At 54.4% G+C, this 135,272-nt stretch overlaps 9 protein-coding genes across 12 annotated transcripts; 3 read left to right on the forward strand and 6 right to left on the reverse strand.

The window, feature by feature from the left end:
- Positions 1 to 1,340: 1,340 nt before the first annotated feature.
- On the forward strand, positions 1,341 to 18,670 carry LMTK3 (lemur tyrosine kinase 3). The gene is given in 16 exon segments (XM_045531847.1): positions 1,341 to 1,346; positions 1,398 to 1,548; positions 2,055 to 2,131; positions 2,599 to 2,717; positions 5,873 to 5,960; positions 6,301 to 6,449; positions 7,053 to 7,137; positions 7,217 to 7,338; positions 7,471 to 7,620; positions 8,128 to 9,208; positions 9,210 to 9,233; positions 9,235 to 10,684; positions 13,367 to 13,782; positions 15,255 to 15,393; positions 15,548 to 15,685; positions 18,572 to 18,670. Coding segments are annotated over 16 exon segments (4,212 nt in total). The 3' UTR covers positions 18,589 to 18,670.
- Positions 18,671 to 23,211: 4,541 nt separating this feature from the next.
- CYTH2 (cytohesin 2) lies at positions 23,212 to 31,564 on the reverse strand. Its single transcript, XM_045531265.1, has 12 exons — positions 31,297 to 31,564; positions 30,375 to 30,522; positions 30,200 to 30,266; positions 29,048 to 29,166; positions 28,215 to 28,295; positions 27,630 to 27,742; positions 27,326 to 27,474; positions 26,728 to 26,839; positions 24,169 to 24,245; positions 23,859 to 23,930; positions 23,621 to 23,775; positions 23,212 to 23,477 (listed from the first exon to the last, which is right to left on the reverse strand). Exons 1-12 carry the CDS (start codon positions 31,313 to 31,315, stop codon positions 23,390 to 23,392), a joined length of 1,200 nt encoding a protein of 399 aa, XP_045387221.1. The 5' UTR covers positions 31,316 to 31,564; the 3' UTR covers positions 23,212 to 23,389.
- A 2,213-nt stretch (positions 31,565 to 33,777) lies between these two features.
- KCNJ14 (potassium inwardly rectifying channel subfamily J member 14) lies at positions 33,778 to 41,163 on the reverse strand. The gene is made up of 3 exons (XM_045531266.1): positions 40,821 to 41,163; positions 37,310 to 38,072; positions 33,778 to 35,684 (listed from the first exon to the last, which is right to left on the reverse strand). The coding sequence occupies exons 2-3, from the start codon at positions 38,015 to 38,017 to the stop codon at positions 35,088 to 35,090; spliced, it is 1,305 nt and encodes a 434-aa protein (XP_045387222.1). The 5' UTR covers positions 38,018 to 38,072; positions 40,821 to 41,163; the 3' UTR covers positions 33,778 to 35,087.
- A 1,680-nt stretch (positions 41,164 to 42,843) lies between these two features.
- GRWD1 (glutamate rich WD repeat containing 1) lies at positions 42,844 to 48,924 on the reverse strand. The gene is made up of 7 exons (XM_045531267.1): positions 48,553 to 48,924; positions 48,241 to 48,358; positions 47,896 to 48,058; positions 45,577 to 45,790; positions 45,297 to 45,439; positions 44,871 to 45,068; positions 42,844 to 43,777 (listed from the first exon to the last, which is right to left on the reverse strand). Exons 1-7 carry the CDS (start codon positions 48,737 to 48,739, stop codon positions 43,460 to 43,462), a joined length of 1,341 nt encoding a protein of 446 aa, XP_045387223.1. The 5' UTR covers positions 48,740 to 48,924; the 3' UTR covers positions 42,844 to 43,459.
- Positions 48,925 to 49,831: 907 nt separating this feature from the next.
- Positions 49,832 to 86,128, reverse strand: GRIN2D (glutamate ionotropic receptor NMDA type subunit 2D). The gene is made up of 14 exons (XM_045531268.1): positions 85,917 to 86,128; positions 84,859 to 85,134; positions 81,064 to 81,554; positions 77,108 to 77,727; positions 73,241 to 73,355; positions 72,827 to 73,038; positions 72,392 to 72,560; positions 71,639 to 71,792; positions 69,026 to 69,151; positions 68,572 to 68,801; positions 67,339 to 67,499; positions 52,812 to 52,999; positions 52,387 to 52,619; positions 49,832 to 52,151 (listed from the first exon to the last, which is right to left on the reverse strand). The coding sequence occupies exons 3-14, from the start codon at positions 81,526 to 81,528 to the stop codon at positions 50,811 to 50,813; spliced, it is 4,014 nt and encodes a 1,337-aa protein (XP_045387224.1). The 5' UTR covers positions 81,529 to 81,554; positions 84,859 to 85,134; positions 85,917 to 86,128; the 3' UTR covers positions 49,832 to 50,810.
- Positions 86,129 to 88,171: 2,043 nt separating this feature from the next.
- Positions 88,172 to 95,158, forward strand: KDELR1 (KDEL endoplasmic reticulum protein retention receptor 1). The gene is made up of 5 exons (XM_045531270.1): positions 88,172 to 88,476; positions 89,158 to 89,258; positions 89,476 to 89,634; positions 93,198 to 93,450; positions 94,408 to 95,158. Exons 1-5 carry the CDS (start codon positions 88,386 to 88,388, stop codon positions 94,440 to 94,442), a joined length of 639 nt encoding a protein of 212 aa, XP_045387226.1. The 5' UTR covers positions 88,172 to 88,385; the 3' UTR covers positions 94,443 to 95,158.
- Positions 95,159 to 97,874: 2,716 nt separating this feature from the next.
- Positions 97,875 to 105,328, reverse strand: SYNGR4 (synaptogyrin 4). The gene is made up of 4 exons (XM_045531271.1): positions 105,096 to 105,328; positions 99,924 to 100,161; positions 98,501 to 98,640; positions 97,875 to 98,167 (listed from the first exon to the last, which is right to left on the reverse strand). The coding sequence occupies exons 1-4, from the start codon at positions 105,186 to 105,188 to the stop codon at positions 97,934 to 97,936; spliced, it is 705 nt and encodes a 234-aa protein (XP_045387227.1). The 5' UTR covers positions 105,189 to 105,328; the 3' UTR covers positions 97,875 to 97,933.
- Positions 105,329 to 106,582: 1,254 nt separating this feature from the next.
- Positions 106,583 to 128,261, forward strand: TMEM143 (transmembrane protein 143). 3 transcript variants are annotated; one of them, XM_045531272.1, is made up of 8 exons: positions 106,583 to 106,737; positions 107,107 to 107,347; positions 108,722 to 108,826; positions 118,829 to 119,023; positions 120,216 to 120,346; positions 120,823 to 121,102; positions 126,419 to 126,608; positions 127,125 to 128,261. In XM_045531272.1, exons 1-8 carry the CDS (start codon positions 106,715 to 106,717, stop codon positions 127,337 to 127,339), a joined length of 1,380 nt encoding a protein of 459 aa, XP_045387228.1. In that variant the 5' UTR covers positions 106,583 to 106,714; the 3' UTR covers positions 127,340 to 128,261. The 3 variants fall into 3 exon arrangements, with proteins under 3 accessions (XP_045387228.1, XP_045387230.1, XP_045387229.1); XM_045531274.1 differs by having other exon boundaries at positions 106,605 to 106,737; positions 126,481 to 126,608; positions 127,125 to 127,273; XM_045531273.1 differs by having other exon boundaries at positions 106,716 to 106,737; positions 106,828 to 107,347.
- A 1,011-nt stretch (positions 128,262 to 129,272) lies between these two features.
- On the reverse strand, positions 129,273 to 133,381 carry EMP3 (epithelial membrane protein 3). Of its 2 annotated transcripts, none has more exons than XM_045531275.1 (5): positions 133,160 to 133,381; positions 132,094 to 132,186; positions 131,700 to 131,802; positions 130,689 to 130,829; positions 129,273 to 129,542 (listed from the first exon to the last, which is right to left on the reverse strand). In XM_045531275.1, exons 2-5 carry the CDS (start codon positions 132,169 to 132,171, stop codon positions 129,373 to 129,375), a joined length of 492 nt encoding a protein of 163 aa, XP_045387231.1. In that variant the 5' UTR covers positions 132,172 to 132,186; positions 133,160 to 133,381; the 3' UTR covers positions 129,273 to 129,372. The 2 variants fall into 2 exon arrangements, with proteins under 2 accessions (XP_045387231.1, XP_045387232.1); XM_045531276.1 differs by having other exon boundaries at positions 132,094 to 132,290; positions 133,160 to 133,260.
- Between the last annotated feature and the right edge of the window lie 1,891 nt (positions 133,382 to 135,272).

The raw sequence follows: 135,272 nt of genomic DNA on the forward strand, positions 1-135,272 counted from the left end.
ATGCCTGCTCCCGGCGCCCTCATCCTCCTTGCGGCTGTCTCCGCCTCCGGCTGCCTGGCGTCCCCTGCCCACCCCGGTGAGTCTGTCGGGCCATCCGTCTGTCCAGCTGCCCCCACCCCCACCGCGGCCTCGCTGTCTGCCCAGGGTCTGTCTGCCCAGGGTCTGTCTGCGGGGCTCCTGCTCCCTCACCTGGGTGCGCGTCTTCCCGCAGCCGAGCGGGGCCTGGGGAGCTGCGGGGATGCTGCCGCTGTCAGCTGGGCCTGTGCGAGGGAGGCTGGGGGCTGGGTGGGGAGGGGGGTCCGTTTGGGCAACATGTGTATGTGTGCATGCATGTGTGTGTGCAGGTGTGTGCAGGGAGCCGGGGAAAGACAGGGCCTCTGAGAGAATTGGGGGCAGAGGACAGGAATACTATTTCTAAGGGGGACACAACACAGGAGGCTGTCTCTGGCTTCAGGGGAGATCCAGGGCTTGCGGAGTTCCCTTCTCAGGGTCTTGGGATGGCAACAGTGGACGTGTGTGTGCTCCAAACGTCCCTAAAAGAGACAGATCCCAACCTCCGCTAACTGGGGGGTTCCAGCATGGGGCAAGAATCTTCTCCCAGCCTGCAGTTAGGAGATCATCCTCTTCTCCAAATAGGGAGTAATGAGGCTGTCCATGGGAGCGTATTTTAAATTCTGTGAGCTCCAGGCCTCACTATTACTCCTCCTTCCCTCAGTCCTCACTGGAATTAATCTAAACCTAGGGTGATGGGATGGGGTAGGGTGGCGGGGGGGTCCCAGATTGGGCCGGGAGAAGGGACCCCACCCCCAACCCAATCACTTGGGAAGGCCCCAAACTACAACACCCACAATGCCCCGGGCCATCCGGCTCCTCTGCCAAGAGGCCCTTGGTTGCAGAGCATCATGGGAGTGGTAGTCCAAGATGGGCCAGAATGGTGGGGGGCATGAAGTCCAGGAGCCAGGGACTTGACCCAAGACCCCAGCCCAGCCCTGTGCCCACAGATGGATTCGCCCTGGGCCGGGCTCCTTTGGCTCCTCCCTACGCCGTGGTCCTCATTTCCTGCTCTGGCCTGCTGGCCTTCGTCTTCCTCCTCCTCACCTGTCTGTGCTGCAAACGGGGCGATGTCGGCTTCAAGGTGAGATGCACGAGGGAATTCAACGTGGGGACAGGACTCCAGCAAGGCTTTTCCCCTAGGGAGGGAGGCAGTAAGTCTCAGAGCACACTGTAGCCTGAAGTTATGGCAAGATCTGGAACCTTGGGGTGTGGAGATTGGGGATGGAAATGGGGCTGGGATTGGGGGACAGTTACAAGAACCATGGGGGGACATACTTAAGAGAAGGATGATGGCGTGTCTCTCAGCCCTGTGTTCTCCCACCGCTTAACCCTCCCGGCCACAGGAGTTTGAGAACCCTGAAGGGGAGGACTGCTCCGGGGAGTACACTCCCCCGGCGGAGGAGACCTCCTCCTCACAGTCGCTGCCCGACGTCTACATTCTCCCACTGGCTGAGGTCTCCCTGCCAATGCCTGCCCCGCAGCCTTCACATTCAGGTACCGTGCCACACCCTGACCAAGATCCCCTGGTCCCACGGGGCAGGGCAGAAGGCCCCGAGTGTCTTCCTTCGGGGGCAGGGAGCTGACACCAGGGACAGCTGAGGGGAAAGGCACAGGAGGGAGCCCCAGAGTTTTGGAAGTAGCCTGTAGGGAGGCAGTCAGAGATCATCTCAGTGGAAGCCACTGCTTAACCCCAAACCAGATTTGGGGATTCTTGCGGGGCAATCAATGGTGAGATCAACCTAGACCTCGATCTCAGAGGCAGCCAATGGGAGGCTGAAATCACATCATAGGATAGCAGGATGCCAACGGGAAGGACTGATTGGAGGCTGGGATCCTGCGGGCAGCCAATGAGGAGGCTGAGATTCTGACATGGAATGTTGGAGGCAGCCAATGAAGAGATTGGTGTCTGCTTGGCTCCCAGTCCCCACTGAGCTGGGGTGTGTTGGTGGCACTTGGGAGGGGAGACAGGCTCAGGGTCTTCCCCCTCTTGCCCTCCCCAGACATGACCACCCCCCTGGGCCTTAGCCGCCAGCACCTCAGCTACCTACAAGAGATTGGGAGTGGCTGGTTTGGGAAGGTGAGTGCGGCAGGGGTGGGAGGTAGGGCTCACACAATCCTGGGCTGTCCTGTTCTGTGTCCACCCCCTGCTCTCACCACTTCTCATCTGTCCCTGGCCTCCTCCTCCTGCCCCCTCAGCCCACCCATCCCCCCTCTGTCCGCCTCTCAGCCCCTCCCGCCTGCCCCATACCCCCCGCATCTGTCGGTCAGCACCTCCCTCCTCACTCCATTGACCACTCCGCCGCGCCACCCGGCTCTCCACGCGTCCGTCCGTCTGTCCATCCTTCCATCCGTCCCTGCGTCCATCGGACTCTGGGCCCGTGAGTCTCTCACCCCACGCCTGGTGGAGGATGAGGGTGGTGGGACGTGAAGGGGGAGGCTGGAAAGCAGGGGGCAGCTGGGAGCCACGGGGTGGGGTGGAGCTGGTCCTCAGGGGACAGGGCTGGGGAAATGACTCTCACTGACCCTTGGTTGCCCCTTGACCAGGTGATCCTGGGAGAGATTTTCTCCGACTACACCCCTGCCCAGGTGGTGGTGAAGGAGCTCCGAGCCAGCGCAGGGCCCCTGGAGCAGCGCAAGTTCATCTCGGAAGCACAGCCGTACAGGTACTGGAGGCTTCTCAGCGGGCGTGGGCTCTGGAGGCCCAAACTCCAGGTTTGCACCTCACAGAGGTCACTTGTGGGATTGGAAGGAGCACAATGTGGAGTCAAGCCCAGAATCCCCCGTTTCCTGGCTGTGCAACTCTGGCATGAGGATTTCCCTCCAGGAGCCTCGGGTTCTTCCTGGGGACAGGGCTAGGGATAGGAAGAGAGGCAGCATGTTGGAAGTGGGGGGAGCACAGAAGCTGAGCTAGTGGCCCATCCCTTCCACTCTGAACCTCAAGATCTTCATCTGAAAGGGAGTCCAGGAAGCCCGAGTATCCTCAAGAAGAAGGCAGATGAGAGGATGCGAGATTCCCCCTGTTTAAGTGCTGGCTGCCTGCTGGTGGCTCTCTTCCTCTGGCTGCTGCATGTGGATGAGGAAGGCTAGGAGCAGAATCACAGAACAGGGCCTCGAGCAGATGTCCAAGCAGGCCACTGAGAAGCTTTCCCCTGTCCCCCTGCCCCCTGCTACGTTGTGATGTCTGCCCCCTCCCATGGTTGATCTCCCTTCCACTCTAAGGGCTCCTAGAATGAGGTTTAGATAAACATTTGCCAGATAAATGTCTTATGAGGTAGTAAGTTCCCTGTCACAGAAAGGGTGTGTACACATAGACCTCTTATCAGAACAGTTGTAAACATGGGGTTTACCCTGACAGACACAGACACTGGATTTTGGCACTCCCTTGCTCCAAAACCTCCCATGGCTCCGTACTTCCCACAGGACAAGTCTCACTCTTTCCCACAGCCCACAGGCCCTACATAGTCTGACCCTGTTCCCTTCCTGCCACTGCCCCTCTTTCTGACTCTCCCACATATAAGCCTCTCCCCTGTCATGGGGCCTTTTTCCTTGCTCAGGCCCAGCTTTGAACTGGGGGCTCCCTTCCCCTCCTCAGGTCTCCGCTCAGAGGGGCCCTCCCTGACACCCCACTCCCGTCTAAGGAGGGCCCAGGGATGCTGTGTTCTCTGTAACATGGATCCCAGGTTGTCATTATTTTATCTGTTTACTTGTTTATTGCCTGTCTCTCCCTAGACCCTTGCTGGCAACCACTAGCCACATATGGCTCTTTAAATTTAAGCTCAATCAAACCAAATCAAATTAAAAACTCACTTCGTCAGCTACCCTCATCATATTTCAAATGCTCAATGGCTACCTGTGGCCAGTGGCTCCCATGTTGCATAGTGCAGCTCTGGAACATTTCCACCTGCACAACATTCTTTTGGACAGCACAGATTTACATGGGCAGCTCAGAGCCCATCTTGTCTGCTGAGTACAATTGCCATTGGCCCTCGGTAGACATTTGCTGAGCAAGCCACAAACCTGAGATCAAATCCCAGCTTTGCTGTGTGACCCTAGACAGGTCACTTCACTTCTCTGAGCCCTGTTCCTTTCTGGATCAAACGAGGATCATCATGCTACCTAGCAGGGGCATTGAGAGATCTGACAACAGAGTGGCTGGCCATGGCTCAGATTTGTAGGTGTGCAGCCAACCCAGGCTTCCTTCTACATCTGCCACCCTAAATCTCCCACGTGGGGATCTGTAGCCATGGTTCGAGCCCCAGCATGTGGCAGGTGCTTTATAAACACTTTGTTGCCTGATTCTTCTACCAAGCAGGGACGAGAGGCCCTGTTCTCCCAGGTGGAGAAGATCACACCGAGTACACAGCAGAGCTGTGGTTAGAACGCAGGCAGTGGACAGCTGGGGCCTGCACACCTACCCCCACAGCGCACACATGGCCCCTGCCTCCCGCCAGGCCCCAGTAGGAAAATAACTTACAGTGCACCTACTCCTGGCCAAGCTCTGGGCTGCAAGCCTGAAACGTTAGAATCCTCCCACAGACCCCAGGCCAGGTACTAGGGTAAAGTCCTTCATTCCACATGTTTTTATTGAGCATCTACTAGTCTAGGCACTGGGGACACATCCAGGAACACGACACCCCAAATCTTTGTCCCAATAGAACTCACCACCTAGTGGAGGAGACACACAATAAATAAATGAAGATGTACATTTAAAGAAGAGAAAATAGCAGAGAATGCTAAGGACCATGAGGCCATGAGGTGGTGTGATATAGATGGGCATTGGACAGGGTCATCGGGAGGCTCGGTTGACTAGGGGGAACCAGCCATGCAAAGCACTGTGGGAAGTGTGTTCCAGGCAGAGGAAACAGCAGGTGCAAATGTTGTGAGACAGGAATAAGCTCGCTGAGAGCATGCAGCCCTGCAGGTAGTTAGACGGTGGGGCAAAAATAAAATCAAACATGTTACAGTGTCAAAATAAAAACAAGAGCAATAGCTAGGATCTCTCACTGCTTACCAGCTTCTCTTGGATGTCACTGAATTCCTCTCCAGTCTGAGGGAATTACTATGACTGTCCCCATTTTACTGATGAGGAAAACTGAGGCAGGGAGAGGGGAAGTGACTTACCTGAGATTACACACCTAGGAAAGTGGGCGTCAGGAGACTCTTACCCACAGTGGGGGGGGGGTAGAGGAGGAGTATCCAGGCCAGCACTGGGGGGCAGGGAAGCCTCCTGGGGAGATGATGTTGAGGCTGAGGCCTGAGGGGCGAGGAGGACTTCCACGAGGGGAGGGCATTCTCCAGAGAGAGAACTGTAAGTGTAAGGCCCAGAGTCTCAGCCGGGGCCTGTGCGTTTGGGAAAACATCCACGGGGTGAAACGATGCTGCCCAGTGCGAGGGCAGCAGAGGCCAAGGAGCCAGGCTCTCTCCGTGGGGAGCCACAGAGGGCTGCGAGCAGGTGAACTGCAGATCGGGGACAAATGGAAGGGGAGAGACTGGAGGCACGGAGGCTGGGAGGAGGCTTGAGCCAGGGCTGTGGTGATGGAGAGGAGGGGACAGAGAAGAGTGGGGGCAGGAATGAAGGGTGGGAGGGGTGAGGAGGAAGGAGAGGCAAGGGGGTGCCTGGTGGTCTGGCCCCAGGAGCAGTGGTATGGTACGGGCAGTCCTGAGGTGGGGGCCTGGGGAAGGAGCCGGGGGTGGGGTAGGAAGAAAGACCCAGTGAGAAAACAGACCACAGAGGCTGAGGCTGCAGTCTGGTTCTGCTGGGGGGTTAGCGTGGGACGCAAGGGGCTGCCTCCCTCACCCAGCCACTCCCCACCCCCAGGAGCCTGCAGCACCCCAACGTCCTCCAGTGCCTGGGCCTCTGTGTGGAGACACTGCCCTTTCTGCTGATCATGGAGTTCTGTCAACTGGTGAGGGTCTGGGGGAGTTGGGGGAGGGCAGAGTGGGGAGCCGGATGGGGCGCGGGAGGGGGGCAAGCCCAGAGCCCCAGGACTCTGGCAACATCATCATCACAGAGACACCCGTGTGGCCTGTGCTAACATTCCTGGAGCGCCTACTGTACCCGTGGCCGCCCTGAACTAGCGGGAGGTGGGTTCTGTTATTGCTCCCTTCAAGCAGCAGGGGAAACTGAGGCTCAGAGGGGCTACCCACATAGAGCAGAGGCCACCCCTATCCTCGCTGCAGACTGGCTGGATGTGTGAAAGCCTGGGAGGGGCTGGTGGTGCTGACTCTTCCATGCCTTCCTCCCAGGGGGACCTGAAGCGTTACCTCCGTGCCCAGAGGCCCCCCGAGGGCCTGTCCCCTGAGCTACCACCTCGAGATCTGCGGACACTGCAGAGGATGGGCCTGGAGATCGCCCGCGGGCTGGCGCACCTGCACTCCCACAACTACGTGCACAGGTGGGCAGCCCAATGAGCCACGGGGAGGAGCTACTAAGGAGAAGGGGGAGGGAGGGGAGGCCACAGGGGAGGGCCTAAAGAAGGGGGGAGTGATGATTGGCTGATGCAAAAGAGGGACAACCCAAGGAGGGTCAGGAGGAGGAGTCAGGAGAGGAGGCGGGGTCAGGAGAGAAAGAGGGCTGAGAGGAGGAGGAGGAGGAGCCAGGAGATGAGGAGGAGGGGTCAGCAGAGGAAGGGAGGAGCCAGAAGAAGGGTCAGAAGCAGCGATGGAGGAGTCACGGGAGGAAGAGAAAGGGAAAGAATCAGGTGTGAATGGATCAGGGGAAGGAGGAGTCAGGAGAGGAAAAGGAGCCAGGCGAGGAGGGGGAGGAGTCGGCCGCAGGGGAGGAGTCAGGAGAGGAGAGGAGGGGCCAGGATAAGGACCAGGAGAGGCAAAGGCGGAGTCAGGGGAGGGGGAGGAGTTAGCCTGAGGAGGCGGGGCAACGGGGCCGAAGAGGCAGAGACAGAGCTGTCAGAGCGAAGGGGAGGAGTCAGAGAGGAGTGGGCGGAGTCTGTGGGGGGCGGTGCTGCCCCTGCGCTCACCTCAGGCCGCCTTGTCCCCAGCGACCTGGCCCTGCGCAACTGCCTGCTGACCTCCGACCTCACCGTGCGCATCGGAGACTACGGGCTCGCCCACAGCAACTACAAGGTGGGGGCTGCCCTCCGTCGGGGCGGGGGCCTGTGGGGGTGCTCTGAGCCGCCTGACCCCGTCCTGGCCCGCCCCCCAGGAGGACTACTACCTGACCCCAGAGCGCCTGTGGATCCCGCTGCGCTGGGCAGCGCCCGAGCTCCTCGGGGAGCTGCACGGGACCTTCATGGTGGTGGACCAGAGCCGCGAGAGCAACATCTGGTGAGGACCAGGAAGGGGGAGGGTCACTAGATGCCACTGGTTCTGCGGATGGGGAAACTGAGGCCCGGAGGGGAGGCCCCTGGTGGGTCATGGCTGGGCCATGACCCCTGTCTGCCTCTCTGCTCCCCGCAGGTCCCTGGGGGTGACCCTGTGGGAGCTGTTTGAGTTTGGGGCACAGCCCTACCGCCACCTGTCAGACGAGGAGGTCCTCGCCTTCGTCGTCCGCCAGCAGCACGTGAAGCTGGCCCGGCCGAGGCTCAAGCTGCCCTATGCAGACTACTGGTGAGGACTGCCTTGCCCCAGGACCCCTGACCCCCGACATCCCACTCAGCATGGTCCCAGCACCCCCGCCTCGGTTCCCACACCACCCACAGTCTCACTCGCCCGCCTCGACACACCTCTCAAGAGTGAAGAGGGGACAGCCCCTCTGCCAGCATCTGCTACTTGAAGAGTGGAAACTGAGGCAGGGAGTGGCACAATTGCAATTTAAACCAAAGTTTAACTAACTCTGAAACACTCCTGTTGCTTACTTGTCCCTGATTTCAAAACTCACAGCCCAAACAGGGACACCCCCCTGGCCATCATTTCCTCACATCTGCCTTGCTGTTCTCTCTTCCTCGAGGTCCCTATCACCCTCCATGGTCTCAATCTGCCCCCCTCACCCCGTTACCCCTCTCTGAATCTCTGCCCTCCTCTGTTACCCCCTCTCTGGGTCTCTGTCCTCATACCTGGGTCTCTGTCCCCTCCCTGGGTTTCTGTCCTGCTCACTCCTGTTCCCCCTCACTCCAGGTATGACATCCTGCAGTCCTGCTGGCGGCCACCTGCCCAGCGCCCTTCAGCCTCTGATCTCCAGCTGCAGCTCACCTATTTGCTCTCTGAGCGGCCACCCCGGCCCCCACCCCCGCCACCCCCACCTCGAGATGGTCCCTTCCCCTGGCCCTGGCCCCCTGCGCACAGTGCGCCCCGCCCGGGGACCCTCTCCTCGCCATTCCCTCTTCTGGATGGCTTCCCTGGGGCTGACCCTGATGATGTGCTCACGGTCACCGAGAGCAGCCGTGGCCTCAACCTTGAGTGCCTGTGGGAGAAGGCCCGGCGTGGGGCTGGCCGGGGTGGGGGGGCACAGCCCTGGCAGCCGGCATCTGCGCCCCCAGCCCCCCATGCCAACCCCTCCAACCCTTTCTATGAGGCGATGTCCACGCCCAGCGTGCTGCCGGTCATCAGTGCCCGCAGCCCCTCAGTGAGCAGCGAGTACTACATCCGCCTGGAGGAGCACGGCTCCCCACCCGAGCCCCTCTTCCCCAATGACTGGGACCCCCTGGACCCAGGAGTGCCTGCCCCGCAGGCCCCCCAGGCCCCCTCCGAGGTCCCCCAGCTGGTGTCCGAGACCTGGGCCTCCCCCCTCTTCCCTGCGCCCCGGCCCTTCCCGGCCCAGTCCTCAGGATCAGGCAGCTTCCTGCTGAGTGGCTGGGACCCCGAGGGCCGGGGCGCTGGGGAGACCCTGGCTGGAGACCCTGCCGAGGTACTGGGGGAGCGGGGCACCGCCCCATGGGCAGAGGAGGAGGAAGAGGAGGAGGAGGGCAGCTCCCCAGGGGAGGACAGCAGCAGCCTTGGGGGTGGCCCAAGCCGCCGGGGCCCCCTACCCTGCCCCCTGTGCAGCCGAGAGGGGGCCTGCTCCTGCCTGCCACTGGAGCGGGGGGACGCCGTGGCTGGCTGGGGGGGCCACCCTGCCCTTGGCTGTCCCCACCCCCCAGAGGACGACTCATCCCTACGGGCAGAAAGGGGTTCCCTGGCAGATCTACCCCTGGCCCCCCCCGCTTCGGCCCCCCCCGAGTTTCTGGACCCCCTCATGGGGGCGGCGGCGCCCCAGTACCCCCGGGCGGGGGCCACCTCCCGCTCCCCCCCCCCCCGCCGCCACCTCCTCGGGCCCCCGTGGACTCGGCTGTGTCCCCCGATCCTCCTTCGGCCGTGGCCAGTCCCGGCTCAGGCCTGTCGTCTCCGGGCCCCAAGCCGGGGGACAGCGGCTACGAGACAGAGACCCCTTTTTCCCCCGAGGGAGCCTTCCCAGGTGGGGGGGCGGCCGAGGAGGAAGGGGTCCCTCGGCCGCGGGCTCCCCCCGAGCCACCCGACCCAGGAGCGCCCCGGCCGCCTCCAGACCCGGGTCCGCTCCCGCTCCCAGGGAACCGGGAGAAGCCAACCTTCGTGGTTCAAGTGAGCACCGAGCAGCTATTGATGTCCCTGAGGGAGGATGTGACAAGGAACCTCCTAGGGGAGAAGGGGGCGACCGCCCGGGAGACAGGACCCAGGAAGGTGGGGAGAGGCCCCGGGAACAGAGAGAAAGTCCCGGGCCTGAACAAGGACCCGACAGTCCTGGGCAACGGGAAGCAAGCCCCAAGCTTGAGCCTCCCCGTGAACGGGGTGACAGTGTTGGAGAACGGGGGACAGAGAGCCCCAGACATCGAGGGGAAGGTGGCCATCGAGGAGAAGGCGGGCATCGAGGAGAAAGCAGCGGAGAATGGGGGCCTGGGGTCTCCAGAGAGAGAAGAGAAAGTGCTGGAGAATGGGGAGCTGACACCCCCAAAGAGGGAGGAGAAAGTGCTGGAGAATGGGGAGCTGAGGTCCCCAGAGGCCGGGGAGAAGGTGCTGGTGAATGGGGGACTGACACCCCCAAAGAGCGGGGAGAAGGTGTCAGAGAATGGGGGCCTGAGATTCCCCAGGAACACGGAGAGGCCGCCAGAGACTGGGCCTTGGAGAGTCCCAGGGCCCTGGGAGAAGATGCCCGAGAGTGGGGGTCCAGCCCCCATGACCGAGGAGCCAGCCCCAGAGACCTCGCTGGAGAGAGCCCCTGCACCCGGCACAGTGGCCTCGTCCTGGAACGGCGGGGAGACAGCCCCTGGCCCCCTTGGCCCAGCCCCCAAGAACGGGACGCTGGAACCCGGGACCGAGAGGAAAGCCCACGAGACTGGGGGGGTGCCGAGAGCCCCCGGGGCTGGGAGGCTGGACCTCGGGAGTGGGGGCCGAGCCCTGGTGGGCACGGGGATGGCCCCCGGCGGCGGCCCCGGAAGCGGCGTGGACGCAAAGGTCGGATGGGTAGACAACATGAGGCCACAGCCGCTGCTGTTGCCGCCACCGCCGGAGGCACAGCCGAGGAGGCCGGAGCCAGTGCCCCCGAGAGCCAGGCCGGAGGTGGCACCCGAGGGAGAATCCGGGGTCCCAGACAGCAGGCCCGGCGGAGACACGGCACCCAGCGGAGACGGGGACCCCCCCAAGCCCGAGAGGAAGGGCCCCGAGATGCCACGACTGTTCCTGGACTTGGGACCCCCTCAGGGGAACAGCGAGCAGATCAAAGGTGAGGCTGGGGGAGCACAGCCGGAGGCCTGGCTCCTTCCGAGGTGCGTGAGGTGTGTACTGCGGCTGAGGGTGTGGGTCAGGCTGGTGGTGACAAATGCAGACCCTGGAGCCACACCACCTGGGCTCCAATCCTGGCTCTGTCCCTTGCTAACTCTGGCCTTGGGCAAATGTCCTTACTGCTCTGTGTCTCAGTTTCCCCATCTGCCAAAAACAGATGACAAGGGTAGCACATACCTCTAGGGTTGTTGTGAAGGTTAAATGAGTTAGGACTTCCAAAGCACTGAACCCAGTGCCTGGGATTCAGCAAGCACCTGATTTTATTACTGCCGCCATTCCTGCACACCAGGGATCTCAAACGCAGATGCCCACAGGGGCCAGGCAGGATAGGGAAATGGACAAAGTGGGCTCGGGGAGGGCGGGTGGGCATTGAGGAGAAAGTGGCTTGTCTAGAGGGGGCAGCCAGTACTGAGGAATGCCCACCCTGGTGTTGCCAAATCTGCTACTTTTCCCTTTTAAACTGGAGCTCTGGTTTTTTTTAACTGGTTGCAACCAATTCAAAGGAAGCCTGTCTGTGGGTGAGGCCCCCAGGCTGCCAAAATGTGATCTCTGGTTTAAATTTTCCAATAAGCTAAGACATCTATGCAGTGTGCCAGGCCTTCTGTGTGCCAGGCCCTGAGCTGTCCAAGGCCGGGACCCAGGGAGCCTCAGATCCTGCCCTGACCTAACCCACCCACCATGGGACTGGTGAGCTGGAAGGTGTAGAAATGCCTTCTGTGAAAACTGAGTTTTGGTAAGAACACAGGAAATGTTTTGCCGCAGAGGGAATTATTTAAGAGAACATAAATGGAACAGTAAAGGTAAACAGCTTCTGTTTAGATGTGGACATAGGGTTTATGGTCCCACCAGAATCTCTGCAAGGCCCGATTTCCTTAAATACTGGTATGAAAATTCCAAATAGATGGGTCCTCTTTTATATTGGCAATCTCATAGCCACACCCGAGGAAGGGCTATCATCACCACCTACTAGAGCAGCCTGTGGCTCAGTGGGTAAGGGTCAGGAAGGAGACTCAACACAAGACTTTCCTTCCTCAAAGCCCTCCGTGGGAGAACTCTACCACTTCCTTGAGATTGTTTTGGGGAATTTGTGACCAGCTGTGTTAGGAAAGCCCCTGGGCAGCATGAGAATGTTGGGGGATGAGCAGCTAAGATGACTCAGAGGATATGGGTTGGATTAGGGTTGCTGGGTGAGAAGAGGAGGCGGGGAATGCCCTGCGTTTTTTTTTTTCCACTCAGTGAACTCCTATTCATCCTTCAAGATCCAACCCAAATTTCCCCTTCCCTGGAAAGCCTTCCTGATTTCTAAAGGTTGTTGCCCTGTCCTTTATCTAGGTACCCACAGCCCCTGATAGCTCCCTGTATGCAGCATCCCCCATAACCCCATCACCCTGAGATGGTTGGTCAGGGAAGGCCTCAACAAGGTGACTTTTGAGCAGATGTGAAGGAAAGGAGGGGGTGAAGCAGGTGGACATCAGGGGAAAGAGTGTTCCAGGTAGAGGGCACTGAGATGGGCACTACCTTGGCATGTTTAAAGAACAGCAAAGGTCAGTGAAACTAGAGAAGAGAGAATAAGAAGAGGAGAGTGACCCTGTCCATATCCATCTTTCTCCCTGCCCCAACCCTGCCCCTCCTCTCATCCCTTCATTGACCCCCACAGGGCCTGGCACACAGTTCACTTATGCACTAATGTGGGAATGAGTGGCCACTGTTCATTTGCCAATGAGGAAACTGAGGCACAGAGAGGTGGATCTGTTTGCCCAGGGACACACAGCAAGTGAGCAGGATAGGCTTGGGATTCCAAGCCAAGATTCCTCATCCAGGGACCTGAAACCTTTCCCTTCCCAGCAGGCTGAGAACAGGGAGTCTTGGGGCAGATAAAGGGCCTGCAGATGGTTGGACACCCCAGTTTTGGCAGTGGAGGGCCAGAGAGGGGAAGTACCTTGGTCAGTATCACACAGCATTGTGTGTGATACTCATTATTAATTCCACAAATATTAACTTAGTACTCCTGTGTGCCTGGGGCCTAGAAATCGGCTGTGAATGAACCAGACTCAGTCTCCGTTCTGTGGCGAGGCAAACACTAATGCAAACGCCACAGAAATATAGTTACACACTGAGATAATCTGCTCAGAAGGAGAACCGTTCAGCGGTATGGGGCTCAGAGTGGGTGCTCTTGACCTGCTGGGAGATGTCTGCCGGCTCTGAAAGCCCAGAGCCGGAGGATAGCAGGACTTGCATTAGAAAAGGGAGGCCAGGCAGATGGAACGTCATGTGCAAAGGCTTCGAGGTGGGAGGAACCGGGAAGCGGCCCATGTGGCTGGATGGAAGTCAATCCACAAGGAGGTGAGGACAGAGACTGGACAGATCAGCAGGACCAGGGCACTCAGGCCTCGTGGGCTGTGGGGAGAGTTGGAGCTGTATGCCGTGGGCACTGGGGAGCCGCCGGGAGGTTAAGCACTGAGCGGTGGAGAAAGGCCCCAGTGCAGCCTTCAGTTCACGGAGGGGGTGCGGGCTGAGGCCTAGGTTGTACTGGGGGCTTACCTGACTGAGGACACATAGCTAGGTGGGAAGGCCTGCCTCAGTTTCCCCCAGGACAGGGGCTCACGGGTCTCTCCCCTCACAGCCAAGCTCTCCCGGCTCTCGCTGGCGCTGCCTCCGCTCACGCTCACGCCATTCCCGGGGCCGGGCCCGCGGCGGCCCCCGTGGGAGGGCGCGGACGCCGGGGCGGCTGGCGGGGAGGCCGGCGGGGCGGGGGCGCCGGGGTCTGCGGAGGAGGACGGGGAGGACGAGGACGAGGACGAGGAGGAGGACGAGGAGGCGGCGGCGTCGGGCGCGGCAGCGGGGCCGCGGGGCCCCGGGAGGTCACGGGCAGCCCCGGTGCCCGTCGTGGTGAGCAGCGCCGACGCGGACGCGGCGCGCCCCTTGCGGGGGCTGCTCAAGTCGCCGCGCGGGGCCGACGAGCCAGAGGACAGCGAGCTGGAGAGGAAGCGCAAGATGGTCTCCTTCCACGGGGACGTGACCGTCTACCTCTTCGACCAGGTGCGTGACCCGGAAGGGCGCCCCGGCCTGGGGTGGGCGGGGCCTGGAGGGAGGCCGAGCCCTGAGGGGGCAGGGTCCAGGGCGGGGTCTGGAGGGAGGCCGCGCCCTGGGGGCGGGATCTAGGGCGGAGCCTGGAAGAAGGCCGAGCCTAGAGGAGGCGGGGTCTGTGCGGGGGCGGGGCCTGGAACGGCTCCTGAGGACAGCCCAAACCTAGGGCGGGGCGGGACGAGGCCCGGAGAAAGGCCAAGGTTAGAGTTGGGGCGGAGCCTGGAGTGGGGCCGATCGGGCGAGGCAGGGGCGGGGCTTGGGGAAACACTGGTCCGGGAAATGGGGCGGGACTAGGAAGATAAGTTGAGGCCTGAATATGAGGGCGGGGCCTATGATGGGGCGGAGCCTAGAGCCGCGATGGGACGGGATGAGAGCTGGGCCTGCGATGGGGCAGGAGTCTAGAGGGGCAGGAGAGGCCTGGACAGTGAGGGCGCATCTGGCAGGAAAGGGGGTACCTTGGTAGTCATGTAGCTGAGCCTGGAGAGGCCAGGTAGAAAGTGTTTAGAGAAGGATTGGGGCGTGACCTGGATGCTGTGGGCGGAGCCTACTGAGATTTTAACCATAGTTTGCTGACCAGCGTTCTGGTGGCGGTAGAGGCTGTGGGGCTGGCTCAGGTTGGGGCGGATCTTACCCACCAGGGAGGAGCCATGGCTAGGCTGCAGGTGGGAATTAAGAGATGAAGCAGGTAGTGTTAATATATTTTGGGGTGGGGTCAGGGGTGGGCGGACCTAATGACTGGGGCGGGTTGAGGATTGTGTTTACTGTAACCCGGGATAGTGTTGAAGAGAAAAAGGGTGGGCGAGGTGGCGCTTATGGACTGGGGCATGTCTAGATGAACCTGGGGCGGGCACACCGGGATGAGATCATGACATGAACAGGGTCAAGGGCTGGGGCCTGGGCCACTGAGACAAAGGGGTGGGACTTGGATGGCTGGAGCAGGTCCACTTCTGGAGCATTGCCATCGCCCCCCGCGCGGGATGTGCGCAGGATGGGGTAGGGGGTTGGAAGGCCAAGGGCCGTAGGATCAGGTAGTTCTGGGGCCCAAACTTGGACACCTGCGGTCTAGATTTCAGGGGCAGGTGGGACTGTCTGAGACTGCTCCTGGCTTGCAGAGATCGTATTGGGTTAGGGGTTTCTGTGGAGGCGCGTTAGGGAGCGAGGAGAGAATTCCTGCGGTGGGCTACACACCTGTGGGCGGGGCTCCGCAGTCAGGTAAGGAGCCTCTCTCCCGCCAAATTGAGGCCCTAGGCCTTGAAGCCAGATTAGGGGCTCCAGTCCCTTCTCCAGACAGTGCGAGTCAGTGATTATAAATTGGGATGTCTGGAGTTCCAGAAATGTTAGCGGGTTTTGTTGTTTTGGGGGGCTGTGGTGGGTGGGATGTAATGCTTCGTCTCCTCTGGTTCCCCCTAATCTGCCTGTCACAGGAGACGCCAACCAACGAGCTGAGCGTCCAGGGCCCCCCCGAGGGGGACACGGACCTGTCAACACCCCCAGCGCCCCCGACGCCTCCCCACCCCGCCACCACCCCCGGAGATGGGTTTCCCAGCAACGACAGCGGCTTTGGTGAGGGGCAGGACCGGGTTGGGGGAGGGTCTGGCGCGGACTTGGGGGGCGGGGCCAGAGAAGGGGCGGGGCTGGAGGGCGGGGGCTGAAGTTGGGGTTGGGGACACCCGTGTCTGAGGGTCTGACGGCTTCCTCTCCTCCCCGCCGCCCCTAGGAGGCAGTTTCGAGTGGGCGGAGGATTTCCCCCTCCTCCCCCCGCCAGGCCCCCCCCTGTGCTTCTCCCGCTTCTCCGTCTCGCCTGCGCTGGAGACCCCGGGGCCCCCCGCCCGGGCCCCCGACGCCCGGCCCGCAGGTATCGTGATTCAGGCCCTCGGCCCCATCTCTGTCGCTCCCTTCTTGTCCCCATGTTTGAATTTCCCTGCCTCTCTCCTCCCAGTCTCTTCCTTCCCCACTCTTAGTCACCACTGACACCCCACCGGCTCTGGAACCAGCTGAGGCCAGGCAGTGTTCATCAGAGGGTCTTGGGCAGGCAGGCCTCTCCCCGAGCCTCAGTTTCCCCTTCCGTAAGGATCCCCCCAACTTTGGCCCATCTTTATCCCATCTCTGGGCTCAGACTCTGGCCTGGTACTTGCCGGATCCGGATCCCACCTCCGTTTGGGGGCACATTGGTCAGAGGCAAGACGAGGAGAGAGGAAAGCTGCGTGCTCACAGCTGGGTAGTGCGGACCAGAGCAAGGGGACATGGCCAGGGAGTGCGATGACAACGGTACTCCTGCTGCTAAGAGCCGGCCCTCATGTAGACCCTGCACGGTGCTTGCCCCATTTTAACCCATTTAATCCTCACCGTGGCCCCATGGGGTGGAGTCCAATCTCGTCCCCATTTAACAAAGGAGAAACTGAGGCACAGAGAGGAGTGGGGCGCTGGGATTCAAACCCGCGCTGCCCGGCCTGAGTCCATGCCCCCTCCAGTAGTCAACATTCGTCAGGTTCCTCTCCTGTGGCGCCTCACATCCGCCAGATCATTAGTCCGCATGCCACCTTGGGAAGGTGTCATGTCACCCTGAGTTTCTGAGTGTGCTGATGCCGCGCCACAGGAAGGGAGGGCACAGGCCAGTCTCACGCGGCAGGACTGGCGCGGGTTGGGCTCTCTGCTGCCCCCTGCTGCCGATCTAGAGAACAGCCCTGGCGCCGGCCGGGCCGGTGGAGCCGTTCCCGGGAACCCAGCTAAGGTAGAAGGTGCAACTGGAGCTTTTCAGGGAGTTTCATTCCCGCTCCGCCAAATCTTTCGTGAGTCCAGATACTGGCCCTGCCATGCCTCAGCTGCGTGACCTGGGGCAAGTCACTTTCCCGCTATGTGCCTCAGTTTCCTCGTCTGTAGAATGGGAACCATAACAGAATCTAACTCATAAGATTGTTGAGGGGATTAAATGGCTTAATCCTGCCGTGTGTGCAGCACCGCGCCTGGGGGTCTCTAACCACTAGCTGTTATGACGCTTAATTAAGTAGCCGTTCCCTGAGCATCCGCTGCATGCAGGCGCTGTGCTCGGCACAGGGGATTCGGTGCTGGGCGGGCTGGGTGATCCCTGCCCGGCCCTTCCCACGCACAGACCGCACAGTGCTACTGTAAACAGCACTGCAAATGCAGGGTGCCAAGAAAGCAGATGACAAGAGAAAAGGGCTTTGTTTCCCAGGTAGAAGTGTCTTTTAACCAGGATTGGAAGGGTTGGTTGTCATTAACTAGGTGAAGGGGAAGGGGACGGCAGGCAAGCAGAGGGGACAGCTTGCACACTGGGCCCGAGGCTTGCCAGTTCGAGGAACAGAAGGGACACAGATGTGGCTGGGGTTGCTTAGAGAGCATGGGAGGGTGAGGTGAGAGCCGGCAGGGCTGAACAGGTACAGCTTGGGTGGGCTGAGGGCTGGGACCTCGTCCTGGGGGCACTAGGGAGCCATGGGGGACTATAAGCAGGAGGGGGCAGGGGCAACGTTGAGTGTAGGAAGACCCCTCTGGGCCCATGTGGGGGCTGAGGAAGGGAGAGAGTGGAAGCTGGGAGGCTGGGGCCAGGAGCCAGGAGGGAGAGGATAGGAAGACAGGGCTGCAGGAGTTGGGGGGGTAGGGTACGGGACAGGGCAGAGAGACACAAGGGCAGGAGGGACAGGACTGGGGGCTTACTCATTCTTCACTTGGCTGCATCCTCAGGCCTCACCCCAAATGTCACTTCCTCCCTAAGGCCCTCATCTTGGGGCCCCTGTGAAGACAGGGTGGGGTGGGTTCCAGGGCGTGGGGACACCAGCCAAGTGGTGAGTCAGGGCTGAGGCTAGCAGGGCCAGCAAGCGAGGATGACTTCACCTTTAATCACCAGGAGAAGAGATGGAGGGCCCAACCATGCGAAACCCCAAATCCCTTCATTCAGTCAACAATTATTCCTGCTGCAGCGTGGGCTGGGCAGCCGCGGAGCCCGTCTGTTTCCCAGGACGTGCTGTGGAGGCCCCGGGTGGGGTCCTCCCTTCCATGCTCAGTGTGGTTGTGTCCCCTGAGTAAACGTGTGCTAGGTGCTAAGTGATGATACATATCCCAACGTCTCCCTGCTTCTTTCAAAAGGAAACGAAGGTCATGCCTCCCATTTGAAGAGGGAAACTGAGGCTCAGGGACAGGGACGGAGGGCATCGACTTGGCCCAGGTCCCCCTGCTAAGAAGTACAGGGTAGAGAGTAAGCGAGCCTGGGGAGAACCCACACCCACAGACCTTGGTTTTCTGGATCTGTGGAATGGTGGGGTTTTCATTCCAGTCGCGGGAGGGCAGACGCGTCCTCAGGGAAGGGCAGGCAGATAGGAAGTTCTTCAACAAGGTCTGGGGTCATCCCCAGAGAAACAGAAATGAGACTAATGACTGGGCATCAGGGCTGACTGCAGGACTCAGAACGGCTGGGGAAGGCCTCAGAGCAGGGGACATTGCAGTGCGGGCCTGAACTACATGGGAAGAGGGTGTTCCAGGCAGAGAGGGCAGCAAGTGCAAAGGCCCGGGGGTAGGACTGTGCTCAGAGCATTAGCGGAACAGCAAGGAGGCCGCTGTAGCTGGAGCCAAGGGGAAGAGAGCGGTAGGTGAGGACAGAGAAGACAGAGTGGGTCACGTAGGCCTTGTGGCCCACAGGGAGGGCTTTGCTGTCACTCTGAGTAAGTTGGAAGCCATGAGCCTGTTCCTCCAGTAATTTCATTTCCCTCTCCACTCTCTTCATGCCCAGGCCCCGTGGAGAACTGATTCCCCAAAGGCCTGACCCCTCTGCACCCCCAGAAGAGGGGTTGAGAGTAGAATCCTCTGTGGACGATGGAGCCACTGCCACCACCGCAGACGCCGCCTCTGGGGAGGCCCCTGAGGCTGGGCCCTCCCCCTCCCCAACCATGTGCCAAACGGGAGGCCCAGGCCCCCCACCCCCCAGCCCCCCGGATGGCTCCCCTGACCCCCCGGATCCCCTCGGTGCCAAATGAGGCAGGAAGCCCCTCGCCCCTCCCTGGAGAGCCACCTTTCTTGGAACTGAACTGAACTCTTTTGGGCCTGGAGCCCCTCGGCACAGCGGAGGTCCCTCCTCACCTGCTCCTGGCCCCAGACAGGGGCTGCAGGCTTCGGGGACCTGGACCCCCCATCTTGCGTCTCCCCTTCCCTCCCCGCCCGGCCCCTGGAGGGGCCTCTGGTTCAAACCTTCGCGTGGCATTTTCACATTATTTAAAAAAGACAAAAACAACTTTTTGGAGGAACGTGGGGCCTGTGTGTGTTTTGGGAGGTGGGGAGGGGAGGATTCAGGGAGCCGGGCCCTGCCCTGGGTCTGGTGTGTGTGTCGCCGGACTTCAGCTGCAGCCTCCACTGACGGCTTCAGGGGCCATGAGGAGCCACAAGGCTTGGGAAGGTGGCAGCCTGTGCTGGTGGCCAGGAGCTGTCCTAGGGCCAGGGATGGGCTGGTGGGGTGGGAGCCCAGAAGTGACCTGCTGATACCCACCCTGGGTCACGACAACATCTCACACCTCGGATCGGCACTTCCAGTTCCCCAAAGGTCAGGGGTCACCTCACTGTCCATGTGGCTCTGCCTCAGTTTACCTGTTTCTCCATGTGACTGTTCACCTCCCTGACATTCTCACCTCTTGTCTTCACCCTAACCACTCTGTCCCTTCACTCTTCTTTGTTTTTGTCCTTTTAGCTGCCTGTCTCACGCTGCCCCAGTTTTGGTCCCCACCTCATCTGTTTTCCTGTCTCCCCGTCTGAGTTGCAGCCTCCTCCTCTGTGTCTAATTCTGTTTCTCTGTCTGAGGTCCTCCCTGCCTGCACCTTTTTCCTCCCTGTCTGTCTCCCTGTCCCTGTCATCTTTCTCTTATTCTTTCTGCCCGTGCTTCTGTTTCTCAGTTTCTCCCGGACTGTTTCTGCCTCGAGCTGCCTGTTTCCCTGTGTCTGGCTCTCTTTGCCTCTCTGATCTCTTGGCCTTGACCTGTGGCCCGTCACCTTGGGACCAGAAGACCCACTGACATATCTGAGGGATGCAGTTTAGATGGGGGAAGAGGGAAGGGGAAAAGGTGGGGACCCGGCTGGGATGCTAGACTCCGGCTTAGGAATTTAGGCGCTAAGGGCATTAGGGTCACATGTAAGTCCTGGGGGATTGGGGAAAGGAGTGTGAGAGGATAAGGTGTGAGCCTCTTCGTGATCCTGTCACTGCTGGTACATCTGGTGGTGCCTGAGCTGATCTTGGGACATGGCGGCCCGGGGTGGGTGCTGCCTGAACCAGGCCAGGGAACAGCGAGGGCTGGACCCTAGGGTCTGAGGGAGGAGGAGCTGGGGCCCGGGACCCCTGAGTCCGAGGGGAGGGAGGAACAGTATGTTAGTTCTCTAGGGCCGACATAAAGCTCCTCAAATTGGGTGGCTTAACCCACAGAAATTTGTTTTCTCCCAGTTCTGGAAGCTACAAATGCAAGACCAGCATCAGCAGGGCTCGTTCCTCCTGCGGGCTGTGAAGGAGAATCTGTTTCAGGCCCCTCCCGGAGCTTCTGGTGGGTGCTGGTAATCTCTGACATTCCTCAGCTTGTAGATACATCACCCTGATCTCTGCCTTCATATCCACACAGCCTATGTGTCTGTCTCTGCATCCAAATTTCCCCATTTTATAAGAACACATGTCATATTGGATTAGGGCCCACACTAATGACCTCATCTTAACTAATTTTATCTGCAATGGCCCTATTTCCTAAGATCATATTCTGAGATGCCAGGGGTTAGGATTTTCATATAAATTTTGGAGGGACACAATTCAACCCAGTCTTAATCCATTTTGTGCTGCTATTAATAGAATACCTGAGGCTGGGGAATTTATAAAGAAAAGAGGTTTATTTAGCTCAGATTCCTTTTTTTTTTTTTTTTGAGACACAGGATTGCTCTGTTGCCTGGGTAGAATGCAGTGGCATCATCATAGCTCACTGCAACCTTAAACTCCTGGGCTCAAGTGATCCTCCTGCCTCAGCCTCCTCAGTAGTTGGAACTGTCTTTTCTATTTTCAATAGAGACGGGATCTCGCTTATTGCTCAGGATGGTCTCAAACTCCTGAGCTCAAGTGACCCTCCCGCCTCGGCCTCCCAGCGTGCTAGGATTACAGTCATAAGCCACTGCGCCTGGCCTATTTAGCTCCGATTCTGATAGCTAGAAGGTTCCAGATTGGGCAGGTGCATCTTGTGAGAGCCACCCTTAGGCTGCTTCCACTCAAGGCAGAGAGCAGAAGGGAGCAGGGATGTGCAAAGAGATCGCAGGGGAAGAGGAAGCAAGAGAGAGAAAACCAAGGAAGACAGACTCTTTGTTACAACCTGCTCTCCATTCCCGAAAGCAAGAACTCACTCGCCCCGGGGAGGAGGGCATTAATCTATCCATGAGGGATCAGCCCCCATGACCCACCTCCCAACACCGCCACATTGGGGGTCAAATTTCAATGCGAGTTTTGGGGTGCACTTCTCCCCACCTCCCCAGCCAGGCCATCTTGCACCTGCACAGCCTTCTCACTCACTTCCCTGCTTCCACCCTACTTGCCTCCAAATTATTCTCCTTGCAGCAAAGTGCACCCACCCAGGTCAGACGTCTTCAAAGAGGAGACAACAGGACTTGCTGATGGTTGGGTCAGCTGGTGAACGATGGTGCTTTGACTGAGATGGTCGAAAGGGAATATTTTAGGGGCAAAATCAATAGTTCTGCTTTGGCCAAATTAAGCTGGAAATGCCTGTGGCGCAGCCAGAGGCCCCTCCCACAACCTTAATCCAAACACGTGGCGCGCCTGCTTCATGCCTTTGGAGGGGTCCGCATCGTGCTAAGAGTACATCCCAAGCCCCTCCCATGGCTGACCCGGCCCATGCCTGCGCTCGGACCTCGTCGCTGGGCAGGCAGGGAGCAGCGAGATAGCGCTGAGACCTCCGTTTACCCAGAGACCGTCGTGGGTCGATGACTCCATTTCCCCGGAACCTTTGGGAATAATTCCACTTTCTCATTTGGGAACTCCATTTCCCATCGGCCCTCAGGGCCCCTTTCCCAACCCCCCACAAGGGCGGGCGGGGGACTAAGGCCTGTCCCCAGCCAGGCGGAGTCTCGAGGAACTACAACTCCCGGGAAGCCCGACACGGGCTCTCCCGCTGTGGCCGCCGGCGCCGCAAGGCCTGCCAGGAGCCGCGGTCCCCCATTCGTGCAGGACGGTCGCGCCACAGGCCAGGGTGGCGGTGCCTGTGGCCAAGGGCTGGGCCGGGACAAAGGCCCGAGATTGGGAAGCGCCCCACCGCGCCACAGTACTCAACCGGGGCGACACCTCGGAAATGCAGTGGTCGGGACCACAACTCGCCTTGGGGGCACAGGCACATCTTGGCCCCAGAGCGCGCCATGAGTTGTAGTTCCCTCTTACTGAAGGTTTCCCGGGTCAAAGGAGGGCATGCGGGAGTGACCTGAGGTCTCCTGACCCGCCAACCCACCCTTCTCGGGATCCACATCCCTTGTCCTTTGGAGACACCAGCATACCCCAACTGGAGGGCAAAGGGACACAGGCCCAAATCCAGGACTCAAGGGTGTCCCACACGCCAGGACTGCACTTTCAAACACGGTCCTCACATTTCTGAGGCTGTCAGATACCTGGGAAAAGAGACATTCAAAATGCAAGTCCTCAGCCCTATCCTGGAAATTAAATGTCCTCCGGAGAAGGCTGATCTCATGGCGGGCAGAGAAACCCGGCCCAATGGCACTACCCCACAACCCCAGGGCACCATCTGTGACTGCCCCAGCCCACTTCAGGGACATGCCATCAGCAAGACCCTTGCACTCGCTGCACCCAGGACTCAGGCCACCTTCTCCTGACACAGCTCCCTAACCCTCCCAGAGTGAGTACCCTTCGTAGTTCTTCCAGCTCTAGGTTTCCCTCAAAGCAGTGGGCACAGCTCACAACCCCATCAGATATTTGCTGCCTTTTAAAGACATGAGCCCCAGGACAGCAAAGATGGGACTAACTGATGGTTGTAGTGCAACTAGCCAATGGCTGTCAAGTAACGTCTAGAATGAATGCTAGGCCTGGCCCCTGGATCCCTGCATGCTAAACCCTGTCCCCTGGGATTGTCAATTCCAGCTAAACACTAACTCCTACCATAATAACCTCCATTGACTCTACGCCCGCAGGGTTCAGGGTGAAACCAGAACTGACCCATCTAGGACAGGCCCCGTGGGGCTGCACTGAGGCAGCGCCCTTCCCTCGAGCAGAACCGGGCAGGCACAGGCCTCTGTGACTTGCCAGCGAGCGCTCCGGCCCCTGCCAAGTGGAATGGGCCCACTGGCTGGCTCCACCCACATCTCAGCTCTGTCAACCCTAGGAAATGAGGGGGTCAGCAGGCCGAGTGGTTAAATAATTAATAAGATTACCAACAGCATGTTAATTACAAATAACAAGAGAGGAGCTAGAGATAGTGATTTTTCCAAACAGGGAACCATGATCCACAGCCCCAAGGCCCAGGGGTCCGGCCACCCAGGCGGGGCAGCTCCTAATAAATAATGGAGTTGGGGGCAGGGGGTCAGGGCTGCTCTTGCTTCTTCTTGATGGAAATCCGCTTCTTTCTTGCTGCCAGCATCTCGTAGAACGGGTCCACACTCACAGCTGCCCTGCAGAAAGGAGGGATCCTAGGATGAGGGCCAAGGAGTCCAGGCCCCGGCCCCTCCTCCCCCAGACCCAGGGGTCCAGCCCCGGCCCCTCCTCCCTCAGACCCAGGGGGCCGGGTCCCCAAGACTCCAGAACTCTGGCTCACTGGATGGACTTGATCCACTCGTCCTTCTCCTCCTGCGTGGGGGCCGAGATCCGATACACCATGTGGTTCCCCTCAACCACCCGGCCGTCTGCCTCTGTTTTGCAGGCTTTGATGAGCTGCCCCTTGTTGTTGGGGATGTAAAGCTCAAAGCAGTTCTGGGGAGACATGAGAGAGGAGGGAAAGCTGAGGTCATGGGAGTCCCCCAACCTTGGCAGGAGGGGTGTAGAGAGGGTCTTACTGGTTTCCGAGGGTCGTCCACCTCTCGGATGCTCAGATTCTCCAGGGGGATGATTCCTCGGGGCTCCTTGTCCTGAGTAAGCAAGTTGGACAGAACTCAGACTTCCAGATCTTCACCCCAGCCCCTCCTCCCTCAGACCCAGGGGTCCAGGCCCCCAGCCCCTCGTCCCTCAGACCCAGGGGTCCAGGCCCCCAGCCCCTCGTCCCTCAGACCCAGGGGTCCAACCCCAGCCCTTCCTCCCTCAGACCCAGGGGTCCGGCCCCAGCCCCTCCTCCCGGGACCCCAGAGGCCAGCCCAGGTCCACCCTCACCGTCGTGTACTCAAAGTAGTAGAGGCAGTTGTCCGTGAGGATAAACCAGCGCCGTTTCCATGTCTTCACCCGGCCCCCTGAAAGGGAAGGGGCGGGAGGGGGCCTGGGCTCAACAGGGGGACAGGGCCTCTGGGAGGGAGGGGGAGAGGCAGAGCGAGAGCAGGAAAGGCGAGGTTCTCAGGGCCTAGGACAAAGCCAGCGCATGCAAAGAGACAGACAGGCCAGGGACAGGCGTGCTTGGGCCCCAGGAATCGGTGCACCCCCAGCTTGGGGCTCGACACTTTCTAAGCCTGTCAGCCCAGGCCCAGGAGCCGGAGCCCCCAGCCCTCTCCTCCCTGTCCCCTCCCCGTCTAGTGTTGGGGGGAAGGATGGGTTGTGTACCTACCTCCTGGGGCAGACAGCGAGAAAGCAGGCAGGACCAGGTGCAGAAGGGAAGGTGGAAGAATGGGGGGGCCCCCAGGAGCCGCAGGCAACAGAACAGGGTGGGCAGGGAAGGAATGCGCAGGGGTGGGACAGAGAGAGAAACAGGCAGAGAGGGAGGAAGGGAGGGAGGGAGAGAGAGGGAAGAAAACCAGTTACATCCACATGAGGAGTGGCCAGAGCCTCTCCCCTCCAGGCCGGCCAAGGACCCTGAGCCCTGCTGTGACAGATCTGAACACCCCTTTGTGTCCACCCCCTAGGACCTGTCCGGGGCCAGGAGGGCCCTCCATTGCCAGGGCGAAATTGCTGGAGTCACCCCCACAAGGAAGAAGGCAAGAACCCGAGTCCTTGGCCTGAGGTGGGCGTGGGGGCTCATCTCTGCTCCAGCACAAACTGGCTGTGTGACCTCAGGACACTCTCTTGCCCTCTCTGGAGTCCAGCCTAGAGACCCACTCGGGTCCACACCTTCCTGTGGCAAGATGACCGGCTCTGGCTTCCCTGAAGGCCCAGGAAGAAACAGCAGTAACGCTGTGTCTTATAGACACCACTGCTGAGTAGTCGCAACCATCACAAATCCCTTCCTGTATTTCTGTGTTTTAAAAAAGGGGAGTCTTTTTCTAACTGCCACGAAGGGCACGGATGAGCTCTGGTCAGCGACGTGGCTCCAAGACCAAGGCCTCTGTCCTGTGCCTATTGGGCAGTGACTGAGCCTGTCCAGGGCTCATCTGGGAAACGGGGAGAACTGCCATTCCCGCCTCTCCTCCCGGCCCACTCACTGCACCCCTGGACTCCGAGGACTCTAAACCCCAGGATCCCATGCAGGGATCCGCACCACGGTGTTGGCTGGAAGGTGATCTGCATGTTTTGTATTTGCCAGGAAACCTGTGCACCTGCTGTGCAAGCGCTGCCTTGATTCAAGAGCGCAGCTCCACGTGGGCAGGCCCCCCGAGCCCCAGAGGGAAGCCAGAGCCGCCCTGTGCTGGGACCCCCAAGAACCCTGGCCCTGAGCACCTGCACAGAGCTGGAAGCTTCCTCTGGGCTGTGCTGCTGCCACGGGAAACCTCCGCTGTTGCCCCAGACTGGAATTCCTCATCACATCTGTCTCCCTGGAGCAGCATTCACCGCGGCTCCACTAAAAACCACATCTCACATGCAGGTGGCACCTCCTGTTCCCAGGCATGGTGCCAGGCCAGCGGCTCTCAAACTTGGCTATACACTGGAAGCACCTGGGGAGCTTTAAAAATGACTGATGGCCCTCCCACCCCTGAGATCCTGACTTCCAGGGTCTGTGGCCTGGCCACGGTGGTTTTAAGACTCTCACGTGCAGCCAGGGTTGAGAACAACCTGTCGTCACAGTAAGACCCCCCCCACGCTATGATCCGCTATGACCTGTGCTAGCTGACCCTGAATTTGCTGGGGCCACGTGTCACCAGGAGGCCTGGCCCCACCCTCCCATCCTATCCCGGCCGGGACTCCCGGTTCATCTGGACCAGTCCGGATCATTCCCTCCCCAGCCAGGAGCCAATCCACCCAGGTGAGAAGGCCGCTGGGGGAATCTGCGACAGGTTTTCTCACTTGTGCAGGCTCTTTTCTGCCACTGGGGGATGTTCTGGGGAGGGTGTAACACCTGGGACAGCCACTGTGCTGCTAGCCTGATGACGCAGCCGAGAAACCGAGGGGCAGACGCAAGAGTGTTGGAGAGCAGAGTCAGTCCTGCCCTGGGCCCTGGGCGCTCTTGCCAAGGGAGAGAGGAGGTTCCCAGGGGCTCAGTCCCCTTGGCCGGGGTTTTCTCTTAACTGCAACGGACAGCATCCTGAATGCACACTCTCCCACCCCAAAAAACCCGTGATCCGGTTGTCACTGCCTTCTCTGCATCTAGACCAGCACCTGGCGCAGGGGAAGGGCTCTGTAAACACTTGTGGGTAAAGGGAAGGGTCAGGGAGCACTTACTACAGCACACCAACACACCAGCCTGATCTTGTTTTCAGTCCCATTTTTCAGATGTGGAAACTGAGGTTCAGAGAGGGCGAATCACTTGCCTCAGGTCACACAGCAGGTATGTGCAGAAGCCGTGTCCAGAGCCCAGGCCCACTGACCTCCCCCTGCAGAGGTGGCCAGTGGGGCCAGGAGGGGACGTACCCAGCTTCAGGAGCCAGCCCTCCCGGTCTGGGTTGAAGAAGGTGTGGGTCAGGTCATTCCCGTCGTCCTCAGGAATCTTGAAGGGCTCGTTTCGGATGCTGTCGTAGAGGTTCTGAGGGGTGAAGCCCAGGTCAGCAATTCTAGGCCCCGGGGACCCTCCTGGGGCTACTCAGCGGGGGCAGGGCAGTGAGACCATGGCTGGGATGACCCACAGGGGAAGAGAGACGGACAGGCTGGGGACGAGGGCGAAGTGGCAGGAAGAGAAGTAGAGAAAGCCTCAGGGAGAGAAGAGAGGAAAGAAAAGACACACAGACAGCTGGAAGGGCCCAGTAAGTTCTCAGAATAACAGACAGATGGAGAAACAGACAGACCTTGAAGAAGTCAGAGAGCAAGAGACCAAGAAGAGAGACAGACAGGCCAAGAAACCGAGGGCCAGACCCCGAGAGAGACTGAGGAGGCAGAGAGAGATCACGCAGCCCGTGGGGGGCCACTCAGCAGTAACTCTGGGCTGACAGCTCAGGCACTGGGAGACCCACAGGGCGGGGCTGTCTGTGGCGGGAAGAGGGACAGGGCTGACACAGGGAAGAGGGGGCCTGACCCTGAGCAGCTCCTCAGGCAGGTCCCCGCCCTCGTTGATGCCCCGGTTCATGGCCACGAAGCGCTCCAGGCCCGGCTTGTCCCGGACGTTGGGATTGTGAAGGCTGGTGTTCAGCATGATCACGGCGAAAGACAGCACGTAGCACGTGTCTGCACCGGACAGGACAGGAGGTGACGACCCAGGCATGTGGGCCCCCAGCCCCCTCCTCCCCAGGTCCCAGGAGTCCCCCATCCCAGCCCCCTCCTCCCTGAGGCCCAGCAATAGCAGCCACCTACGCTGTCAGCCCTAGGAGTCTGGGCCCCACCTGTGGACTGGAACACCCCAGGGTTGCACAGGCAGTACCGCTGGGCAAAGGCCTCCATCATCCGGTCAATCTTCTGCGCCTCTCCAGGGAGGCGAAAGCTCCACAGAAATTGCCTGGGTTAGGGAGGGGCTGGGTGTAGATGCCAGAACCCCCTCCCCACTCTCCGTCCCCGTGTTAGAAACTGGCAGTGACATAGCTCACCACTCTTACAGCCTACAAACAACTAGCAGTGGGACTTCCGGTGATCTACACAGAAATAGCCCTTTTCTTTCTAAGGTTGCTAACCAGGTCTGGTGGTTGCCAGGGGCTTCTGTTGTCATGTAGAAGGAGGGTCTGCAGAGAGCAATGCCGACACAGCAGCATGCACAACAGAAGACAGCGCATGTTGACTTTCTGACATCACTTGGGCACCTAGATACAGCTATGCCTAAAGGAGGCCCTACCTGTGGACTTTCATTTGGATACTCAATTGCCTGGCTTTTGCTCCTGTTTTTGCTCATTTCTGTTTAGAGTAGGGTTTGTCACTTATAACAAAGAAAGCACTGACAGTTACGTTCCTGCCCTCCCAAACACCCACCCCCTCACCTGAGGGCCTGCACCAGATTGAGGTCGGTGAACTCATGTAGATCCACAAAAGCATGGAGCACTGCCAGGTTGAGCTCTTCCCTGGGAGGACAGGGACAAAGTCACACACAGGAAGGAGGACGGAGTGGGAGTGGACAGGAGGTGAGGCACTGGAGAAGCTGTGCCAACCCCTCTGCCCTGCAGCTGCCCTCTGCAGTGGGCACCCTTCCTGCCTGGCCCCATTGCAGGCGCGGCCCTGGGGCGGGGAGGCTGAGAACATGCTCTTGGGAGGAATGTGTGTCTTGGGAACCTTGGTTTGGCTGACTTTTGTAGAGTTGGAAGAAACACAGCAAACACGTGTGCTACCCACTGTCACCTCTCTCAAATGATCCCTGTGTTCCCGAGATGTCCAGACACGGTCCGCACACATGCACAGACAGTTCCCTTGTACCCCGGATGTCCACAAGTCCCTATGATCCCTAGATGTCCAGATGGTCCCCAAACATCTAATGTCTAGTCCCATGTACCCCAGACTTCCAAACAGCCCCCACAACTCCTAGATGCCCTTGGGAGCCCCATGCCCCCTAGATTATCTGCCAATGGTCCCCACACTTCCCAGCTGTCCCCACAGTTCCCAGGAACAGCCATCATTCATCCATGGTTCTCGTGCCCCCACGACACTCTGGAGATGTTCTCCACTGTTCTCAGACACATATGGATGGTTCTCCCCACACCCCCTAGATGGTCCCAGGCTCCCCCAGACCCGTCCATCCAGGAGCTGCCAGTGTGAGGGCGGGAGCTGGGTGCAGGGGGCGGTGGGGAAGGGCCCAGCAGGAGCTGAGTAGGGGCCGTACCTCTCGCCCAGGTAGTCCCCGATGGCAGTCTTGTTCAGCCCCTCGCCCTTGTACAGGAAGCGGGCGATCTCCTCCGGCGTGTTCTGCAGAAGTTCATTCTCCACCAAGAACTGGATCCCCTGGTAGAGTGGAGGGAGACCAGGTCTCAGTGCTGAGGGCCAGAAAGCCACTCCCCCTCCCCAACTTCCCCAGGAGTCTCAGCATCCCAAACCACCCCCACCCTCAACAGAGCAGGGCCAGGTTTCATTTTCAGGCTTCTGACAGGTCCTTAAATACCATCCCTCCCCACTCATGGCATGTTCCCTCTGCCTTTCCCTGGTTAATTCCAGAACCAAGAACAGGGTCCTGCAAGGAACAGGTGCTCAATAAATGTTTGTTGAATGACTGAACAAACTATAATTGCTTCAGGCAAGAAGAATAAAGTGAGAAACTATTAGCAGAGAGCAATCCCTCAAGGGCTGTGAACACTAAGCCCAAGGCTGGATTGGAGACCTCTCTGCTCCCTCTGTGCTATGAGGACCTCTCTGTTACTGCTACATTTCACTTTGAATTTTGGTACCTGTGTCTAGGAGCTCCCTGAGAGCAGAGTAGGGTCTAACTCTTCTCTGGGTCCCAGCATTGCCCAGCACAGGGTCAGGCCCTTGAGAGGCCTCCGAAAACAGATGTTAAGTGAACAACTGAACAAACATCTTTCTTCTGCCTGGTGAACACGAACTTATACTTCAAGCCTGATCTGAATGTCTCCTCCTCAGGGAAGCCCTCCCTGACCAGGCTCCCTCCTCTGGGTGTCCACAGCCCTGGTACCTTCCTCTGTCATGGCATTGGTCAACCCTCCTTTGGGGATGTCACTTTGTCCATAACCTCTACCAGATTTGAGCTCCTCTCAGGACCAGAAGTGTATCCAGAAATACAAGTAGAAAGGGAAAGAAGACCTTCCAAGCAGAGGACATAACACAAGCAAAAGTTAGGAGGCTGGAACACTTGGTTAGTGTTCACAGAACAAATGGACAGTCAATATCTGCATCCAGGATTAGGACCAAGTCTGTCTACCTAGAACAGACCTGTAACTGTCAAACTTCTGGAACTTGGAGGTGCCAGAACTCCCTGCCTGGACGTTTGCCCAGTTGATCCCAGCCCTGTGGCCCCAAGCACCTTCTTAGGGTCCATGTTGAACTTCTTCCTGCCCATTGCCATCTTCCGGTTCCGCTGCAAGGTCTTACTGCAGGAGCAGAGAGCAAGGTAGGGGTGGGAGGCAGAGGGTCAATGTCTGGGTATCCCTGGCCCCAGCTGGCCTCATGCCCCCCAAGTTCTCAGCTCCGGCCCTCACCTGCCCTCATTGGCCTCCAGACCCTCCACTTCACTCATGGCTTCGCTGAGCTCCTCCCGCAGGCGCTGGATTTCCACCAGCAGCTCCTGCTTCCGCCGCCGGATGTTCTCCAGCTCCATCCGCTCCTCTGGGGTCAGGTCTGGGGGCTCTGGGGACCAGAGTCAAGGTTTGGAAGTCAGTTCTGGGGGCTGGGAGCCTGGACTCCTGCAATCTGGGGGAGGACTGAGCTGGGAGAGAATGAGGATGGGGCCTCCTATGTCTGGTGGAAGAGGGGCTGGGGACCTGGATCCCTCAGTCCAGAGGAGGAAGGGCTGGGGCTCTACACTCTTGAGTCCTGGGGGAGGAGGGCACTTATGGCCCGGATTCCTGAGTCTGAGGGAGAAGGGAATGGGAGCCTGTGCTCTAGGAGGCAGAACTTCTGGGTCCATTACTTGGCAGGGGGGTGAGTCCTTGGTTTTCTGACTCCATGTTACTAGCCAGGTAGCTGGGGGCCTGGGTGTCCGGACTCCTGGGTCCATGAAAAGAAACTGTGGCCGGGGAAGCCGATGACAGCTTGTAAGAGTCGGGAAAGTGGGGCAGGGCATCGAAGGCCCCCGCCCCGCCGTGGCGGGATCTCCGCAGCCCCCAAGATTCCTCCCCCCAGTCCCGGCCCCTCCAGTGGGAATGGTTCCGCCGTGGCCTCGCCTCCAGCGCTCCATCCCGCCCCCTCCCGCCGCCACCGGAAACAGGCTCAGCCCAAACAATGGCCTGGAACGCCCCGCTCTCTGGCCCCGCCGGAAGCCCGTCCAGGGCCCCACAAAAGCGACGCTACGATGGGGAGGAACGGCTGCGCGCGGCGCGCCCGGGGAGGGAAAGTTCGCGGCGGAACGTTCAGGAGAAAACGCTCTATCCGCTCCCAGCCGGCCCCGCCCCTCCGACCTACCATACACTCCGTCCTCCATGGCGGCCAGGAAGGCCCGCGGGGAGTCCGGGGCGGTCCCGCCGGTCGGGCCTGGATCCGCGTTGGCCCGCGGGCTCGGGTGAGCCCGCTCAAACGCCCCGGGAGCCACCGCCGCCTCCTCAGCGCCAGTCCTCAGCGCTGAAAAGACTCTGCCTTCGCCGCCCAACCGCCCCGCCAGTAGGGACCGCCCCTCTTTTTGACACTGTCCAATCCACGGTGGGCTCTTTCGTCTGCTCCGCCCTCGACACAACAGGATAATCCTCCAGGGCCAATAGGCGCACAAGGAGCAGATGTAGGCAGGTCTGACCGGAGGTAGACGGCCTGTGGGGCCAATCGGAGTGCAGGCAGGGCTCCAGGCCCCGCCTCCGAAGCAAATGATAGCATTTGACAGACTTGTCCTCCAATGAGAAGCCTCGGAAAGGGGTTGCATGGAGGTGGAGCTATGTAGAGCAAAAGGACTGCGCCTGTGCAAGCACTCTGGGCAGTATGAGACTGGGTCAACCGGGCCCCGCCTCTACTAGTGCGTTGCTAGGAGGCGGTACTTTGTTGGCCTTGTTGCCAGGAGGCGGGGACGCAACTGTCGGTTGTTTTCGCACACCTCCTAGGCCGGTGACTCTGGCTTTTGACCGCAGATGTTGCCATGCAACGGGGAGCAGCTTTGGCCTGCCTTTCTTTTGCTTCCCTTCTACGGGTACTTACCCCTTCTCTCAGCCCCCTCCTGTCTCCAAACCCTTTCCTTGTCACCTCCCATGACCTCCCCATCCTCCTCGGCCTTTTCAGAGTCAAGGAGCGGTGAAACGGAAGACCTATTCTTTCTCCCAAATGCTATGTTATTTGGTACCTGTCATGGAGCAAAGGACAACAGCGGAGGGCCAAATTTTGTGAAAGCACAGGCGCCGCCTTCCTGGCTCCTTCTGCCTCTCAGGCTCCTCCCTCATTCCACTAACTCCTCCCCTTACGTTACCATCCTCCTCCGAAGACTGCTCCCTTTCCCCAGCATCCTCCTCCATGACAACCCCCTTTTCCTCAGCACCCTCCCACCTCTCTGATTCCCCCTCCTCTCCCGCTACCCTCACTTCAAGTTCCCCTGTCCTCTCATACTCTAGCCCTTCTTTAACTCCTCCCTCCTTTCAAAGTCCTGCCACATCTGAGGCCTCTCCCCTTCCCCAGCCTCTTTTCCATTACTTGCAAGGAAAGGGGATTCTGGGCCTGGCCAGAATGGTGAAGTAGGGAACCCCCGTAAAACGGCAGGCCATAATGGGGGCTAAAGTGATGTCTGGGCCTCGTCCTCATTCGCTGTCCCTGGGCTGGGCAGGTGGGGATGGATTCGGGGCCAGGACCTGGTTAAGCTGTTGGATTAGACACAGAGCCTCCTAATCCCTTCACTGACCTTTATGAGTGGCCCAGGTCCTGCCCTCCCCCATGGAGACCGAGGCTGTGCCAGCACTGCCCCCACCCCTCTCCTTCCAAACAGAACCCCCTTCCTGCTCTTTCATCTCCAACTTAACACACTTCCCCAACCCTGTGTTTCCATTGTCCCAGTCCCTACCGCAGACACTCTGAGCTGGGACAGCAGCCAGCTAATTAATCCCATCCGGTTATTACATGGGGATTCTGAAGGATAAAGGGAGATGGAGACGCCAGAGGGGGGACCTGGGTTGATGCAGCACTTGGACAGGCTGATGGACAACGGCAGTGCCTGCCCTTGGTCCAAATACAGGGGTGAGAACATGTCTTCCTCCCTGGCACTGGCTCCTTCTGCAGCTGGCTTCCAGCCTACTGGGCACTTAGGTAGATGGCAATATGGGCAGGGGGCCAGGCCCAAAGACCCATACCTGAGAAACACACAGACACAGCCACCAGGGCTCCCAGTTCTTTAATCTGGGGGACAGGTATCCCCCTAAAACACCCACCTTCCCACAGTGGGACAATCCCTGGTGTTTAACGCTACCTCCTCCTTCCCCAGATCCCCAAGCTAGACCAGGGAGGCGGTGACCATGGCTGTTAGCCACAGCCCTTGCTACCCTTGCCCTGTGATTCAGACACCCAAGTTCAGAGCCAGCCTCCAAGAGCATCTTCCACCCCAGCCGCCCCTGGAAGGTCGTGTGATCCAGCAGCAGAGAAAGCTGGGAAATCCCCAGGACCTGCAGCCCCACCCCACCCTCAGTGGCATCAGGAATTGTCCCGCTGGGAAGGCCCACGGAGAGATCCAAGTTCCAGTGCCCCATTTTTACAGATGGGGAAAGTGAGGTAAAGAGAGGACAGTGATTGGCCCAAAGTCCCATAGTAACCGGGATTTAGAGCAAAGTTTCCTTGATCCTTGAAAAGGATGCCATTCCAAATAGCTGGAGCTCCATTTCTAACCCTGCTGTAGGAACCAGAGGCAAAAATAGATAGATATCTGTATTTATATTACATATATATATAATACACATATGTATAATATAACATCTTTAGGAAATAGACACACATCACTAGGTGTAAGATTCCAGAACACTCTAGACTCACCAGCCTTGGGCCTCCCCCTTCCATTGCCCACTAATTAGCCCTGTGACCTACAGGGTCTCACCTGAACCCTCACCTTCTAGGTCAGCCCAGAAATGCTGTTCATCAAGTCCTGGGTTCACCTCCCAGAACTGGTGAGCAGTTTACCTGGAGGTGACTAGAACGTCCAGGCTTTGGTAATAGAAAACTCTGGATCCCTGGAGCCTTAATTCCTTTTGGCATTACAGAAGCACAAGAAGTCATCTAGAATCATCATGATTCCCACCTCCATTGGGCAAACTGGAACCAGCAAATCTCAGACATCTCAAATCGCCACTCCTTCCTCGACTCTGTGATTAAGCTAGGGCCACAGAATCCTGATTCCTTGTGGACATTCTAGAATGGCACTTAAAAGAAAACCACCACCCTGTGGATCATTCAGAAGCACTGCTCATTCCCCTCAGCTGGATGCTCTATAACCAGAAGTTGGAGTTATCTAATATAAAGAACTCCTGGTCTGTCACTTTAGCTGTTTTAACTCACAAACTCACCATTGTTTTGTGCATTCTAGAAACATAACTCTAGTTTCTGGAGTAATTCAACTCTCTAAATAAAACCTGTTCTAGAATCACCAATGCTTGTCTCTGTGGTCAACCTAGACTCACAGAATCTCAACTATTGGGCTTTCTCGAACCACAGGTCTTTTCTTGACTTGCAGTCACCATTCCTTGTCTTTGGTCAATCAAGATGGTCTTGAGTACTTGGGGGCCTTCCACAACCTTCCCTCTTTAGGTGGTCTAGAACAAATGATTTGCTACTTGGTTGGCTGAATCGAGAAGCAATAGCCCTTGAATCTTAGGTGAATCCAGACCTACAAACTCTTGATCTCTGGTACTGTTAAAGAACTGCTGACTTCCTCCCCTGGAGGTGGTCTATACCATTGATTTCTGATCCTGCTTAACAACACAGGACCAACCGTGTAGACGAATCTGGAACCACCAGTCTTTGCCTCTTGGGTGGTCCAGAATTCTGAATCCCTCAGCTCTGGTGAGACTCAGGAATTGGGCTCGTAAAGGGGTCTCAGGAAGAAGCACAGAAGCAGAGGAATTAAGGTCCAGTCTGTCCATGGTGAGTCCATCAGGCATGGCAGAACCTCACCAGCTGGTCATTTACCCAGCAGGCTTGTCGGTCTTGGGAAACACCCACCCCCATCCCAGGAGAGGGCTCCATCTCTCCATCTTGCTACCTCTGGGAGGGCACACAAACAGGGAAGGGGTCATCAGCTTGCATCATGGGGGCAGGGTCAGCGCCAGGGTTGGTGTGAGAACTCGGGGGCTGGCAGCCCCATCTTCTGTCTCCATCCCATCCCCCTCCTTGGCCTCTTCTTCCTCATCTTCCTCCTGGCAGCAGCTCAGTGCAAGTTCATTCTCATAACAAAATGCGGCCAGAGAGCCAGGGAAGCTAGACTTGGGGCTCTGGGAAGCCCGCTCTGCCCGTTCATCCAGCTCCTTGGCACTGCAGACAGGTGTCCCTGGGACCTCATAAGTGCGATGGAAGTGGCGGTAGTCGACCTCATACTGGGAGCCACGCTGGAAGAGGACTGGCTCAAAACGATGGCCCCAGAGCAACTCACCAGGGAGGTAGGACGAGCGACACTGTGTGGTCATGGCGGTGGCTTCAACCATTCCCTCGAGAATGACCACCAGCTCGAAGTCTGCTCGGGCCAGCTCAGCACGTCCTAACTCATACAGAGGACTGGAAGAGTCGATCTCATGCACGATGGTGATGGGAGACACAAGGAAGATGCGATCGGTACCTCCATCAAAGCCCACGTCCACATCCTGGTGGTCCAGCGGGATGTACTCACCTTCTGGGGTCACTCGGGGCTGCAGCAAAAGGCAAGGAGCCGAAGACAGAGAGCAGGGAGCACAGAGATGAGCAGACAGAGAGAGTGAGAGAAAGGAATCAACATGCAGAAAAAGAAGAGGAAAGATCGACAGTGGAGAGGGGCAGGGTGAGAACCGGGATCCAGAGAGACCGGGAGACAGAGACCCAGGGAGGGCACAGAGACCCAGAGGGAGAGGGGCCAGAGACCCAGGGAGGGGAGGATGAAGGTCCAGAGAAAGGGAGGGACAGAGTCCCAGAGAGGTTTGGGGGATACAAACCCAGAAGGGAGAGAAAGAGAGAGACAGACAGACAGACAGAATGATATTGGCATAGAGGCACAGAAATCAGCAAGACAGAGAGACAACAGAAGGAATTGAAGAAAGAGGAGAGGGATAGAAAAATGGCTTTCAATATATGGCCAGAGAAAGATAAACCAGGATGACAATAAGGAGGAAAAAGGACAATCTAGGTCCAACACCCTGTACTCCACCACAACCTCAGGCTAGCCCCTGAGCTATCCCCACACCAAATACAAGCCCCTCCAGCCCACTGTGCGTGTGTGTGCATGTGTGTGTGTTGAAGGGGTGGCATTGGTTTTGCCCTCCCTGCCCACTGGCCCCATACCCACCTCCCAGGCCAAGTCACTGCCCCAAAGACTTCTGCAAGAAGCAGTATCCCTCCTGGTCATGAATCCTGGTGTCTCAGTTAGGCAGGAGACAGAGGTGGAAGGAGGGCACTTATTCTCTTGCAACTGTTTCTGGGAGCCCCATGTAGAGGAAGCCCAGAAGCTGCTGGAAGTTGTAGTTCTCACCATCCCCCATCCTCCCTCTCCCTGAAGTCCAGCCTCAGCCCAGAGTTCTTAAGTGTCTGTACTTGGGCAAGGGCAGCTGCTGCTCCAGAGTTTGTTGAGAACAGAGATGTCTGAGCAATTTGACTACGGTACTAGGAACACTAAGGGGAGCTGCCTGCCCAGGGGCTGATGGGAGGTGTAGTTTGAATTGTAGCTACAATTCAAGACGGTTTCCCAACCCCCACCCCGTTCCCAGATGGCAGGAGGCTGGCGGGACAGACTGGGCCACTAGGGTGGGGGATGGAAGTCTGCCACAGACGCCGTAGGACCCCGTGCCTAGAGGCCTGGAGGCCTGTGTTCCACAGCTCTGCAGGTGTGAGCCGCACCCCATGGTCGGGACTACATCTCCCACAATCCCACAGGGGCCTGGCTTCAAGTCCCAGGCCACCGTCTGTGCCACAGTGTCTGCTGAGAATTGCAAACCGGAGCCATGGAAGGGTCACGCAGACCCCACCACCGGCAAAACTACCATCTTCTCAGACCACCCCGGTTTGGGTACTTCTCATGACCCAAAGGCCCCTGGGGATTGTAGTCCAGAGCGTGTTCGGGCCACGCGTGGTCCTCTCGGGTCTAGATTCACCACAGTCCCATAGCGGGCCCGTTGAGCCGCAGGAAGCTCCTTATGTCTCAAGTCCAGACCTGTCCCTTGGGCTTCCATCTCCTGCAAGTGCTCAGGCCGCACCCGCAGTCTGCACCCCCGCCCACCCCCGGGCTGCCGCCCCGGGCCCGCGTCTCCCACATGCCCCGGGGCCCCTGCCAAACTCCCCACTGCACCTGCAGCAGCTGCGCCCGCACGTGGGCCTCGACCAGGTGGCTGCGGCGCAGGTTGCCCACGCGCCACATGAGGCAGAGGCGGTGGTCGCGCAGCGCCACGACCGCGTTCTCGCTGAAGACTAGAGTCTCGTTGCGCTTCTTGGGCTTCGCCATCTTGGCCATGACGGCGCCCACCACGAAGGCGTCGAGCACGCAGCCGGCGATGCACTGCAGCACCACGGCGGCCACGGCGGCCGGGCACTCCTCGGTGACGCTGCGCACGCCGTAGCCGATGGACGTCTGCGTCTCCAGCGCGAAGAGGAAGGCGGCCAGGAAGCTGGCCACCTGGGAGAAGCAGGGCGCGGGCGGCGGCGGGGCGGCCAGGTCGCCGTGCAGCGAGGCGATGAGCCAGAAGGCCAGGCCGAAGAGCAGCCAGGAGGCGAGGAAGGAGCAGGAGAAGAGCAGGCACATCCAGCGCCAGCGCACGTCCACGCACGTGGTGAACAGGTCGCTCAGGTAGCGCGCGCCCTGGCCGCCCAGGTTCACGAAGCGCACGTTGCAGTGCCCGTCCTTCTTGACGAAGCGGCCGCGGCGCCGGCCCACCGGCGTCAACGCCGGTGCCCACCCGTTGCGGCAGAGCCCCGGCCCGGCCTCCTCCTCATCGCCGGCCCGGCTGTCCCCCGACTCCAGGACGCCGCTCAGGCGGCGTAGGGCCCTGGCCAGGCCCATTGGGCGGAGGGACCCCCTCCACTTGGCCTAGTGGGGGGCGGGCGCCCCCAACCTGCTGGGACAAGAAACGGGCGTGAACGTCAGGGGTGCCATGAATGGCGGGGCTCGTGGGCTAGGCATGCTGAGGGCCTCAGTGGCGTCATCTGTCAACTGTGCTCACCCTCCAAGTTGGAAGGGTACAGTATCAACGGCAATAATACTGCAGGAGATACTTATTTGTGTTGCAACGACAAACACAATACTAAATTGTATTCAATGTACAATTTGTTATATAAATTATACTGTTTATACAGTGTAGACACTGTTGTAAGCACTTTACATGAATTTACATATTTGAGCCTCAGAGCAAGCCGGTGAGGTAAGCTGTCACCTAAGATCACAGCTAAGTAAACTGGGATTGGAAGGCTGGCAGGCCGGCTCCAGAGTCCACGCTCATAACCGGGAAAGTGTAACCGCTTCTCTGCATGGAGTCAGCAATGAGAGAGGAGCCCGGGCTCTGAGGTCAGCTATGGTTGGAAAACAGGCTCAGAAAGCAACAAAGGAAAAAAGGGTAGATAAATTGAATTTCATCAAAAGTGAAAAACTGTTGTGCTTCAAAGGACACTATCAAGAAAGTGAAAAGACAACAGCCAGTGGGAGAAAATATTGTAGCTGCAAACCATATATCTGATAAGCAACTTGCATCTATGATAAATAAGGGGGCCTTGCAACTCAATAATAAAAAGACAAATAACCCACTTTAAAAGTGGGCAAAAGACCCGTATAGACATTTCTCCAAAGAAGGTACACAAATGGTCAAAAAGCACATGAAAAGATACTTAACATCATTAGCCACCAGGGAAATGCAAATGAAAACCACAATGAGATACTACTTTACACCCACTTAGGATGGTGATAATAAAAAAACAGACAGTGACAAGCCTTGGTGAAAATGTGGAGAAATTGGCAACCACCACTGCTGGTGGGAATGTAGAATTGCAGCTGCTGTGGAGACCCGTCCGGCGGTTACTGAAATGATTAGACACAGAGTGACCGTGTTACCCAGCAATTCCACTCCTACATATGAACCCAAGCGAAATGCAAACAAATGTCCTCACAAAAACTGATACACACATGTTCATAGCAACATTCCTAACAATAGCCAAAGGGTGGAAACCCAAATATCCATCAACTGGTGAATGGATAAATAAAATGTGGTATGTTCAGCCAATGTGCACTATTTGACAGTAAGGAGAAATGAAGTATCGATAGATGCAGCAACATGGATAAACCCTGAAAACATGATGCTGAGAGATGCCAGTCACAAAAGAGCACTTACTGTATGCTCCATTTATATGAAATGTCCAGAACAGGCAAATGTATAAATTGAGAAAGTAGACTAGTGGTTGCCTAAGGCTGGGGAAATGGGGTGATGGGGAAGGGATTGCCAGGACATGGGGTTTCTTTTTGGGGTGATGAGAATGTTCTAAAATTAATTGTGATGGTTGTGTAACTGTGACTATACTAAAGACCATTGAATTGTACACTTTAATGAGTGAATTGTGCGCTATGTGAATTATATTTCAGTGAATGGATTATAAAATAAATAAGTAAAACAGGCCCTCTGACCTTGGGCAACTCTTCCTGGGCCTTAGTTTCCTCAACTGTACAATGGGGAAATTGGGACTTCATCAAGGTCAGGAAGGGCTGTGTTGCTGGCCCACCGTGTGCCGTGAGATCCCTGGGTTCTTTTTCCAGAGACCCAAATTGCTCAGCCACTGACTAGCTGTGTGACCAGTGACAGGTCACACCCCTTCCTGAGCCTCAGTTGTCTCATCTGTGAAATGGAGGGAATCCCAGCAGCCTGGCAGGGTGGAGGACAGGAGGGAAGGGGCTGGGCATGGGCCTGCAGACCTCACCACCCTCCAGCAACTGCAAGTTTAACACTTGGCCCTGTGGTGGGAGGATTTCTAGGACCCGGCGGGGCTAGGACGAGCAGTACCAGGGGTTAAAGAATTTGCAAATCAATTCCACCCGTATTTACCAAGCACTCATGGACCATGTGCCCTCTGTACCAGGTCCTGGGGATCCTCATGGGCTTATTGGCAGGGCCTGGGACACTCCATCCAGCGAGAGGACTATTAGTCAATGTCAAGTTTAGCACCTACCTGCTGCCCATGGCCACCCTCACAGCCCTGCCATGTGGGGGTTTATTAGAACTGTTGAACAGAGGCAGAGCTGAGGCTCAGGTCAGAGTGGCCGAGCCTGGCTGTGTCCAGCACCCACAATGGGCCCCAACCTTGACTCTTTCCTCCCCCTCAACAACCCTGGATGTTAGAGATCATTCTCCTAAAAAGGGGGCAGGTTTGAGGTCAGAATCCAGGACGCAGCCTCTATACCTGCAGCCCCTCTCCAGCCCGGAAACCCCACTCTGCACTGGTCCCACCTCTCAGGAACCACCCCAGTAACTGGGTGAGGGGAGGTGGGCGGGACACTGACCCAGCCTTCACCCCCACCCCAGGCGGGCCCTCTTGTGCCCACTGCCCATCTCTAACTGCAACCCTTTGATGTGGGGACTTCGCTTTTCACAAAAAAGCCAACTGAGGCCCTGAGATTAGTCCCCTGCCTCAGGTCCCTCAGCTGGGAGGGGAGTAGCAAAACCTGGACTCCCAGCCTGGCCTCTCAGGCACCTTAGGCCCCAGGGCTGAACCAGTCTTATCAAGTTCGCTCCTGTTTCCTGAGCACCTACTATGTGCCAGGCTTCAGGATGGGCTCCTGGAGCACTCAGTCCCCCCACCGGACTCCACCAGACCCCACTGCTCACCTTGACTGCTCAGGACGCAGGGAGGTCAAGATCATCACCCCTTCCACACTCGGGAAACAGGCTCAGAGAGAGCTGTGACCTGGCCAGCCCCACACAGTGCCGGGGTGGGATGCTGGCTTGGGTCCTGAGCCTTCCCCTGCCAGGACTGTCCCCTAAATCCTCGGGTCCCGCCCCAGCCCTGAGAGGCAGACCTGACTGTGTCCGTTTCACAGAGCCAACGGGGACCTTCACCACCCAGGGGCCGTCTGCACCCCACATGGCCCAGCTCCCAGGCTGGCGAATGCCACTCGGGCTCAGGCCACCCCCCTTCCCCAGTAAAGGCAGGATGGGAGGGAAAAGGATCCCGGGCCCGAAGTCCTCCCCCCCATCCTCCGCCTGACCTGCGAGAGCAGCTTAATGTTTCCATATAAAGGAGACATGGGGCTTAAGGTGCATCAACTTTGAGTCAAAGTCACTGTCTAATCTGAGGCCAGGAAGCCCCGCCCCCGAGCTCCAACCTCCTCCCCGCCAAATTCACACACATTCTCATACTCTTTCCCTGAAACCAGGATGTTCTCCTACTCCCCACCTAGCAGTGTGGTCTGGACAGCAGGCTGGAGAGCAGAGAGCCACAGGAGAGGGCTGTGGGGGAAAGACTGCAGAAAGACAGAGACTCGGAGATGGGTGGGAAGAGAGAAGGGTGGAGGGAGGGAGCCCCAAGAGAGAGAAGTACCAAGACCCTCAAGGGGAACAGGAACCTGGAGGTGGGGAACACAGACCCAGGTGAGGACACAGACCCAGAAGGAGGAGAAAGACCCAGAGAGAGGGGGACAGAGACCCAGAGAGAGAGAGACAGACACCCGGAGAGAGGGGACAGAGACCCAGAGAGAGACAGAGACCAAGAGAGAGACAGAGACCCAGAGGGAGAGGGGGACAGAGAAACAGAGATGGAGGGGGGAAGACCAGAGACCCAGAGGGGACAGGGGACAGAGAAGAGACAGGCAGACTAAAGACCAGCTGGGGAAAAGAGAATTGGAGATCGGGTCGTGAGAAATGAAAGAGACGGGGGGATGGAATTGTGAAGACAGAGTCAGAGGGAAGAGACAGAGATGAGAAAGCGGCTCTTTCAAAGGAAGGGTGGGGGTGGGGTGGGGGGATTCTTCTGGGACTGGAGTCTGTCACTGGGGGCCTCCCTGAGGGGGCAACATTGAGGACACAGGGATGTCGGGGCAGAGGTGGCCCAGCTGGTCTTAGGCACGGGAGGATGGGGGGGCAGCGGCCGGAGGGAGGAGGTATGTGGCTCGGGCCTTGGACCTTGCATAGAGGCACGTACCTGGTGGGGCGGCCCACCCCCATGCCCTCCGCTGGGGGCTCCTCTGCTCGGGCTGAGGGGAAGCCTCTGTGGGTGCCAAGAGGGGCTGTGGTCCGTCCTTGGCCCCGGGCCCTCGTGCGGTGCCGACCTCCGAGTGCACAGGACCTCTGAGTCCACAGGCGGATCAGAGGCCTGGCCGGAGGGGGCGGGGGTGGGGCCAGCTCAGCGCTGCAGAGGGGGAGCCAGGGAGGACGGCCAGGCCGGGCTGGGCCGCAGCCCAGGCAGGCTGGATGAGACAGTGGCGGAGGAGAGAGACAGAGACGGGGGCAGGGACGCAGACAACAGGGCACAGGAGACCGCAGAAGACGGGGACACAGAAAGAGCAGTGACACAGACTAGGGAACACAGAAACAAACGTGAGATAGTGATAAAGGGGAAAGAAATGGAGGGAAGGAGAAATGGGGGCTCCCTGGGTCCCCTCAAGATGAAGCCTTAGTAAGTTGGGGGGTACAGGAGGGATCCCCTCTCGTTGAGCCAGAGCGAGTTCCAGAGGGAATGAAACTTAGAGAAGGGAGAACCAGAGGCACCCAGTGGGTCGAGGCTTGGATTGCATGGGACTCCCAGTGGCCTCTCCCAGCCTAGTGGCCTAGGGACAGCTGGGTGCTGAATTCCTGCCTCAGCCCCCAGGTTCCCCATAGGGATGTGGCCAAAGGACCAGGGTCTCACACGGGCTTCCGGCCTCATTCTGATCCTTTATTGCCCCCCAGGAGCCCCGACCTTCCTCCCTGAACAGCCCCACCTGCATCCTGGGGGGCGGGCAGGGGCCCACGCAGTCCCCACTGGGAAATCCCGGCCAAAGCCAACAGGCAGGAAGACAAGGGGCAGAACCACATCATGTCTGAGGAACCCACACCTCAAATGTGATCCAGCCCTGCCAAGGCCTGGGGATCCCTGGGGACCCCGCATCCGAAACTGGGTCCTGGAGCAGGTGTCCAAAGGGTCAAGCCAGGCGTTACAGCAGACAAAAATCCACCCCCACACCGGCCATATGAGGCCAACCACGTCCTCTGACGGAGTCACTGGCTGAGCCGAGTCTCCGGGTGGCAGTGGGTTCACAGAGTTATGGTCAAACCAAGTCCTTTGGTGGGCAGGGTCACCGGACCAAAGCCGGTGCTTTTAGAGAACAGTACATGGAACAGAATCCATCAAGGCAGACAATAGTCCACACCGAGCCCTTCTCTTGGGGTTGGCGGGGGGCAGTCAACAGACCTGAATGAACCCCTTCCAGGGGAAACAACTTCAACCTCAGTCCCCAAGCGGAAGGTGGGAGCGGAGCGCCGGGGCCGCCTCACACGCTGATGGTGCGGAAGACGGTGAAGCCCGACAGAGCCGTGCTGACCAGGAGCCCGGGGCACTGCGGGTGCCAGTGCAGCTCCTTCAGGTCGGTCTCGCCCTGGTGCACGAACAGCAGCTGCTGGGGGAGGTCGGCCAGCCCGGGCTCGGCCTCTGCGTCGCCGGCCTCAGGGTCCCGCTCCACTGCCAGGTCCCACTGTGTGATCTGGTTGTCTGCGCCTGAGGCTGCGAAGACCCCGCTGTCCTGCGGGTGCCACTCGACAGAGGTCACGGGGGCCACGTGCTGCTTGAAGGTAGCCACAGGAGAGCCAGACTACGGGGAAAGGATGGGCGTGATGGGCTCTGAACACCTCAGCCTGACCCTTGGGGGGACCCAGGCAGAGCCCCCCAGCCCTCTCCAGCCTCAGGGTTCAACCAGGGCTCCACCCCTTAAGCCCCCACAAGCTGAGTCCATGAAAGGCAAAGTCCAGCTGTGATGAGGCTTACTGTCCCAGGGGCTGCTGGGAATTGTGGTTTTGCCTGCAAAGATGCCCCTTTCAGCTCAGGTCATAAAATCCCCACCCCTGCTCTACCCTGGGCGTTTCTCTGTTTCCTCTCCTATAAAAGGAGGGGGTGGGTCTCTAACAGTTCTCCCAGCGGATTCTACAAAGGCCTTAAAGGGAACAAAAGCACGACTCCCAGAAGCTCCAGAGGCAGCCAACCCAAAGAACCACAAAGAACAACAACAGCACTTTTACTAAAGCAAAGGCTCCACTGGGAAGCAAAGTCTCTCTGATTGGGAGAAGTGGCTCCAAAGTGCTAATGTCAATCAGCTGAGCCCATGACCTGCTGGGCCAGGGGGCTGGAATCCATCTCTGGAACCTTCCCCAGGGCTGATTCTATAGAACCAATTATGCTGGAGGAGGGAATAAAAGGCCACATCATAGTGCCCCAGGAAGCCATATGAAGTTACGGCTTTGTCCAGAGAATACCAGAGGCTGCAATTTCTCCTCTCAGCTCAGCTCTACAAGGTCAACTCTTAGCTTGGCTGTTACGTCACATTTGCTGCTGTCCTTTCTGCACCTCAGTCCTCTCCTGCAATGAGTGAGCTGGGCTCAAGTCTCCGCTGATTCTATAAATCTACTAATGAGACAAACTACAATTCCCTGAAGCCCCTAGTGCAGCGGCTACACAGATGGAGTTGTAGTCTCCGCCGCCCCCCCCAGCGTCTTCCATCTCCTGTCATCTATTCACCTCGTGGAGTTGATGACCTCATCTGTACCACGAAGGGGCTGGATTCTAGTTCTAAGGGCCTGTTCCCAGCTCTGGTTGTATAAAACCATTTAAGGAAGGAAACACCTAAAAATCGCAGTGGCTGCTGGGATCAGTAGCTTCTCTAACCCCCAAGCATCCAGGTGGGAAAATACCTTGAACTGCCGAAGGTCCCAGACCTTAAGGGCCCCGTCATCCCCGCCACTGAGCAGGAAGGGCTCCCGGCGGCTCCAGCTGATGACGTTGACATCCCCATCATGGGCGGTGGCCGTGGTAAGCATACAGGCCTTGCTGGGGGCTGCTCGGATGTCCCAGATGCGAATGGAGGCGTCAGCTGAGCAGGAGGCGAACACCTGGACAAGGCGGAGTCTGAGTAACCCAGACATACCTCCCACCCCAGGGTGAAGACCTGGAACTAGTGGGGCGCTATCCTTTCTTTCAGTGTCTCCCTTGCTAGGACGTAGCCTGAAAACTGAATTGCTAACAGGCCCCCAGAACCCTCTTCCCTCAGACCCAGGATTCTAGGTCTCCAGCCCATCACCCAGCAGACCTAGGCGTCTGGGCCCCCAGCCCTCCCTCACTGTGTCCTCAGTTGGTGACCACTGCAGGTCCTCCACGGAGCTCGTGTGGCCCGCAAATGGCCGCTGGTCCACGTGCCAGGAGCCGCCGTCGGTAGGTGTCCAGAGATGGATGTTCTTTTGACAGTCTCCGGTGAGCAGGCGACCTGGGAAAGGCAGTCAGGAGACAATTTTGTCCTACTTGCCCACAGGTCACTCTCATCTCTGCAGCCTAAGCACCCACCCTTGCGGCAGCCCCACTCCTTCCCACCTCCACGACCACACGCTCGCCCCAGAGACTCACCAGGCACACGCGAGGACCAGTCGAGTGCGAAGCCTTCACCCATGTGGCCAGCGAAGGAGAAGATGGGCTTCACTCGCGCCTGCTCGTCCCGGAGGAAGATTGCCAGGGCCTGGGGGTCCTCCACCACCTGTAGGAGCCGCCGCAGTGCATACACCTCCACCTGGCCCTTCTCTGACCATACTGCGGCCACAGGCTCCTCGCCCAGCCATGACACCTGCAGGGGAAGGGGGAAGGATGTGTGAAGTGCGGGGATAGGAGGCTCAGGGTGGTGACCATAAGCTTCCTCCATCCCTGAGAACAAGAACTGCACTTCTGCGGATCTCCCGGGTCTGGGACTACAGGTCACAGAAAACTCCGTGGGAAGGAAACCACAACCTGCAAGACCAGCTTGGTAACTGGCACAACTCTCTTAGGTATGTGGGGGGTGGGTGGAGGAGGTACGGTGGGAGGACAAAGCTCCAAGATGTCTGGAAATTGAGGGTGCAATTCCCACCAGCCCTCGGGAGTGTGTTCAGACTCCCGGTCGCTATAACCCTGTAAATGCTGGAGGACCAGTCCTCGGATCTCTCTGCCTCTGTACGTTTGCTCACTAGGTCTTGTCCAGCCTCTAGGTGTCCAGTATCCCCTGGCCTTGACCTCTCTCCTGAACTCCAGACTCTTACTGCACTGACCACTCGAACATAAGCAGCTCTTAATTGCCACCTACAACGCCTCTCCACGTTCCCTACCTCAGACCCCAAACTACCATTCATTCCTGTCTTGTCTCTTCTTTCTCATGCCCAACATTTATACCAGCTACACTAAAAACACACACTTCCACCCCCTCCTTCACCTCTATTGCTGTCACTCCAGCTACTACTAATGTCACCCTTCCCTTGAATTACTGTAACAGCCTCCTAACAGGGCTCTATCCTTCTGCCCTTGTCTCCCCAAAACTGATTCTCAATATGGCAGCCATAGGGATTCCTTTAAAACAAAAGCCAGACTCCATCTTTCCTCCGCTTTAAGCTCTCCAGTGGCTCCCAAATTCTCCCAAGTAAAAGCCCAAGCCCTAAACAATATGTATCCTCTGTGCCAACTCTTGTCATCTCCTCCCTCCACCCTGTTCATTCTGTTCCAGACACACCAGACTCTGGAGCTTCCCTTGAAACTCCTCAAACATGTCAGGTTCACCCCAGGGCCTTTGAACTTGTGTTTCCTTTGCCTGCAAATGTGTTTCCCACAGGTAGCCATGGCTCCCTGCCTCACTACCTGTGGGTGTCTGTTCAAACAGCACTTTATCACCGAATACTTCCCTGACCGCACTATCTAAAATAGCAACTCTACCCCAGGAATACCCTAATCCTCTTATACAGCTTCATTTTACTTTTCCTCCATAATACTCAGCACCTTTTGACATACTACACATTTACTTAGTTTCTTCTTGTTCCCTTCCCCCACTAGCATGTAAGTTCAAGGATCCAGAGACCTTTTGCTTGCTGCTAAGTCCTCAGGACCTAGAACAGCCCTGAAACATGGTAATAATAATTTAACAGAAACACACAGAACAGCTAGGAGCCAAGTACTGCTCTAAGTACACTCATACGCCATCTCCTTTTATTCACACATCTACCTGGTCAAAAGATGCTTTGACTCCAAAGTGGAAAACAAAGAAAACCCACATCCCAAAACAGTTCGTAAGTAATAATATAATGAAAAGCACAAATCTCATATTACAACCAGGTGCTGTTCTAGGCACTGTAAGTTATTTCATTTTATCCTCATATCAACTCCATCAAGTTTTATAACTCTCACCATTTTACCAAAGAGAAGGGTGAAGAACGTAAAAACTATCCTTATAATCTAAAGCAGTACATAACATATAATGAAAACTATCATAATAGTTAAAATATATAGGCCGGGTGTGGACTCACACCTGTAATCCTAGTACTCCGGCAGGCCAAGGTGGGAGGATCATTTGAGCTCAGGAGTTTGAGCCCCGCCTGACCAAGAGCAAGACCCCATCTCTACAAAAAATAGAAAAATTAGCAGGGCATAGTGGTGTGCTCGCCTGTAATCCCAGCTACTTGGGAGGCTGAGGCAGGAGGATTGCTTAAGCCCAGGAGTTTGAGGTTGCAGTGAACTATGATGATGCCACTGCACTTTACCTGTGAGACTCTGTCTCAAAAGGAAAAAAGATAAAATATATAAAACTATGGTGTGACAAGTTTTTTTCTAAAAGCTGAAGGGCACAAAAAGGTTCTGGGAGAAGTATGGATATAGCAGATGGGTAAGATTTGCTCCAGAGAATACAAAGCAAGCTCTTGGGACCATATGTACCCGAACTCGGTTGATGCCACCATAGTGGGGCACCATGGCCAGCTCCAGCTGAGGCTTCCGCTCTTCTTCATCCTCTTCATCTTCTTCCTCCTCCTCTTCATCACTGCCCTCTGCGGGTGGGGGCTTCGTGCCATGCAGATTGTGCATCCGAAGCATCATCAGTCTGGGAGAAAGTGTGGAGTGAGAAAAACACTGGATGCCAGGATCCTCAAGGAGAAGGGAGGCTGGAAACCCAGATTCCTGGGTTTGGGAGGGGCAAAAACTGGAAGCCCTAACTCCTGGGTTCTGAGGAAGGGGCTGAGGTCTCGGACTACTCATTCTGGGAAAGCCTCCGGTCTCACCCACCTGTTGCTCTGGGCACTCTCCGCCTGGGTCCCAGCACATAGGTAAAGCGTAAGAGGAAGCTGTGTCCTGTTGTCTCCCAGGTGATCTCGGACTATGTCAAAGCTAAGACAAGGGGCACCTGAGGACGGAAGGAGGAGTTTAAGAGTTAGGATGAGACACAGCGATCTCAACCCTCACTTCCCTCGGGGATCAATCGTCTCCAGTGTTACGTCACCTCTCTTAAACCCCAGGCTTCTCTTCTGAGGGTCTCTTATGTTAAAGGCACAGGATTGCCCGCCTTCAGGACCCAGGAGTCCGAGCCCACAGCCCTACCAGTCTGAGCTCGGTGGTACAGCACATAGGCCTCCTCGTCCATGACCAGCTCCTCCCCTTCGCGCAGCGGCGGTCCTCGCCCCGGCAGGTAGACCTGGGCTGAACCCTTGGGATCTGTGTCGCCAGACTCGGCCTCCATGGGTTCCCCGGTTTCACACGTGCGCCGCCGACCCTTGCGCGCCGCCATCTTCTCACCGCTGGCGCAATGTAAGAGCGTCACTTCCGGGTTTAGCTTTCCACCTAATGAATTCGCCCCACTGCGCGGTTACCTTGGAAACCTCCTCGGCCCACCAATTAGAGAGGGCTGTGGGAGGAGAGAGAAGGAGAACTAAAATAACGTTGTCAGCTGGGTGATGGCCCAGCGAGAGAAGCCTCAAAACTACATGTTCCGCGTGACTTTGGGGCGCTCCTCCTCATAGCCGTGGCAAGGCCTTCTGGGAGTTGTAGTTCTGCAGGAGGTCTGGTTTCCCTGTCAATCAAAGTAGTTCAGAGCCGGAAGACTCCATCTTCCACGTTAGCTTCCCAAAGCTTTCTTCCACTTAATTAATTATTCATATATGCAAACGAGCTCTCACTAGCAAGGAGACTGGGTTTCTGTTCCCTGAGGACCCATAAAGCCGGTTTCTTCTCCTCTCCCTGTTATGATGGTTTTAATTTATTTCAAAATGCTTTAGTGTAGACAGGCTGGATATTATATGTAAGTTAGTTGGTTGGATCTACCCTCTGGGGGCAGTCAATTGCCTAACCAGGCGTTCACATTGCAGCTTTGGTCAGCGCCTCTGGAGGCAGCTATTACAAGTGCCTTGCCTCTCTTTATCGTCCATCAGCACCAGTGGTGTGGCTAATTGGAATAATGAAATGTTAGAAATAGATTCTCATTGGTGAGATTAACAGCATTCTAGATAATGTGGATTGGCTGGGCTATGTTAGACACTCTTCACTTGCATAAGCAGGATATTAAGAATCTAGTCAGCCTTGTTGCCTGTAGCCGTAGGAAATGGGACCCTAGATTTTATCCTAAAATATTTTGTATCTAAAGATTTCTCTCACCACTCTCTTGGGGTCTCTGTGTGCCCTGCTCCCTCTCAATCTCTTTCTTCTCAGGGTTTCTTCCCACCACCTCTTTCTTCGTCTTTGTCTTCCCATTTCCCTTCAGAGTCTCCGTTCTCTCTCTAATTCTCCTTCTGTTTCCTCTTACCCTGTGGGACTTTTCTTAGTTTCTCTTTCCTCCAGAGAGGTTGAGGGGGCTAAGAGACAGACACAGAGCTCAGGCTTGGACTGAGGAGGCATAAAAACATGGTTTATTCCAAACACTGCAATGTGGAACAGGAGAGTGGGAAGGGAGGTTGGTGGTGAAGTGTGGACCCCCAGATCCTCCCCTCCACAACCCAGCCCCAGACCCGGCTGGAGATCTGGGAAGAGGAAGGTTTTGAGGGTCTGCTGGGTCATGACTGAAGGGTCATAACAAAGGGTTTGGATCTGGAGAGGATGTGGCTGGTGGCACCTGGGGTGGTAAGGAGGTGAGGCAGGGTGGGAAGTTTTGGCTTGAGGAAGATTGGGATCATCGAGGGGCAAGGGAAGGCGGGGCTTCGGTTGGGGACGTGTCCTAGGTCAAAGTAAGGAAAAGCGGCTAAGGGTGGAAAAGGCAGAAGGGGTGTTTCGGTTTGATGTCAAGGGTCACAGTCTGGTTGGGGGCACAGTTTGGGGTCAGGGGTCACAGTCTGGGGTCGGATGACCATTTTAGGAGTTGGAAGTCACAGTCTGGGGTCAGGGGTTTCTGTGTGGCGGGGCCAAGGTCTGGGGTCACAGTTTGGCGAACGCGTCTCACAGTTTTTTGAGTCCCGATGGATGAAAGGTTAAAAACGGGCTTCCCCGGAGGCGTGGCTGGGGCCGGGGAGCTGCACAGTGATGTGGGGGCCACGGCCCCGGGTGTGGGATGGGGCGCGGGCGTGGCGTGACCCCCCCCAACCTCCCGCCCCATCTGGTGACGTTAAAAAGCCCTTGTCGGGTTTATAAAAAGGTTCAGTGGGCTCTGAGACTCCCGCCCCCTCGCTCTCCGTCTGGGTGAGACTTGGGGAACCAAATCCTTTCTGGCTCCCGCTTCCCCCAAAGCAAGGGGGCACATGACGCTGCTCCAGGCCGGTCGGGCCAGTTCCATTGTTTTCCTTCCCAACCCACACGGGTCCTGTCCCCTCCGCGCGCCCCCTCGGGCCGTGGCCTGCGCTGACCAAGGGGGCGGTGGGGCCCCCGAGGCCGCGTCATACCTCGGACTCGAGGCTGGAGAAGTGCGCCGAGCCCCTGCGAGTGCCCAGGTCCCCGCCCCGGTGTCTCCGGTGGGGCGCGGCGGGCAGCGGCGGCCCCCAGTGCGCAGCGTGTGGGCACCTGCGAGCGTGGCGGGAGGGCCCCGTGAGCCTGCGCGCCGAGGCGGCGCGGGGACACGAGCTGAGGTCCTCGAGCGAGCGCGAGGTGGGCGCAGGCGGCGGGAGGTCCCAGCCCCCCGCGGCGCGCCGGTGGCGGTGGTGGTGCGGTGCAACCGCGGCGGGCGCGCGGTGCGAGGCCCGGGGGCGGTGAGGGTGCGGCCGCGGGCACCCGCAGCGGGCCCGGCGTCGAGGCGGGGGCCCAGCCGCCCAGGGCGGGGGCGGCGGCGCCCACCAGCCGCCGTCCAGGCCGTCGTGCGAGCAGCTGAGGTGTCGCGGCGGCGGCAGCAGCTCCAGGCTGGCGCAGTGGCGGCAGTGCCAGGCGGCTGGACCGCTGCGTGGGGGCAGGTAGTCCCAGCTGCCGGCGCGCCAGCCCCCGAGCTTGTCGACCGACCAGTAGCGGCCGGGCGGCGGCCCGAGGCGCTCTGCGTACGGGTAGGGGAAGTCGGCGAACCACCAGGGCTCCAGGCCTCCCAGCGACGCGCCGCCAAAGCTCTCCGAGTCCTCCGAGTCCGACGGCGAAGGCTCCAGGTCGAGGTATGGGCAGGGGGGCGGCGCGGCGCGGCACGGGGGTGGCGCGGCCGGGGTTCCGCCGCCCGCTCCCCCAGCGCCGCCCGCACCGCCCGCGCCGGGCCCCAGCAGGGGCTGGCTCTCGGGGTCCGAGCGTGGCCAGCGCGCGGGCGCCGGCGGGCTCTCATCCTCGTAGGCCAGGCGGCAGAGGGGCGGCCCGACGGCGGCGGCTGCGGCGGCGGGGGGCGCAGGCGGCGACGGGAAGCCAGGGAAGGCACCGGCTGGGGGCTCGGCCGGCTCTTTGTCGCGCACGATGGCGAAGTAGGACGGTGGCGGCTTCTGCGGGGGTTGCGCGGCCGGCGGGGACAGCGGGCGCCCGGCCGCGCCCCGGGGCGCCGCGCGCGCCTCGCCCATGCCGAGGCCCAGGCCTTGTGGCTCGATGGGGCCGTAGTAGCGGTGGAAGCCGTCGGCCAGGCCCGCGGCCCCCGGCGGCGGCCCTGGGCCCTTGGCCCGGCGCCATCGATCCACGGCAGGGCGCTCTCGGGGCACGTAGGGCGCTGGGCCGGGCGCCGGCCGCGCCGCGGGGTACGCGGGGCTGGGCAGAGGCTGCGGCGGCGGCGGGGGCTTGGCTGGCGGCGGGGGGGCCTCGGCGCTGCAGCAGCTGTACATGCCCTGCGGCCCAGGGGACAGGACGAAGTCAGTGCGAGATGATGGAGATGCCTGCCTTCCCTCGGTTCCTCCTTCCTCTCCCGCGTCTCCCTTCATTTCTACCCATCCCACCTTGTACCTCCCCATCTATGCTGCGTCTCCCCGCTCTCTCCCTATCTCTACCTGCATCCCTCTGTCTCTGCCAGTTCTTGCTTGTGTCTCCCCCATCTCCCCGTGTGCCTCCCTCTCTCCTTCATACCCTGGAGAAGGCCAGCAGGAAGTCCATGCGGTGGGAGGGCCCCAGGCAATGCCGCAGGCGCCAGTACACCAGGTGCTCCCAGGCGAAGACCAGCAGGGAGAGGCCCATGGCCACTAGGAGCATGTAGAAGACACCTGCCATGTTGTCGATGTCCAGCTTGCTGCTCATCACCTCAATTTTGTCATTGTGGCAGATCCCGGAGAGCCATAGGCGCTCCAGCATCTCGATCTCATCTGGGGGAGGAGGATCAGAGGTCACCGGCTGTGAGTACCCTTTGAGGACTCTCCCTTCGGATGTGGGAGTCTAGGCCTGCAGCCCCTTCCCCCCTCAAACCCTGGTGTCCGGGTCTTCCTCCCCTCCTTCCCCAGGACCCAGGGGTCTTGCCCTCCCCTCTCCCGTGTAGAAACCCCTGCGCACAGCCGCACCGTCCCCCAGGAATTGCAGCAGCGCCAGGTCGATGGGCCGCTTCCAGCGGGAGCCCTTGTGCAGGGCGATGCCATAGCCTGTCGTGGCAAAGACCTTGCCGGAGCCGATGGTGACGAGCTTGCAGCCCTCATCTTTGCGGGCCATGTAGTTGAGCACGGCTGCGTCATAGATGAAGGCATCCAGCTTCCTGTGGGTAGGGGGCATGAAGGGCAGGGTCAGTCCCACCTAGATGCCCTCAGGGCCCAGCCCAGAACCTCCCTCACCCCTAACCTCCCACTGCCCCAAATCCTAAATGGTCTTGAGCAAGTCATTGAACTTCTTTGTGCCTCAGTTTCAACATCTGTAAAATGGGCACAAAAGCAATAACTCCCTTCCAGAGTTGTTGCAAAGGTTAGTGTCTGATGCAAAGGAGATGCTACAGAAATGTTAGCTGTGACTGTTAAGGACATAATTAGTTGTTCAATCCTCACTGCAGCCCCTCCGAAGGTCTTATTTACCCCTGCATTTTAAAGAGGACGATTGAAGCTTAGAAGGGAGAATAATAAAAATAATAATATGAGCCAGTGATCACTTACATTGTGCCAGGCCTTGTTCTGTCTAGTCTAAGAACTCATTTAATCTTCACAATATCCAAATAGAAACTATTATCTCCATTTTTTCAGAGGGGGAAACACAGACCCAGACACATACCATAACTTGCCTGGGGTCTCCCACTAGGCCCTAATTTTTAAGACTTGGTGGGAAGAGGCATGGGGATGTGGAATCAGTTCTCATGGATGGATATACATCCCGGCACATGCTGCATGCGCATTTCATTCTCCTTCACAATTGCTGCCATTTTGCATTTATTTCTGAGATTATTTGATTAATCTCAGCCCCTCCCATGAGACTGCAAGCTCCCCAGGGTCCCATTGGGTCTCATACTGTGGCTGGGGGACAGTTCGGGCACATACGATGAGGTTGGTAAATAATTATGGAGTAAATGAGTGAGGGAATAAATGAACCCACACTTAGGACTACTGTGTAACTATTCTGTGATATCAGGTAAATGCATATGATCTGACAGGTGAAGATGTACAGGTATATTATCCTTAAAAAAAAAAACCCCAAACACTAGTTCTAGAATCCCATAGAATATAACTCTCTCTGTATATATTTTTTAATTTTTTAAATTTTCTTTCTTTTTTTTTCAGAGATGAGGGTCTCATTCTGTCATCCAGGCAGGAGTGCAATGGTGTGATCATAGCTCACTGCAGCCTCCAACTCTGGGCTCAAGCGATCCTCCTGTCTCAGCCTCCTGAGTACCTGGGATTACAGTCACAAGCCACCTGGCCTGGGCGTATTTATTTTTTTAAGTGACATATGTAGTGGGGTAAAAATTTGGTCATCTTAACTACAGACACCAGACTAGTTCTGAGAGGCACCTGTCTTTCTCTAGTCCAGCCTTGTCCAAGAGAACATGCTGTGATGATGGAATGTTCCATCTTCTCTGTCCAGCATGGCAGCCACCAGCCACGTGTGGCTCTTGAGCACTTGAAAAGTGACCAGTGTGATGAAGGGGCAGAATTTTAAATTTCATCTAATTTTAATTCATTTACATCAAAATAGTATTGAACAGTGCAGGTTTGGGGAAGACAAGATAGATAAAGACATATGGCTGGATACTGGCTTGCAGAGAAAGCAAAAGATCTAGGCAAGAATACTTAACCTCAAGTGTTGAATTTTAGCCCATTGATGTAAATCCTTTTGTGTCCCCAGATCTTCAGAAAAACCCTGTCTATGCACTCACATGCTCATACATAAATGCCATGTGTGTGTGTTTAGTTGTATGGAAATTAAAGAAAAGAACTGAATTAGTCCATGCACCCCCAAACCAGGAAACAGACATGGAATGGATTTCTCGAACTGAATGGATCTAGCTGGAGCACAGACTTGGGGGAGAAGAGAATTAGGAGAAACTTAGGGAGGGAGGGTGTTCACCGTACTACTGATGAAGAATAGGGTTTGAATTAATTTTATATAGATCCTAACGGGCAGGGAGATCCCAGCTGATATAAGCAAGAAAAATACCGCAACTGCCTGCGGGCATTTCTGCCTAGTAGGCAAACTGTAATTTTTCTCTAGGTTTCTCTTTGTGTAGGAAAATGCCCTTGGGGGCAAAAGGTAAATTGCTCTCCATGTTTAAGTGGGAAGAATTTGCAATTTCCAGAGTCAGGCTGAAGAGGAGGGATGGAGGGGCTGGGAGCTAGGATAAGATGGAAGAAAGGGTCCTCAGAGGACATGGGGTAGGGGAGGGAGAGCCTCTCAAGGAGCATTTAAGAAAAAGCTAAAAGTCAAGGCTTCCAGTGGTGGAAATATTTGAGAGGCTCTCAGGAAGAGGAGATCTAATAACAGTCACTTTTATTCATTTGCTCAGCTCTGGTATTTAATGCCTACCTTCCTTACCCCATCCCTTACTCCTCATCCTCTGTTGTCCCTAAGTTTCTATTAAAACTCAGCCATTTCTTACATACGGCCTTTGTTTGGTTATAGGTTTGGGAAAAATTAAAATTCCCTGTGTCTGTCCTTGCTAACCTGTTTTTTCCCACCCCATCGCCAGCGGCATCTTAACATTTAAGTCAGCCCCTGTCCCTCCTCAGCTCGCTGCCCACTTCTGGTTCCCCACATCACTCAGAATGACTTGAGTTACCTCAAAGTTCAAGGTCCTGTGCCACCTGATGCACCCTTCCTTGTCCCTCTGCCCTCATCTTCCAAGCCCCCTTCACTCACTCTGCTCCAGCCACCCTGGCCTATGCCATGTACGGGGACACTCCAGCTCACTCCTGCCTCAGGGCCTTTGCACTGTTCGGTCTGCTGGAACATTCATCTCTCAGATAGCCCCCTCACTTATTCCCTCACCTCTTTCAAGTGTTTGCTCAAAAGACACCTTCCCGAGCACCCTATTTAATACTGCAAACTCATGGAGAGGCCAAGGTGGGAGGATCGCTGGAGGCCAGGAGTTGGAGACCAGCCTGAGCAACACAATGAAACCTTGTCTCTTCAAAAAACTAAAAAAGATTAGCCAGGCATGTTGGTGCACACCTGTAGTCCTAGCTACTGCAGAGGCTGAGCTAGGAGGATCACTTGAGCCCTGGAGTTGGAGGTTGCAGGGAGCTATGATCATGCCATTGCATTCCAGTCTGGGCAACAGCGAGAACTTGTTTCAAAAAAAAAAAAAAAAAAAAATCTGCAACCTGTAGCTCCTTCCCAGGTCTCCTAAATTCGTTCACCCTGCCCTGTTTTTACTCATATCCCTTATCTCATGGTAATGCACTACAAAATGTGCTCATTTATTTAGGTTATTGTCCATCTCCCTCTGCTGGAATTTAAGTCCCACAAGGGCAGGGACCTTGCCAGTCTGGTTCACCACTATGTCCACATTAAGCCAAAAAGTGGTTGAACGAATGAATTCGGGCTGATTCAAGGCAGGCATTCTGTGGGCCAGGCACTGGAGGTGAGGTAAGATTTCATTAATATGGAAAACATGCCAAGAGGTTTTGCTCCATAGAAAAAACCAAGATGAGAACAGTATGTACTTTTAGTTTGGAATGTATACAGATGTGTGTGAATGCATTCATGTTTTAATTGATCTGAAAGAAATAAAAAAATAATGCTTACTTTAGGGAAAGGGGACTCAGTGTTTCCTGGTTTGTTCCTGCTGTGTCAGTGAGAAATTGGACCTCTCAAGGAATGGGCTCCCAGAAGTGGGTGGGAGGAGAAGCTGAGTTTATTTCCTTTTAGGAGATGCATTTCCTTTCTCTTGCTGTGGGGTTGCTTGCCCTCAGTGGTGGGGGAAGTCCACTTTGGCATGCGAGCCAGCCAAAGCCATGGGATGCTGCCAATTTCCTTGTACCTTTCACTGTAAGGATGGAATTTTCTAGTGCTGTCCACTGTGATAATGACTAGCCACAAGTGGCTATTTCCATTTAAATTTTACTTAAAAAATCTGGTTCCTTGGTTATACCAACCACATTTCAAGTGATCAGTAGCTGGCAGCTACCATATTGGACTGCACAAGTCTAGAACATTTCCATCATCACAACAATGTTCTGTTGCAGATACCTATCTATCTACTGGCGAGTGCTACTCTAGACACACACGTGTCTGTCTCCCAGACTAGAATGGAAGCTCCAGAGACTTTGATTTGTTCACTGCTGTAGCCCCAGTGCCTAGCCCAGTGCCTGGTGCAAGAAGACCTTAAGAAATATTTATTGAATGAATGAATGCCTTTTAAATTTCATATTGTTAGGAGTTATCTTGTCAGGGAGATCATGGTGCATTATTTGTTTTCTTTGTTCCTATCTAGAGTAAATATACATAAATACGTAAAAATATTATATACATATATAGAGATAGATAAATAGATAGATGGATAGATAGATCCCAAGAAAAGAGGCTGAAAAATATTCTGAGTGCAGTGGCACATACCCATAGTCCCAGCTACTCTGGAAGGCTTAGGTGGGAGGATCCCTTGTGCCCAGAAGTTCAAGACCAGTCTGAGCAACATAACAAGACCCCACTGTGTCTTTAAAAAAAATTTTTTTTAAAGACATGAAAAATCCTGATATAGGAAATTCTCCAACATAAATGATCCAGACACATCATCCTATAGTGAAGTTCATAGTGAATAACCCCAATCTCATGACTCCCTAGGACTACCATTTCCAGAGTTTTAGATCCCCGCTTGCAAATATGAACAGACTACCAAGGATTATTGGACATCAGATAAAGCCTCTAATAAGAAATACACAGGCCGGGCGCGGTGGCTCACGCCTGTAATCCTAGCACTCTGGGAGGCCGAGGCGGGTGGATCGCTCGAGGTCAGGAGTTCGAGACCAGCCTGAGCAAGAGTGAGACCCCGTCTCTACTAAAAATAGAAAGAAATTATCTGGCCAACTAAAATATATATAGAAAAAATTAGCCGGGCATGGTGGCGCATGCCTGTAGTCCCAGCTACTTGGAAGGCTGAGGCAGTAGGATCGCTTAAGCCCAGGAGTTTGAGGTTGCTGTGAGCGAGGCTAATGCCACGGCACTCACTCTAGCCCGGGCAACAAAGCAAGACTCTGTCTCAAAAAAAAAAAAAAAAAAAGAAAGACACAAAATGAACAAATGGAGGGAGGAGGGAGACTTGGAAGAAACTGAGATTGCAAAGAGCAGAAAATGTAAAAAAAAAAACCAAAAAAAAAAAAAAAAACCCAAGACAATTATCATTAATATCATCAAGAAGACAATTTTGAAACATGAATAAGATACCACAAAATAGGATACTATGAAATTTATAAATACTATAAAAATTCAGAGACCAAAATAAGAGTCCTTAGAAATTAAAAATATACTAGCAGAAATGAAAAGATTAATAAAGGAGTGGAAGAAAAATTAAAATCTGTCAGGAAGTAGAGCAGAAAGATAAAGAGATGGAAAATAGAGAATAAAATAAATAATCGGCCAAGCATGGTGGCTCATGCCTGTAATCTCAGTGCTTTCAGAGGCCAAGGTGGCAGGATTGCTTGAGTCCAAGAGTTTGAAGCCAGCAGGGGCAACACAGCAAGACCCCATCTCTTAAAAATATATATATATATTTTTAAAAAATTAGCTGGTTGTGGTGGCGCACACCTGTAGTCCCAGCTACTCAGGAGGCTGAGGCTGGAGGATCGCCTGAGCCCAGGAATTGGAGGGTGCAGTGAGCTATGATGGCGCCAGTGCACTCCAGCCTGGGTGACTGAGCAAGACCCTGTCTCTAAAAAAGTAAATAAATAAAATTAAAAAAGAACTAATCCAGGAAGTCAGATATCAAATTATTATGAGTTCCAGAAAGAAAGTGAAATGATGGCGAGAGGGAAGTGGTACATGAAAGAATTCAAGAAAATTCAAGAATTTTTTTTTTTTCTCAGAACAAATGACATGAGGATACAATTGAAAGGCCCAGCAATGAGAACAGATCAAAGCCTGTTGCTGATGAATGTTAGTCCGCTGAGGACAAGGAAAAGAAAGAACGGGTCACATACAAAGGCACAGGAATCAGAATGATCTTGATTTCTGTACTGTAGCACTGGACGTTAGACAACAATGGAATGATGCTTCCAAATTCTAAAGGAAAATAATCTCTAATCCAGAATCCCATACCCAGCCAGACTATCCATCAAGTATGAGGACAGAATAAAGACTTTTCAGATTTGCAACGTCTCCAAAAATATGCATCTTATGTGCCTTTTGTCAGGAAGCTCAAAAGAATAAGGGAGTAAAAACCCAGAAAGAGTTAGAATTTGTGATGCAACAGGATCAAAACCAGGAGAGAGGTGAAGGGATGATGGAGAAGAGCGATCCCATCGTGGCAGATGTGCACCAGACTGGGGCAGGCCACAGGCCACAAGAGCAACTTCTTCGATAAGATGAAATTAATAGGGTATCTGATGCTTCTGAACATATTAAGAAGAGACTCAGATAGTTAACAGAGAATTTGGGTTTGAATTAGTTAAGCACAAAGAAAACTCAGCCACTAAGCAACTGGAAGAAAAAAAAAAAGACAATTATTAACTCCAGGAAAAACAAAGAATTGTGTAGGAGAGGAAAGTAATCATGGTTTACTACTGTGGCAGCTGTGAGAGCATTTCCATAGTCATAACATGTAAACACTGAATATTCATCTAGTCAGAGTCACAATGTGGGAGGCCGGCTTGATTTAAATAAGAGTATGAGTATGTCTCCCATAGTGAGCAGTGGATGGAAAATGCCTAAAATTGAAAAATCAAGAGGTAGCTCTACAAACATGGTATTTAGAGACAGGAAGCCAAAGAGCCTAAGGATAGAATAAACGAGGTGAAAGCAGATTCTTCCAGTGCAAGGGAAGTGGAGGGTAAGCAGACCGGGGACCGTTGTTTTTCATTCAAAATAAAACTCTTGTATTTGACCCTCCAAACTGTGCGGATGGATAACTCATAAAAATAGAATGAAAAATTTGAAAAAATATAAAAAGGGATAGTAGGGAAAAAGAATTCCTGCAGAAGCGGGACATCAGAGCAAGAGGTGACAGTGAAAAACACAGGGTGTCTTTTGTGAATCCATGAAGCTTCCGGGGAGAGGCAGGAGGAGCGATTCTGGGTTTCTCACGGCATGGCACGTGTGAGGCAGTGTAGCCTGGTGGCTGAGAGCCAGGGCTCCAGAATCACACTGCTGGGGTGCTGATCCCAGCTCTGCCACGTGGCCACTGTGGACATCTTGCCCTGCTTCAGTTTCTGGTAATATTTAGCTAAGATGGTTATGAAGTGTTACGGGTTGAATTGTGTCCCTTCCCAAGTTCCCATATTGAAGCCCGAGCCACCAGTACTTTAGAACGTGACCTTATTTGTAGATAGGGCGTCTACAGAGGTAATCAAATTAAAACGAGGTCATTAGAGTGGGCCCCAATCCAATATGACAGGTGTCTTTATAGAAATGGGACGTTTGGGCAGAGATACGCACAGACGGAAGACGTGAAGAGACAAAGGGAGAAGATGGCCACGTACGAGCCAAGCAGGGCGAGGCCTGAACAGATCCTTCCCTTACAGCCCTCAGAAAGTGCCAAGAGGACTTCTGGTCTCCAGGAATATAAGACGAAATATTAATTTGATTAATTTTTTGCAAACTAATTATGAACCTAAATGAGTTAGAACAGAACTTGGAATAAAATAAACACTATAGTAAATTAAAAAGATATGGGAATGATACCAAGCCTTGGCATGGCTAGAGAACAAGTAGAACTCTCTTGTTCTGCTGACGAGGGTGTAAATTGATACAGATACTGTGGAAGATGCCTGGATGTATCTATTACAGCTAAGCACAACTTTCCCTATGCCCTGGCAGTTCCACCCAGGGGAATACACCCAAGGAAAATGAACGTGTATGGCCCTTAAACACTTGTACGAGAATGTTCATGGTAGAATATTATTCATGATGGCCAAACACTGGCAACAATCCAAATATCTAGCAGTAGAAGGAAAGCATTATGGTATTGTCACATAATGCTATATTCAATGGTATTCCTCAATGAACAGTCTGGTAATATTAAATAACACTGAGTAAAATAATGCAGGCACAAAGGATATTATATACACTGTTTGATTCTGTTCAGAGGATGTTTATAAGCAGGCAAAACTAATTTATGGTGATATTCTATGGTGACCAGAGGGGCAGAGGGGAGCTTTCTGGGGAATTGGGAAATTGTCCATACTTTAATCTGGTTGTGGTCACAAGAATGTATATACATGTATAAAATAATCAGTGACTTGCACATTTTTTGTACTTCACAGTACCTCACTGTATGTATGTTATATCTCAATAAAAAAAGATGAAAAAAAATCTATAAAAAGACACGGGATGAGTCCTCAAGCTATTTTTACTTATTAAAAGCTGGGGATGTGGCTGACATTTGTGTGGGGAAAAAATACAGGTATCTTTCTTTCTCTGAACTCACAGAGAGCAGAGATTTGGGTTCATTTTGTGAGATGCGGCTGGTCTCTTGCTAGTCACATTCTCACAGCTTGGTATCCAAAACTCAGGATCCAAGTAGATTCAGAAAGTGGGGCCCCCCTGCATTTTTGAATTTGTGCTCTCTGAGCAAAAGGACTAAACGGCTGGGAGTGTGAGGTATACCTGTAGAAGTAAAAGAGGAAGGTAATTCTGTTTGCAGCCAGCCCTGCGTTCTAAGGAAGGGTGCTCGGCCTAAGTGAAGTAGGGATGGGCAGAGCTTGGGAAAGGGACCCCCGCCCCCCATGCTGCTTTGTGTGTGTGTGTGAGAGAGAGAGAGAGAGAGAGAGAAGAGAAGGAGGAGGAGGAGGAGGAGGAGGAGGAGGAGGAGGAGGAGGAGGACCTGGAATTCCCAAGGGCCTTCCTGGAGGGAGGGACTGGGGAGAGAAAACAGAAGAAGGGGGAAGGCAGAGTGATGAGTCAGCTGGCTGGCTGGGGAGAATACTGGGGTGAGTAAGGAAGTGAAAAAGTCCCAGGGGTGTAGGCAGGTGGCCAGAGCCCTTTTATGTTTTCTGTTCATAATGTTCACTATGAAACTTTTTGCGTTTGGGTGACACAGACTGGGCTGTCCAATGCGGCAGCTACACATCACTGGGGCCGTGGAGCACCGGAAATGCGGGGACTCTGAACTGAGGTGTGCTGTGAGTGTAAAATGCACACCGGATTTCAAAGACTGAGTATGGGAAAAAATTACTGAAATAGTCTCAACCGTGTTTATACTCACCACGTGTTGAAATAATATTTTGGACATATTGGGTTAAGTAAAAGTAAAATATATTATTAAAATTAATTTCATCTGCTGCTTTTTAGCTCTTCTTATGTCACATTCTACTGGACAGCACTGGCAGATGTCGCCGGTTGAGTTCCTAGTCTCAGTCTACACCCCCCACCCCCCACCCCTCCATGTCCTCTGTGGGGCTCTTGTGTGGATGAAGGGAGGGGTGGGTTCCAATGCTGGTTTTTAGGCTCTGGAGCTGCAAAGACACACTTGGGCCCGTGAGATGGCACAGAAGGCAAATTAAATCCTGCAAAAAGGAGCTAGAAGCCAGGGTGACCCTGAGAAGTCCAGAAATTTGCAGAATTCTGAGGAAGGGGCGTTGGAGCCAGTGTCATCTGGAGCCTAAGGGCAGGGAGACCCTGGATGACATCTGGGGATGGAGGAAAGCAAAGAAAGGGATGAGGACAGGGAAGAAGTACATGTAAGAGGAGGAGAAGGAGGAAAAAGAAGGCCAGGAAGGGAAGGAAAATAACCAAAAAAAAAAAAGACAAAAAGAGAATTCTAGATCTACATTGTCCAATGTGACAGCCATAAGCCAGATGAGGTTATTCAGCACTTGCCCCCACCCCCCAAAAAAAAGTACCAATGAAAAAGTAAAACATCTTCTATATTGATTACGTGTTGAAATAACATTTTGGAAATATTCAAGTACATTAACTAGATTTTGAAAATTAATATGACCTGTTTCTTTCCATGTGGCTACTAGAATATCGGAAATGACATACGCGGTTCCCCAGCTCTGCTCTAGAAAACAGGCGGGAAGGAAACGCCTCAAACCATTGACATCAAGGAACGTCTGGGAGAGAACTTTAACAATAAGCGGTGTTACGCCAACACTTCATTTAATGAGAGGGGAAAGGAGAATTTGGGGTGGAGGAGCCCTCAGAAGTGGGCTGAAGGGCCAAGAAAGGACAGGGGGCCGGTGGGGGAAGAGAGTTCTGGAAACCAACCCGAGGTTTTTCGCGTCTGCAGGAGCCCTGCAGCCTGGTGAACCACGTGACCAGGTTCCACTCTGGCCGCGGCTGATTGGCCCTGGCGCGGACACCTGACCCCAGCCGGACCAATAGGATTCTCGAATACGTTTCCAGAGCCACGTGATGAATGGGAGGGACCGCCAGCCACATATTATGGAGGCTGAGCTTAAAGCTTAGAAACCAGACTGACTGACCCCAGGGCCCACAGCAAGCAAGGGCTGTAGCTCCCCTTCGAACCCGGCATCATGTGGCTCCAAAACCACTGCTGTCAGACACCCCCAGGACACTGTTAGGAACCCCCAGGCCACAGGGGCACCAGAACCCCCGGCATTCCACGGGGACGTGCAGGAAAACGTTCTTGAGAGAAAAGGGAAGCAGATGGGGCGCAAGCTGGAAGCAAGCGGAGCTGGGGGAAAAGCTGGCCAGGGAGAAACTCCTTGTGGCAAGATACTTAAGTTTGGAGACGCTTTAAGGCATGGTATTCGTAACATCTGTGTGTTCCCCCCAACACACACCCACTGGAACGGAAGCTTCAAGTAAACGGGGACTTAGGCATCTGGCATGGAGCCTAACACATCGAAGGCACTGGATAAATATTGGGAAGAATGAATGATTGGATGACCGTAAAATGTAAAAAAAAATTTTCTGTTCTATGCTGTATCCTAACACCTCTGTGATTCTTCAAATTCAATACCCACCTTAGACCTCGGCCAATGGGGTGCTGTTCTGGGCCCTGTTTTTTGAGAACTGCCTCCCACCCCCTACAAGGAGAGGGGTCACTGGGGCCAAGGGGTTGTGCCCACCCAGACTCCACACCTCCCTTGGAGATTATGCTCTGGAAATCTGTGCTGGACAGAATAATGACCCCCCTCAAAGACATCCACACCCTAATACCTGGAACCTGTGAATATGTTACCTTAGATCACAAAAGAGACTCTGCAGATGTGATGTAAATTAAGATCTTGAGATGGGAGATTATCCTGGATTCTCTGGATGGGCACAGTGTCATCATAAGCCTCCTTATAAGAGGGAGGCGGGAGGGTGAGTCAGAGATGTGTCCATGAAAGGAGACGCTGGAAGGATTTGGGACCACCAGCCAAAGAATGTGGGCAGCCTGTAGAAGCTGGAAAAAGTGAAGAAGTGGATTCCCTGGGAAAGACAAGGAGTCAGGTTCTCTCATGGAACCCTGATTCTTAACTTGACCTTAATAGCCTTTCAGGTTGTTAAGAAAGTATATCTGTCAAGGCAGGAGGACTCAATAAATTGAATGGGTTGCTAGCTTGATCTACAGAGTTTAAACAGTTACATATGGTATGAGAGCCTCCATTTGTACTCTTGCACCAGGCCCTGCAAAAGTTTGCCTCCCAAAGCCTCAGTTAAAAAAGACAAGTGTGTGACAAAAGCCACTTGGTGTTAATGGTGTGCCAAGGGGAGGGTAAAGGAGGAAGAGGTAATTCCATGAAAGGAGTGAGGTAGGGCAGAGAGAGCAGCAGTTACAGGAGAGGAGATAAAGAAGAGGTGACTGATAAGGAAGTGCTGAGGTCCTCAGTATCAGAAATGAGAGGCTTGCAGGGAACACACAGGGAGGACACACAGAGACAAGGTGTGACACCCAAAAATTGAGAGAGAGAGGATGGAACACTAGAGAAGGAAAAGGCGCAGGAGAGAACTTGCTAGGTGGCAAAATACCTGTCTGTGAAAGGTGTGCTTTCCCCAATAAAAAGACAAAGACCTGCCAGGAGAAAGTCCTCCACTCTTTCACCCTTCCTCCCTTCTCTTGCCTGGAACTAGGATGTGCTTCATGGAGGGGCAGCCACTTTCTTGTGACCATGAGGCAACCAAAATGAGTGTGAAGATCTCAGCTGCAAGCTTGGTGCAACAAAAATATGGAAAAGACATTTGGATTATTAATGGTATCTTTTTTGTTTTTTTTGAGACAGGTGTCTCGCTCTGTCTCCCAGGCTGGAGTGCAGTGGCACAACTAATCATAGTTCACTGTAGCCTTGAACTCCTGGGCTCAGGAGATCCTCCTGCCTCAGCCTCCCAAGTAGCTCTTTTTCTTTTTTTTTTTTGAGGCAGAGTCTCATTTTGTTGCCCAGACTAGAGTGAGTGCCGTGGCGTCAGCCTAGCTCATAGCAACCTCAAACTCCTGGGCTTAAGTGATCCTCCTGCCTCAGCTTCCGAGTAGCTGGGACTACAGGCATGTGCCATCATGCTAATTTTTTCTCTCTCTCTATATTTTTAGTTGGCCAGATAATTTCTTTCTATTTTTAGTAGAGACAGGGGTCTCGCTCTTGCTCAGGCTGGCCTCGAACTCCTGACCTCAAGTGATCCACCTGCCTCGGCCTCCCAGAGTGCTAGGATTACAGGCATGAGCCACCGCGCCCGGCCCCAAGTAGCTCTTAATAGGATTTTAGGCATGAGTCACTGTGCCTGGATAATTAAAAAAAATTTTTTTTTTGTAGAGACCAGGTCTTGCTATGTTCCTCAGGCCGGTCTGAACTCCTGGCCTCAAGCAATTCTCATGCCTGGGCCTCCCAAAATGCTGGGATTCCAGGTGTGAGCCACCACACCTGCCTCTTAATGGTAACTATAAGCTATCATGCCAGCACTGGACTTCTTATTTTGAGAGAGAAAGAAACCTCTGTCTGTTTAAGCACTCCTAACTGATCGAGGAAACTGACCTATTTTGTTGACTATTGTTATCCAGTGCAGGAACTGTACCTGGCACAAAGTTGGTGCTTTTTAAAAATTTCTAAATAAATGAATGACTTTCACATTGCCACAAAGCCTAGCTTTACTTTCTGCCACTGGTTCTCAGAGACGCCCTGTATCCTTCTGCTGACCCATCCATTTTAACTAAACCAGACTGAATGGGCTCTTTTTCTTGCAGCCCAATAATTCTAATCAAGACAGAGGGATAACAAAGACCTGGTCAGGACTGGCTACTTGAGGGGTGAACAGAGGGTGGGCCTTGGGGCAGGTGATCCAGATGACATCATGGCCTCCATGCTGGTCCCACTTACACCCCACTCCATCCGTTCTCCACATGGCAGCGATGGGGCATTTAAAAACAGAAATCAGATCACACCGTTCACTACTTAAAGCCTCCCCTCCCCATGGCTTCTCACTGCTCTTAGAATAAAGTCCAGCCCTGACTTCGGCCTCAGGGGTCAGGCCACATGTCCTCCCCTCATCTACTCTCTCACCTCAGCTCTCTTTCTTTCAGCCACACCCACCTCTGCTACTCCCCCAATAAACCAACACCACACCTGCCTGAGGCCCTTTGCACAACCTGTTCCCTCTGCCTGCAAAGCTTTCTCCATAAATCCACCTGGCTAGCTCCCTCAGCACCTTCAGGGCTCTGCTCAGTGTCACCTCCTTCAAGAAGCCCACCCTGAACACCCTGGTGAAAATATCCCAGCCCAACCACGCTCTAGCTCACCATCACTTTCTGAAATGGTCTTGCTGATTTTTCCGTTTTCGTGTTTATTGTTCACTTCCCACCTCTGGAGCCTAACTAAGCCCCCTGAGTTCAGGAGTTGTGGTCTATTTGTTCACTGCCTGGGTTAGAGCAAGGATAAGAAAATAAATGTATGGTGAGGGACTAAATAAAGGACAGTGTTCTTGCGCTTAGCTTTGTTGTAATCTTGCTCTGCACTTTAGGGACCTGAACTTAACTTTAACCTTGTGATTTGGGAAACTGATGTTAAAAAAATAAAAAAAACCCAACATAATCCTAGTATTCATTCATTCCAGTGAGTTCAGGTCTAATGATAATGAGAATGAAAATAATAATGTCAGCAAACACCCACAGTGTGCCAGGCACTGTTCTAAGTGTTTTGCATGGATTAAATAGTTGAATTCTTATAATGACCTTGTGATCATTATAATGGGGATGCTCTTGTTATCCGCACTTTACAGATGAGAAACAGAGGTTCAGAATTGTTGAGTAACTTGCTCAAGATCACAAAGCAAAGAAGGGGCAGAGCCAGTATTTGAGCCCTGACAGTTTGGACCCAGAATCTGTAACTACTGCACCCCTGGAAACATCACAGGGACTCTACTCCTAGAAGGGGGAATCCACTCCCACCCTCAATGACCTCTGCCCTCCAAGCTGACCCACCCTGGGCTGACCTCTGGGGCCGATGATGAACCCTGACCTCTCATCATCTTTGAGCATCCTCAGGACCCCCAGCAGTCCCCCATCCCCAGCCCCAAGTCTGCGCTGACCCTGCCTTGAGCTGAGTGAGCGCTTCCTCTACGCGGGGCTGGTTGTAGCGCACCATGTAGCTGTGCATGTCGGGATAGTTGCTGCGGATGTTTTTCTCCGTGGACCCATTGGGCACAGTCCCAAACTTCAGGGGCGGGTACTGCTCCTGGGGCCGCTGGAACTGGGGCAGAATGGGGAGTTATTAGGGTGCCCTCCCCAGGGACATCCTGACCCAAATGCCCCATTCTGGGGGACACCTGCCATCTTATAGACTCCCCAGTCCCAGATGTGCTTCTCAGATCTGCTCACCACAGTAGGAAACACTTTTCTACTCCCACCCCAGCACACACAGTTGCAGATAGGTAATCCGAAGGTTACGAGAAGACTCCTAGAGGCTGCTGATGTGCCACGCATTAAGCCTTAACTTGCTGGATCTTGGAGGTCCCCGGCGCAGGGGCTGGCATGGTAGGGGTTGGGAACAGTTGCTATTTACCAATCCATGCAGAAATACCTAACTATTTTAACAACAGAGGTAGCAGATGGGTGTGTGCTGCCTCAATGTCAAGGGTGTATATGACTAAAACCAAAGTTTCATAAAACCATACTCACTCTTACTACCTAAGATGCAGCCAACATATTTTCTATTCTATTCCACTCCATTCCATTAAAAAAATAGACTTATTGCAACCCATCGAATTGATTTCTCAACCCTATGATAGGTCATGACACCTGGTGAGTTAACCACTTTAGTCTCCAACTGAACAAACTGTGGTTGCGGTGAGGTGAGTACAGACATGGAGAGTGAGCATTTAGAGCAATGTGGTGGAATCGTTTTATGTCTGTCAAATCTACTAAATAAAAATTTGGGTTTGACTTTTGTATGTCTTGGTTTTAAATCTTATTTTGCTTTTCTGGCATTCATTTCTGTTGTCCTTTGCAAAAGCATTGGCTTCCAATGAATTAGAAGTTTCAAACATTAGTCCTTCATCACAGTTTGAGTGACAGAAGCACTGGTCTAGAATATCACATTTGGCAGGACTGTCCCTAGAACATTTGGGGACACCATCTTCCCCTAATAATATTTAAATAGTTCACAGTAAAACATATCCTTTCTCCTTCCAGAACATTCCATTCTACCATTCTGGAATTCTCCTTGGGAAGAGACCCCCCGCCCTCCAGGAATCCCCTCTGACCTGCCACATACAGATCTCTGTGACATCCAACCCTAGCTGCCCCTCAGCCCCAACACATACCTTGCGGTCACTGAGTCCAGACACGGTATCCACATACTCCTCCTGGATCATGAAGGCGGCCAGATTGGCTGTGTAGCTGGCGAGGAAGATGACGGCGAAGAAGGCCCACACCAGCACCATGATTTTGCTGGTGGTTCCCCGGGGGTTCTCCACAGGCACCGAGTTATTGAACACCAGGGCCCAGAGCAGCCAGATGGATTTCCCAATGGTGAAGGTTGAGCCGCCAGGGCCTGCAGGGGGCCAGGACGGGGACATGGACCCCAAATCCCTTCTGCTCAAGGGGGGAGCAGGAAGCACTACAATTCCCAGTGGCCCCTGGGGCCCCACCACCGTAAGAGATCATAGCTCCACCCCAGGGGCTGCTGGGAAATGTAGTTCTATCTGTGGCCAGGGTGCTCTGAGGTAGGGTGATGTTGAGGAAGGGGATAGGGTGATGTTGAGGAAGGGGACTCACGCTTTCCCGTGGCCAGGCTGCGGTTGTAGCCCACGGGACTGAGGTACTCGAAGATGAAAACAGTGACAGCAACCACAGTGAGGCACATGACGAACATCATCACCCACACGGCAGGGCTGTAGGGCTCTGGGGACAGGAGGGGTGTGAGGTCATGGCTCAGCCCAGCGAAGGATTGGGGGACCAGGGACGTGTGACTGAAGTGGAACCCGGATCTGGCCCTCTCCTATCTGTCCATTTCTGTGGTTCCCACCTCCGAGACAGTACTATTTGCCCACCCAGAACTCTGGGAGGCAGTGTCCCTCAAAAAGTGCCATCACAACCATTTCTGTGGTTTCCACCACCAAATAAAAACTGTCTCCTCAATGTTTCCTGAGCCCCAAACCCGAGGCTCCACCTCCCCCTGGCCATCCCTCCAGGCCATTCGTCACATTCCAGGCTGAGCCCAGACCAGCTCCTAGGCCCCCCATCTTGGGAACCCCACTCTCGGTCACAGGCCCAATCCCCATTTGCCAGCCTCACTCACTCCCTCTCTTTCACCTGCCACAGATTGTCAGTCCCCAGCCCTGTGCTCCTGCCCAGATGCTACTTGGGCCTGTTCTGTCTATTTACATGGCCAGCACGGCTCAGGCCCTGTCTCTTCCCCTGACCATCTCCCAGCCTCTCGACCCCCAGTTTCTCCCTGCCAGCCCATCCCCCACACAGCCCAGAGATGACCCCACCCCGCCCCTGCTTAAAGCCCTCCCAGGGCTCCCAAGCACCCCCAGGACAAAGTCCCTGCCACTCCGCCTTGTCCTATTCTCCTCTCTGGCCTGATCACTCTCTCAAGCATCCATGCTTTAACCACCGGAACTCACAGCTGACCCCGTGATCCAAACCCTCTCTGCCTTGTCTCTTCAGTTCTCCTGCGAGAGATGCCACCCTCAACTGTCCACCAGACAACCTCTCTATTCATGTGTCCCCTCCTCACATTCAATAACTGGGTGTCACCCCTGGGAGCTCACTGACAATAAACCAAAATCACCATTTCCTTGAGGCAGACAAGTACGAATACCAGGTGATTCAACCTCCCAGGGCCAAGTATGAGCTGCCAGGACTGCGTCTGTCACAACAAGGTCATCACCCTGGACTGTCACTGCGGCATCTGGGGTCATGCCTGTCACCTCCGCTGGGCAACTTGGTAGGGCATAAACAAGACCTTGTCACTCCCCTGCTATGTGCTGCCTGAGAGCCAAGGCCCCACGTGGTGCTTCTCAGTGGGCCCTGCAGAGACCTCGGTGCACAGAGGAGGCCACGGGAGGCATTGCGGAGGGAAATATATACAGAACACAGAACAAAAGGAAGGATGTCTCTTCTTTCAGCCCCTCCCGCCTCCCAAGAGCTTTGCTGGGGCTTCAGAGAGCAAGCAGGAACTGATGTGAACTGTCACCCTTGGCCTGATGTACACTTCTGTCTTCTCTAGGTCAGGAAATGGGACCTCTAGCCAATCCCCCTTGAAGACACCAGCCCATCTGGTGGCAGCTTCCTACCCATACCCTGAGTATGTCTACTTGTCTCACCCCCACTGCCACCTTCCTATTGCACGCCCCATCCTTTCTCTGGCATGGACTCCTGCAGTAGCCTCCTCACAAGCCTGCTGCTTCCACAGAGACACCATAAATCTGATCATCTATCCCCATGCCACCTTCCGGAGTAAAAGCCTTACCATTGCAACAGGAGTAAAACCCAAACTTCCTACCACTGTGTCCAAGGCCCTGCAAGATGTGCCCTGTTCCCTCTCAGCCCTCCTGCCCTCCTCACTCCCCCTCCGATCACACAGGCTTCCGGCTGCTTCACAAACACTCCGCACTCATTCCTGCCTTGGCCCTATGCCCTTGCTGTTCCCTCTGCCTGGAATGCTTTTCCAGCCAGATCTATGCAGGGCTGGGTCCCCTAGTCATGGGGCCTCTCCCGCCCACCCACACCTGCACCAGCCTTATTCCTGTCTAGCTCTTCATCCTGGCTCAGTTGCTCACGGTATTTATCACCACCTGAGTGATCTTGTCTACGAATCCCTCTAAGGGTTTATTTCCTGTCCCCGCCATGAGGCTGAGAGCTCCTGGATGGCAGCAATTTGTGTCTGCCTCATTCACCACTGTGTTCCCAGCATGGAGCCCAGCACCTGGCACCTAGTAGGTGCTTAATAAACACTGATGGTGACTTGCATGCTTGCAATGTGCTGGGACTGTGCTAATCTATTCTCTTCATCTCATACCTAGGTACAGACACTTGGGTTTTGTGGGGTCTGCGGCTTACGCAATTCAGAGGGCTCTTTTTAAGAAAAAAGAATACATTATGAATACAAAACCAGGTGCAAGGCAGTGCAAGAGAAGGTTCCTGAGCTCAAGCTTCTTTAGCTTTATGGTAAAATTCTTTCTGGTAGGGGACATTATTTCTTCCATCTTGCAAATAAGGAAACTGGGGCTCAGAAGTGATGTCACTTCACTAGAATAAACAGCCAGTAGAGATGGTACCGGGATTTGAACCCAGGTTTCGTGACCCCAGGGCCCGCATGGTTAGGGGCACCTGCTCCAGCTTTCCCTAGGTGTGGCTCCCTGTCCTAGGGCTCCAGCTCACCCAGAAAGGCCGAGGGGGACACGGTGCCATTGCTGCGCGCCACCATGACGCTGATGCCCGTCTCTACGAAGGGAACAGAGAAGTCCACGATCTCAGACCGCTCCTCGTTGATGGTGAGAGAGCCAATGGCCATGTCCGCACGCTGGTAGAACACCTGGGGTGGGGGCGAGGAGTGGTTGAGGGGACCTGGATCAGGCGGGCAAAGACCACCCCGCGGGAGGAGGCCAGTGACAGGGTGAAAGAGAGGGCCGTTTTTGGCCATGCCACCCTGAATGCCCCAATCTCCTCTGATCTCCAGAACTCATCAGGGTCGGGCCCGGTTAGTACTTGGATGGGAAAGGGCTAAGAGGGATGGCGGGGTGGAGGAGGAGGGGACCCAGAGTGGGGCAGGGAAATGTGGAGGGGAGAGACGGGGAGCAGGATTGGAAGGAGGCAGCCCCCAGTCCCACCCTGCTGCTCCCATCAAGTTCTCTTGAGGCCTCAGGCTCGACCCTTCCGGGCCCACGCGCTTCCCCTAGGTGGTCCGCCCTCCCAGCCCCGCCTCCTCTGCTCCCAAAGCCCCTCCTCCTGGTCCCGCCCCGTCGCTTCCTGACTCCGCCCCTTGTCCAAAGGCGTATCCGTCTCGTGGCCCCGCCCAAGGCCCCGCCCCCGGAGACGAGCCTTCCTGCCTCTGGCCACGCCCCCAGCCCCAGGGTGCCTGCTGCTAGGCCCCTGTCCCGAAGGTCCGTCTCCCCCATCCTGAGCCCGCCTCACCTCGCCGATCATGCCGTTCCAGACGCCATCGATCTTCTTCCCGTGCTTGCCGTTGGTGACCAGGTAGAGGTCGTAGCTGAAGCCGATCGTGTGCGCCAGCCGCTTCAGAATGTCGATGCAGAAGCCCTTGCAGCACCGCTTCTCCGGGCGAGGGGCATCCGGGGGAGGGCTGCGGGAGCAACCAGGCTTGGGGAGTTTGGGGACCCCTCCCTTAGACTCTCCTTTGAGACAAAGGTGTGGAGGAAGGGACAGGCAGCAGCTAAAACTAGGGTTAGCGCTTTCTGGGGAAACTGAGGCTCAAAGGAGTTATGCGCGCCAAGCTGAAGGGCCTTGTGGGCCCTGGGTCCCAAGGGAGGAGAGGGATGGGGGCCAGGACTACTGGGCTTCAAGGGAGGAGGGCTTTGCAGCTGGAACGCCTGGATCTTGGGCTGTCACCTGTGGGTCCGGTTGAGCTGGCTCCGGCAGGGGACGGAGTCTCGGATGCAAGTGCCACTGATGGGATCTGCAGGCTCCACAATGACAAAGGGTCTCTCCTCGAGTGTGGCCACCGTGAGGTGCTGCGTGTCATCCACTGGCTGTAGGAAGCGACCATAGCGGGACCATAGCGGGTACTTGAGGCGGAGAGTCTTCTGCTCCCAGCTGCCCACCTTGGCCAAAGAGAAAGAGAGTCAGGCTTCCTGGGAGAACCCTCCAGTGTGTCCTGGGCTCCATGTCCCTCCTCCCTCAGACCTAGGAGTGTAGGCACCATCTCCCCTCAGGACCCAGGAACCCCTCCCTCCACACCTGTCTTTCCCCAGGACCCAGGAGCCCAGGCCGTGTCCCATGGCTGAGGTCTGGGCTACCACTCACCACCTCCCACGTCCTGTCTCTGGTGAGAGAGATGACCACCAGCGAGGGGTTCACCAGGAAGCCATCCTCATTGAAGGAGTAATCCCGGTTATCCCAGGTAATGTTCATGAAGTACCTGCCCAAGAGGAAGGGAAGGAGACATGGGGACATTGTCAGCTGGACCTTGGCAGCTGAAGGCATAGAAAGTCCCCTTTCTACGGACCAGCCCCAGCCCCTAGCTGGAATCTTTCCTCCTTCACCTCCGAGATCTCAAACACACAAACATGCCTTTTCCCTACTCAGCACCCTTCCCTTGGCTGGCCAGTGTCCCCAGGATAAGGTCCCAGACTCTCAAGCTTGGTGTTGAGGCCCTAGAGTCCCTTTGTGTTCTGGCCCCACCTGCTTCTGAAGCCCCTTCTCTGATCACTTCCCACTCTCAAATTCTTCCCTCCCAAAACCCCTTTTATTGCTCTGTCAACATTGAATGCAAGGCATCTCTCAGACATGTCAAGTGAGTTCCTATCTCTAGGCCTTTGCAGGTGCTAGTTTTGTCTGCCTGGAAAACCTTTATACCACCCTTTGCATCCTGACCAACTCTTCCGTGTCTTAGAGACTCAGCTCAAATGTCCCTTCTGCTGGGAAGAAGTGCTGGGGAGGTCTCTGGACTCCCAGATATCTTATCTGTGCTACATCACCCATACTCTGACTGCCTGTCACCTCATCCACCCAGTCACTCTCAGCTGCCTTCCTCACCCCCTCACTCCCCCTGCCCAGACCATTAGTCCCCCAGCCCCATCCCTCCTGCCCATCTTCTCCTCTCCCTCCCAACAGCCCTCCTGGACCTCACCCCAGCCGCCCGCTTGGCCTTCAGCCTCCAATCTCTCTCTTCCAGTCTGTACCCCAACTGGCCCCAGAGGGCTCTGTCCACACCCAAAACTGACTCCACCTCTCCCCTGCTCAGAGCCCACCCCTGACTAGCCAGTGCCCTGGAACGAAGTCCAAGCTTCTCAACCTGGCATTGATGGCAAAGGCCTGGTGCCACTCACCCCCACCCTCCACCCCAGCCTCATCACCTCCAGCCCCTAATTCTACTGCTTTTATCCACTCTGAACCCAGGCCATGAGCAGGAATGATATTCAAATATCCACCAATCTGCCCAGGTTTTTCTCACCCTCTGGGATTTTGCACATGCTATTCCCCCTGCCTGGAATACTATTTCTGGTGAACTCCCCACCATTCCTGGAATCAAGTCCAAACCTCTCCTCTCCTGGGCTAAAGGCCCTACATGAACTGGGTCCCCATGTCCCCCTGTCCCCTGCTCATACCTTCATCCCCCTTGCCCTCTATGCTGCAGCCACACTGGCATTTCAGGCTCCCAAACAGGCAAGCTATGGTTTGGGTGTCTGTCCCCTCCAAAACTCAAGTTGAAATGTAACTGCCATTGTGACAGTATTGGGAAGTGGGACTTTTAAGAAGTGTTTAAGTCATGAGGACGCCAGCACCCCCATGAATGGACTAAAGCTGTTATAGTGGGAGTGGGCTCGCCTCCCTCTTCCCACTTCTCTCTTTGCCCTTCTGCCCTGTCATGATGCAGCAAGAAGGCCCTCACCAGATGCTGACATTTTGACATTGGACTTCCCAGCCTCCAGAACCATGAGCCAATAAACTTCCATTTCTTATAAATTGCCCAGTCTATGGTATTCTGTTATAGCAGCACAAAACAGAATACAAGACAGTTCCAGCCCCAGGGCCTTTGCACCTGCAGTGCGCTCTCCCTTTACTCAGATCTTCCAATACTTGGCTCCTTCTTTTTATCCATTTTTTTACCTCCAAATTTCACCTACTCAGAAAGGCCTTTCCTGACCACCTAGCCAAACCCCCTAGGCATTTCTTATCCCATTCCCCTTGTTCGATTTTCATATCAGAAGTTATCAGTTGCTGATATTTTCTTCTTTCTTTTCTTGGTTGTTCACTGCCTTTCTCCCCTATTACACTGTAAGTTCTGTGAAAGCAGGGACCTTATTGAACACTAAAGCAGTGTTTGGCATATAGTAGACTTTAGATAAAGGGCTTTTCAATGAATAAATTAATGAATGAGCAGTTAATCCTTCTGGTCTCAGCTTAGATATCACCTCCTCCTAGAAACCTTCCAGACTCCACAGCTGACCTGTGACTTGAGTACCCTGGTTTGGGAGGCTGACTGAGGCCAATACATTTCCTCTCTTGGGATGACATTTTGCTATGAGATCTGGAGGGATGGGTGGTGGCCAGGAAGGGCTGAAATTATGAAGGAGCACAAATTTTGAGTAAAGAACCGAACAGCCTCTGGAAGAGGCAAGCCAGAGAGAGAAAGACAGACAGACAGACAGAGGGCAGGAATTAAGAAAGACAGAATCAGGAAGAGATGAAAGAGTAGCTGTCTCCCAGCTTAGCTTCAATTCCTGACTTCTGAATTTCTATGTGCGTTTGTCTTTCCAGTAAACCCCCTTTTCCCTGAGGAAGCTTGAATGAGACTCCTTGCAACCAAAAATGTCCTGGCTTAGACAGTACTCCCTGGCGCCCCCACAATGTCCGCGCTCCCTCCATTACTGCAAGCGTCATGCCGTGTTGTCATTATCCCCGTCCCTGTCTGCCGGCCCTACGGGACCCTGCGCTCTTTGAAGAATAAGTCATGGTCTTATTCATCCCTGTGTTCCCAGTGCCCAGCGTGAGCCCTAGTTCCTAGCGGGTGCTCAGTATTTAGGAACAAGGGATTCTTTTCTCGCCCTCTTGTTCCGGGATCCTGATTCCCAACTCACCAGTTCTCAGTTTTCCTCCCTGAGGTCTCCTTCCCCACCGATCATTTCCTCCCACCCAAACTCACTTCATCCTCATTCAGGATTAAAGGCCTCTCATTCCACTGTTCTGTCACCAAACTCATCAGTTTCCCCCCTCCCAAAGCTTCCCATGGTGGAGATGCTGTTTTCCATCAAACTCTGTTCTTCTCTTCTAAAATAACAGCATGTGAGCCCGGTTCGCGGCTGTCCTGCCAGGGTCGACATTTCCCAGCCTTCCTTGCAGCTCTCCTGGGCCATGAGCAGGAATGATATTCAAATATCCAGCAGTCAGTACAGCACTGGCACTAGCCAATCAGAATGGACGCCACTGTAAACAACCAGTAAATCAGCACTAACTGTGTGACTATGTTCTCAACAACAGGGCTTGAGATGTATCCCTTCTGCCTCACATAATCAAAAGAAAATTGCTCTCCATTTCCTCTCTTTCCCTGTTCTCACGAGCTACAATTCAGACAGGACTGTGACCCAGCTTCCACGGTGCAGAGATGCCAGAGCAGCATGGTGGGAGGATCCTGGGTCCCTGAATGGTCACATGGAGCAGCAACCTCCCCCCAAAATGGACCGATCATCTCTAGAGTGTTATGTGAGAGAGGAACAAATGTTTCCTCATTTGGGCCACTGGATGGTTGGGTCTTTCTTGCTACTGAAACTCAGCTCATATTCTAACTAGGTTTTTCACAGAATCGAAGATCACATAATCTATCAATTATAAGATGTGCCGCCATTTTTGTATACCACAAAGAAAGAAAAAGTGCTTCCAATTAAGTCACGATAAGCCATTAATTATAAGACACATCTTGATTTCAAAGATATTAATATTATACATCTTACAGTCATGAAATAGAGTAATACATTCACTGAATCTCAGGTACTTTTCCCAAATTACCTGATTTAACCTCAGAAAAGAGACCTAATTACTCCCATTTTACAGAAAAGAAAACTGAGGCTCGAAGACAGGATGCGACCCATTTGAGGCCACGTGGCCAGTGAGTTCTCCAGGTAGTCAGGCTCTGGAAACCCTCCACACCCCTCCCATCCCAGCCCCACTCACCTGTGCAGACTCTCCCCACGGTGGGTGCGGTTCTGGGCACGACAGTCATGGCCAAGCTCAGGCAGGAAACCATAGTCACGCAGCAGGGCCTGGGCACCTCTGGCCACTACGGCCACACCAGCGGCCACACGCCGGGCCAAGTCATCCCGCCAGCCAGCTGAGCGCACTGCAAACAGCCCGGAAGGCAGGGGGGAGCCTCCTGGCAGAAGAGGGGGCTCACCAGGGGCCCCGGAGCCCCCGCCTCCAGCCAGCTGGGGCCCCACCATAAACCAGACATAGCCAGACCCAGTGAGGCCGGCCTCCTCGGCTGCCCGGAACACAGGCTCGGCCTCCTCACGAGCACAGAAGAGCAGGCGGATCTGTGCACTGACGCTGCGGAGCTGGGCGCTCAGCACGGCCTCGCCAGCCCCAGGGTCCAGCGTCAGTGCTCCGCGGTGCTCCCAGCCCACCAGGCTGCCGTCAGTCAGCACCTCTATGTAGGACAGGAAGGCGCGATGGCCGGGGGCACGCGTGGTCACTGCTACAAAGGACGTCCAGTCGTACTCCTCCAGCACCTCAAAGATGACCTGAAGTTGTTGCTCGGTGGAGGAGCCCAGCTGCAGGAAGGTGGAGCCCTTCTCCTGCAGCGGAGGGAGGAGGATGTCAGGCCTCCTGATGTGGGGACCTCATTTCCTAGCAAGCTGTTCACTAACCCTGTCTCTTTTACCTCCTGGGGCACAGGGCTAGATCTGGGGTTAGGTTCAGCTACCTGATTGAGTCTTCTAGACTCACCCATTAAAACTCTTCCTCCTAAACCTTACTCTTTTCCCTGTCTGAGGGCAAATGTAGAAGCCCCAGAAGAGAACTCGGAAGTCCTAGGGGATTACAGAGCCACAAGAGGGAAGGAGCCTGAGTCCCTGAGTCACCGCATGGATAAGAGCCACTTTGAATCAGGAACATCTGTTTGGATTTTATTTATTTTTTATTTTTTAGTAACAAGGTCTGACTCTGTTGCCCAGGCTGGAGTACAATGCTGCAATCATAGCTCACTGCAGCCTCGAACTCCAGGGCTCAAGCAATCCTTCCTGCCTCAGCCTCCTGAGTAGCTAGGAATACAGGCACACACATCACATCTGGCTAATTTTTAAAATTTTTTGTAGAGATGGTGTCTCACTATGTTGTCCAGGCTGGGTCTCAAATCCCTGGGCTCAAGTGATCCTACCACCTTGGCACCCCAAAATGCTGGGATTACAGGCATGAGCCACAGCGCTCAGCGTTGGTTGAATTTTATGTAAATGAGAAACAACTTTCTATCAGGTTGAGCCACTGAGATTTGGAGGTTTACCTGTTATAGCAGCTAATCATCACTGTCATCAATACTCTCAGCATCCAATGAGGGAACTACAGCCCCCAGCATGCACTGAGAGGGACCAGTTCTCTACATAGTGAGGGAGACTACATCTCCCAGCATGCAATGAAGGTGCTGTAAGTACTCCCCCAGCTGGAAGATATAGCTTTGCTGAGTGGACTTTCCCTTCTTTGGTTTTCCTCCTACCTCCCTGTCCCCTCCTCTGTCTGCTTGGCTGGAACCTCTTCCTCAGCCAAAATTCTGAATGCATTATAGTAGTGTCTTAATGTTCTCTTTTCTTTTCTGTCCTCTCCCTGGTGATCTCATCCAGACCTACTGGTTTAAATACTGTTTCCCATGCTATCCAATATGGCAGCCATCTAGTTAAAATTAAATAAAATTTGAAATTTAGTTCTCTGATTGCACTAACCACATGTGAAGCATTCAATAGCCACATGAAGCTTGTGGCTATCATATTGGACAGAGCAAATATAGACGACCTTCATCACTGCAGAAAGTTCTGCTGGACTTCACTGGACATGCCAATGGTGCCTGTCCTCAGTCACAACCTCTCCTGTGAGCTCCGGAAAAACCTATCTTCCCTTTTATTCAATGTCTCCCCTTGGATTTCCAAGAGGCATCTCAAAATTATCATGTCAAAACCAGAACACTGGATCTTTCCCCACCTCTCTCGAACCTTCTCCTTGTCATCTTTCCCTTATTCATCCTGATGCGTAGGCCCCAAACCTAAATCAGCCTTTCCCTCTCTTTTCCTCACACCCACATCTAGCTATCCCCAAATCTTCTTGGCTCTGTGTTCAAACATAACCTCAATGTCCATTCCTCACTACTATCACCGCCTCAACCCTCATAGTCACCACTTTCTTGCCTAGACATCTATGGCTTTCCAACCTATCTCTGCTTCCAGTCTTGCATCTTTCAGTCCATTCTCCAAACAGCAGCCAGAGTGATCGTTTCAAAATATTAATTGGATCACATCCCTTCTTGGTTGAAAACCTTCCAATGATTCTACCTCAGAATCGAAGCCAAAGTCTTCACTGTGGCCTACAAGGCCCTGTGTGAACCAGCTCCTGTTGCTTCTCTGACCTCATCTCCTACCACCCCAACCCCCTGGTCAGTGGCAGCCACATTCCCTCCTTGCTCTTCCTAAAGCATGCCAAGCTCTTTCCCGCTACAAGGGTTTTGCCCTTAGCTGTTGCTTCTCCTGGGGACACTTTCCCCCAGTTCCTCCATGTTGGACCTGCCCCTCCTCATTCCTTAGGTCCAGCTCAGGTGTCACCTCCTCCCCTGACTGTCAGCTATTGAAGCCCCATCCTGTCGATTTCCTCCAGGACAGATTTTACTGTTACTTTTGTCTGTCTCCCCATTAGAATGCAAGCTCCATAAGGCAGGCACTGTGTCTTTCCCCCCCTAGAACTGTATTCTCGAGAACTTAAAACAGCCCTGGCACAGAATCAGCCTTCAGTAAATCTTCCTGTAATGCAGTGAGAACAGCAAGTGGACTTCCTCCTTAAGTGTATGCCTGTGGTTATATGTTTAGGGGACAGGACAGTTGTCCTAAGGGGATGAGATCTCCTAGCCTGTAATAAGAACCCCAAGAGGGCTTCATCCTTCAGCAGGTGGAGGTGTGCCGAGGGGACCATGTTCCTAGCATTCAGTGGGGCACAGATGGAGCTGTGAAGACCATTCTTCCTTCTGTTCAGGGACAGTGAAGGGACATTTCCCAGAAGGTATGAGTGTACACTGATCAGACCACAGTGCCCAGCAGACAATGAAAAAGAGTGGATTGCATTTCCCAGCAGCAATGGAGGCACTAGGGACCACATCTCTGCGTATGCCATGGAGGCGGCAGCCAGGAAATAGTAAGTTCACCTGCCGGGTAATCTGCCCACAAATCTCTGGACAACACCATGCCAATGAGAACAAGAAAGCTGGACAGAGAGGTCCGTCCCAGAACGTTGTGGACAGAACTACAATAGTGATCCAGTCAAAAAGCCACAGGCCCCACAGCTGGGAATTGGCAGACTCAGGCTTCACCCACTCAGGTGGCTGCATGCTCCACCTCTCTGTCCCACCGGCCCCTCCCCTGAATAGGCCCCGCCCCATCTCAGGCTCCTCCTCTCACAAAATGGCTCCGCCCATCCCTGCCTGGCTCCCACCTCTGCACTAGATTTAGCCCTTTTCTGAATTCCATTCCTTTCCAGCTGACTTGTCCCCTCGCTGATCCCAGACCCACGCCTCCTTCAGATTTTGCCATCTTTGGCTGGTCCCTTTTTGTCCCCAGTTCCCGCCCCTCGCTCACCTTTCCCACGGTCCCTCACCTGCAATGACTGGGCCCACGTCCTCCCCATACCCTGATCATCGACGACTGGCCTCTCTGACCCTGCTTCTAGGTGACTCTCCCGAAGACCCCGCTTATCCTATAGGCCACGCCCCTCCGTGTCAGCCCTGCCTCCTACCTAGACCTAACCCCTGCCACCTGGCCCCACGTCGTCCCAGATGCTGACCCACAGGACTGTCCCCGCCCCCTCCAAGGCCACACCCCTCGGAGCGCCCCAGACCCCGCCCCCCAGTGACCGGCCCCGCCCCACCAGCTGATCGCGCGCACCTTGGGCGTGAGCACGAGCGCGGCGCCGCCGTGCACGGCCACGATGGGCAGCGAGGTCTGCGCCGACAGGAAGTCGAGGATGGGCGCGACGGCGGGCGCGCGCGAGTCGTCCTCGAAGACGACGCCGTGCACGCGCAGCCCCGACAGCAGGTCGCAGAGCTGCAGCACGAGGCTGCGCGGGTCCGAGCCGTTGAGCACCAGCGCCACGGGCCGCACGTCCAGGCCCGGGCTGCGCACGGCCGCCGCCACGGCCGGCCCCAGGCGCGCCGCCTCGGCCGCGTACGCGGGCCCCGAGAACACCAGCGCCACGTTGAGCGGCCGCGCCCCGCCGGGGACCCCGCCGGGCCCGCCGGCCCCGCCCGGCCCCGGCGCCTCCTCCGGGAACGGGCTGGCGCAGGCCAGCGCCAGCAGCAGCAACATCTTAGCGGGGCCCCGAGGGCCGCGGGGGCCACCGGCACCGCGCATCGCCTGCGGGCCCCGCCGGGCGGCCTCTGAGCGCCCGGGCCAGGGAGAGACACGGCAGGAGAGGCAGGAACAGAGAGCACAGACAGACACGGACGGGGAGACGCAGAGACAGGGAGACAAGATGTTGAAAGAGATGCACAGAAGAGGAGATACAGGGGAGAGAGGAGAGGGAAAGGTTGGGGAGATGGAGACAGAGGGAGAGACAGACACGGAGGGGGAGACACACAGGCAGAGGGAGAGACACGGTGGGGGGAGGTGGAAGGGAGAGGTGGGGAAGAGACACCAAATACATAGGGAGAGGTGTGGGGGGCGAAGGAGGGAGAGACACAGAGGGAGGAACAGGGAGAAGTGGAGTATGGAGAGACACAGAGACAGGGGTGGGTGATGGAGTCAGGGGAAGATACAGAGGTAAGGAGAGAGAAAGAGGGAAAGAGATAGGTAGGGTAGGGATGGGACAACAATGAGACAGATGGGAAAGAGACCCACAGAGATGGGATCAAAATAGGAGCAAGGAAATAGGAAGGGAGGTGACAACAGAGAGGTGATGGGGGAAGAGCGGCAGGAGTGAGAGAGGAGGAACAGAGACAGGGAGAAGAAGGAAAGAAAGAAGACAGTGTGACAGAAATAGGGAGCGAGGGAGACCCAGGGAGAGAACGGCAGAGTGGGGAGAAATGCAGAGATAGACGCAGGGAGATGGGAGAGATAAGAGAGACAGGAAAGTTAGAGAGGAAGATGGAAAGAAAACCAGGAAGACGGAGACAGACCCCACGGCCACCAAGAGACACGCACACATGAGAGATGGGGAAACAGAATTGAGATTGAGGGAGGCAGGCAGAGCAGAGAGAAAACACAGGAAGACAGAAATAGCGAGGCAAGGCAAAGATCGAGACCCCCGCCAGGGAGGTGGCCAGCACAGACATGAAAGGAAGGCAGGGAAGGCAAGTGACAGGAGGGAGCAAAAATAAAAAGGAGAAAAAGGGAGAAAAAAAATGAGAGAGGGAAAAGGGGTCAGGTGTGTGGGGAGAGAGAAAGAAAGAGAAGGGGAAATTAGTGGGGCACCCCAGGAGAGAAAGTGCCCCCACAACCTTATCCCTCACCCCGACCACAACCCCCAACCCATTTTTGTCCCGTTACTTCTGTCCCTGTCCCCCACATTCTCAATGAGAGTGAGAAAGAGTCATGGCCCAGGCTGGGATGCAGGGTTGGGGGCACAGCTGTGGAGAGCTGGGAGGGGGGGTCCCTGGCACCCAGCCCGGAGCAATTTAGTAAATTAGAGGAAATACAGCATCTCATCTCTTCCTGTGCCCCCTGTTGAATACTTGCCGCCTGGGGTGGTTGGGCTGGGAGCCCAGGCTCCTGGGTTCTGCCTGGGTCTGAGGGAGGAGGGCACTGGGGGGTCTGGGCTCCTGGTTCCCAGAGAGGGACTGGAGCCTGTACTAGGGGCTTCCTAAAGGGGTGAGGGTCCAGGCAGGGAAGGGTTCTCTCTTGGCTTGTCAGTCAGTCTCCTGTCCTGTTGCCATGGTAGCGTAGGCCTCGTCCACCCCACAGACAGCCAGGGTAGGGGAAAGGCCCACACCCTCTCCCCTGCCTAGAGGTCTCCACCCCTCCCCCTGCCCCCACCCCCCAGAGATCCTGTGCCGCTGTCTCCCCTGGAAAGGGGGTGGGGGCTCCTAGCATGCCCATCCCTCCCAAATCCTGGCTTCTCTTCGCCCCTCCTCTCCATTGCCCTTCCCCAAGCAGCTGGCTCAATCAGTGCTCAGAATAACCCCCCCTCCACCCCAAAATAACCCACAGCTGTGGCCTGGTCCCCGCGGGGTTAACTCTCGCTCTCCCCTCCCTTCCTGGTGGCTGCTCACCCTCCAGCCCCTCCTCCGCCTCTCTCAGACCCACCCCTGCCTGGCCTCTGCCCTTAGGGACCCCAGGGGCCTGCTCCCTGCTGAGGCCCAGGAGGGCAGGCTCCAGCCCCACCCTTCTTGGGAGGCTGGATGCCCAGTCCTCTCCCACAGGGATTGGGGAGTGCGGTCCCTCACCCCTCCAGGGACCGAGAAGTGGCAGCTCCAGTCCTCCAGGACTCTGGAGGCCCAGTCTCCAGAACCCACACCCTCAGGGATCACAGAGACCAGGCTCCCGTCTCCTCTGGCTCATGCCACCCACACAGGGGCTAAAGAGTCCGGAACCTGGTCCCCTACCTAGACTCAGGAGACTGAGCCCCCGGCCCCCTCCTCCATCAGACACAGAAGCCCTGTCCTCCAACTTCTCCCATAAAGACGCAGGAGTCCTGCCGTCAGCCCCTTCCTCCCCCAGGACTCCGGAGTCCAGGCGTTCAGCCGTGTTCTTTCCCAGAACCCAAGAGTCCCAGCCCCCTCCTGCCCTAAGACTTGGGAATTCAAGTGCCCAGCCTCCTCTACGACAGGAGCCAAGAGCCCAGGTCCCCGGTTCCCCTCTTCCTCCAAGACCCAGGAATCTGGGTTCCCAGCCCTCCCCTCCCTTAAAGACCTCCTTTTTGTCTCAAACCCCATCAATCCCAACATCCTGGGTGTCCCCCCCAGCTCCGGCCTCCTCAGTCACCCCACTCCTGTACATAGCATAGCCTGCCCAAGCTGAGGAGGAGGAGGGTGCCAGAGATTCCTGGGGTGTCCCTGTCTCCATCGCTCTCCCCAATCCATCACAGAAGGGAGGAGAGGCCACTTTGATCAACAGCTCCCCCACCTCGAGTCGTGCTGCAGACGGCATCCCATTCCCCCCCCCCAACACACACACACACAACACCGGTCTCTCCCCACCCTAATCCCGGGGCTTGGAAGAGGCTGGAAGGGTATTTCAGAACCTTGAGGAAGGGGTGGCAGCTTGGGCGAGGGGTGCTGGGGGCCTGGATGCCCTCAAGGTCCTTGTCAGGGGTATTAATAGCAGACTCATAGCTCTGAGATGGGAGGGGAGAGCGAGAGGAGAGAGGGAGAGGGCTGGCCAGTGGTGGGGGAGACTGATGCGGGGAAAGGGGGTGCCGAGAGAAGGTGAGATGGAGAGATGGAGGGACAGAGAGAGACATGGGGTGTCAGGTATGTGGGGCTGGAGAGAGGCAGCAAAGTGTCAGAGAAATGGGGGGCTTAAGAGGTCTGAGGTGTAGAGACCCAGGAAAAAAGGGGCTCAGAGAGGGAGAAAGAGAGAGGGCAGAGGAGAGTTCCTGAGGACAGGGAAGCTGGGGGAGAGCAAAGACCCCTGCCCACCATTCAAACCCCCTCCCTCCATGAGCCCCCCTGGCCAACTTTCCCTGTCCTAGATTTCGGGGTCTACATTCCCACCCCCACCCCTGCATCCCTTCCCCGGCCTTACCTTTTCATGACCCTGTTCTGTTGGGGGGATTGCAGGGGGGCCAGGACTGGAACCTGGCGTCCAGCGACCCCAAGATTCCGCGGAGAGCTCAGGGAGCCAATAGGGGGGTCAGGCCCCAGGGCGGCGGCAGTGGCAGTAGCAGCGGCGCACAGCGGGGACCTCCTGCCTGTCTCTGGCTCCGTCTCTCCTTCCTCTTCCTCGGTCCTGTCCTGCCCTGTCTGTCCCCCAAGGTTGCGGCCACCTGGACTAGGCGAGGACACGGCTACACATGTTGCGCTGGAAGTTGGGCCCCGGACATTGCGGAGGCTGTTGGGGTGTCCTCTTGCCACCCCGACCCCGTGGGGATCCCCCCTCCGCCCACCTGGGGTGCCCCCCTCTGCCGCTTCAGCCCCAGCTCCTCCCCCCTTTCCATGTGTCCGGTCCCGCCTCTGCCTGGCTCATTCGCAACCCTGCTTTGTGCCCTCAGCCCCCCCTCCAGCGTCTGTGTCTGTCTGTCTGTCTGGGTCACCTCTGAAGCCGGTGGCTGATGTGTGTGTTTGTGTGAGGAGCGGGAGATCGCCTGTCTGGGGAACTGCTTGCCTCTTCCTTGCTTGGCCACCTCCAGACCCCCCCTCGACGCCCCCACTCACAAACACAGGCAGAAACACACACACGCACACACGCACAGCCTCACTTCCCTGGGATTCCCCCTCAACACCCCCGGAGCTTGAGGAGGGAAACGCACACACACATACACACACACACACACACACAGGGGGGTCCAATGGGGGCCAGGCTACCACTGCCAGCAGAGGCTGTTCAGACAGACAGGAGGACACAGGCAGCCGGGGACGCCCAGATGCCTGGTCGCAGGCAGGAGACACAGAACCCAGGTACACACCATCTATCCGGGTTTGGGGGGCTGAGGGGGAGGACTGGGGGACCCACGACACCCAGGCAGGCGGCTCAGGGTCGGTACAGACAGACAGACCCCTCCCTCCCGCGGCCGCCGCAGCCCTTACAGACACACCCCCCCCTTCACCAGCCAGCCCCAGACACCCGGACACACAGCTCCTCACCGGGCAGATGGCAGATGCACGAGAGACCCCTGGGGGCCGGGCGGACCCACCCAGGCCGACACCCCCCAGCTGGGCACTGGTGGCCGAGGCAGGCTGCGGGAAGCTGCGGGTGCGGGTGGCGGCGGCGGCGGCGGCCACGGCCGCGGCTTGGAGGAGCCGGAGCGGGAGGGACTCGCACACTCGCTCTGTTCTCACACACACTCACTGGGGATGCGATTAACATTCAGTCCCCGTCCGTCCGCCCCTGCTGGGAGACCCACAGCCCCCCCTCCTGGCCTCCCTGGGGACCCCTCCTCCTGCTAGGGCTGGGGGAGGGGGCCGCCCCCCACCCTCAGCTACCGGCCTCTGCTTTCCTCGTGGGACGCGGGAGTGAGGGGCTGAAAATGAAAAGGGAGGAAGAAGTGTGTGTGTGTCGGGGGTCCGCAGGGACTCAGAACCTGGTATGGAGACAACAGCCTCAGACCTCTGCTCCAGGGCTGGGAGTTGCCGCCCTTTGCCCCCTCCCCATTTGAGACTGGGGAAGCAGAAGGCCTTTCCCTGACTTCAGTGTCTGCCATGCCAAGACCCATCATCTGGCTTCTATTGCCCCGGAAGGCTAGGCCTGCACACTGGGTCTCTAACCTGGACTTGGGAGTCGGAGCCCCAGCCCCTCCTCCCTCAGACCCAGGGCTCCAGACCCCCAGCCCCTCCTCCCTCAGACCCAGGTTGGGGGGCCCCAGCCCATCCTCCCTCAGACCCAGGGTCCAGACCCCCAGCCCCTCCTCTCTCAGACCTGGGAGTCCAGGAGTCCCTTTTCCACTGAGACCCAGGAATCTGGGGCCTCCCCTCCTAAGCCTGAGTCCCATTTGGAACTCAGGCATCCTGATCCTCCCTCAGCACAAACCACCTTCAAGGACCCAAGACTTACCCTTGGACACCCAGCCCATCCACCCCTTTGAGGAAACCAAAATCCTTGTACCCCCTTTTTAAATTGAGGGACCCAGTCTCTATCACCCATGAGTACTCAGAAGGAAAGCAGCATCTCTCCCCTCATAGACACAACTTGTCCCCCTGAGGGTCCCACAGGGCCAGCTGCCTCTCCTGCCCCTCCTGCTAAAGAGGTCAGGACCAGCACTTGTATAAGCTACCATGCAGCTCTGGGGTGGAGTGTGGTATGGGACACCTGGGCCCCTGAGAGTGAAGGCTGGGAGAGAGTGTGTGTGTGTGTGTGTGTGTGTGTGTGTGTGTGTGTGTAGGAAAATTTCTGAAGTTCTGGAGCAGGGGCTGAAGCCAGGGCCATGGGCTTCTCTGAGGTAGTTTGGGTTCAATTTTTTGCCTTGAGCCTACTAGGTGAGATTCCTGCTTCCTTCACCCCCAAGGTCTGGGAGGGCAGAGGTGAAGGCTCTGGTCTTAGAGGACGATGGAAGGGATTGTGGATCTAGATTCCTGAGGTTAGGATGCTTGGGGTAGAAGATGGGTAGGATGGGACTGTAAGGTCCAAGGAAGGGGGTCTTGAGAGGGGAGGGGGCTGGGATCCTGGACTCCTGGGTCTGAGGGAGAAGGGGCTGGGGCCAGGGGTCTAGAGGAGGTGGAGGTGCTGGGGGCTGCTTTCTTGTCTTTTGGGTGGATTGGAGCTGGAGGCCCCTGAGAGGAGTAGAAGCTGGCAGACTAGCCTCTGGGTCCCTGTCCAGGATTTTAATTATTATTATTATTTTTTTTGAGACAGAGTCTCACTCTGTCGCTCAGGCTAGAGTGCAGTGGCATCATCATAGCTCACTGAAACCTCAAACTCCTGGGCTCAAACTATCCTCCTGCCTCAGCCTCTTCAGTAGTTGGAACTATAGGTGCGCACCACCACGCAGGGGTAATTTTTCTATTTTTAGTAGCGACGGGGTCTCACTCCTTCTCAGGCTGGTCTGGGACTCCTGAGCTCAAGCGATCCTCCCGCCTCGGCCTCTCAAAGTGCTAGAATTACAGGCGTGAGCCACCGCGGCTGGCCTGGCCAGGATTTTTAAATCTCAGAGGCCAGCCTTCCAAAGGCCTGTCAAGGGCAGAGGCTGAGCGGCTGGACTGGGTCCCTTACAGAGACACAGGCTGCCTGGGGGAGCAGGTACCCGATTTGGGACTTTCAGAACCCAATGACCCTGCAAGTTATCAAGAGGCAGCCTTGGGGATGCATTCAGCGTCGCTTCTGCAAGGCATGAGGTGGGCGATAGGGGGCGCCGGAGATCCGGGACCCGCCCTCGGGGGCGGGGCCTCCCCGCCCGGACTCCTCCTCCTCCCGCCCTCCTCCCTTTTCCCCGCTCCAGCGCGGCCACCAGCTCGGGCCTCGGCTCCCCCTCCCAAACCCCCCCTCCCTGGAGCGGAGCCCACCCGAGGGTCCCTGTCTCGCCCCCCGAGCCCAGCCGCCCGGCCAGAATAGCAGCTTTCGGGGGCAGAACCCCGCCAGCCTGCCTCCCTCCCGTTCAGCCCTGCCAGAGGCCCCCAGCCATGAATCTCTTCCGATTCCTGGGAGACCTCTCCCACCTCCTAGCCATCATCTTGCTACTGCTCAAAATCTGGAAGTCTCGTTCGTGTGCCGGTGAGAGGCCCACCTGGGCGGGAGAAGGGGAGAGACTGCTTGGGCGGGGGGCGTCCCAGGACTCGGGAAAGGTTCTGGGGACACTAGGGGGACAGGTCCCTCCCCCCGCCGCTTGCGGGGGATCTTTCTTCCAGGTCCTGGGTCGCCAGGAGGTCAGCTCCCTTCCCCAGATTGGAGGGCTGCATACAGTTTAGTGAGGGTGGCCCAAGGCCCCCAATTCAGCCACCCATAGCCCCAATCTTGGCAGCCCGAGGGTTCAGGGACTGAGAACTGGGAGCCATGGCAGGCGGGAGGTGGCTGGGAGTTGGTGACGTGGACCGTGGCGTCCAGGAAGGGAGTGTGAGGGAGGCGAATGGATCCCCAGGGGCTGAGGTCCGGTTGGGTCCTCCCTAGGTCCCACCTTGGGTCTGGACTAGGGGAGAACCCTGAGGGGGACAGAGGTGGCCGCGAGGCCTAGCCTGGGACAGAGCCTCGGGCTGGAGTAGCTTCGGGGGCCTGGGCTGCCCCCTGGCTGTGGGCTGTGGGAAAGTGCCCTGCTCAGGCCGGCAGGCGGGGTGGGGAGGCCTCTAGGGACAGCTGCACTCCAGAGCCGCCTCCAGGCTGGTCCCAGGCACTGTGCCTTAGTTTATTGCCCGTGCAACGCACCCTAGCCCTCTCCCTCTCTCCCTCTCTGGACCACAGGGATTTCAGGGAAGAGCCAGGTGCTGTTTGCTGTGGTGTTCACTGCCCGATATCTGGACCTCTTCACCAACTACATCTCACTGTACAACACTTGTATGAAGGTAAAGGCTCTACTCCACCTCTCTGGGCTGCCCTGGGGCAGGGGAGCCAGGTGTAGGTCCCAGACTCCCAGGTTTGAGGGAAGAGGGGCTGGGGGCCTGGACTCCTGTGTCTGAGGGAGGAGGGGGTTGGGCTTTCAGACTCCTGGGTCTGAGCCTGTTGGGGGTTACAGGATCTGCCCTGTGAGCTGAGGTGCCCTCTTCTCATCCTCCTCCTCAGGTGGTCTACATAGCCTGCTCCTTTACTACAGTCTGGATGATTTACAGCAAGTTCAAAGCCACTTACGATGGGAATCATGACACATTCAGAGTAGAGTTCCTCGTCATTCCCACGGCTGTCCTGGCGTTCTTGGTCAACCATGACTTCACCCCTCTAGAGGTAGGCCCCTTGCTGGGACTCCTTTGCTGGTTGGATGGGGTATGGCAGAGAGGCTATGACAGCAGACCTCATGGAGGCTTCCTTCTGTGGGTTGTGCTCAGGGTGCCTTATTTTAGGACAAACAAGTTCAGTGTATGGGCTCTGGGGTCAAATGATGTTAACACAATGGCAGCACAGTCACTGTGTGACCGATGCTGCTCTAAGCATTTCACATACATTAATTCATTACTTTTCATAGCAGCGCCATTTTATAGATGAGGAAACTGAGGCTTAGGGAGTCTAAATGACTAGTCCAAGGTCATCAACCTACTAAGTACCAGACTGAATAGCTCAGGAATTGGAAACAGGGCTCTAGAGCCAGGCTGTTTGGATTTGAATTCTAGATCTGCTACTTTCTATTAGCATGATCTTGGGCATGTGACTTGACCTTTCTGTGCCTCAGTTTCCCCATTTGTAAAGTTGTGATTAAGTCATTGTGAGGATTTACTGAGATTTTGCAACATCGCTTGGTGGTTAAACACACATAGACTCCAGAATCAGAGCACAGGGATTTGAAACCTGCCTCTACCACTTGGCAGATATGGAACTTTGGGCAAGTCATGTAACTTCTCTGTGCCTCAGTTTCCTCTTCAGTAAAAGGGGGATAATCAGTTCCTAATTCATAGGGTTCTAATGAGGGGCTGATATCTGTCAAGCACAGTGTCTGGCACAAGGTCTGTGTTAGTCCATTTCATATTGTTATAAAAGCTGGGTAATTTATAACGAAGAGGTGGGCCGGGCGCGGTGGTTCACGCCTGTAATCCTAACACTCTGGGAGGCCGAGGCGGGTGGATCGCTCGAGGTCAGGAGTTTGAGACCAGCCTGAGCAAGAGCGAGACCCCGTCTCTACTAAAAATAGAAAGAAATTATCTGGCCAACTAAAATATATATAGAAAAAATTAGCCGGGCGTGGTGGCACATGCCTGTAGTCCCAGCTACTTGGGAGGCTGAGGCAGGAGGATCGCTTAAGCCCAGGAGTTTGAGGTTGCTGTGAGCTAGGCTGACGCCACGGTGCTCACTCTAGGCCGGGCAACAAAGCAAGACTGTCTCAAAAAAAAAAAAAAGAGGTGTATTTGGCTCACTGTTCTGCAGGCTGTACGAGAAGCATGGTGCTGGTATCTGTTTCTGGTGAGGACCTCAGGAAGCCTCTACTCCTTAGGCAAAGAGGGAGCAGGCATGTCACATGGTGAGAGAGGGAGCAAGAGAGGGAGGAAGTAGAACCAGGCTCCTTTAAACAATCAGCTCTTTCGTGAAGTAGGAGAGGTGGAAGGCACTAAGCCATTCATGAGAGATTTGTCCCCATGACCCAAACACCTTCCACTCGACCCCACCTCCAACATTGGAGATCAAATTTCAACATGAGATTAGGAAGGGACAAATCAAAATTATATCAAGGTAGGAAGTGCTGCGTCAATGTTTGTTCAGTGACGGAAGTATTTAGTACTATGCCTGATACTTTTACTTGTAAATGTCAGCTGTCATGATTTTCATTCAATGGTGTTATGATGAGACCCGTACAAACTCCTGGGAGGAATTTTGGGAGGACCCATGCTAAGTTTGTGACCTCATGCCTCCTGAGGCTTGGCAGGAATCATAAATTCTGGATAACCTTTTCTCACTTAGGCCTACACTACTCCTGCCTTATAGGAAGCTATCCCTGGGTGGCCAGACGTGCTGATGTTTTCAACAGAAGCCATAATTCAAGAGTTTTCAGGCAAGATATCTCACTTTAAAATTTTGGCCACAGATTCAAAATATATTTCTAAAAGTCCTGTGCAGGCTAGACAAATCCGACTGAGGGTGACTTTGGCCCATGAGTCCCCAGAAATGTCAGGAGGCTGTATCATGCTGTGGCGAGAACCCTGGACTTGGCTCCAGGCCCTGGACTTTGCAAATATATCATTGTTGCCACCTTACTTGGAGCATTTACCCAAGCCCTTGGCCTACTCATAACTGCCCTGCTGAGTAGGGATGACTGAACCCATTTTGCAGATGGGGAGATCGCCTGAGGCTGGGGGAGGCAGAGGGGCTGGGCCAGAACCCAGGCCTCTTGACTTCAGCCTTTGCGGTTCCCTCATTTAGAGGGGGCAGTGACTTGTGCAAAGTATCGGCACTGACTAATTGCCCAGCCCTGAGCGGGCCATTCTAAACACATTATCATCCCATCTGATCTCTCGGCCACCCTGGGAAACAGGCATCCTCATTCCTGTTTCTTGGAGGACTAAGGTGAGGCTCAGAAAGGAGAGTTCATAGGATTTGAACCCAGTCCTGCCTGCTTCCAAAGCTTATGCTATTACTTGGTGCTTGCTAAAAATTATGTTTTAATCATAGAAGGAAAATATTCTTCTTTAAAAATTCAGACATCACGAAATAGAGGATGTAAAACGCAACTGACCTTTCATCTCTGGGACTGAAGGGAGGCTGGCAGATGTCTGCAGTCTCTTGTTCCCCCTCCTGTGATGCCATGTTCTGCTCACCAGTGATGGTTATCACTGCTGCCTAAACGGTGGCCTGTGCTTCACTCGCTCACTCATTCATTCAGGAATTGGGCTAGGTGCTGGGGCCACGGGGTGAACAAGGTATAGGATCCCAGGCCTCATGAAGCTCACATTCTGGTGATAGCGGCCAAGAAAGGGATAAGATGGGGTGATGTGACAGTCCTGGGGAAAGGATGGTCAGGGAAGGTCTCTCTCAGGAGGTGACTGACGAGCTGAGGCTGGGAGGATTTGGAGGAGACAGATGTGTGACAGTCTAGGGGAAGAGCTTTCCCTGCTTCAGGAACAGCAAGTGCAAAGGCCCTGAGGCAGGAGGAAGCATGGCGTGTTGGAGGACCAGATAAAGGGCCTTTGTGGCTGCAGCCCAGGGAGTAAGCGGAGTGTGTAGGGGATGAGGTTGGACTGGGGAGGGCAAGGTCAGGAGTTTGGGTTTTATTCTACTTGCAGTAGGAAGAAGTCACTGGAGGATTTTAAGCCAGGGAGTGACATGATTTGATTTATGTCTCCAAAGATTACACATTAAATGGTGTCCCTACAAGAGTGGGAAAATCATCCCCATTGTAGAGATAAGGAAGTGGAGACTTGGGGAATCTGTTTATCTTGCCCAAGGTCTCATAGAAGGGAAATCTCTGAGCCAGGATTCCAGCCAGGTCTGCTTTGTAGAGAGGCGAAATTGGAAAGTGTTTATGAGCACTGACTATGAGCCCTTGGTTCAGATACCTACGCTGCTGCTTACTAGCTACATGGTCTTGGGCAAGTATCTTAACTCCTCTGGCCTCAGTTTTCTCATCCATAGAATGGGGTTGCTAATAATGGGATCTCGCGCATGGGACCATGGTGAGGGTTAAAATGGAGACACGAATAACACTGGTAGAACAGTGTCTGTCATGTGGTAAGTACCTGGGTTGTGTCCCTCCTCTCTCTGACTTCATTGTGCCTGTAACTGTCATCCCATCCCCTGCCTTCTCTCACGCCTTGTCCTCTCCTGCCTCACTCTGTCCTCTGTTCCCCTCCCTGGCCCCTCCGCAGATCCTCTGGACCTTCTCCATCTACCTAGAGTCGGTGGCCATCTTGCCACAGCTATTCATGGTGAGCAAGACTGGGGAGGCAGAGACCATCACCAGCCACTACTTGTTTGCGCTGGGCGTCTACCGTACACTCTATCTCTTCAACTGGATCTGGCGCTACCACTTCGAGGGCTTCTTCGACCTCATCGCCATCGTGGCGGGCCTGGTCCAGACAGTCCTCTACTGCGATTTCTTCTACCTCTACATCACCAAAGGTAGCCAGGATTCAGGGCTGGCTGCAAGGGAGCCTGCTCTTTGCACAGCTCCTGCCTCCCTGGGGTCTGGGGTCCATCTCCTCACCCCTGTGTCACTCAAGGGAGGGAGGGCTTCCTCTCCTGGCTTCTGGGGCCCCACGTCTCTCCTAGGAATTCAGACCATTAGTCTCTGCCTCCCTAAGGACCAAGGAGTTTTTGTCCTCAGCCCCCATGTTGCTTTGAGTGGAGACCAGATGGGGCAGGGACTCGGGTCCACCGAGATTCACTCATTCATTTATTCATTCAACAAATGTATTGAGCACTTTCTGTGTCCCTGGCCAGGTGCTAGGCTCTGGGGATACAGCAGGAGGAGAAAAGGTGGAGGAGGCCCTGTTCTAGAGGGGAGATGGTGAATGAACAAGCAAAGAAAGAGAACTGTCAGTAGTAAGAAGGGCTATGCAAGAAATAAACCAGCGATGTGTTCATAAGTAACTGTGGAGGGGGGGGCTACTTTATATGGGGGTCAGGGGAAGGCCCTTTGAGGAGGTGATGTTTAGGCAGAGACCTAAAAACCCAGGATTCAGTTGTGTGAAGGAGAGAGGGGCAGTAAAGGCTGAGGCTCGGAGGGCGGGAGGGGGTGGTCTCACTTTGCCAGGCCTGCCAGACCCTCTGACCCCACCTCCCTCAGAGATCAAGGCCTCCAACCAGAGAGTTCTCCAAGGGTAGAACAGCAGCCCTGGGAGAAATGGGGCTGCTCTTGGCCTCCTTCGCTCAGCACCTAGGACCAGACCAGCATCCCCCAGCCCTGCCCCTTCAGTGATTCAGGCGGATTCCCCAGTTCATGACCCAGAGTCCTGGGGGGCTGTCCCTCCTTGCCTGTCTGCCTGGCCTGGCATGCAGGACCTCCTCTGGGTGGGGAGGCTGCCCGCTTCGTCGGGGGCCCTGATGGTAATGCCCACCCACTTTCTCTCTTCACAGTCCTGAAGGGGAAGAAGTTGAGTTTGCCAGCATAGCCCCGGTCCTCGCCGTCCCTCTCCTCGGCAGTGGCGGGAGGCAGAGGAAGGCGACTGATGACGAAGACCTTACCCATCCATGGGTGAATTTTTAAAGAACCAACCTCTTCCTGCTCCCCATCCCGCCTCCTGTTGGGTTTCAGGAAGGCAGTGGAGGACTCAAGCCTTGGGGAGCTCAGGACCTGGGCTGTTTGTAGTCTTTTGCCTTTTAGAGAAGAAAAAAAAATCTTTCCACTATTTAGTTTTTGACTCTGATGACTCTTTTCTCTTCTACTTTCTGGCCCCAATTTTTATAAACTATTTTTGAGTGTCCTGTGGGCTGGGGCAGGGTGAGAGATCTTTTCCCTTCCCCAAGCCCCTCGGCTCCCTTCCGGACCCCACCTCCAGCCCTATTGGTTGCCAAACACTAAATCTGCTGACACCCACCTGCCCCACCTCCATGGCCGTGAGCACAGTCCCCCAGCCCCCCACCAAATTTCTAGGTTGGGGATAGGGAGGAAGGGAGGCCCAGGAAGGTCTCTCTTGATTTTTTCATAACAATTTTTTCCCCAGAGTTTGGGTTTTTGGGTCTTGTTCTAGTTTTTTGGCAAATTAGGGGGGCTTGGGCATGGGAAGGGGGGGCTGGCCGGAGAGTCACTGCAGCTCTAATGCCATGTTTTTGTACAGAATTGATGGTTGATTCTTTGTTCTCTTGAAATAAACAGAGAAAAATGCTACCTTTCTTTTGCTGCTCCTTGCCCTTGATCTCCGCATATGTGGGGTCGTGCCTGGCCCCTGTCTCTGCTTCTGCTTTTGCTTGTTGACCATCCACAGGCGACCAGGCCTGGGAGCAGCAGGAAGATGAGAAACTGGGTTTCTCGAGACTTTCAGCTGCATCGATTCCTCACGGCTCCGTTGGGGAAGAAGTTTTGGAGAAAATCTTGAAGATTCTTCTTACTTGGGTGCAGAACTTGCCTGATGGCTTCTCCAGAGCCCCAGGGTTGCAGAGGACCTTCAAGAGCATGTATGTCAGAGGCCATAAATGGGCAGCCCCAGTCCCATCCTCATTTGGCATTTTGTTGCCACTCTGTTTTTTTTTTTTTAAAAAAGGACTGGGTCACTGGCCTTTAAAAACCAGATTTTTACACTAAAGTCTAGATTTCTGGCTTCTCTTGAAAAAAAACTCCATCAGTCTGACAATGCTGGGTCCTCATTTCTGGACGGCAACAGATGGCTACATCTGAATGGATGGGATGCAAGCTTTTCACCACAGTGCCCGGGACTTGGCTGCGGGGTTGTTATCATTTATTACTGGGGTGACGCTGTGTGGTTATTTTTGTTTGTTTGTTTGTGGAGTTAAAAGGAAAGTGCAATATTTTCCATGTCTTTCTCCAGATTGGCTTCACACCCGGCCTATTTCCTTCACTCATGTTACCTGCCTGGCTCTTGTAAGCTTTTGGATTTTTGACCCTTGATTTAGTCAGACTTCCTGAGTGTCCTCTCTGACCTTCTAACTTCCACTTTACTGCCTCCAGGTATCCCATAGGATGGCTCTGGAAGCTTCAGGAGGCAGGGAGCTGGCATTCCTGAGCACTTAATATGTGCCAGGCTCTGTGCCTTACACAGATGAGCTCTTTCGACCCCCACAGCAGCCCCTGAAGAGGGGGCACTTTGTGGGTGAGGAAACAGGCTTAGAGGGACGTGTGGCAAAGGTGGGGTTTGCACCTGGGCTTCCTGATGCCAGAGCCAATGTGTTTAACCACTGCTGTGTGGTTTTCAAGCTACTTTTTGTTTCTCTCTTTTAAGCCAAGGGACCTTCTATTTAGAAGCATTTTGCCCAGAAGCCTAATATGGGAAACACAGGAGCAGGGCTGCTGGGGTTGACTGTGGGGAGGCCGGTGGTGTCCCTGCCTGCTTAGCCCGAGGCACCACTTTGAACACAGTCTGAAAACCATCCATCTAAATCTGGTCCGATTCTCTAGCTTTATAGCCAATACAGCTCTGGCCCACAGAAATTAATTGACATCCCCAAGGTTATCAAGCTTATGATAGGGGGAGGACCAGAGCTCAGAATCCTCCATTTCCCACATCATAATGCTTCCCATCCACTATGCTGCTGCCCTGGAGACCACGTGTTTATTTTTGTATTTTCCGAACTGAGTACAGGGCCTGCCACACAGGAAGCCTCAAAAAAGGGACCAATGGAACCCAAATTTGATTCCTCACAACTCATGTCCTTTTGTCCAGTTTGTAAGCCAACACTCTGCAGGCCACTGTGGCCCCCATGTAGGTGTGTTTTGTTTGGCCTGCACTACACATTTACATATTTTTTTTGTATTTTTTTGCCCACTAATTTCACATAAAAAGCCACCCCCCCAAAAAAAAGGATGTCCAAATTGTTCTCGAAAAACCAGAATCAAGGGCTGCACTATACAACATGGTAGCCTTTAGTTACATGTGACCGTTGGAACATGGCGAGTCCAAGTTGAGGTGTGCTGTCAGCATAAAATACACAATGGGTTTCAAACACCTAGTATGAAGAATGTAAAGTACCTCACTAATAATTTTTATATTGATTGCACATTGAAATGATAATATTTTGGATATATTGGGTTAAATAAAATATTAAAATTAATTTACTTGTTTTGTTTTACTTTTCTTAATGTGGCTACCAGACTATTTTGAATTCCCCTAGGGGCTCGCAGCAGATTCCAGCGGGACAGAGCTGCTCTAGAAAGCCCAGGCCCCACTGGTGAATAGTGGACGCTGAGTGGAGGCTGCCCATCCTAGATGTGGCCCCACCACTCCCTTACTAGGTGCTTCACCCACTGGGGTTACCTGCCTTGCCCATCCTGGTGGCCCATAGGCAGGAGCATTTGTGGCCTGTGCATGAGTCCCTGATTACCACTGGGGATCCCCTAGAATAAAAATCCTTCCTCCCCCAAGACAGTCTTGGAAATATTTGAAGACAAGGATCTCCCCTGAATCTTGTTCATGGACTCAGCATCCCCTGTTCCTCCACCGAGTCCTCCTCACACAGTTTGGTTTTGTCACTGTTAGGAGTGAAGGATTTCGGGCTTTGGCTTCAGTGACAGGGCTGGGTGCCCTTGTTGGCCCTTCTTGGCACTCTCCACGGGTGGAAGCATTCTCTCTCTCGGAACTTTAGGTTCCTCAACTGTATGATGGGGCACCTTGTGCCTCCCTCCCATGGCCAGCGTTGGGGCTCTGGAGGTGATGACTTGACAGGACTTAGTGCACGACAGGCCTGAAAAAATTGTTTCTTCTCAGCACCTTCAATCTGCTGCTATCAAGGTGGCACCAGAGGAAGGGTCCAGGAGGTGGTATGAAAATGTGACCCACTACGGAGACCCCAGAGGTGACCTTATAGAGTTTCTCCCCAACCCTGGCCAGTCAAGGGACCAGAGAGGAACAGACATGAGAAGGACAGAGGGCTGTTTTCAGAAACCCTTCTGGAGGGAGGATTATCTCTTTACTGATGTGGATAAGATTGCTTAGTTGCCAGGCATCATAGCAAGGCGGGGGGCCTTTGGAGTGGTCAGATAGGGGGAGAGGGCAGAGCTGGCATAACTCAGGCTGTTGGGGCCAGTGGTGGGCGTGTTGACAGGGCTGAAGGCAGAGGGTGGGGAGAGGGTGGTCAGCACCACACCGCCCTCATCCAGGGAGTGGTTGTAGGGGACTGGAGCGTCATTTTGGAGGTCCTGGAATGCCAAGTAGGCCTGGAATATCTGTGGGCAGAAAAGGCATGCTGAAGGCTGGCTTGGGCTGGGCAGCGGGGAGAGGGACTGGGCTGGGGACTGGCCTGGGAGGGAGAAAAAGGGTATGCTGACTGCTCACAGCCCAGGGGCACCTAGCCCAGGCCCCATTCCTAATGCTGGGCTGCGGCTTCTCAGAGGAAGGGGCACCTGGAAGGGACCAGTAGAGGCCCTAGGAGAGTCCCCCCACCCCTGGGTCCCAGGGAGCTAAGTGAGAGCAGGAATGTTTTAGCCCTTTCACCAACACCCCCCACCCCCGACAGAAAATGCCCCCCCGAGGAGGAGGGGGAGGGGGCTCATCCTCACCCAGACAAGGATGGAAAAGAAAGTGAAGGCGATGGCCGCCTTGGCACTGCTGCTCCCCAGGAGGAACTGTCTGGGAGAAGAATGCTGCCACTGGTTGGCCAGGAAGCAGAAACCCACGAACCAGATGATTGCCCAGAGGACTGTGGCGCGGCAAGGAGAGAAGAGGGGTTAGGAGAAAGCTGCTCAGGCAGCGCCGCTGAGGCACAGAAAGGACAGGGCTGGGGGGCTCACTGCGTGACCTCCCACGAGTGATTCCCCCCCAGTCCCTCCAAGCCCTCCCTAAAGTGAACCACTGGAGTAGAGCTGTGCTGTCTGCATGGGAGCCTCTGGCCGTGTGTGGCTATTAAAATTTCAATTTATTAAAATAGAATTAAAAAAAAATTCAGCTCCTTGGTCACACTGGTCACATTTCAAGTGCCCAGTGGCCAAAGGTGGCTGGTGCTTCCCCTGCTCAGGGACAGAACGTTTCTACCCCCACAGAAAGTTCTGGGCAGTGCTGGACTCGATGACCTGCAGGGACGCCCTTGGCCCTGAGAGGCTGGGACTGGCCTGGTGGGGAAGAGGAGGAGGGGAACAGTTGAGATCTGCCAGACTGAGAGGAAGGAGGCCAGGGCCTGAGGAAAAGGAACGTGCATTTATTTAGCACTTACTGTGTGCCAGGCTCTATCAAGAGTGTTCGGCAGTGGTTAGGAGGTAAGACTTTGCTTTGAAGTGCTTGACCTGCCACTCAGCAGCTGTGTGCCCAACTATATCACTTCCTCAAGCCTCAGTTTCCTCCTCTGTAAAGTGGGAATACAAACAAAACTTACCTCCTAGGTGGTTCTGAGGACTACATGAGAAGAGGCACTAGGAACACAGACTCTGTGCCTGACACGTGGGAAGCGCACATGTCAACACTACTACAGGCCTCCTTTACCTCATTCCATCCTCAGAAAACACCTGCGAGGTAAGGGTTTTCATCCCAGCTTTTACTGAAGCTCAAAGAGGGGAAGAGAGTTGCACAGCCCACAGAGCGGGGAGGTGCTGGGTTGAGATTTCCAACCCGGGTCTGTCTGGCTCCATCCTCTGAACCCCACTTCCTGCCACCAGGTGGCTTTTCAAGAAATGTTCTGTGAACAAGGGAGGAAAACCTGAGGAAAGAGCCGGGCAGTAGGGAGGCTTCTAGAATTAGCCTGGGGGTCAGAAGAGGTGACCCTTACACTGGGTCTAAAGGATGAGTAATAATTCCCCAGGAGGAAACAGCAGGTGCAGACAAGCAGTGAAAAGCTGTGGGCCACGTGTGGTCAGATGCCTCCTGTTGGGAGGACCGTCAGAGATGAGGCTGGCTGGGTGGTGAAGGGCTGTGTCCTGGTGGCCCTGGGGAGTGGGGAGGATTGTGAGCAAGCGGAAGGGTAGCTCTGGGCAGAAGGTCGTGGGGGCTCACCCGCCAGGATGAAGTCCAAGAGCTGGAAGGCCGTCTTGAAGCGGGAGCTGGTGATGCGGCTCTCGTGGGCGTCCAGGACCAGGAAGACCAGGCAGCTGAGGAAGGCCAGGAAGCTGGCTCCCACCGCGAAGCTGCAGGCCACGTTGTTGCTGTTGAGGACACAGTGGAGCTGTGGATTCTCCGTCTTGTTCTGGTAGCCGTCAGTCAGCAGGGAAGAGAAGACGATGAGGGAGAAGACCTGTGGATCCAGGGGCCAGAGCGGAGCTCAGCGTATCCCGGATGCCACTCCTCCCTGGTGCTGACACCCACTCACTGGGCCATCCTGGCCCCCTCCCTCCCTGTCCCAGCCTCAGAGCCCTCAGCCTCCTGCCCCTCATTACGTCTGCTCCATCCATCCTGGCTCGGGCCTCATCCTCTCCCCCGGGCCCTCAATCCAGCCTCCTCCCAGCCTCCCTGCCTCCAGTCCATCCCCTACATGGCTCAGAGGGCTCTTTCAACATGCTGTCCCCCTGCCCTCAGCCCCCCATGGCTCCCCAGTGCCCAAGACTGAGTCTCATTCCCACGGCCTGGCTTTGGAGGCCTTGCGTGGTCTCCATTCTCCTTGCTCATCTCTCCCATTCACCCCTGCCTTGCTCCACACTCCCCTTCTGCCACCAAATAAAATATTAAAATTAATTTACTTGTTTAAAATAAATATTAAAACTAATTTACTTGTTTACTTGTTTGGTGGCAGAAGCTGGTACCTGCCACCAAACCCAGGTACCAATATAAAATGCTTGGCATGGTGCCCAGGATGGAGAAAGAACTGAATAAATGTTTGTTGTCGTGATCATTCCCTCTGCCTCCCAGCCCTTCCCTCTGCCTGTGACTTCTTTCTCCTTCTCACCAATTCCTACTCATTTTTAAAGATAATAAATTTGTGAAATAGTCCAAATATACAGAAAAGTATGGAGAGAAATGTAACAAACACCTAGTGCCAACTACCCAGAACTAACAAATATTAATATTTTGTCTTTTTTTTTTTTTTGCTTCAGGACTTTTAAAAAAAAACAAATACAACACTGATACAGTAACCCCATCCCTCTCATCTGTGCATGGTGCATACAGTCTGTGCTACGCTTGTCTTGTGTGATTATTTATTAAACACCACTGAAGTACTCTACAAACACTAGCCTAGATCATCCATATTACCACACTAGGACTTAGGCGCTACTAACAGCCCTGAGTTTTAGATAATGAAACTGAGGTACAGAGAGGATTGGGAGTTGCCTGAACTCAACTGGCTGGTCAGTGGCGAGCCTGGCGCCTGGGTCTGTTTTGACCCCTTGCTGTACTACATCATGCTGGACCAAACGCCTTGAAGGCAGGGGTTCCTAGCAATGCAATTTGGTGAAAATTTGAAGTCCCAATTATTTGTCCCAGATAGTCACAATGCAGCATGGTGAGGTGTATGCCAGACACAGGAGCCAGTGTGTATAAGGGATGGGGGGTGGGAGTTGGCCCAGGAAGGCTTTCCGGATGAGGCAATGCTTATAAGGAGTGTTGAAGGGTGAGAAAGGCTAAGAGATAGGAATGTTGTCTGGAGGGCAATAGGGAGCCATGGAGGGCTGTGAGCAGGGGATGAGCAGCTCTGGGTGCAGATGTAGAAAGACTCTCTGTGTAGAGATGGGTTAAAGCAGGTGAGTCCAGAGGCTGAGAGGCCAGGGAGGAAGCTGAGGCCTGGGGTAGGGGAGAGAGTGAGGGTTTGAGTAGGAACTGAAGTGGGGCTGGATTTAGGAGATAATAATAAGGTAAGAGCTGAACCTTGGACAACGAGAAGTTGTTAGGCAGACGAGAGGAGGAAGGGCATTCTAGGCAGAGCAGACAGTATATGCAAAAACCAGATACTGCAGAGCAGGGCTTCTTCAGGGATAAGAAATAAATCTCATTTGAGGGATCCAGTGTGAGATGCGGCTGGAAAAGTGGGCGGAAGCCAGATCCTGAGAGGCCTGGAACACCAGGCCCAGGGGCCCTGACTTGGGGAGCCATGGAAAGGGGTTTAATTTTATTCATGGAAGGATTCCGGGTAGCAGATGGTCAGGGTCAGACCTGGGGGCTAGAGAAATCCTCTGAGGTCCTGTGGCTGATGGACTGGAGGCGGGCAAGAGGCCAACAGACCTGAGAGGAAGCTAGTAGGGAGGCTCAGGTGAGAAACACTGCGGTCGGAGCTCTGGGGAATACAGTAACATTCAGGATGTAAAGTAGGATTTGGTGATTGACTGGATGTGGCAGCGCTGGCGATGGGGGCTGGTGGAGGGATAGGTCGAGGGAAAGGGAATGTTGAAAATTTCCCCTTCAGTGGAAGTGGAGGTCCTCCCAAACAGGCTCCATGTGGGACCTTTCTCTCCATCCACAGCACCCAGCACCAGACTAGACTCAGCAAGTGTGTGTTGAAAGAGTGAATGACTTTGGCTTCTTCTTTGCTCTCGCCCTGCCCTTCGGGGTGCAGACGGAGGAGGCAAAGGACTGCTTCTAAACTCCTCAGCTTCCTTCATTCTCCTCCCTCCTTTGCCTTAATTGCCTGCTCTAAACAACAACAGCAGCAACAACCTGAGCCCCTCTCTTTGCCTTGCACTTTCGCATTAGCCAAGGATATTCATGTCGTCTCATGTGATCCTCACAGCAACCCTCGGAGGGAGGCTGTCAGATGATTCCCGTTTAGGAGCTGAAGACCTGAGTCCATAGCGGAGGAGTGCCTTGCCCTGCTGGTTTAAGGCAGAACCAGGTGGAGGACGGGAAAACACATCGATCATTTTTGAGCCCATATTCATTTTACCTGCCCTACCTCCCTGGAATCTTGCCCCAGCCCCACGCGGTAGAGGTTATTAATTCACTTCTGTTTTACAGGTGATAAATCGAAGCCATTATGGTGGGGTGGAAGGAGCCAGACACGTCTGACTCTGCCAGCTGTGTGGCCCTGGGCAAATCACTCACCTCTTGGAGCCTCAGTTTCCCAGTCTGTTTCTATGCTACAAAGAGGGGGAATATGGGGGTGGGTTCTGGGTCCCAGTAGGTGCTCAGAAAAACAGTAATTTTCGTGACTCACCCAGGGAGGGGAAGCGTCCTCTCAAGGTCAGTCAGCGGTGGAGGGGGGATTGGAATCCAGTCCTCCTGACTTCCAGGTGGGAGGGCTGTCTACTGACCCTGAAAACCCTGGACTGTGGCATGAGCCCAGGACACTGGAGACTCTAGGAGGGAGACTCAGCTGGCCCAGAAGGACCCATCCCTCTGAAGCCTGAGTCCAATCTCTTTCCATGCCCTCCCTGGCCTGTCCCCAGGGAAGGAGCAAAGATTCATCAGTTAAGGCACCAGCTGGCAGGCGGCAGCGAGAAGGACAAGAGCACCAGCTGCCCAGAGACTCCCTCCTGAGGAGCCAGGCCAGGGGGGAAGGAGGAGAGGGCAGGAGGGAGGGAGGATGGAGACAGCGGGCAAAGTCCGTGACCAGAACGTCTGGCATGGTTTGTGTTTGCGGCCCTTCCTCCCCCTTCCCCCGCACAGTCCACACCAGCTGGGCCTCCTTCTCCCTCTACACCGGCCCTTCCTTCTGAAGCTTTGGACACAGGGTGGGTGGATCCGAGAGTGACTTGCTCACCAGCTGGGTGATGTCCTTGGGCAAGTCACTCAACCTCTGTGAGCCTCAGTTTCCCCGTGGGTTAAACAAGGATAATAACACTCATGTCATAGATTTGTGATGAGAAATAGAGGAGCTAACACCAGCAAGGGACCTAGCATGAGGATATGGTATTTGAAATTACACTCTTTCACTGGGAGAGAAGGACAATGGACACAAGTCCCAATCACCCTAGGCCCCCAAAAGCCATCTTTCTCCTTGCTCACAAGTAATAATTTGTTCCAATAACAATCACTGTTTAAGGAAAGATCACTACTTGCCAGGTCCATGCTGAACAGTTCATAGGCATTAACTTGTTTCCTTTTCACAAGTATACTTCCTATGGGTAGGGTATTAGGACCCTTGTTTTACAGATGAGGTTCAGAGAAATCAAGTAACTTGCTCAAGGTCACACAGACATAGGGTGGCCATGCAAGCTATTAAACAAAACAGGGCACTTTGAGAATGAAAGGTGGTGCTGCTGATCGTCACATCAGGGTGGCCTGGGCCTATGCCACCCTGCATGGACAGTGTGTGGGTATCCAGGATTCTCGGCCAGGCCTATCTGCTCCCTCTCCAACCTTAGGCTGCAGAAAGGGCAGGGAGGAGATACACTGGATTAGGAATCCAGGGGGAAACCCTGAGTTGGAGCCTGGGAACTCCACCTACTCCTATGACCCTGATCAAGTCTCATCCTCTCCTTGGGCCTCAGTTTCCAATTCATTCGGGAGCAATGGAAGCAGCACAGGTTACAGTCCATAGCCCCGGCTCTAACCCCTCTTGTACTGAGGTCCAGAGAGGAGCAGTGATTACTTCAAGGTCACACAGCAATGTCTGGGCTGAATGAGGATTTGACCCCAGGTGTCCAAATTCTTTGGGAATGCATGAAAAGCCCTTGGCACAGTGCCTGGCACAAAGTGACCACCATCTGGTAGCTTAGGTCTACATTACATATTCTCTTCTTAGAGGCCCCGACTCCTATTTCTCCCCTCCTCCTCCCTCACCTACCTGAGAGGTGGAAAATGAATGGGCCCTGGCCGTCTCACAGACCCCAGTTTGAATCCTAAGCTCTGCCTCTTACTTTGTGACATTAGCCAATGCTGTCCAATAGAACTTCCTGGCGTGATGAAAATGTTCCATATCTGTGCTGTCCCATTTGAGAGCCACCAGCCACATGTGGCTGTTGAGCATCTAAAATGTGGCTACTGTGACTGAGGAACAGAATATTTTAATGAGTGCAAATTGAGGGAGCCACATGAGGCTGTGGCTACCCCCTTGGACAGCACAGACTTAAAAAATTTACTTCTCTGATCCTCACCTTTCTTATTTCAAAGATGGGGCACATAGCACCTACTTTGGGGGGTTGTTTCTTACTCTGAGAGTCAATAACTGCTAATAACTTGTGGCTGTTGTTAGTTTCCTTTTGCTTCATCTCCCATCTGACCCTTCCTCCCCCCACTCCTTCCCACCCTACGTCTGTCTCCTGTCACCCAGGGGCGCAGGTGGGCAACAGGAGGCCTCACCCCTGCGAAGATTCGTGCAATGATCTTGGGCCTCTTCAGAAACTGCACGGCTTCGCTGTCAGCCAGGTCCTGGAGGCTTTCGGGGATGTGCATGGTGGCTGCTCTCCTCCTGGGGCCCCGTGAGGCGGGAGCAGGGGTGCTGGGTGCCGCCTGCTGGGTACCGCTGTCTGGGGGCTCCAGGCCCACCCTGGGCTCGGCTGTGCAGGACGACACAGACTGGGGAGGCTGGAGTCAGGGGCACAGGGTGAGGGGTTACTGGGGGGGTCCCAGGAGTGGGGAGCATGGTTTGGGGGTGCTGGGGAATCTCATGAGTTGAGGAACAGGGTAAGGGGCTATTGAGGAGTCCAGAGGTCGGGGTGTGGGCTGAAGGGACTGAGGGGGGTGGTGGCAGGAGCCGGGAACAAGGGGTGAGGGGCCTTCTGGGGGTCCTAGGAATGGGGGTCTGGGCTGAGGGGGGCACTGGAGGTCCCAGGAGTGGGGGACACAGCGAAGGGGCTGCTTCAAGCTCCAGGAGTTGGGTACAGGGGCTGAGTGGGTCAGGGGTCCCAGAGGAGGTGTGCAGGGTAAGGAGTTCCCAGGCCAAGGAGAAGGGGTGTGGAGAGGGCTGGGCTATTGGGGGCCATGTCCCTTGACACAGGAGCGGGAGGGCCCGGTTTAAGGCCCGCGTTCTCTGCCAGAGGACACACGGGGGATTTTCTGGGGAGTAGGGGGTGCCGCATTCAAGGTCAGAACCCCTGGGAGGTCTGAACCAGAGGAATCTCGTCCAGGTTTTGGGGTGACCGCAACCATAATGGGGAACCCAGACACCTCAGAGTATATTTTAAGCTGTCCTTGTGATTTGGAGCTATTTTCCAGAAATAGGGCCTTCCTTTAGAATGCGGCTCCATCTTCATAAAAGTACATTTCCTCAAGTTGGGAGTTTGGACCTCAGATCTGTGGGGAATCTGAGAACTGAGCTGTCCCCTCAGAATGAGGTGGCCATGCCCCCGGCATTAGGCTACCTTCTTGGAATCGAGGTCTTCCCTTTAAGGACGTGGAATGGGGGTGCTGGGGCTTGGGGGTGACGCTGCAGGACAAAGGGCCACCCTTACTCTGGTGGGCCAGTCTCTGTCACCTGGAGGCCCGCTCTTCCTTCAGCCCGCCCTACTCTCCCGGTCCCGGGCGCCACCTCAGCCTTCTTTTGGTTCCGCTTTTTCCCGCCTTTTCGTTCCTCCACAGCTGATTGGCTGAGCCCAAGTCCCGCCCCCTTTCTTTTACCACCTACACCGGAGCTGACGGGGCGGGGGCGTGGCCTCAGCGGACGTTGGGCTGCTCGCCGTTGGCGGGCTGCGCGCGTGAGCCCTGCCCCGCCCCATCCCTCTAGGGAGTCTCGCGCCTGCCCGGCCCCTTCCCTTTGAAGCAAGTCGACAAGGAGACACTTCTGCGGCGCATGCGCCACGCCCAAACGAGGCTGGTGGTGGGGGCAAGGCAGGCAGATACCGCATGCGCAGTTGAGAAGGGGAGGCAGAGGAGAAATGGACCGCTCTCATTGACCCAGGCTTTGCGCATGCGTTGTACAGCCGGCTGAAGCCAAACTTCGGGGGCCCAGGACACCCTCCTGCACATGCGCAGGAGACTCAATGACAGTCCAGCGTTGGCTAAGGTGAGGGAGAGAGTGGGGGATTGCATGGCCAGGGGAGGGTGGCCCTGCACCTCCTAGGTAGCTTTTCTGAGCATCTCCTTTTCTCCTAAGATGCACTTCGCCGTCTAGACCCTGAACAATTGTACGACTACAGGATGACTGGGCCTGCAAAACACCCCGGAACCTAAGACCTTTGGCCCCTATCTGAGACCCAGGCCCCCTCAGCAGTGTGGGAGGGGACGGGCAAGAGGGGCTACGAGACGAGACGGTCGGATGGGCTCTGCGCCCAGCCTGAGATAGGGACGGCCCCTAGCGGGCGGGACGCGGAGGTGGAGAAGGCGCTTTTCTTCCAGATGACCTTTGACCCCTGCCTATTTCTCTCTGGTTTAGGCTCTGGGGAAAGGGTCTGGCCATGCTGCATGTGACCCGGGGGGTATGGGGGTCCAGGGTCCGAGTAGGGCCCCTGTTGCCCGCGCTCCTCGGGACCCCCCGGGCCCTGTCGTCGCTGGCGGCCAAGATGGGGGAGTATCGCAAGATGTGGAACCCCAAGGAGCCCCGCGACTGGGCCCAGCAGTACCGCGAGCGCTTCATTCCGTTCTCCAAGGAGCAGCTGCTCCGCCTCCTGATACAGGTACCGCCCGTCCCGGGTCCGAGAGCCTGGGGACTACGATTCCCGGCAGGCTTCGCGGCGGCAGGCCCCCTACGTGCTACAGAGGGCTGCCCTGGCCCCTCCTGGGAGTTGTAGTTTCTGGTCCCCTCATAATTCCAAGTGGGCGCGAGGTGAGCTGGAAAGCTGAGGCCCGTCTCTGAGGTGCAGCTGCAGCGTCCATTCCTGACTCAGGAGTGTTCCGGGGGCTTGAACAGGCGCTCCCTGGGGCATGTTTTTCCCTTTGTAAAATGGGTATAATAATCATTCTCATTACTATTTCTACTACCTACTAATTGTATCTACATCGTCACAAAGCTATAATCATAATTATTATCATACTATTTGAGCTCTTCTCTATGGCACTGTGACAAACATTTTTCACGTATTATTGAATCATCAGAACAACCCAGTAAGAGAGAGAACCACCGTCATCCTCATTTTACCAAAAAGGTAACTAAAGCATGCTGAAGAAAAGTGACTTACCCAAGGCCACAGCATAGCAGCCCAACTTGAACCGAAGTGATCCGACTCCAGAGGTGGGACAGGACTCGGGTGAGGTGAGTGAGGCATTTGCTCAACCCTCAGAGTGAGCTGGGTGCCTTGTTCACCTCACCCTAGTCCTGGTGGTGCTCCGGAACTTGAGCTCTTACCCCCACCATTGTCACCATACCTGTCATTCTTGAGGATTATTTTTCATTCATTTGACATTTATTGAACACCTACTATATGTACTCAGTCCTGTGCTAGACTTGATATACACGCACATGTAAATATACACTCACATAAACACACATGTATACATATGGACACATATAATCTCATCAAATTCTCACCCTCTGAGAAAAAGGCTGTGATCCTCTGTTGCTGATGGGGAAACTGAGGCTCAAGAAGTGAAGACATTTACTCGGGGCACTGAGATAGGAAACACAAAGAAGTGGCTCAATATGTGTGTTCTTTAGTCAGGCAGGCCTAGATTGGAGTTAACTCACAAGGACATTGTGGCCCTCAGCAAGTGACTTTCCTGAGTCTCAGTTTCTCCCTCTGAAGAAACAGGGGTTATAATTCCATCCACTTTCTTGCATCCTCTGGAGGATGATATCGTGCTGGCAAACAGCTCCTGGCACACAATAAGCATTGTGTGGATGTTGGTGAGTTCAGCCATCTGTTTTTCACTATCTTGGGTTGCTTCCATTTCTTGGTCAGTAAAATTGATAATCCTCCCCTCCCCCAACCCAAACGAAATTTTAAAATTTTGTTTAAGAGTTCTGATTGTGTGTATGGGCTGCCAGGGAAAGAATTCCTCCCATGGGAAAAGGGAAAAGGCCTACAGAGAAGTTTTGCTTCCTGAGGTAACAGGAATTCCACTCGAGTCCGGCAGAGAAGGCAGCTTTGGAGGCATTCTCGACCCATGTGGACTTCTGCACCCTGTACCACTACCACCACATCCTGGCCCAGCTGCAGGTGAGGACAGGGCCTCTCCGGCCCGATGGCACTTGTTTGCTCAACCACTCATTCAGCAGATACTCACTGACACCTACTTGGAACCTGGCCCTGTTCTAAGCACTGGGGATTCAACAGTGAATGGGACACATGAAGCCACACCCTCATGGAGCCAACATTCCAATCTGGGAGATAAGAAATAACATAAATATAAAATAGGATGCCCCATAGTGGTCAGTGCTATGAAGAATGATACAGTAGAGTCGCAGGATAAAGAGGGACAAGATGGGGACCTGTTTTAGAGTGGTCAGAGAAGGGCTCCCTGAGGAGGCAATAGGTACGCTAAGACCTGCATGAGGAGAGGAAACCAGCCTGATGGATGTCTGCGGGAGGATGTTCCAGGCAGAGAGAAGAGCAAGTGCAAAGGCCCTGAGGTGGGAGTGGGCCTGAAGTGTTGAGGAACAGTGAGGAGGCCACTGTGGCTGTAGGAGAGTGAGCGAGCAGGGAGGGTGGGAAATGAGGACAGAGAGGGAATGGGGGCGGATTGCACTGGGCCTTGTGTGCCACGATGAGGACTTTGCTTTGACTCTGAGTGAGCTGGGAGCCATAGGAGGGCTCTGAGCAGAGGAGGGCTGTGAGCTGAGCTAGTTGTTATCAAGATTCCTCTGGCTGCTACCTAGAGGACAGACTATCAGAGGCAAGGAGACCTATTGAAGAGTCTATTATGTTTATCCAGGTGAGAGACAATGAAAGCTCTGGCAAGAGTAACAGCAGTGGAAGTGGCCTGAAGTGTTCAGATGTGGGTCGTGTCAGAAGGCATCAGCATTTGCTGGTGTGCAGGCTGTGGGGGCAGAGTGGTAAGGGAAAGAGAGGAGTCAAGGGGTGCCCCCAGCCTTTTAGGCCTGAGCCTCCTAAAGGATGGAGCTGCTATTTACTGAGATGTGGAAGACCATGGTGCAAGATGGGGAGAGAGATCTGCCAGGAGGACTGAGAGCTTAGTTTTGGGTGTAGAAATTTGAGCTGCCTGTTAGACAGCCAGGTAGAGAGATGGATTCGAATATGTGGGTCTGGAGGTAAAGGGAGAGGTCTGGGCTGAGAATCCGCTCTGGGAGGATCTAGATGGTACTAAGTGGGACCACCAAGGAAACTAGTGTTGTCTTAGACTGTTCAGGCTGCTATAACAAAAAATGCCATAGTTTGAGTGGCTTGAGAAATATTTCTTTCTTATAGTTCTGGAGACAGGGAAGTCCAAGATCAAGGTGCCAGGAGATTCGGTGTCTGGTGAGGGTCTGCTTCTTGGCTCATAGATGGCACCTTCTTGCTGTGTCCTCACAAGGCAGAAGAGGGCGAGAGAATTCTCTGGGATCTCTTTTATAAGGGTACTGATCTTGTTTGTGAGGGCTCCACCCTCATAACTTAATTACCTCCCAAAGGCTTCACCTCCTAATACCATCACATTTGGGGTTGGGATTTCAATATATGAGTTTTAGGGGGACACAAACATTCAGTTCTTTGCAAGTGTAGACAGAGAAGAGAAGAGGCCCGGGACTGAGCCCTGAGGGGCACCAGCCTTGAAAAATCAGGAGGAGGAACTGGAACCAGTGAGAGGCATAGACAAGGAGCATCCAAAAAGAGTCAGAACTCCAGGGAAGAGTGGTGTCTGGAAGGCAAATTCTCAGCTCTCCCCTCCTTCACCTCCCAGGAACCTGCCTGTGTTGGGGGTCCCCGAGACCACCCTCAGGTTCAATGATTTCACTCAAGGGACTCACAAAGCTCAGAAAAGCTATTACACTCATAGTAACAAGTTATTAATATTACAGCAAAAGGACAGTGACTAAATTCAGCAAAGGAAAAAGGTACATGAGGCAGAGTCCAGGAGAGACCAGGTATGAGCTTCTAGCTGTCCTTTCTCAGTGGAGTCATCTGGGCAGTGCTTAATTCTTCCAGCAAAGATGTGTGGCAGCATGCAAGCAGTATTGCCAACCAGGGTTGCTCACATGAGCCTTGGTGTCCAGGGTTTTTATTGGCATCAGTCATGTAGGCATGGTGGCTGACCTGTCTCAGCCCCTCCAGGGGTCAAATTGATACCGAGTGGCCCAAGCCCCAGGTAAACTAAGACACTCTTATCAGGCAGGACATTCCCAGGGCTTAATGGTTGCCTCCCAGGAGCTGGCCAAGGGCCAGTCCTTTGTTTGGAATATGTAGGATTTGGATACCTCCAGCCTACTGAGCTCACCCTTCACCGCATCCTGCCACTGCCCTCTTTCTGCAGCTCCCCTCTTTGCTTTGAATAATAACAACCACAGCAACGCGGCCATCACAGCCCCTCCTTGCTGAGTGTTCACTCTGCGTCAGGCTCCTTAACTCCTTCCTGCAGTGCTGAGAGGCAGCTGCCATCAGCCTAGTTGCACTGGAAGAAACTGAGGGCCTGAGAGGACCCATGACATGCCCAAGGTCACATAGTTCACAAGTGGCGCAGCTGCAATTTGAGCCCATCCACCTGCCCCCAAGCATTTCTGCAGGGCACCTGTAGCCTCAGGAGCTGGGGTGGTTTTTGTTTTTCTATTTTAAAAGTTTTTTGCAAAAAACATTTCATTATATAGACATTTAAATAGGTAGAAACATAGAAAGATATATATATATATATATATATATACACACACACATATATATATAATCTCTGAGGCAGGAGATTTTAAACAGAAGTGCTGAGGTAACAGGGGAGGCAGAGGCCTGGGCAGGGAAAGAATCGGAACAGCCCCAGTTCAGACGCTAGCTTTGTTGTTCACTGGCAGTACGGGTGGCCTTGGCAGGTGACCTCTCTGTGGCCCTTTTTTCATTATTTATTCATTTGTTGCATTCTCTCAGTAAATATTTATTGAGCCCCTACTGTGTCTCCCCAGTGGTTCCAGGTCCTGGGGCACAGCGGGGAGCATGGCAGAGACCAGCAACAAGGTAAAGAAGTAAAATGTGTTTAAAGGTGCTAAGATCTAAGGATAGGGTTGCCAGACAGAGTACAGCAGTGGCCTCCAACCTTTTTAGCACCAGGCACTGGTTCTTCAAAGATAATTTTTCCACAGACTGCGGGAGACAGGGGAATGGTTTCGGGGTGATTCAAGCGCATTGCATTTATTGTACAGTCAGACCTCTCTGCTAATGATGATCTGTATCTGCAGCTGCTCCCCAGGGCTAACATCACCGCCTCAGCTCCACCTCGGATCCTCAGGCTTTAGATTCTCATAAGGAACTAGCCACCTAGATCCCTCACATGTGCAGTTTACGGTAGGGTTTGGCTCCTATGACACTCTAATGCCACTGCTGATCCGACAGGAGGCTGAGCTCAGGCGGTGATGTGAGTGATGGGAGCAGCTGCAAATACAGATGAAACTTTGCTCGCCCACTGCTCACCTCCTGCTGTGAGGCCTGGTTCCTAACAGGCCACGGACTGGTACCAGTCCATGGCCTGGGAGTTGGGGACCGCAGGAGTACAGGATGTCCAGTTTATTCATTTCCATAACAAATGACCATAAACCGGGTGGCTTAAACCAACAGAAATTTATTCTCTCAGGTCAGGAGGCCAGAGGTACAAAGTCAAGTGTTGGTTCTTTCTGGAGGCTCTGAGGGAGGAACCGTCCCATGCCTCTCCCAGCTTCTGGTGGCTGCCGCCAATCCTTGGTGCTCGCTGGCTTGTAGACACATTAATTCCACCCCTGTCTCCATCATCATGTGGCCTTCTTCTGTCTGTGTGTGTCCTTTTCTGCCTCTTATGAGGACGCTCTCACTGGATTTAGGGCCCACCCTGATTCAGTATGATCTCATCTCTGTCCTTACCTTAATTCCATCCTCATCCAAATGAGGTCATAATCTGAGGTTCTGAAGGGACTGCATGTTGAGGGAACACTGTTCAACCCACTATACCTGGTAAATTTAAATTCCAGATAAACTATGAATAATTTTTTTGTGCAGTATAAGTATGTCCCGTGCAATAGCATCCTCAAATACCGCATGGGACATCCTTAAACTAAAAAGATTGCTTGTTGGTGATCTGAAATTCAGATTTAACTGGGTGTCTTATACAGTCAGCAGTCCATATCTGTGGGTTCTGCATTCATGGCTTCAACCAACCACAGATCAAAAGTATTTGGAAAAAAAATTGGATCTGTAGTGAACATGTACAGACTTTTTTTTTTTCTTGTCATTGTTCCTTAAACGATACAGAGCTGGGCATAGTGGCTCACGCCTGTAATCCTAGCTCTTTGGGAGGTTGAGGTGGGAGGATTGTTTGAGCCCAGGAGTTCGAGACCAGCCTGGGCAACATAGCAAGACTCCTTCTCTACAAAAAAATATTAATAAAAAAATCAGAGGGGTGTGGTGGCGTGTGCCTATGGTCCTAGCTACTTGAGAGATTGAGGTGGGAGGATCGCTTGAGTCCAGGAGTTCAAGGCTGCAGTGAGCTATGACTGGGCCACTGCACTCACGCCTGGGCAACAGAGCGAGACGCTGTCTTCAAGACACACAAAAAACCAATACAGTATAGCAACTATTTATGTAGCGTTTTTATCAATTAGATATTATAAGTAATCTAGACATGATTTATAGTATACAGGAGGATATGCATAGGTTATATGCAAATATTATGCCATATTATATCAGGGACTTGAGCATATATGGATTTTGGTATCCCCAAGGATTCCTGGAACCAATCCCTTATAGACACGGAGGGATGAGTGTATTTTTTCCCCTAAATTTGGCAAACCTAAATAAGGAGAAAAAGAAAGCAAGGCAGGAGGTGTTTTGCAATTTTAGGTACGGTAGTCAGGAAAGGCCTCACTGAGGCAGTGACATTGGAGCAGAGACCCGCAGGTGAGGAGTGAGCCATGCGGAGATCGGAGGGAACAGTAAGCGCAAAGGCCCTGAGGCAGGAGTGTGCATGGTGTGTAGGGGGAACAGCAAGGAGGCCTCGTGGGGCTAGAGCTGGGTGAGCTAGGGGAAGAGGGCCGGATGTGAGGGCAAAGGGAGAACTGGGACCAGATCCTGCAGGGCCTTATAAGACCTGGTGAGGCCTTTGCTTTGACTGAATGTGCAGGGAGCAGAGGAGGGACAGGAGCTGCTTTAGGTGGGAACAGGCACACTCTAGTGGCCATATGTGGAGCAGGCTAAGGGTGAAGACTGGAGCAGGGAGACCAGCACCCAGGCCAGGCCACTGCACCGTCCAGGGGAGGAAGGAGGGTGGCTCAGACAAGGGAGTGAGAAGTGGTGGGATTCAGGATCTATCTTGAATGTGGTGCTGTCAGCATTCGCTGGTTGGTGTGAGCAAGAGCGGAACGCAGGATGACCCCTAGGCCTTGGGCCTGAGCACCTGGAAGGATTGAGTTGGCCTCTGTTGAGATGGGGAAGATGGCGATAGCAGCAGATTTGGGGAGGGATCAGGACCTGGTTTGGGACATAGGGGGTTGGAGAGGATGCCCTGATAGAGGCGTTGAGAGGCCCATGGGACGTCTGCATGGAAATGCTGAGCAGGCTCTTGGCTGTGTGAATCAGGAGCTCAGGCGAGATGTCTGGACTGGGGACAGAAATCTGGGAGTCCTCAGTGGGCAGATGGTATGTGAGGTCCCCAAGAGGATTCTTGAGAATAGAAAATGGCAGCAGCGGTCACCATGAAGACCCAATTAAATCTTTCATTCTTTCTGCAGATGTTTATGTGAGTCCGGGTGCCAGGTGCTGGGGCTTCACTGAAGAGTGAAATCAGGCTTGGGCCCTGCTTTCAGGGAGCTAAGCTTGCATGGTAGGGATGGTCGTGGATCAGATGCTGTCCCCAGGGAATGGACAAACAAACTTACACCGTGGAGGTGAGGGGCACGGTTCTGTGCAAATTAGAAAAAGCCTCCCCTTTCCCTATGCTGGCGCCATCCATTATGGTAGCCACTAGCTTCATGTGGCTGTTTAAATTTAAAGTAATTAAGGTAAAATAAAAATTTTTGTTCCTCAATTGTTTGTTTGTTTTTTGAGACAGGGTCTCGATCTACCACCCAGGCTAGAGTGCAGTGGTGCAATCATAGCTCACTGTAACCTCAAACTTCTGGGCTTAAGGAGTCTTCCCACCTCAGCTGCCTGAGTAGCTGGAACTACATGCATGCCACCATACCCAGCTAACTTTTTAATTTTTGTAGTGACCGGGTCTCATGGTGTTACTCAGGCTGGTCTTGAACTCTTGTCCTCAAGTGATCCTCCTGTTTTGGCCTCCCACAGTTCTGGGACAACAGGCATGAGACACTACACCTGGCCTTTCTTTCTCAATTGTATTCATCATGTTTCTTTCAGGTGCTCAGTAGACACTAGTGGCCAGTGGTGACCTTATTGAACAGTGCAGATCTAGGACTTTTCCATCACTGCAGGAAGTTCTATTGGATGGTGCTTTTCTGTACCTTTTATTTCCATCTGAACAGTGACTGTCATGATGTATGTATAGGTCTACAGCATCTATGATGGTGCCCCTTAGAGCTGGTACCTTTGTGCAGTGCACATCCTGCCCAACCACACTGGGCAGCCATGCTCAGCTTGGTGAGTGGAGGAAGGCTTTTTGGGAGTGATAATGGAGTTAGAATATGACAGAGGAGTAGGAATTCAGTAGTGAAAGGGGAAGGGGGCAGGGAGTGGGGCAGGGAGAGTCTCCCAACATCATGTGCAAGGTTGTTATGGCTGGAAGAACTAAAGCCAGTGTGCCTGGTGTGGAGTGACTGAGGGGGCTTGTGATGTCAGTCCCTGTGGGGCCTTGCAGGCTCTAGTATGGAGTGTGGTCCTGTTTCCTGAGGGCAGCAGGAAGCTTGGAAGGGTTTTAGTAGGAGATTGACATGGTCAGATGTGTCATTTGGGTATACCACTTCCTGGTTATGTGACCTCAGGCAGTTAACCTCTCTGTGCCTCAGTTTCCACATCTGTAAATAAGGATAAAATATTACCATTTTCACACTGTGAAAATGTGCATGTAAGATGCTTCGAATTGTGCCTGGCACATAATAAGCACCACATAAATGTGCACTATTGTCATTGGTTATTACTGTTGTCATTGTGTGTGAGATCTCCCTGGAAGCTGTGTGGAGAACAGATTGGCAGGGAGGTCAGATGGGATTTGGGGAGACCATTGAGATGGTTTTGGGCTCATCTAGGTAGGAGGAAGCGATGGTGGCAGGGCTGGGACAGGGCTGGAGGGGAGGAGAGAGCTGGCTAAAGTGCTGATCAGCTCTGGAGGTGGAATTGGCAGAATTTATTGTGTGAGCAGCAGGGAGCTGCAGGGATCACGTGCGACGTCCAGGCTTCTGGCTTGAAGCCCTGGGAGGATGTGAAGTCCAGAGGAGAATTTGGCATTGCATTGGACATTTGATGGATGCGGATTTCTTTCTCCTCCAGCTCTGAGATTCCCCCCATCTCAATCTGCAGCTCAGCCTGGGAATGGAATTTCTCAGGGTCACTCCATAATTCCCAGGATATGGGCTGTAGGAGTCCTCTGCCAGCCTGGACTGAAGGATTCGGGTATGGGGCTTAGCACTGGGCTCACATCCTGTCCTCAGCCAGCACACCCCAGCCCTAGGAGTTAGTTCAGAGGAAGTTTTCCTCAGCTCAACTCTCTTGTGCGTCACAGTCCCCTTGCTCAGTTATTTCTGAGGCCCTGGCCCAAGCCATTCCTCCCCCTTGGAGTACCCTCCCCTCTTCCTTCCACTAATTCCCAATCACACCTGGCCTAAACAGGTTGCTTCTTAAGGCTGCCTCTCCCAAGAGACACACAGAGGGCTGGGTTTAAGGACGTGTTTCATAGAGGGGTGATTTCCCTCTGAGGCTTGTTGTATCATCTGGGACAAGTTCTATGTCATCCCGAGACTCAGTCTCTCCATGAGCAAAGTAGTCTAGGCAAGTGGACACTCACTTTTTCTTTATCTATTAAACAATTTTGGGGGGTGGGTGTGTAGATACATAAGATGAGGTGGGCAAGGCAGGGGCCAATTTGTGAGGGACCTTGAAGATTGCGGGAAGATTCTGGATTTTATTCCAAATGCAATAGGAAGCCATTAGAGGGGCGGAGCACGGGTCTGTTCATAGTCTCAGGAAGCTCTTTCAGGTCATGTGGGTAATGGTTTGGAAGTGGCAAGAGTCGAAGTAGGCAGAGCAGAAGTCCGAGGCAATTGTTTAGGTGACAGTTGAAGGTGGCTTCGGTGAGAAGATAGTGGCAAAGATGGAGAGGAGGGTGGGTTCAAGAGAGATTTGGGGGCCTAACAAGTGAACTAGCCAAAGGATTGGAAGTGGGGTGATGATAAGAAAGGAATTAAGTTCAGTATGATGTTGGCTGAAAAAAAAAAAAAAAAGAAAGGATTAAGGATGCTGCCAAGGTTTCTGACCGGAGCATCTGCACGGAGGGGGGTGCCATTCCCAAAAGCAGATGACTAAGGGGGATGTGCGAGTGCTGGGGGTGGGGCCAGTGACACATTCTCTTTGGGCCATGTTAGATAGGAGAGGCCATCAGTCATCCAATCCAAGATGTCAAAGAGATAATTGGATATAAGAGTCTGGTGTTCAGAGAAAAGGCCAGGGATAGTTGAGGGGAATGGGTTTAGGGAGAGAAAATCCAAAATTGTAGTTTTGTTGGAAGGTTGGTGTTGGAGGTAGGGGAGTGTGATCTGTGAGCTTGACATGTTGGATTGGAGATGACTAGGATACCCAAAAAGAAATACAGAATAGGAAGTTTGTTTTAGTTAGTATAAAGACTTAACTGCTTTAATAAATAGACACCACAACACACCAGCTTAAAGGAGGTGGAGGATTTTTTTCTCTCCCACTTGACAGTCCTGGGGTAAGTGGGGCAGGGTGGATGGGCAGCTCTGTTACACAGGAGATTATTCTGGGACCCAGGTTCCTTCCATCTTGTTGCTCTGCTGTCCTTTATAGCATTGTCTTTATCTCTGTATGGTCAAAACTGGGTCATGGGTGTTTTGTATTCTTTTATGAGATGGTCAGTCAGGTGCGGCCACTACAGGAGACAAGGAAAGACTCAGGAAAAAAAACAGATTTATTATACTCATAGGTCCTGGAGACAGGAGGTGTGCCATGCCACACAGGGCCATGTGGGAAAGGTACCAGGGTGGTCAGAGCCTTCACTGGGGTTTCCTTGAGTTTCCATGGGAAAAGCAAGGCAGGTAGGGTGAAGTTTGTGGTTGGCTAGTCTGAATAATTTTGTTGGGCTTTAAACCATAGATACAGGGGTGGTCCCTAGTGGCCTGGCACCTGGCCCTGGGAGGATTCCCACAGAGGAGTATTGTCTCCTGGGGGGGAAGGGCCAGACAGAGGAGGTCTGGTTCTGGACTGGTTAGTTTGCATAGCAAAGACATGCTCCTGGCTGGACCCTTTGCTGTCTCTAAGAACTGGCAAGGTCCGGGAGGGACAGTCTCTCTACAGCCTGAAAGGTTTTTTTTAAGATGTCAAAATATTGTAATATTCAGAAAACTTAAAAATATTTACAACACAGTGGGCAAAACAGTGTTTGTTCTAAGCTGGCAGAACAAGGAAAGAGTGGGCGACCAGGGGAGGGAACAGTGAGAGGAAAGGTGTCCCCGTCACTTGTCACTTCTGCTCACAGTCTATGGGTGAAACCCTGGTCTCCTGGCCACGCCTAGCCTCAAGGCGGGCTGGGAAATGTAGTCTCGCCCTGGGCATCCCCGTGTCTGCCTTCACCTCTCTTACTGTGGGAGGAAAAGGGAAGAACATGGGCTCATGCACCGGAATTGGATACTAGTTCTGGAACGTGGATGAGAGGTCCACGTGGAGGTGTGAGTTGAGCAGTTATCTGCACAGAGATGGTGTATAAAGGCACAGGAATGCAAGGCGACTTAGGGCGAGTCTGAAGAGAGAAAAGGGAAGAGGACCCAAGATCCAGCCCTGGGGGTACCCTGTCATTCCAAGGAAAGGGAAAGGAACGTTCCCTACAATCCCTCATGCTGTGACCCAGCCCATTGTTTTCTCTGTGACTCTCCTCAGGCCTTATACGACCCCATCAACCCGGACAGGGAGACCCTCGATCAGCCATCGCTAACAGACCCCCAGCGTCTGTCCAATGAGCAGGAGGTGCTTCAGGCCCTGGAGCCCCTGCTGGCCCAGGCCAACTTCTCCCCGCTCTCTGAGGACACCCTGGCCTACGCACTGGTGGTCCACCACCCTCAGGACGAGGTCCAGGTACCTGTCTTCCAAAGGAGAAGCAAAACTCCGGGGGGCGGGGGTCTTCGGGGGTGGGTGGAGCCTTTGGGAGGCAGGGGCTGTTGTAGTCCTGGGCGCAAGACACGAGCCCATGGGGCACACTTAGTAAATTAGAAAAAGGCACCACTTTCTCAGGTCACTCCACTGCCACCTCTTGGAAAAGTATCATATGATAGGAATCTTCTTAGGACTAGAAACTTTATCACCATCTGCCAGACAATTATAATAATAGATAATATAAAACTAATACAAAAATAATAGATAATACAAAATATCCTTAAAGTCAACAAACTTATAATAAAAATGCTAAAATCTTCCGAAGTTCCACATTTTAGTGATTTTAAAATGAACTTTTTCTTTCTTTTTTTTTTTTGAGACAGAATCTCAGTCTGTTGCCCAGGCTAGAGTGCTGTGGCATCAGCCTAGCTCACAGCAACCTCAAACTCCCAGGCTCAAGCAATCCTCCTGCCTCAGCCTCCCAAGTAGCTGGGACTGCAGGCATGCGCCACCATGCCTGGCTAATTTTTTATATATATATATTTTTAGTTGTCCAGCTAATTTCTTTCTTTTCTTTTCTTTTTTTTTTTAGTAGAGACAGGGTCTCGCTCTTGCTCAGGCTGGTCTTGAACTCCTGAGCTCAAACGATCCTCCCGTCTCAGCCTCCCAGAGAGCTAGAATTACAGGCATGAACCAATAAAATGTACTTTTTCTAAAGTCATATTTTGTCATCTCTGAAATTGGGATGTGACTTACAAGTGGTGGTGTGACATGGTTTAATTTGCAACATATTTTCTTTTTTAGTTGCTTCATAAAATAATTGGGTATCTTAAAATCAGTGGCACCTTTGATTCTAGGAAATATGGTAATAAAGATGACTACCATGTGAATGGTGCCATCTTAGATGGTGGGCCCTTGTGCAGTAGCATCTTAGATTCTAGGAAATATAGTAATAAAGAAGATTACTATGTGAATGGCACTGTCTTAGATGGTGTGCCCTTGTGCAGGATACAACATGAGCACCCATATGTGGCTGCCCTGCCTAGACACTGAATGGTGATAAGTAGGGAAAGGGGGGAAATTATTTCAGGGAGGGGCATCTAATTCTGGTATCCTGCCCTCAACATCCCCACCTGTGTTCAGCTGCCTCTGCTTCCTTCATCCCCCTTGGCAGGTGATGGTAAATTTGGATCAGTATATCTATATGCAGTTCTGGGCTCTGGGCCAGCGAGTCGGGCAGATGCCCCGTATGTCCAGCGTGGGCTCCAAGCGTGGCTTCTTCACCAAGATGCCCCCTGTAGAGAGGTGAGGCACCCTTTGCTCCCTAGCTGCAGTGAGAGGGAGCAAAGTTGGGGATGAAAGGGGACTGACAGGTCAGTGTCTGGATTTGGGTGTCTGGGGCCTGGGTGGGAAGTTAAGAAATAAGGAGGTGGGAATAATCCAAATGCTGCCTTTTCTCCCCAAGGGAAAGTGAGTATTACAATTCCCAGGAAAAGAGAAAGAGTAGGGACAGTTCTCCCCATTTCCCAAGGAAACTTGAGGCTCAGAGAGAGAAGTCCATATTCTGAAGAATGAACAACGCACATGTCCAATGATAGGGACTGCATTATTTAATTGATCCCCTGTTATTGGACACAACTTATTTCTGATTCCTTCCCTACCATTATTAAGTAACTTTTAAAATGGTTGTGTGACTGTAGAACCAGAGAGAGCCTCCTGGGATTCGGGGGTCTCCCCGGGGCAGTCCTGACCCTGTTCTTGCCTCTGTCTCTGTCCCTCAGGAGGTACTTTAAGCGGGTGGTGCTGGCAGCCCGGACAAAACGAGGACACCTGGTGCTGAAGAGCTTTAAGGACACGCCACTGGAGGGCTTGGAGCAGCTGCTGCCCGAGCTGAAGGTGCGCACGCCCACCCTGCAGCGCGCCCTGCTCAACTTCACGCTGGTCGTGTCTGGCGTGGTGTTCTTTGTCAATGTGGGCATGGTGGTGCTCACGGACCTCAAGATGGCCACATCCCTGCTGCTGCTGCTCTTTGCCATCTTCATGGGCCTGCGGGCTTCCAAGGTGAGTGGGCCACCCCACCCTGCCTCCTGTGTCCCTGTGCTTTGGTGTTCAGACAGGTCGGGCCACCTATATTTTTGTTTATTTCATGCATTATTCCTGTGTTGTGCTGTCCTTCCTTCCTTTCTTCCTTCCTTTCCCTCCTCCCTCCCTTCCATTTTTCCTTCCCTATTTACTCAACACATCTTGGGTGGGTTTCCTTCTTTCTTTCTTTGGAGACAGGATCTTGCTCTGTTGCCCAGGCTAGAGTGCAGTGACATCATCATAGCTCACTGCAACCTCAAACTCCTGGGCTCAAGCGATTCTCCTGCCTCAGCCTCCCGAGTAGCTGGGACTACAGGTGTGTGCCACCACACCTGGCTAATTTTCCTATTTTTTGTAGAGATGGGGTCTTGCTGTGATGCTCAGGTTGGTTTCGAACCCCTGGCCTCAAGTGATCCTCCTGCCTTGGCCTCCCAAAGTGCTAGGATTACAGACATGAGCCACCGTGCCTGGCCTTGGGTGGGTTTCTTAATCTCTTTGTGCCTCAGTTTCCTCATCTGGAAAATGGGGATAATAATGAGATCTGCCCTGTAGGGTTATTTGTGAGCATGAAATAAGTGAATCCACAGAGCCTGGCTCATGGTAGGTGTTATATGAGAGCTAACAGCTCATTGAGCACCTGCTTTAGGGGCACTTTAGTGATGTGGTGAAGGGTGTGTGTTGTGGAACTAGACTGCCTGGATTTGAATCTAACTCTACTGTCTTCTAGCTGTGTGATCTTGAGCAAGTTGCTTAACCTCTCTGTGCCTCCGCTTCAGAATCTGCAAAGTGGGGATGATGATAGGACCTAACTTACAGGGTTATTACGGGGATTAAATGAATTAATATGCATACAGTGCTGAGAACAGAGCTTTGCGCAGAGTACAGGAAGTACTATGTGAGAGTTAGCTATTATCATGATTATTATTATTATCATTACCAATTGGGCTGTTTGTTCCCTGAGTCCCCATCCTGACTGGGTATCATTATCGCTGGGAGAGCTGGCTTATAATGCAGCCTCCTGGGCTCCAGCCCTAATGGACTGAATTAGAAACTCTGGGACTAGGGCCCAGGAAACTATATTTTTAACAAGCTCCCTCCCTGATTCTGCTACATGTGAGTACAGGGCTGCCTTAAACAGTTGCACAGGTTGGTCACCATCCAAGGATTTGTGGCCGAGGAGACAAGTGGGAGCTGATACCCAGTTCATGCCCCACTTGCCAAACCATGTGCCCTGTCTTAAGGCTGAGTCGGCCGGGAGGAGCTGCCTTTTACTGATTCTTCCCCAGGGTTGGCATTGACCCCAGGAGTGTAGACTGGTGTGAGGCATCTGTTGTACTCGATCATTCACCTACTGGCTCATTGGTTTTCAAGCTGTTTTCGGCCATCCTGACAGGCTCTTGGGAAGACTGGTAATAAATCCCTCAGATAATAGGCTGTGCTGGCTGTGAGGTGCTAGGAGGCTCCAGCCAAGAGAAGGGCTGGGGAGGGAGTGATTCCTGCCCGGCACCAGGCTCAGGGAGGATCTGAGTGAAGCTTTGAGAGGGGAGGACAGAGCCTGGCGGAGAAGGGACCAGTGAGGACAGCTTGGCATAGCGTGCAGGACTGGAGTCCGGGATGCAGGGTAGAGAGGTGGGGCCCCAGAGGGTGGTGAGGGCCTTGAATGCCCAGAGGACCCTGGACTTTATCCTCAGAGCAGTAGGGAGCCTCAGAAGGGCTGTGAGCACGGAGGGACTAAGGGGGGAAGAAAAGTGACCATGGAAAGGGAGGAACGGGACTAAAGGCAGCGGGGCCAGCAAGGGGTGTCGAGCCCTTCTAGGGAGAAAACACTGAGTCTAGGTTCAGGATAGACTGTCTGTCCCACCCCCCGGTGGCCCCAGGGGGGCTGTGGAGCCTTTCAGTCTCTGAAAAGCCCAGTTGAAAACCCAGTTCACACTGGACATGATGGCGCATGCCTGTAATCCCAGCCACTGGGGAGGTTGAGGTTGTAGGCTCACTTGAGCTCAGGAGTTCAAGACCCATCTGGGCAACATAGTGAGACCCTGTCTCAAAAACAAACAAATAAACAAACAAAAAAACCCCTCCAAAATCCAAAACAACAACAACCCAGCTCCCTAGTTAACTTAGTGCATTCATTAGATATTTTCCCATGCCCTGGCCTGAGGTCGTAGACCTTAAATGTGGGTCCTCCCCAGTCTCCCTCCCAGGCCCATTTACCTGTCCCAAACCCCTGCCCCCTCCTGTTCCCTGGACACACCTGAGTCCCACTGAGCCCAGTATCCAGCTTCCCTCCAAACCCCTGCTCCTCCCAAGTTCCCTTTTTTATCTCGGGATAGGTGGTCAGATCAGACCCCTGTGGCAGGACGCAAAGCCCTTTTTCTTCCCCTCAAAGAGCTCCTCTGTGTCTGTGGTTTCTACAACCAGCTCTCTACTGTCCCGACCAGGTGGCTCAGGGACAGCCCTCCCCACTGGGCCCTTTACAAACTCACGGCCACAGCCAGGCTGAGCACAGAGTTTCCCCCGACCTCCTCTTCTTCTTGGGTTCCCCATCTGTGGATGGCCTGTTGTCCCTCCAGTCACTGGCTAGATTCCCAGAGCTGCCTTCCCTTGCCCTGCAACCCTTTGGTCCCCAGTGTGCCATTCCTGCCTCCGGAGTCTCTGTGCCCCGTGTCCTCCTTTCTGTGGCATGCCCCTGCTCAGGCCCTCTTCCCAGCCTCCAAACTGTCCCCTTCAGCCCATCTCTCACTCAACCTAGAGCTGCCCTGTCCCTCCCCACCCCTTCCCCTGCTCACAGCCTGGCACTGGGGACCCTGCTTCCACAGCTTCTTCGGACACAATCCTTCAGCTGAAATTCTATGCTTCAGTTCTACCAACATGCCTGTGGCACCTCCCCTGACCTCCGGACCCTGCTGCCCCTCACTCTGTGCCTTTGCAGATGCTGTTCCCTTGGACTGAAATATCCTTTCCCCCTCACTGGGCTGGCCAACCCCTGCTCACCCCTCACCCTTAGCTCAGAGGCTGCCTGCTTTGGGAAGCCTTCCCAGATGTCCCAGGCAGGGATGATGCCCCATGTGGGCTCCACCATACCCCGGGCTTTACTGTGAGTCCCCTTAGCCCAGCTGCTAAGGCTGCTTGGGGCAGCCTGGGGGGGGTTGCTGAACTGGCACCCTGGAGATGCATCAGTCCAATCCTGCCCTGGAGGGAGAGGTGTGGGGCCCACCATGCCCACAGTCAGTGCCTAATGGACGTAGTCGGCACTGCAGGAACCCGAGGACACAACTGCCCATCCATGGGAAGTGATGTTCACCCTGAGCTTTGAGGATGAGGCAGTGAGTGTTTTCTAAGAACACACCAGGGGTGACTTGGCTTGTTCCAGGGCCTAGGGGCCTGCGAGAGCAGGGTCTGGCTTATTGGCTGTGGGCTGCACTCAGAGGTGAGGAGCACGAGGTGAGTGGGAGGGCCTCGTCAAGGATCCTGGCTTTCTGAGGGCACTGGGGAGCCACGCGAGGGCTGTGAGCAGGGGAGGGGCCGGGGCAGCTCTAAAGCTGTGTGTGGACAGACTGAAGGGGAGAAACTTAGGCCAGGGAGGAGGCTGGGGTGATGCACCAGGCAGGCGAGGATAAAGCCTGAGCTGGGCTGAGCTGTAGGGCTGGAGAGGAGCGGATGGGCTGAGAGAGTTAGGGCACAGCAGGATGAGGCTGGGGACTGACAGGCTGGTGAGGAGGGAGCAGGGACAGCGTTAGGGGTCTGGCCTGACACTGAGTAGATGGTGGGGCCACACCAGATACAGATCCCAGGGGAGGAGGAACGAATGGGCTGGGGGAGGTATGGTGCTCAGTGTGGGCTGTGCTGAAGGGACCATGCAGGTGGCAGGTGGCGACCCCTCTCCAGGGAGACATTTGGCGTCATCTGTGTGCCATGGAGTGGCATGACCTGCTCCTTTAACATGGGAGAATTCAACTTCATAAGCTTGGCAGACATAGACACAAACTTAATGTGTTTTTCATATCAGATGGTCCCTAAAGCAAGCTATTCTTGCATCTTGCCCTCAACCAAAGAAATGGCAATTCGTTCCAATGCAAGAACATAAACTGACTGTGCTGGGCTAGTAAGAAGAGAGTACAGTCCACACACAGCCGTGTCATTGGTACCGTGCAAGCCATTTCAGCAATTTTCTGTGGTGTGTTGATTTCAGAGGCATTTCACCTCAGTCCTTGATGTGAGACAGGCAACACTCTATGGGCACCCAGCACAGGCTATGGACGACTATTCCACAGTAGCTAATGTTTGTTAAGTGCTTTTGAGGGCCCAGGCTCTGTCCCAAGTGTTTTATTAACTGTGTATTGACTTATGGAACCCTCCCTGGCATCAACTTCGTTTTACAGACAGTGCTACCCCAGGACTTAGGTCTTAGCCAAGGACTCGCAGCTGATAGGGGCATAGTTGGGGCAGGATTCAGTGGCCTTGACTTCATTTTGTGGGTAAAAGGAGGAATCCTGGTGCAGGTTCTCACTGTGAGCCCAGAGGGCACTGGTGGGCTCTCATTTCTCTTCCTTGGAGATGCCACGGATAGGAACGGGGGGGGGGGGGGCCCAAGAAAGGAGGGGCCAAAGTGGGGAAGAGGGCAGCCAATAGACAGCTGGGCCCTAGACTTCCCCCTCCCCCAACATTCTTCCCTCCACTTCTCTTTACAATTTAATATTTTAAACCTTTTTTCATTGTGGAAAAGTTCAAATAAATAGAGAAATAGAATAGTATGAAAAACTCCCGTGTAGCCAGCACCTAGCATCAACTATTAGCAATAGTCGATCGGATTTCGTCTAAAGACCCCCCGCTCTTCCACCACTGGATAGTTTTGAAGCAAATCCTAAACTCATCATCTTATACTGTAGTATGTCTCTAAAAGATAAGGACTTATTGTGACAAAATCTTCTAAGGCTAAAACTCGTAACATCTGGAAATCTTTGAGCAGATCCATTAAGACGTGGCTCGCATGAGCAAACCAGTGCAGCGGTGGTTGCTAAAAACCGTAGTCTTCCTACCTAGGTGGGGCTGGTGGCCTTGGAGCCACCGGGGCGAGAACGTGTATGTTAAAAATACAGATCCTCTGACCCCAACCCTGGGGACCCTCCCTGAAGGGGTCTGGGTAGTGCTGGGGGAAGCTGTGTTTTACAACAGCCCCCGCCCCTCCCCCAGGGAGTGTGAGGGAAGGATGTGCCAGCCTGGGTGACCCAGGGGTGTGTGTGTGCATGGGCGCGGGTCCTGAGCTGAGCCGGCCCGGCGCTGTCCTGCCTGCAGATGTTCGGGCAGCGGCGCAGCGCGCAGGCGCTGGAGCTGGCGCACATGCTTTACTACCGCAGCACGTCCAACAACTCGGAGCTGCTCAGCGCATTGGCCCTGCGCGCGCAGGACGAGCACACCAAGGAGGCGCTGCTGGCGCACAGCTTCCTGGCCCGGCGGCCGCAGGGCGCGGGCGGCCCGCCGGAAGGTAGGACGTGGCCCTGGGACCCGGCACCAGGGCGCCCTGCCCCCGCGAAGCCTCGTCCCCACCCCCAGTTTCCACTGGTGAACCTGGCCAATTTGCAATAAGACCCTACCTCTCAGCGGACGGGATCCCCAATTCCAACTTCTGATCTTGGTTCCTGGTGTGACCTCCCTCTCCTGACCTCGGCCTCGTTGGGGGTGTTGGATCCATGGTATGCCCCTCCCCGCACTCCTTCCTCTACATGAGCCCACCTTCTCCCTACAAGTACCCTTGCCCCGCTCCCTATGTGAGTCCCAGGTGGTCCCCTTCCCTACGGAAGCCACACTTTCCCTGAACTAGAGTCCCAAAAGAGAGCCCCAGAGCGGAGCCTTCTGGCCCTCTAGAGCCTCCTAGGTCTTGTTCCACGCCCCTCCAAGCCTCAAGTGTACCCCTAGGCTTCTCCAAACCCACGCCCCTCTCCGCCGGCCCCTCCCAGTCCTTCCCAATCTAATCTCACGGCACCTGCCTCTCCGCCTGCAGAGACCTCCAGGTGGCTCCAGTCAGAGGTGGAGAACTGGCTCCTGGCCCAGTCAGGCTGTGACGTGGCCTTCAACGGAACTCGGGCCCTTGCCCACCTGCAAGCCCTGACTCCCAGCGTGGGGTTGTACCCACCCCCGGGTTTCCCCAGACTAGACCCGTTGGCCACAGTCACTTCCGAGTCCCCCCAGGCTGCACCCAGCAGTAACAACCCTTGACTGAAACCTCGCTGCCCAGCCCCGCCCAGCCACCTGGCTAGGAACGAAGCCCCGCCTCCTGTGATTGACGAGCTGTCAATCAGGGTTACTATGTCTCTCCAACTTCCAATGACTGACAGGCAGTTGTTTTTGCTACACCGTATGCTTAAACAAAGCAGCCAATCAAAGCATCCAGCACTTGCTAGGGCCCCCCCCCCCCACTTCTAATGAACAGCCAATCAAAGCTATTTAGCTCTGCTCCTAGTCTATTTCTTAGACCCACCCTCACCATAGACATCCAAACGTGGTTTAGTTGAGGAGCTGGGGGTGCCAGCCAATCACAGCCGTTCAGCTCTGGATTCTATAAACCACCAAGTAGGGTCGTTAATGCTGTGCTCTCCCGACGCTATACTCGTATATCATTGTCTGTTTAGCCTGCTCCGGGCAAACCGCCCATCATGTGCACAAAGGCGGGGCCTCAGCCGGCAGCCCTGCAGAGCCCTTCAGCTTTGCCTCCTGGCAAACAACCAGTGACAGCTGCTGGGCACTATCAACCTTGGGCAGCCAGTTGTCGCGGCAGGGAAGCAACCAATCGGAATTTCTAGAGGAAACCTAATCTTTCTATAAGTTGCTGTTGCTTATATGGCGGGCCATCTGGTCAACTGCTGATCAGGGTGTCCAGGCTGAAGGGGCTGGGAACATTGTGCCAGGTAACATCTGTGGGTCTGAAGGAAACAGAGACCACCCTCACCCGAAGACTCGCTGCCACTCAGGCTCCCAACAACCTCAGGTGCCTTCCTTGCCCAGGTCCCTCACCATTTCTACAGAAACTACCTCGGTCTGGATCTCCCCGCCACTAGCGGTCTGTGCAATTATTTATTTGTCTATCAATTTCTCCCCATCCCCTCTCCTAAACGAATAAATCATGTTTAATAAATCTGGATGAGTGGAGTGGCTGCAGGAGTTGGAGGTAAGGCATCAGAACCCTGGAAAGAAGCGACTCTGGATCTTGTGGGGGATACTCATGCACGTAGTCGAATTCCAGAGAGAGCTGTAGTCCTAGAGAGAGGCTGGGTTCATGGTTCATAAAGCAAAGACTATCTGGGTCACAGAAGGGGATCTTAGAAGGACCTGATTCCTGAGGAGAGGGCCTGGTTCTCACGGCCTCACGAATAGAGGAGATACAATAGCCACGTGCAGCTGTACAGATTTGTTCATCGCACAAATTTGTTCAAGGCACACAGCCAGGGGGTGGGTGGCTGTAAAATCCAATTCGTGCCCTACATGTGCCCTGGCGTGGGACTGGGTCAGCCGGGAGGAGGGGAATGCCTTCTGAATTTTACGAAGGTGTCCTATGGGCTAGAGGCAGCCTTTGGGGAGAGAGGAGACAAGGAGGGGTTGTGTCCCAGAGAAGAAGGGAGACTGGTTTCCAAGAGGGAAAGGGGAAACTCAGGGTGGGGGTGGGGGGTTGGGAGGAATAAAAAAAAGAAAAAAACTTTCCAGAGGGAGGGTTAAAGAGAAAGTTAAAAAACAAACAAACAAACAAAACCCCCAAATCTAGAAACACACAACATGCCAGGGTCCAAGAGAGAGCGCCGCAGAGTGACAGAACCTTGGGCAAGGAGAGGACCGGACACTCCATACTCCTGATCCCAACAGGGCTGGGACCCAGACTCCTGGTTCTTCCCCAGAAGTGTCTGAAGGTCTAGACTCAGGTGCCTCTTACAGGGCTCCTGGGTCCCAAGAAGGGAGGGCCCAGGCTCTTGGGTCTGTGGGAGGGAAAAGGCACCTGGGGTTCCGGGGTCCTGTGTGGGGAGGAGGGGCTACGGGCTGGGAGATGGGCATTCTGAGGGCGGAGCGGCTGGTGGTGGGGACCCTCCTTAGTTAAGGGGAGGTCAGGCATTTGTAGCCTAGGTCCCTGGGGGCGGAAGGAAGGAAGGAGATCAAGGCAGAGTCCGCAGTTAAACAGTTTTATTTTCTGGAGGACGCAAGGAGACTCTGGGTGAGACCGAGGGGCCAGCAGCGGGTGGGGGCGCCAGGGCGAGGCGGGGCGCTCACTCCCGCTTCCGCAGATGGATGTAGACGATGCCGCTGACCAGGGCGAGGGGGAAGGCCACCCAGGCGAGGGCGAAGCAGTAGCCGAAGCTGCCCCCTCGCGGGTGCTTGGCCAGGATCTCGTCGGCGTGAATGGCATAGATGAGCGCCCCGGTAAACACAGCCACGCCTGCGGAAGAAGGGATCGGCGCGTCACACAGTGCCCGCAAGAAGACTACACTTCCCAACAGCGCGTGGGGCAAAGAGGGGCCGGAGGGTGAGTGGGCAGCAGCTCTGCCAGCTGGGGGTTTCGGTTCTCTCCCCAGCTCCGTGGCCTTGGGCAACTTAATCTCTCTGAGTACCACTGGTCATGGGACGATATTATCGGTCCATCCCTCCGAGAAATATTTTTGAGTGTTTTTCTACAAGCCAAACATGCAGTGGTGCATTAATGAGGCAAGGGGGCCCGGCGCGGTGGCTCACGCCGGTAATCCTAACACTCTGGGAGGTCGAAGGGGGAGGATCGCTTGAGCTTAGGAGTTCGAGACCAGCCTGAGCAAGAGGGAGACCAGGCTGAGCAAGACCGAGACCCCGTCGCTACTAAAAATAGAAAAAATTAGCCCAGCCTGGTGGTGCGCGCCTGTAGTCCCAGCTTCTCGGCAGGCTGAGGCAGGAGGATCGCTTGAGCCCAGGAGTTGCAAGTTGCAGTGAGCTAGATTGTGCCACTGCACTCTAACCCGGGTGACAGAGCGACACTCTGTCTTGAGAATAAATAAAATAAAATAAATAAATAAAATAAAACAAGGGAGGGGCTCTGCGGGAATCTAGGAAGATAATATTCCCAAAACTGGGTACTATGATTAACTTAGCCCTTTAATTTTTTAAGTCAACATATTAAAAAGTAAACAAAACTCCCTAAAGTGTCTGATGTACAGTAGGTACACAAGAAATAGGAGTTGGCTGACACAAATCCCATTACTATTATGATTTAGAGCTCTCTTCTGGGGTATTAATTAGCTACCCCCAGCCATGCATGGGACCCAAATTATTTACCTATACCCCCTTCCCCAGCCCTGGCTCCTTGAAGGCTTGCATTCCCCGGTGCCAGTGCCCCCACGACTCAGACCCATGCCTCGACCACCACTGAGTCACTGAAAACTACAACTCCCATTAGTTCCTCGGGCAGAGTGGCAGGGTATGGAGGCACTCCTGTGGTTTTGGGGCTATTGAAAATTGTTTTCTTTTATCAGATCTTCATATTTTCAGGACACCTAGCATCCTGACACACCCCCTCCCTTCCCCTCAATTCTTGGGGTGGCATGGGGGGAGTGCTCACTGGTGCAAAGCTGGCAGAGGCCGGTGGCGTAGAAAAGACCTCCTCGCCGCATGGTGTAGAGCTGGAACATGAACAAGATGAAAGACAGGCAGCAGAGGATGAGGGAAAGCACCATGAGGACCTGCACCGCCTTCAGCCAGCCTGCAGTAGGGAGGACATAGAGGTGGAAGTCACAGTGGGCCCAGAGTCCAGCCCTACCTGCTTGTTCATCGTGTGCCACTTATTCCCCTCCCCCCTCCTATTAAGCGCCATCCAAGCTTAGATACTTAAGAGCATCACTTATATTGACCTTGAGCCCTGTAACTGTGCTAAATTCTAAATTCCCTTATCAGTTCTAGTAGTTGCTTTGCAGAATTTTTAGGATTTTCTACATAAACAAACATATTTACTGGGAATAGAGACACTTTTTACCAATTCCCTTCCCGTGCCCTTTACTTCTTTTTCTTGCCTTGTTGCATTGGTTACCTCCCGTCCAATGCTGCATGGAAGTGGTGAGAGCAGACCACTTGGTTTAATCTTAGGGAAAAGCAACTTAATCTTTCACCTCCTTTCACTTAGAACTTTAGATGGATACAGCTCCATTCCTTTAGAACTCAGATGCATCTGGCCCCACTCCTTTAGAACCCAATGGGGTTCTAGCCCCACCCCCTTGGAACTTGGACGAATTGGTCCCAAGCATCCTTGGAGAACACTAGCCCTATCTCCTTAGAACTTTGGAAACAATCTCATGTTCTCAGAATCTTGGGAGCTTTCTCCCCATTCCTTAAACATATAGCATGTGGCCTTCACCCTTTCTGAATCATAAGGAGAGTCTTTTAGCTCATTTCCTTTAGAGCAGGGACATGCTGCCCACTTCCAGATAGAAGGCACGCATCAACCCCACCCACGCAGCCACTCAGGCTCGGACCCCGCCCACTGAAACTCTGGGGGTTCCTAATCTGTGGTGTCATGAGGAGACTTGGGGTTTACCGTCCCCTTTGCAGACCAGTCCTGCTGCCCCTCACCCCTCACCATTCTCGCTGACGTTACTGCAGGCCCACGTTTTGGTGTCGTTGTTCCACGTGCAGTCGTACCAGAGATTCAGGGACTCCTTCCCAGGGAGAGTCCACCAGGACTGGGATGGACCGTGAAACAAGGGCACGATTAGGAAAGGAAAGTGGGCGGGATCAGGGAGACTGTGGGAAGGGTTAAGAAAAGGGCGAGGTTCCTGGGAAGGGGCAGAACTGGGGAGACCTTGGATTTCGTAGGAAAGGGTGTGGCCAGGGGGAAGGGCAGGGGCTAGGCATCAGAGGTGGCGCTAAAACGGCCGGAGCTGGGGGAAGGGGCGGGGCCAGAGTGACTTTAGAGGAGGGGCGTGGCGGGAGTCTGCAGGACAGCAGAAGGCACGAGCTACAAGTAGGCTTACCTTGTCCAAAGTGGCCACGAAAAGCAGAATGAGAATGAGGATGTGAAGGGCAGAGACCACCAGCAGGAGGAGCGACATGACTGAGGTGGCGGTCTGGGGAAGGGTAGTCAGGAAATGAAGTCTCACGAGGTTAGCACAGAGGCAGGTGACAAACCCGAGTCCTGATGGAGTGGGGAGCTGGGTCCAGACTCCTGGGTCTGAGGGAGGAGAGGGCAGGGGCCTGGACTCTTGGGGCCCTCAGGGAGGAGGACGCTGGGGCCTGGATTCCTCTGTTCCCCAGGGGCTTAGGGCTGGAGAGGGCCAGAGATGGACTCTTGGGGTCCTGGAATAAGTAGGACTGGCAGTGTGGCTCCTCTCTTCTCAGAGCCCTGTCTCTGGGCACATACGGGCCAGATCATGAAAATTCAAGTTGAGTCCCCGACCTCTCCCCCCCCCCCAATTTATCAGGAGCTAGGCGTTGCCCCCAGCGACAGGCATCCTTGACTCACACCACTCCTCTCCGGGGTGGGGGGAGGAGGGGGACCCGGTGAGTCATCTGGTGACTCATCGAACCCCCCTGCCTCCAACCACCCGGGAAACCCCAGCCCCTGGCTATGTCCATGAGGTTCGTACTCCACCCAGCTGCCAGACTCCTTGCCCGACACCTTCTGGGGGAAATGCATGGGAGCTGTGTTTGGAGGGGGAGAGAGGCCTGAGAAGAAGGAGCCAGCCCCCCAGAACCCTTCAGTGTCCAGAAACAGGGAAGCTAGAGGTTCCAGACTTGGGGTGTTCTCATGCACAGCTCTGATCTAAGGGCCCTCAGAGGAGAGTGGACTCCCCTGGGGAAAAACTGCAGGAATTTTTCCAGTGGAGGGCTCTGCTGGGACCCTAAAATTTTGCCGGGCCCCAGCCCTTACCATATCCCCACCCCAAGTGCTAAGAGATCACTTCTTAAATTACAAGGATTTTCCTGGGGGCTGAGAGTGGGGGGGTCTCTGTCATCCTGGGGGTGTCCTTCCCAAACTGCCACACTCCCAAGTAAATTAAAGAAAGAAATCCCAGCCTGAATAACGGACTGGAAACTTACCGAGAGCCGCGGAAAAAGTCAGAGTTGGAGTCTCTTCCCTCGCTTGGGCCTCCGTGCCCCGCCCTTCTCCCCTCCTTCCACTCTCTCGAGGCCCCCGCCTCCCTCGCCGCCTTCCTCCCTCCCTCGCTCTCCTCTCCAATCCCGGAACCCTCTCTCTCTCTCTCTCTCCTTCTGCCTCTTTTCTCTGTCTCCTGCCCACACTGCCTAGGCCTCCTTCTCTCTTTCTCTACTCCTTTCAATATATACTGACCCTTTTATACCCACCCTTACCGCGCCCAGCTGAGGTCTGCTGCCAGAGGGAGGGCCCAGGCACTCCGGTTCCTCTTTCTCTGGGCCCCCACCCCATGCCCCCAGACAGACATCTTCTGGGGCTCCTTCCAGGGTTGAGATGAGAAATTCCTGGAATGGAGCTCTGGAGTGGGGCAAGTGTCATGGGTGATTTTCAGGCCCTTGGGTCTCTAGGTCTTGCCCTGGGACAGGATGTCTGCTGTCCTTGATGGAGCTTGGAGCTGGATAGGAATCTGGGGAAGGAAGCCAGATTTCTGCGGCACAGATTGGGCTTGGGGCTGGTGGAGTTGACCCCAGGTTAGGGGTGAGGGGCTGGGAGATGAAATGTATGAAACTCTGGAAGGGGGCAGGAGGTGGCATTGCCATGATTTTCTGACTGAATGACCTTGGGTCAATTATTTCACCTCTCTAAGCTTCAGGTTCCTAATCTGTGTAGTGGGTATAATAATACCAACAATATGCTAATACTGATAATAATAATTCTGATACTTATTCTGAATAAATAAGGTAATACCAGTACACTAACACACCCATTCCTTCCTTCCTTCATCAAACATTTATTGAATATTTACTATGAACCAGGAGTTAATAATGAAGAAAACAGACATAAGTCCTGCTGTTATTATGGAGCTTGTTTGGTAGTAGAGGGAGACAGACAATAAAGAGAAAACATCAGTGATGAAGATAAATTTGAGATAATGGTAAGTGCATTGAAGGAAATAAAATAGAGCAATGGGGGGAGACTATTTCAAACAAGGTAATCTGGGAAGGCTTCTTGGAGGAGGTGACAGTTGAGCTGAGACCTGAAGACAGGAGTCATCTGAATGCTAGGGAGAAGAGGAAGTGCAAAGACTCTTGAGAACAAACTCAGGCTATTTGGGGAGCAGACAGAAGGGCCAGTGTGGCTGGAACAGAGGGAGCCAGAGGGAGTGGTGGGAAGGAAAATCAAAGGGTGCCCTTGAAGACTAGGGGAGGATTTGGATTTTATTTGAAGTGCAGTGGGAAGCCATTGAAGGTTTTAACAGAAGGAGGGACTTAATATTAACTATTATTATTTATTCTTGGGATATTAAATTAGGGTGGGGGTGATAACTACTATGCACCCAGGCCTCTTGGGACAGCACCAGGTGTCCAGGGTCCTGATGAATTGTGAGCTGGGGAACTCAAACCTTGGGTCCCTGCAAGGGAAGGGAACGGGATGGGATGTCTGGTTATCTGATGGGGCCAGAGCTGGGTGTGGATTAGTTGTTGGTGCTCTGGGCTCCGAGGGGGGTGAAGGATGGACAAGTCAGTAGATGGGTGTGTACCTGGGGGACTCAGAATGTGGGGTACCAGCACAGACTCTAGAGCCAGACTGGCTGGATTCAAATCCAAGCTGCTTTACTACTCATTGGCTGTGTGATTTGGGCCAAGTAACTAATGTCTCTATGCCTCGGTTTCTTCATCTGTAAAATAGAGCTACTAGTAAATACATCATAGGGTAGTTCTTAGAATAGTGCTTGGCACACAGTCAGTACTGTATGTGGTAGTTATCTAAAAAAATTTTTTCCCCTTTTAACTCTAATCCCTTGACATGTTATGTATGTACTAGTTATATCAGGCATTGGGGCCCTGAGTGGAGTCAGTTCTGGGAGACCCTGGTTCAGGGTCTCTAGGAATTGGGGAAGGGACAAATTCTTGTGTCCACTGGGTCTCAAGGCTAAAGTTGGGAATCCAAAATGAAAGTTCCTGGGGAGGGGAATAAGTAGTCTCAAACTTAAGTCTCTGAGAAGGACAGAGACTGGGGGTCTGAACTCGGATCCTCAAGGAATTTGGAAGTCTGGGT

Source organism: Lemur catta, chromosome 19 (genome assembly GCF_020740605.2).
Source record: "Lemur catta isolate mLemCat1 chromosome 19, mLemCat1.pri, whole genome shotgun sequence".
NCBI classification, from domain to species: Eukaryota; Metazoa; Chordata; class Mammalia; order Primates; family Lemuridae; genus Lemur; species Lemur catta.

What these genes read in the sequence shown, in the direction of transcription:
- CYTH2 (XM_045531265.1), bottom strand. An exon ending in GGGCTGGCTCCTGAAGCTGG is followed by an intron (nt 24,246 to 26,727) that starts GTACGTCCCCTC and finishes CTTCCCTTTCAG; the next exon opens with GGGGCCGGGTGAAGACATGG. An exon ending in GAGTGGATCAAGTCCATCCA is followed by an intron (nt 23,478 to 23,620) that starts GTGAGCCAGAGT and finishes TCCTTTCTGCAG; the next exon opens with GGCAGCTGTGAGTGTGGACC.
- EMP3 (XM_045531275.1), bottom strand. Translation starts at nt 132,171, where the DNA reads ATGTCGCTCCTCCTGCTGGTGGTCTCTGCCCTTCACATCCTCATTCTC. An exon ending in CAGTAACGTCAGCGAGAATG is followed by an intron (nt 130,830 to 131,699) that starts GTGAGGGGTGAG and finishes TCCCTACTGCAG; the next exon opens with GCTGGCTGAAGGCGGTGCAG. An exon ending in CCTCTGCCAGCTTTGCACCA is followed by an intron (nt 129,543 to 130,688) that starts GTGAGCACTCCC and finishes CTTCTTCCGCAG; the next exon opens with GCGTGGCTGTGTTTACCGGG.
- KCNJ14 (XM_045531266.1), bottom strand. Translation starts at nt 38,017, where the DNA reads ATGGGCCTGGCCAGGGCCCTACGCCGCCTGAGCGGCGTCCTGGAGTCG. An exon ending in TGCGGGCGCAGCTGCTGCAG is followed by an intron (nt 35,685 to 37,309) that starts GTGCAGTGGGGA and finishes CTTTTGCTGCAG; the next exon opens with CCCCGAGTGACCCCAGAAGG.
- TMEM143 (XM_045531272.1), top strand. Translation starts at nt 106,715, where the DNA reads ATGACAGTCCAGCGTTGGCTAAG. An exon ending in ACAGTCCAGCGTTGGCTAAG is followed by an intron (nt 106,738 to 107,106) that starts GTGAGGGAGAGA and finishes TCTCTGGTTTAG; the next exon opens with GCTCTGGGGAAAGGGTCTGG. An exon ending in TGGGCCTGCGGGCTTCCAAG is followed by an intron (nt 121,103 to 126,418) that starts GTGAGTGGGCCA and finishes TCCTGCCTGCAG; the next exon opens with ATGTTCGGGCAGCGGCGCAG.
- GRWD1 (XM_045531267.1), bottom strand. Translation starts at nt 48,739, where the DNA reads ATGGCGGCGCGCAAGGGTCGGCGGCGCACGTGTGAAACCGGGGAACCC. An exon ending in GTACCACCGAGCTCAGACTG is followed by an intron (nt 48,359 to 48,552) that starts GTAGGGCTGTGG and finishes TTCCGTCCTCAG; the next exon opens with GTGCCCCTTGTCTTAGCTTT. An exon ending in GTGGCATCAACCGAGTTCGG is followed by an intron (nt 45,791 to 47,895) that starts GTACATATGGTC and finishes CTTCCCCTGCAG; the next exon opens with GTGTCATGGCTGGGCGAGGA.
- GRIN2D (XM_045531268.1), bottom strand. Translation starts at nt 81,528, where the DNA reads ATGCGCGGTGCCGGTGGCCCCCGCGGCCCTCGGGGCCCCGCTAAGATG. An exon ending in CGCTCGTGCTCACGCCCAAG is followed by an intron (nt 77,728 to 81,063) that starts GTGCGCGCGATC and finishes CCTCCGCTGCAG; the next exon opens with GAGAAGGGCTCCACCTTCCT. An exon ending in GAGACAGGACGTGGGAGGTG is followed by an intron (nt 73,039 to 73,240) that starts GTGAGTGGTAGC and finishes TCTTTGGCCAAG; the next exon opens with GTGGGCAGCTGGGAGCAGAA.
- KDELR1 (XM_045531270.1), top strand. Translation starts at nt 88,386, where the DNA reads ATGAATCTCTTCCGATTCCTGGGAGACCTCTCCCACCTCCTAGCCATC. An exon ending in GAAGTCTCGTTCGTGTGCCG is followed by an intron (nt 88,477 to 89,157) that starts GTGAGAGGCCCA and finishes TCTGGACCACAG; the next exon opens with GGATTTCAGGGAAGAGCCAG. An exon ending in TGTACAACACTTGTATGAAG is followed by an intron (nt 89,259 to 89,475) that starts GTAAAGGCTCTA and finishes CCTCCTCCTCAG; the next exon opens with GTGGTCTACATAGCCTGCTC.
- SYNGR4 (XM_045531271.1), bottom strand. Translation starts at nt 105,188, where the DNA reads ATGCACATCCCCGAAAGCCTCCAGGACCTGGCTGACAGCGAAGCCGTG. An exon ending in CTTGGACTTCATCCTGGCGG is followed by an intron (nt 98,641 to 99,923) that starts GTGAGCCCCCAC and finishes GCCGCGCCACAG; the next exon opens with TCCTCTGGGCAATCATCTGG. An exon ending in TCTTTTCCATCCTTGTCTGG is followed by an intron (nt 98,168 to 98,500) that starts GTGAGGATGAGC and finishes TTCTGCCCACAG; the next exon opens with ATATTCCAGGCCTACTTGGC.